Source organism: Cyprinus carpio, chromosome A7 (genome assembly GCF_018340385.1).
Source record: "Cyprinus carpio isolate SPL01 chromosome A7, ASM1834038v1, whole genome shotgun sequence".
Taxonomy (NCBI): Eukaryota; Metazoa; Chordata; class Actinopteri; order Cypriniformes; family Cyprinidae; genus Cyprinus; species Cyprinus carpio.
The window spans coordinates 11,162,145-11,306,323 of NC_056578.1; the positions used below are offsets into that span (position 1 = coordinate 11,162,145).

At 35.5% G+C, this 144,179-nt stretch overlaps 7 protein-coding genes and 1 pseudogene across 11 annotated transcripts in view; 4 read left to right on the plus strand and 4 right to left on the minus strand.

Annotated features, from left to right (window-relative positions):
- Positions 1 to 1,235: 1,235 nt before the first annotated feature.
- On the minus strand, positions 1,236 to 47,927 carry mllt3 (MLLT3 super elongation complex subunit). 2 transcript variants are annotated; one of them, XM_042759627.1, is made up of 13 exons: positions 47,604 to 47,927; positions 44,952 to 45,132; positions 18,856 to 18,938; positions 18,561 to 18,704; positions 17,765 to 17,803; positions 16,941 to 17,069; positions 13,879 to 14,457; positions 6,182 to 6,254; positions 5,818 to 5,956; positions 5,563 to 5,662; positions 4,513 to 4,581; positions 4,034 to 4,105; positions 1,236 to 1,789 (listed from the first exon to the last, which is right to left on the minus strand). In XM_042759627.1, the coding sequence occupies exons 2-13, from the start codon at positions 45,046 to 45,048 to the stop codon at positions 1,658 to 1,660; spliced, it is 1,656 nt and encodes a 551-aa protein (XP_042615561.1). In that variant the 5' UTR covers positions 45,049 to 45,132; positions 47,604 to 47,927; the 3' UTR covers positions 1,236 to 1,657. The 2 variants fall into 2 exon arrangements, with proteins under 2 accessions (XP_042615561.1, XP_042615560.1); XM_042759626.1 differs by lacking the exon at positions 47,604 to 47,927 and adding an exon at positions 45,609 to 45,744.
- focad (focadhesin) lies at positions 45,661 to 93,661 on the plus strand. 3 transcript variants are annotated; one of them, XM_042759624.1, is made up of 44 exons: positions 45,661 to 45,799; positions 49,291 to 49,375; positions 49,608 to 49,682; positions 50,216 to 50,370; positions 58,976 to 59,074; positions 63,430 to 63,531; positions 63,746 to 63,971; positions 64,237 to 64,443; positions 64,798 to 64,885; positions 65,394 to 65,584; positions 65,667 to 65,927; positions 71,965 to 72,069; positions 73,253 to 73,354; positions 74,582 to 74,712; positions 74,876 to 75,002; positions 75,998 to 76,165; positions 76,278 to 76,328; positions 76,515 to 76,598; positions 76,682 to 76,817; positions 78,052 to 78,240; positions 78,858 to 78,979; positions 79,324 to 79,416; positions 79,526 to 79,614; positions 81,843 to 81,884; positions 82,264 to 82,372; positions 82,483 to 82,599; positions 83,350 to 83,588; positions 83,682 to 83,771; positions 83,949 to 84,099; positions 84,669 to 84,788; positions 85,011 to 85,133; positions 85,536 to 85,613; positions 87,263 to 87,334; positions 87,468 to 87,570; positions 88,293 to 88,373; positions 88,454 to 88,582; positions 88,692 to 88,807; positions 89,172 to 89,432; positions 89,551 to 89,640; positions 90,526 to 90,703; positions 91,751 to 91,848; positions 92,085 to 92,336; positions 92,989 to 93,064; positions 93,188 to 93,661. In XM_042759624.1, exons 2-44 carry the CDS (start codon positions 49,319 to 49,321, stop codon positions 93,259 to 93,261), a joined length of 5,457 nt encoding a protein of 1,818 aa, XP_042615558.1. In that variant the 5' UTR covers positions 45,661 to 45,799; positions 49,291 to 49,318; the 3' UTR covers positions 93,262 to 93,661. The 3 variants fall into 3 exon arrangements, with proteins under 3 accessions (XP_042615558.1, XP_042615557.1, XP_042615559.1); XM_042759623.1 differs by lacking the exon at positions 45,661 to 45,799 and adding an exon at positions 46,558 to 46,710; XM_042759625.1 differs by lacking the exon at positions 45,661 to 45,799 and adding an exon at positions 46,558 to 46,710 and having other exon boundaries at positions 75,998 to 76,132.
- A 4,695-nt stretch (positions 93,662 to 98,356) lies between these two features.
- LOC109087502 (putative C-type lectin domain family 20 member A) lies at positions 98,357 to 99,227 on the plus strand. The gene has a single exon (XM_019101691.2). It carries the CDS (start codon positions 98,409 to 98,411, stop codon positions 99,225 to 99,227), a length of 819 nt encoding a protein of 272 aa, XP_018957236.2. The 5' UTR covers positions 98,357 to 98,408.
- A 2,275-nt stretch (positions 99,228 to 101,502) lies between these two features.
- hacd4 (3-hydroxyacyl-CoA dehydratase 4) lies at positions 101,503 to 107,738 on the minus strand. Of its 2 annotated transcripts, XM_042759628.1 has the most exons (8): positions 107,587 to 107,691; positions 105,004 to 105,120; positions 104,704 to 104,810; positions 104,291 to 104,418; positions 103,836 to 103,945; positions 103,513 to 103,619; positions 102,178 to 102,312; positions 101,503 to 101,769 (listed from the first exon to the last, which is right to left on the minus strand). In XM_042759628.1, exons 2-8 carry the CDS (start codon positions 105,024 to 105,026, stop codon positions 101,687 to 101,689), a joined length of 693 nt encoding a protein of 230 aa, XP_042615562.1. In that variant the 5' UTR covers positions 105,027 to 105,120; positions 107,587 to 107,691; the 3' UTR covers positions 101,503 to 101,686. The 2 variants fall into 2 exon arrangements, with proteins under 2 accessions (XP_042615562.1, XP_042615564.1); XM_042759630.1 differs by lacking the exon at positions 105,004 to 105,120 and having other exon boundaries at positions 107,587 to 107,738.
- A 3,318-nt stretch (positions 107,739 to 111,056) lies between these two features.
- LOC109053304 (macrophage mannose receptor 1-like) lies at positions 111,057 to 118,949 on the plus strand. Its single transcript, XM_042761349.1, has 3 exons — positions 111,057 to 111,293; positions 114,608 to 114,669; positions 118,196 to 118,949. The coding sequence occupies exons 1-3, from the start codon at positions 111,057 to 111,059 to the stop codon at positions 118,902 to 118,904; spliced, it is 1,008 nt and encodes a 335-aa protein (XP_042617283.1). The 3' UTR covers positions 118,905 to 118,949.
- A 5,779-nt stretch (positions 118,950 to 124,728) lies between these two features.
- On the plus strand, positions 124,729 to 125,736 carry LOC122145452 (annotated as a pseudogene).
- A 4,436-nt stretch (positions 125,737 to 130,172) lies between these two features.
- Positions 130,173 to 137,174, minus strand: LOC109094002 (high affinity immunoglobulin epsilon receptor subunit gamma-like). The gene is made up of 5 exons (XM_042759632.1): positions 136,989 to 137,174; positions 134,833 to 134,930; positions 134,210 to 134,242; positions 131,751 to 131,780; positions 130,173 to 131,290 (listed from the first exon to the last, which is right to left on the minus strand). Exons 1-5 carry the CDS (start codon positions 137,056 to 137,058, stop codon positions 131,228 to 131,230), a joined length of 294 nt encoding a protein of 97 aa, XP_042615566.1. The 5' UTR covers positions 137,059 to 137,174; the 3' UTR covers positions 130,173 to 131,227.
- A 261-nt stretch (positions 137,175 to 137,435) lies between these two features.
- Positions 137,436 to 144,179, minus strand: part of LOC109094373 (NADH dehydrogenase [ubiquinone] iron-sulfur protein 2, mitochondrial-like) — an 11,141-nt gene continuing 4,397 nt past the window's right edge. Inside the window, exons 5-14 of the mRNA XM_042759631.1 lie at positions 144,061 to 144,173; positions 143,622 to 143,696; positions 143,417 to 143,494; positions 141,959 to 142,044; positions 141,495 to 141,614; positions 140,891 to 141,020; positions 140,387 to 140,482; positions 139,772 to 139,855; positions 139,062 to 139,119; positions 137,436 to 137,612 (exon numbers count right to left, since the gene is read on the minus strand). Coding sequence (XP_042615565.1) covers positions 137,575 to 137,612; positions 139,062 to 139,119; positions 139,772 to 139,855; positions 140,387 to 140,482; positions 140,891 to 141,020; positions 141,495 to 141,614; positions 141,959 to 142,044; positions 143,417 to 143,494; positions 143,622 to 143,696; positions 144,061 to 144,173 — 878 coding nt within the window. The 3' untranslated portion in view covers positions 137,436 to 137,574. The remainder of the gene's footprint in view (positions 137,613 to 139,061; positions 139,120 to 139,771; positions 139,856 to 140,386; positions 140,483 to 140,890; positions 141,021 to 141,494; positions 141,615 to 141,958; positions 142,045 to 143,416; positions 143,495 to 143,621; positions 143,697 to 144,060; positions 144,174 to 144,179) is intronic.

The following is a 144,179-nucleotide window of genomic DNA, read 5'->3' on the forward strand; positions in this document are numbered from 1 at the left end:
AGCAGTGTTTATGAACGTATATCTGGGCTATGCAACTGTATAATTTGCCAGCTATTATGGGAAATTATAAGTTATTGAGCTATGTAAACAATTTTAACTTTGTATATTTAAATAATAATTAAAAAAATGCTTATGAGCCTTTTAAAAACTTTGTAACTACACCCCCCCCATACATTCAAAATTATATTTCTAAAAATAACAAATATGCCAGTTAAAATATATGCAAGTACAAAATTACATGTTGAACCCATGTGGACGTTTCTGTCTTCAGTACATTTCACCTTCTTCTGAGGACTCCACCTTTTATCAACAAAATTCCTGGATTTCTAGTGTGTAAACAGCTATAATCCACAACCCGATTTAATAAAGATTGATCACCTCCTTTTGTATTAAAAGGCTACAACTGACACTGTGCTACTTTAGGATATAGCAATGTTTTGGAGTACCTTCCCATTTCGTAACTAGACCACCCACATTAACAAACAGAAAAAGCATGCACTCTTCCTGTGATCAGAATGAGAAAGAATCAGGGATTTGACCCCAGGCTGTCTAACGCATTAATAAACCTTTCATGAACTTTTCCTCATATGCGGTTGGTTTTTTATGCACTCTTAAAAGGTTTTGATGAGACTGCCAAGACATGACTAAACACCAAGGATGACAACATGGTGAAGATACAACAACTGCATATAATCCACTGATTCAAACTCATGCCACTGGATGAAAACACATCTAAAGAAGGGGGAAAAACTCTGAAATGTTGTGACAATGAGTCTTTAAAGTTCACTCTGCATGAGGGAAGGAGGAAGGTAGGAGGAAACTTACTGTGTTCTTTCATTTTCCTACGAATTGACAAAAATTGGTTTTCATCTTAATGCCAAAAAAAGGCCCAATTTATTTTACTTTAAATTAATATACTTTAAAGTTTAATTCATGTGGCCCAATACACTTTCTTGATGCAATAACGTTAAGAAACATTTGGGATAGAGGTCAATGGATTTGCTTAAGAACCTGACTTCTTTTAGATGATACACTGAAAACCATTATAATATTATTAATTATTTAACAGGGCAACATTTTAGAAAGAGTTTGCAGACAATGTGCAGTTCATTGATTAATAGGGCTAAAAGTCTTCCTCCGTCCAGCATAACCTGAAACCATTAATTTTACATGATGTACAGCATGAAAAACATTGCTTGTGAGCCATAAAAACAGACATTTCATTGCCGATGAGATGATGTTCCCAAGTGCTTGCACAAGTTTAATATCATTTGCACTTACATACACACACACTTGAAACTCATACTCAATAAATAGACAATGTGGTAAGGCAGTGTTGAAACATGCATTCGTCACAAAAAACGTATCAAACATTCATACAATATACACAAATGTATTTTGTTTTGGAGCAAGAACATTTTTTGGCAATGTCGGATTATCAAGGCTTTTTGGGTGAAGTCCAGGTGGAGTGTAAGAATCTCCAGACTCATGTAATAATGTTTCCGATTTCTGAGGCCTTTCGAGAGACGAGAGGAGATCTGGAATGAAAGCGGATCCTTTCCATTGCCTTACAAGTTTCAATTTAGGAGAAAAAAACAAAAGAAGGGAAAAAGGGAGGTGTGATTTTCCTCCTCGTGGCAGCCAGCTGCACAAGTCTTCAAGATGATCCAGAAGTCTCCAGGTAGCTTTGCAGCTTCCGAACTGTGGTTTTGTCCAGAGAGCAGAGGTCAAAGTCAAAAGTTGTGTTTGTGATGTGAAAGTGTCCCGTTTCCTCAATGAGGTTCACAATCTGCAAGAAAAAAAGGGAATTTGATTATGACGGGGGATGGGGGCGGGCAATCTGTTCACCTTTACATTTTATACAAAGCTCCATTGACAGCGAGCAGCCTCCGTTTGCACGATATCTCATGTCTGATTGTAATAAGGGAAGATGCTTTACCAAAGCAGCCTGTTATTGGTTCCAGCCCTTGCTGCTTCAGAAGAGGGACTGAATTGGTGATTATGAAGAGAAGGGGGGCTGCAGAGTGGCCACATGAATTAAACTGAGCCGTAATAGGACCCAAACCTGATCCGTTTCACACTACAAAGCGAAAGCCGCATATGGAAGGACTTTCTTTGGTTTCTTGAATGCAGGCCAGAAACACAGGGAGACCCAGAGGCCTGTCATGACATTGAAGATAGAAGTCAGCTGTTCGAACGCCTGTAGCCTGGACAAACAACCATGGATGTACTGCTATTGTTTAAAATTTAAGAAGTTTAAGCAGACAATAGTCTATTGTAAAAGTCGTTGCTAATAAGACAGGTTATGTAATTAAACATGATAAAATATTTAAAAAAAGAAATATTTATAAAAAATATATAAAAAGACTGATGGATTATATCGTTATATATAGATTATATAGTACTGATTAGCTCTGGATAGCACATTGGACTTCAAGATGAGGCAATTTAAAGGTTGGTTCGAGTTGTGGCTTTGGGGCAGTCTTGGCCTAATGGTTAGAGAGTCGGACTTGTGACCCAAAGGTTGCGGGTTTGAATCTCAGGTCTGGGAGGGTGAATGTAAAGCACTATCTTCCATCCTCAATATCACAACTGAGGTGAGACCTCAGTGAGCAAGGCACGAACCCCCAACTGCTCCCCGAGCACTGCAGCAATGTGTCTCACAGTGTGCACTTGGATGGATTTATAGCAGAGCACAAATTCCGAGTATGGGTCACTTCACACACGTCACACTAGTTTCATGGTGGTTCCATGGTTATATATTTAAATTTTTAGATATTATACATAAAAAGATATTATTTACAATAAAATAAAAATGTAACCTAATTATTTACACAATGTGCCAAATACTTAATTTTATTAAAAGCAAATTAATCACACATAATTTTGACTAAGACATTGCAATTAAAATTGCATAAATAACGCTGAGATTAATGGGATTTAAAAAACTAATTTAAATGATACTCTAAATATGAAACAGAAACCGCCAGTAGGCGACAAGTTGCAGTCTTAATGAGTCATTCAATCATTCATTCAACCAATTCCTTCAAATGGCTAATTCAATCAGAAACAAAAAGTCTGAGCAACTGTCTACATGAATGGGTCACTGAATCATCAGCTCACTTGATTCATACAAAAATGTGGATTCATTTAGTAATAAAACACCAGTTCGCCCTGGTTTTGTTTGGAACTATTTTCATTGGCTAAACTATATCATATTATATAAATATACAAACCCATACAGGGGCATTGTTCGCTCTCATATCATGAATTTTAGTGTCATATAACTGCATTCTAATAGGCTACACCATGCATGCAGTCAGTCAGTCATCCTGTATCAAGTTCGTCGTTTTATATTTGAGAAATAATGTCCCTCACAGAAGGATTTCTTGTGGTCGGATAACAACGAATAAAGCTTGCCAATGACATCAACAAATTTTCCAGTTTGCGTTAAGGGCTAATCATGGAAGTTAATCAATGCCATATCTTATTGCGGAGGAGGCTGATTATTTCACAAAACTGCAGGATTAGCTTGATTAAGATGTACGTTTGCACCATTTGGACCTCATGTGGGACGTCTTCCAGACTCACACCACAACAGGCTTTGCAACAGAAGGGCACGGCAAATGCTTGGAACTAGAGAAGTATTACTCTCCATTGTGTCAAAGCAAACAGGCCTCAAAGAACAGGAATTATGGGCCGCAAAGAGTTTACTTGGCAAGCAGCACTTGAAGGAAGAGAAAACCTACTGTTACCAGTATGATTTATTACAGCCAGATATTCATTGACATGTTAATGCTGTGGGTAATAACTTTAAACTTTACAGGTTTCTAAATTTTTAGGTAAAGCACTCAGTTTCCTTGGACATCGACAGGGAATTTGAAAGTGTCCCTTCTCATGTTCCCTCATAAAGGGAACACAGGGAATACAGCACTGTGTCTCAAGTGCAAAGGTTCCTTAGTGCAACTGTCTGTGCACAAGTGAGTGATTTAGGAAAGCTGACTTATGACAGTACATGCTTCTCATTTATTACCTGCTGTAAAATGTGCCTTTCCCTTAGTGTCATTAGTCTTCTGTGAAGCTCAACCAGCTCATCCAAGTATGCCTGCGGATCGAGATGTTAGATTAATCGATAAAAAAAGGAGACATGTTACAGATTGATCAATCATGCTCTTACTAAATGTGGCATGTCTAAAATGTCATGGTGTCCTGCACTGCAGTGGTTTCGACTGTTTTTGCTTTTTATACCTCAAGTGGAAAAATAAAACATCTAAATTGTTTAATACACAGTGTGCTTACTATAAAACATTTACATGTATTAATATTACAATGACAGGCCTAGTAGTGTTCCTGTAGCTCGAACAGCAGAGTGCTAGCAACGCCCTGGGATTCCCAGGAAAATCATATAAATTTTTTTTTTTTATGTATATGATGTTTAAAAACATGCCATATGACATATACAACATTAATGTAATGTAGCACATATGCATTTTAAAAAAAATTACTGATTACCTTGTCATAGTCAATGTTTTTATTTTTGTCCATCTTTGCTTGTTTCATAGGACTCTTCACCTCGAGTATCTGCAAAAATTGTCATAATTTAATAACATTACTATATATATATATATATATGTTGTTCAAATCATGAAACGGGTTTGCTTAGCCTGACTTTGATGATGCATATCTTCCGCGCAGTTTGCAGTGCAGGATGCAATATTAATAATATTTTTTAAAAAATAGTCTCTTAAAAATGCACATTTGACAGTAGCTTGAGTTCACAGTAGTAGTCTCTTGAGTTAGGAAACAGATGTAAATTTATGTTCGTTATCAAAAAACGTATCATCTGTATATATGGTAACAACCACATTTTTATATGGTGAAATTTAATTATTCTGACTGATTGTTTTATTAAAATTAACCATTGGTCTTCCATAGTAGGATACATCTAGAGCATGTTGTCTGATTTGTTGTAGATTTATTCACACACACACACACACACACACACACACACACACACACACACACACACACACACACACACACACACACACACGCGCACAAACTCCTGCATCAAACAGAAAGTGAATTTGAGCTGTGGTCAGTCAGAGAAAGTGAGACGTTGTTTTGTAATGTTCTTTTAGATTCGTTCAATAAACCTGTTTTTGAAGCATACTTCATGGTGTGTCTGCTGTTATTGCTTCTGTAGTCGAATTGTTACAACTTACCCCAGCATGTCTTACAATCTACCCTGGCAGTGGGGTAGATTATAACAAAGGCACACCATATATTGGATTTGTCATCAACTTATAAGGGCTGTGATATTCTTGCAGAGGTTGGAATTGGTGCTTTTTGTAGTAAACAAATGTGGGTGCTTTGTATAAAATGTTGAGCACTCTAGCTCAAAGATCCAGCTAGTTTCAAATACTGAAACAAAAACCCTAACAACTGTTGACAGTTAAATTTCTTTTACCTCCACATATAATTCAACCCATTCTCTCACTAAGCACAAGAGCTGATATGAAAGCGTGAAATCACAGCTAGAGGAGAGATGTTCCAGCTCACCTGATTATTGGCGGTTTTCAGTAGAGGTTGGGGGTCATTATGGGGCAGTGGTGAAGAGGCAGAGCTATTTTCACTGTCACTGCCGTCACTTAAACTCACCCTGCAAAATACGTGACAGATATTCACCATTCATTATCCCCTTCTGAGTATCCTCACGTCAGCTACACAGCATGGTATGCAGGCAGGGATATATAAAATTGTCTTCCCCTCTGCAGCCAGGGTTAGCTAGTTGGTAGTTATTTGATAGATATTTACCTGCGGTGGCGATGTGTCATTTGCATGTGCAACGGTCGCTCCATGTCCGAGTCCATGTCATTATCGTCCTCCTCTTCCGAATCCTCTTCGTTTTCATCTGAATGCAAATCTGGAATCACCGACCGCAAAGGACCCAATACTACAGGTGAATAAGAAAGGCAAATGTCTACAAAAGCATAATATTTTAACATTTTTGATCCCAAAGTCATAAGATGCATTGCATTAGTAAAATAAACTAATACATTGGTAGTAAAGTGTACTTTTTGGGTTAAGAAAAGGGACTTGACACACTGACCCATAATAAGGCCAGGCTTTCTCCAAGCCGCCGAAAGCAACAGGATGTGGCAAATATTGGAAAGGTTACCTTGACGTTTGTGTGTGCGTCCAAAGCCGGAGCTCGAACTGGAACCGGAGCTGGCTGGACTGGGCTGATCCGACTAGGAAAGAAGGCAAAGTACCAACTCAATAAAAATAATAATACCAATATCAAAGCATTTTGGTTTTGTGTGCTCAAGAAGTCTGACCATGAAATGATGTGGGAAATAAGCACTTCCTGCTTTTTGATATCTGCCAATATACAGACTCTGTATCACATGACATTAACATAAAAAAAACATTTACTAAGCTTTGCACACTATTGCTTTTTCTAATGACACAACACTGGTTTTGCAGTCTTATAATTACAAATCCGTGGTGTAGCTACCTCAAGGGGCAATATTTGCAAAAAATATATAACCAATTATAATTAATAATAAAATTAGTGAAATTTTTCTGGCTCAAAAAATAAAAGCAGTTGTAATAATAATAATAATAATAATAAATTAAATAAATACTGCATGACACCTAATAACACTTTAAAAACAGACTCTGTAAGAGAACCAAATGCAGTTACTTGTGAAGCCATTTTCATCATCTTCTGTTCAACACTAGAGGCTTTGAAGGTTATTAGTGTCACTTCCTCACTGTAAATCAGTGGGTTCCTGGTTCACACGATCTAATGAAGGCTGATTTATGGTTACACAGATCCCTTTGGGGCAATTTTCACACTAAACCTTCCTACTCGCACATGACTTTTCACTTTGAGTGCATAAAAAAAAAGCTATATAAAAAGTTAAATATGCAAAAGACACCATTAATCCAAATGTTGCTAAAATGGTCTAACTGTACTGAAATAACATCAAAACAAATTTTAGCTCTCCGTACTGCTGAAAAATATGAATACTGGTCTTTGATGTAAATGAAAACAAAAGTGAAGGGAATGAGACACTTATTCAGTGAGTTAGTCCATCAGGCTGAGGTTAAACTAGATTTAGAGGAGGCCTCTTTGAACTGTTGCATCTGTAGATTAATTGTTGAGGATCCCACAATTTATGAGGCACCTTTGAACTCGTAGGGCAATATCTCACTACAGAGCCAAGCCTCTCAGAACAATGGGAACGTGATTGATTGGATACATGGAGGTAAAAGAGCAGACGCGTTTTAAAGAGCCCCTATTTGCTTTTAGAGACACATGCACCGTTTACTGAAAATACCATTAAAATGTAACCAATCACATCTTGTGCTCTTTTTCTGTATGAACAGTTATCCTTGTTAAAGACATGTTTAATAGCAGTAATGTTTGATCCAAGGTTTCTGGTTCTGGTAAATTTAAGACATTTTCTCAAAAAAAAAAAAAAAAAAAGTGAGGAATAAATTAAAGACATAAAAATAAAAAGACATAAATTTAAGGCTTAACTGTGATGGAAATAACTTTTATTGTACCTTCTGATGACACTGCAAAAACATGTTGTTCTTCTTTCAATATTTTTGTCTTGTTTTCCAATGTCTAAAAATTCATAAATAAAGATGACATAAGATAAGACAAGAAGTCTTGTTTTCAGAGAAACCGATCAAAATTAAGTGAGTTTATGAATAAAACGAGAACAAATATCTGCTGATGGGCTCAGAAAAATCTACTTTATTCAAAGGAAAAACAAGTTTCCATTCCCCATTGACAGATACTTGTTCTTGTTTTAAGAATAAACTCACTAAATTGTGTTCATTTTCTCAGAAAATAAGTCTTCATTTCTTCATCTCGCATGAAGTAATGTATCTTGATTTAATGATGTTTAGAAATTTGTATTGGAACACAAGACAAAAATACTGAGGAAGATATTCTTTTTTCTTTCTCTTTACCAATTTCCATTTTTCTTTAAATGCAATTGTTCTTTCACAGTCATAAGCAACTTATTTTAGCTATGTAATATTTTTTATAGAGCAAAATAAGATATTCAGGATATATTATGGTAGGACATGAATAAACCATCAGGAATTGTGAAAAGTGGGTGTTTGAGAGTAAATGCTGCTGGTACCCATTGGTTGAAACCCAACTGGCCTTAACAGAGCAAAAAATTATAAGTATGAAATTATTAAATTGAGAAAAAAAAAAAAAAAAAATGAGGTTCAATGCACAATAAGACTAGGAGTTTTCAATAAGAAAATAAAAATGACCGATTTTGATTTCATGTTCACTTAAACCTTCTCCGAGACTGCCTCGCTTGTGCAACAGTGATAAAGTATAGATGTTATATACTTTTCAGCGTAGTCTGAAATTCAATGTGTCCCCCTGCCACTATGATTTAAAAAAAGTATATATATATATATATATATATATATATATATATATATATATATATATATATATATATATATATATACAAATGCACATACATGCTGCTTTCCGAAAAAATAAAGGTCATTAAAATCAATAATCATTATTCACATAGCATCAAAAAAAGAGAAGGTTAGCGTGGTCCTGGCTAAGAAAACACTTTCAAAGAGAGGCTTGTGAAAACAGCCTGTTCTAACAAAGCAAAATGAATGTAATGATGTTCTTTTAAAATTACATCCAGTATAACAAAGATGTGAGCTGTAAGTGGAGCGAATTGGATTGAATAACTGCAATCCACAAAGACTACCCGACCAAATGGAAGTATAATACAAATCAGGCTTATTGTGGCAAATGGGGCCAAGGATAAAAGAGTAAGAAAGGCGCTCTGTTACAATTGCTTTCCTGACTTTCTTCTTGGCTGAAGTTTTGAGGTTTAAAGTTACTTTAAAGTCCACTGTTTTTCTTCGCTGTACTCACGTTAAGTTTAAATTTGTACTCTAGTTGGATACACATTTTACAAGCTTGCTGAAATTGCATGGGGTGGAGGAACATTTTGAGCACTCGGGGAAAAAAACCAGCAAGGAAGTTCAATGCGAAACTATTAACCTAATTCCTCTTGGAGAGCGGCCCGAGAGGAAATCTAAAGAAGCTATTAAAGTTAATCTGTATTAATTTGTTTACATTCTTCTCTGATGAGCACTTGGTGAAACTGAATCGGGTCTCTTGAACAAAATGTACAAGCAGATGCCATTCAGCTCCTCAGCGAATGGAGAAAGTGAGTGTGGGATTTATAACAGGGCTGGTACAGTGATTAATGGCGAAGAAAGGTTTTAGAATACTCTTGGGAAACATTGGCTAACGTTGTCTATTCAGTCGAAACAGGCCAGGAGGATGCAAATTAGACCACTCTGTCCTCTTTCTAGCAATCTTCACTATACTACAGTGAAAACCATGGTACACTGACAATGGTACTTCTTAGAAAGGGTGAGGTCAGTTTTTTTTTTAATGACAGATGTATTTAGTATAATGCTTGCATTATTATTACTCATACTTGGGTTAGTGGTTTACACAAACCTCAAACTCAAGTATTAAACTTTGAGTGTTTTTATGGATGTACATTATACTTCAAAAGCTTGGGGTCAGTTTAAAGAAATAAATACTTTTATTCAGCAAGGATGCATTATATTGATCAAAAGTGACTGTAAAGACTATAAATGCTGTTCTTTTGAACTTTTTATTCATCAAAGAATCCTGGAAAAAGGGATCACAGTTTCCACGAAAGGGAAACAACTATTTTCAACATTGATCTTAACAGGAAATGTTTCTTGGCCAATAAATGAGCATATTAGAATGATTTCTGCAGGATCAGGTGACACTTACAATATGTGACATTTTACAGTATTACTGTTTTATTGTGTTTTAGATCAAATAATTACATCCTTGGTGAGCATAAGAAACTTCTTTATTGATAACCTCAAATTTTGGGGCTTCCTGATACTTTTCTAAGCACCTGGAATAAAAATGTATGTTGTATACAGTGAAATGGGCGAGGGGAAAAAATCCCACAAACTAGCTACGAATGAGAGCCATATTTAGGAATTTGGATATCAGATAGAATTAGTTAGCAACTACAATTAAACAAATAAACCAACAACCATCCAGCAACCATCTACAACATATTATCATCATGGCGGTGAGTTCTGTTTGAACAAACACCACTCACTCATCTTTGGTAAATGTAGAAATCTAGTTAGAATTTCTAGGTTGTTTTTGTCTCGCTCTGCCCTTAATTCAAAATTACAGTTACTGTGCAATAACTACAGTAATTTTCAAACTCTCCTTTCCAAACAATGTGTTCAATCTATCTCCTCATACAGCACCCGCCTAAAACTATTATTCACCGCACGCATTCTCACGGTGCCTTAAACCTAGAAAAATACAGCAACGAATAGAAGGCAGAACATAACAGGGCACTATAAAACTGTTACGGCTCACTCACTCGACTAGGGGTGACAGTGGTGCTAGTGAGAGTTGCTGCCTGGCAGGGGGCAGGTGCTAAAAATCTCCCGTGAAGCAAGTCGACAATAGGGGCTGCCAAACGTCCTGCAAGCAGGGTGGTAAAGACACTTAACTTCAACCCCTCGCCGAGCCTATTGAAGAGCAAAGTTGTTTCTTTGAAGTTCCTTTCCCTTCATTCTCACTGTTTTTTTCCCTTCTTTCTTTTTTCTTCAGTCTGCATTTTACTGCCTGTTTGTCCGTCTGGGAGCCTGGCTGACATCAAACGCATGGTCAGGGTTTTGCTCTGTAAATCAAGCCGCCTTTCCACTATGGGCCGCACCCCTCTTCCCAAACTAGACGCTTGTAAAAGCTCATCGAAGAAGCCCTGCAACCCTTAGATAATAAAACCGATGTCATCCCTCTTAAGAAAAGGTTCGCAGGTCTTTAAGCATGACGATCATCTGGAGTGTTTGGGTTTAGATGCCTGAGAACATGAAGAGAGAAAGAGAGAGCCTCGCTGTCACCCAAACTTGAGTAATGGCAGAGCTGTGGCTTTGCAGTAAAATGCTACATTAATTTTTTTTAGAGCTAATGAAAAAGCAACTTCCATTAACATGGACTCGGTTTGCAATTTGCGGTGACATGCAGACCACCAAACTAAAACGATGCACTAAACCAGTAGAGCTCCGAACACACACATATGAATTAATAAACAAGAAAAATGTCTGTTAAATGCTGTTACAAGACTAAATATGGTGCTTCATTGACGTGGCGTTAACAGACATGTGTCAGCACCAGTGCTGGGTAGATTACTTCCAAATTGTAGTCTGATACGGATTCCAAATTACATGACAAACATTGTAGTTAGTAACGTAATCCATTACATCGGACTACTTTTTGATTACTTTTAGATTACTTTCGACCTGACATGTTTATCCCATGACTTTAAGATAATCTTGTATCATATTGACATAAGACTTTGACTTTTCTATTTTAGAAAAAAATAAAAAATAAAAAGATGACAAAGAAGAATCAGGGAGATTCTTAATAATACAAAAAATAAATTACAAAAAATGTATGGCTACAGTGTGAATAATATGTAATCAATATAAAACAAGTAACTGTAGTCTGATTAAACGTATTTTAAAAATGTAATATAATCTAATTACAAGTACTTTGTTTTTGGAATCATAATCCAGATTACATGTAATAATTTACTACCCAGCACTGGTCAGCACATGATATATAGTTGTTATATGAATTATGATCGTCAAAAAAAATCACTCAAACCGATTAAGAAATTTTAATGTCAATATGCTCATAATGACTCTTCAAAAGTCTGTATTTTGGTAAAATGCTGCAATAAACACAAAAAAGAAAGACCTTCTTCTTCACATGAGCTTTACGAGTTCAGTAGAGGCAAAGCAGGTGGTCACTAGCAGCACCATGCACACAGCTGGTCTGTGGCTTTACGACCATTGCCTCTGCTGTGGTGCTATAAATCTAGCAGTGGCTCTGAAACTGGCAATTGCTCTGCTTTAGGACTATTGTCTCATTCCAATCAAGCACATGAAGCCCTTCACTTACAGAGGACGTCATATAAACATATTTTAGGATTGGGATACATCCTCCCCCCACTAGCCTTTTACTCTGAGTGACATACATGGCAACATGCGTTTGGAATTTGGCAAGTGGCTGCAGCACTTAACTTCAATTACTTAAATTTATCTTGTTAAGTACATTGTTATTTTATCATTATTTACTGTATATACTATTACAGTATCTATTCATTTTTTGAATTGGCTTTTATTTTTATGTTTAAATATTTCTGTTTAGCTTTCATTTATTTTTATGTTTTAAAGTCACACCAGTAAACTAACAGCAGAACATTAAGTATATTATTCATCTACCTGTGCATTTGATCAGTCTGTACACTTACACTTGCTAGTTATGGTCAAAAAGGCTAGAAAAAGCCCAAGCATAGACCATAACTACTATTCATCAGCTGTCATAAACACTGAAGTTTCTTTCCTTCCCTTTTTTTAAAGGGGTGAGTTTAAAGGAAAACTCTTAGCTATTCATGGTGTCCTTTCCCATTCTCCTCGGGTGTCATAAAACCATAAATTTCATCTCAGCACTTGCCTTAGAGCCAATAAAGAAGCTCCCCTTTTTATGAGCTGCTCTCTTGCTGAAGGTACATGAACCTTGCCACTGGTGACACTGCTGAAGCTAAAAACATTCTAGATCTATACGAACTACTATAACTACTACTACTATTACTATCTTCAAAATGATATCAAGACTAAATTCACTGACTAGGCAATTGGCAAGTGTGCAGAACAATTTGCCCGCTGCCTTGTAATTGGTCCTCCTCGTGTCTGGCAGCAATTCAATCCGAAACACACAATCCACAATACAATGAAATGAAACTGGAACAACATCAGTCCTTTTGTTTGAACAAAACCATAACAACCTAAATAAGAAGCCTTTGACCAGCTACCAGACTTCCTGTCCTGAACAGCCGAGAGGTCTAGCAATGGGCGGCACTGATTTCCTGCACCCAACGCAGACAAATAGGCCCTCAGCTTCTGAACACCCACCAAGTTTATTAGATCCCCTCATGCAGCAGACTGCTGTTCATACGGCCTTCTAAGAGCCTGTCTCAACCTCTCTGTTTGTTATTTACAGAGACCCCCAAGTCCCAGAAAAGGTCTCCGCTAATCGCATCATTCGAACACAAAAGTTCACCCCAAAGAATACTGAAATTCATTGTACTTTCCCATAGGATTGGTTGCACGATAGATTTTTGCCAACTTATACAATTAATATGGATTGAACTAGAGATGCACAATATGAAAATTCAGACGGATACCATTTGGCTGACAACTATTTTCATAAATATTCCATATTAAAATTCCAAAATATTTTTTCTAAATAAATTAAAAAATAAAACATTAAAAAATAAAACATTAAAAAATAAACGCAATTGTTTAAATGCTACACCTTAATCACAATAATACAAGATTTTAATAATTATACAATAATGTTAAATACATATTATATATGTATATATAATTTATATCAATGTGCATAAAATATTCATTCATTCACAAAATATTTTTTATTCACACATCCAAAGGAGATCAACCGGTATGGATTAAAATCATTAAATCGAATTATAACCAATATGGTAACCAATACATTTTGGATTTCTACAGTACCTTAAACAATCATTACAAAGACTTCAATCTGGTTATTTTGCTATTAGCAAACTGTATTTCCATGAAGGTTAGGATGAAGCTCACCAAATGCTAACAGATGTTACATCTGAGGGACAACTAACCACTTAGGAAAAATCAGGGACTAAATTTCATGTTGTTATGTTCCAGCATAATGATTAGAAATTGACTTACGTCTGATCTTGTGAACGTGTTGTCATCCATGTCAGAGTCATTCGGGTCCAACACATCCTGGAAGGGCGGTAATGCTGGCGGTTTTCTCTTCTCTGAAAGTTCACTATTTTGTAACCTACTATGCCGGACTTGCGGCTTGTCTTTCAAGACCTTTTTATCCGAATGGTGATGCTGTAGCAAGGTAGGACACGCTTGCTGCTTTTGTGAGCTCTCTGAAAAACTGCTTTTCCGTTTTTTGGTAACATGGCCTTCACTGTCCAACACAGGCCGCCGTTTACTCTGTCCCAAGCTTGAGAAGCTACCCTCTGATGAACGTTGCTCCTTCGATGTGGTCTTGGGCTCCTTGAATCCCATTTGGGGAATGGGGCGATCTTCCTGAATTGGTTGATTCTCTTTGGGTTTTTTAGAATCTTTAGAGAGTTTTCCAGAGTCCTTGCTGAAATCTCTGAAGGCACTTTTGGACTCTTTTGAGTCTTTGGAAGGCTTGTCCTTATGGTCCTTAGAAGGTTTGTGGAGTTTGAGGGAGCTGCTGCTGATATTGTTTGTGGTTGTAAGTGCACTGCTGCTTTTGGACCCGTCCTGTAATGAAAATATGACAATATTAAGAAAGATACAGCCACTTACACTCTTAAAATAAAGGTGCTTCACGATGCCATAGAAGAATCTTTTTGTCTGAATGGTTCCATAAAGGACCTTTAACATCTGAAGAACCTTTCTGTTTCACAAAAGGTTCTTTGTGGTGAAAGAAGGTTCTTCAGATTATAAAAAGTTAAAAAAGAGATGGTTTTTTAAAGAAACTTTGACTGAATGGTTCTTTGTGGAACCAAAAACGGTTCTTCTCTGGCATCGCTTGAAGAATCTTTTGAAGCACCTTTATTTTTAAGAGTGTAAAACTGAATTTTATAAGGATTTAATTAATTGAACAACTTTGACAGAAAAGAACTGTGACCGCTCCATTTTATAGTTATGATATGATAGTATCTACGATAGTACGTTACCCTTAAAAAGGTTTGGGCCAGTATTTATTTTACATTTTTTTAAGGAATTGACTTCCATTCAGCAAGGACATTAATTTAACAAAAATGACAGCAAAGAAATTTATACTTTTACAAGAGATTTCTATTTCAAATAATTGCTGTTCTTTTGAATTTTCTATTCAACAAATAATGTACCAGTTTCCACAAAAACATTAAGCAGCACAACCATTTTTAACTGTTATAAGAAATGTTTAAGAATAAATTACATTCTACAATATATTAACATTTAAAACAGTTATTATAAATTGTAATAATATTTCACCATTTTAGTTTTAAATGTATTTTTTAATAAATAAATGCAGCCTTGATGAGACATTAAAAGACTTTGAAAGAACAATAAAAAGACTTACAGACCCCAAACCTTTGAATGGTAGTGTACACCACAGCGTTAATGCCATATTCATATACCAAAGTATGGTCAAAACCCCATTGCTATACATTTTGTTAATATAATGAAGAACAATACATAAACTGCTATAAATATTCAAATACTCAACTTTCCTTCCATTATAATTGACAAATGATGTGTGTGCTCAGGCAAACAACCAAACCCATATGTGAAACATTTCCATAAACAATTTTTCAGAATGATCCTGAAAACAATTCCACTGGGGGAAGGGCAACCTCAGAGCCATCTCGGAGGCAAGCTGGGGATGAAGCAACAAGCCTTCGGTTGACTTTAATGACAGGTTTATCCTATCTTCAGGTAAAGCTAACTAGCCCCTGTCAATAAGTCATTGATGCAGTTAAGTTGTTAAGCAGTCAGTTACAACCTACCCAGACTACCTTTAAATCCATCTTTTATTGTTATATGTGATACAGAAATGGAAAAAAAACCAAATTTTTTTTTGTTTGTTTGTTTTGATTGGCTTTAAAAGTACATTAAAAGTTATTTAAAATGGTCTAGGAGACACCGATGTTAAAGTCAAATGAATTTAGACTTGATTAAGTTTATGGATAGTTTTGTTACATTTACAATCAGTTATAATACACATGGTACAATACATTTTGGCAGTACACAACGGGATGGAAACATCTCTTCTCTATATTTAAAAACCGAATTACCATCATCATAATAATATTGTTCAGTGCTATTAGAGCTTATTGCAACTAGTGCATTTTGTTAATGCCAAAACGCAAAGAATATTTCTCTAAAAAAAAAACAATGTCACAACGGACTTTTCCAGGAACCATTATGGTTGGCAATCAATCAACCTTCAAAATTTTCAACCATAACATTGAATTAAGTGGAGGAAGGGGATAAGGACAACAAAGAGCAGACTGTCGTTTTTGTTTTGCTAAAGCGACCGGTGTAGTAGTGCAGGGGAGGCTGGCTGCGAACGACCCTTGATCTGTCACTAATCCATCGCACGCGAGGGCCTGTTTGGATTGGGAACTGTTTCCATGTGCACTGGGGACTCTCGTAACTTCACTGTAAGAGCTAGCATACAAAACAAGCTGCTTAGCAGCTAAGTATTATTGCACAGGAGACTTAAATTAAATTTCAATCAAAGAAATGTGGCATTGTGTAGTCAAGCTAGATTTACTAGCATTACAGCTAATGTGGTTTAATAGATGCACAAATGAAAAAGCTGCAGCTTCTGAGGTTTTCCCGCACAAAACCCCTAGAAATTGCACTAATTTATTTGTTTCTTTTTTTAAAAATTCTTTAATTAAAATGCCATTACAAGTTGATTAACAAGAGTGCGTTGGAAACATGGTATTGTATGGCTAGATATGAATCTTTTCGCACATGTAGAGCGCCGTTGAAACACCTGGCGAGTTCGTTTACGTCATCGGAATGCAAGCATGTGCTTTCTCAGCAGCCAAGAAATGCTCGACTTAAGCCAAGTTTCACATCTTTAAAATCCTTGGAGTTAAATAGCCCCTAACGGCTTTCAACTTGCCAAATATGCAGGATTAAGCAGGACTCCTTGGAGGAACTGGGAATTTTTTAAATGCCGAACAAAGTCATGCAAAGTTTTCTCAAAGTTCAGACTCTCAAATACGGAGATCCACACTCACCTTTGACCCTGGAAAAGACTTGCTCTTTTTCACATCAGAGAAGGGCAATGTTAATGAGCTGCTGGGTAATGTGGGCAGCTTCAGATGCTGCCCGAACAGAGAAGTAGAGCCCTCCTGCATTACCATTACCTAAGAAATGCAAGACAATGAAAACTGAGATGACCAAAGAAATGCATATTGTAACTGCATTCCAAGATGTTCTTTACTGCAAATCTTCATCTCGGTTTAATTCATAACTTTCAATGTCTTGATCGGACATAGTATATACTACCGTCCAAAATTTTGGGCCCAGAGTACGATTTTTTTTTTACATTTATTTATTGAAAGAAATTAATTTTATTTAGCAAGGACACATGAAACTGAACAAAAGTGACTGTAAAGTAATTTCAAATAAAGGCTGTTCTTTTTAACTTGAAAACTGAGCTTTGAAATCACAGGAATAAATTACATTTTAAAAATATTAAAAAGGAAAAGAGTTATTTTAAATTGTAAAAATATTTCACAATATTACACTTTTTGCTGTATTTTCCTTAAATAAATACAGCATTTGTAAGCATAAGAGACTGTACAAACCCCAAGCTTTCAAATGTTATCGTATGCTAGAATCTCTTTTTAACACAAAGCAAGGAAAAGGAAAGTTGTTTCAGATGCAAAGCGAGTTATTGTATTTTGAAGATTACGACAATAGCATTTTTGGTTATTTAAAGTAATGTTCAAGTGCATCGTTTTCCACAATCCACAATCAGAGAATACCACAATCAGAGAAAATACTGTTGAAGTTCTGTTAAACACACTGAAACACTGACAATAGAGTTTGTCCTTACTTTAGAGTCCTCTGAAGATCTTTTGTGAGGATCCCGTTGCTGTAAACAACAAAGTACAGATATGTGAGTGTAAAATATAGACTATGAATCAACACAAATCACCACAGACACACACACACACTCTCTCTCTCTCACGCACACACACACACACACACACACTAACACATTTTGAAAAAAAAAAAAAAAAAAACTCTGCTTACTCCTGTCCTGATGTAATGACAAAATAGCTTTCAAAAGCCAAAACAATCAGGTAAATTGGAAAGGACCTTCCTCAGTCAACACCTCGCTAAATTGATATTGCTCTAGCGAACGGTTTTCTCTTAATTAAAACAACTTCCCCGTACAACTGCCCTTCCGCCAATAAACTGTTTCGATTCCTGCCATGCCTCATATGTAAGTCAGACAAGCACCAAAGGAGATGGTGTCATAGCCCCAGCCGTAAAACAATCAAATGACTAGAATGAGGCAAGAGAAGGCAAGCAAAAACTACAGAGAGAGCCCTCACAAGAATAACAATTTCTTTAAATACGTCTTAAGGGTAAAAGCATCCCAGTTCATTACTGCTGGAAGAACTTCAAAATGCATCCAAGATCAACGTAATGAACAAACCAGTTGATTCATAAAAAGCGTGTGGCTCTCTTTGGCATGGGCCCAAAGACAATTAAGGCTTCCTCTAGTGATAGATGGTCGAGTTAAGACTAGCCCAATCAAATCCTGTAAAGTTACTTATTGTCTTGGTTGATGGGAACAGTAATTCCATTAGGGGAAGCCACGCCCATCCCCAGCCGGTTCGTACCCCTCCAGCCTTGAGCAGCTTCCTGCGGAACTCTTCAGTAGGGTTGTTGAACGTGAGCTTTTCACAGCGGAGATGATTGACAGGTGGGTGACCCTCCAAGTGCAGGAACAAATCGTAGTCAAAGCGCACTTTTTTTGGTTCCTCCTGATTAAAAGTGACAAGAACGTTACATTTACCCAGTGTACACAGATGCTTGGATTGGTTTCATTTTAGGTAGCAGATCAAATACACTTGTTTATAGAGATCATAATTCACAATTACATGTTTGCACAAATAACAGGAAACACCAAAGTACCTTATTTTTAAAGTAAACTTCAATAGGCAAGATAAATCCAGCGTATCCAGACTCTTCAACTTTATATGGTGGATCCTTGCACACTGCAAGAGAGAGAAAGAGAGACTGTTGGTTTCATTTTAGCAGGAAAATCAATATGTAAAGTAATAAAGCACACATTGGTGTGGTATATTGTGAATATAATCATAGCTGTTAGGTACAACACACAGCAATGTGTTAGCAACCCCTTTAGCCATAAGATTCCTAATATAGCACAGCCTTCACTGTCTTTTGAAAAGTGGGTTTTACATAAAAATATAAGATACACACATTTTTATTATGTTTTATGACATTAACACATTAAAGGAAATAAAGAGGCTTTACTTGATCACAATTTTTTTTCTTCCTTAGGATTTTCATTAGATGAGCAGTAGCTATCAGGCAAGACACTGACATTTTACTTTATCATACTGCTATAAAAAGCAGTGGGAGATTATAAATTCAAGTTAAGCACCATTAGAATTCAAGCAACATTATATATATGTCATCTTGACCTGCAGAATGAGCATCACTGGAGACATGGTCAGGTTTAAAGCAGAATATGTAACAATATTTCATTTGAAAGAAATCTCTTTTGCTCATGACACAAAGGCTGCATTTAATGGATCTAAAATACAGTAAAATAGTAATATTATTACAGTTTAAATTAACCGTTTTCTGTAATGCATCCTTGCTAAATAAAAGTAACAATTCCTTTCCAAAAAAAAAAATTATAAAGCAGGTTTAAAACAATTGTCTGAATACAAATGAAACCTTTGTGAACAATAACCTTCATTGCAAGTAAAATATATGTTGAAACGTTTCAAACTCCTCATCTCCACCATCTCTTCTAAAAAAGGTACATAGCCTCTCCTGGGAACTTATTAGCATTTAGACTTGCCGTTTAAATGACCTGGAACGTGTGACATCTCCCCTGATTAACTGTATTATTTATGTCTTTATGGCCAAATCCTCTGTGCAACATAAAAGCAATGGGCTTTCATCTTCTTATTTTAATTTATGGCCTTCATCAAGAGACATTACTTATAAAAAATAAACTGCTCTAAAGAACATTTGGTTTTGCTTACACAAATCATTCATCATCTTTTAAAACACTAAACCTCCTTAGTGAATAAATTATCTGCACCAACACTTTTGTTTTACAGCGATGCCTTGCTATTTATCAGACATCTCAGCCTTTTTATCTCCCTCTTCTACACACACACACACACTTCAAGTTATAAAAGACAAAACATCAGACTTGGTCCCAATTAGACATTTCAGGATAAACCCCCAGTAGTTTAGGTCAGGTGACGCCCCATGGGAACACTTGTTTGTCTCACTCTCCAAATCCCAAAAGAGCTTCATAACAGCATCACCAATTAGTCAACATGTACTGTTGAGTGTGAATGGATACAAGGACACCTGCAGACAATGTCAAATAAAAAGAGGAACTTGTTCTTTCCTTACATTTAATGAAATGTCAAATTAAGCCATAAACCACCTACAGTAACAAGTTAGTTTTTCCTTTGACGATTAACCCCAATCTCAGATCAAAAGTGTTGCACGCAGATACTGACTGCATATATATACTACATACATATTGTTGCTCTTTTGTTGGTTTGATTGCTTCTATTGTTCTCATTTGTAAGGTGCTTTGGATAAAAGCTAAATGATTTAATAAAAAAGTAATTCATGTTTATTCATAATAATGTTACATTTATCCAACTTGAAAATGGTAAAAAAAAAAAAAAAAGTAATTATTAGTAGTATAGTAGGATGATTGATTTTTTAATGTATTTAGTGCATAAAATGCATAAAATATAAAACTGATAAAATTAAGCTTATTGTAAAGTGTTACCTGTTCATTCAGTGTGGCATCACACTGGATAGTGAAAAACATCTAAAATCATGACCAGTTTCACATAGTGTCAGGACCAGATAAACACATTCCCTTTATTCACAGAAATGTAACCAAAAATCTTGATGTTGAAAAATGTTTAAGTCTATGGACACGCTGTGTGTGAACCACCCACTTTTTATAGTCAGAAAATAAGTAAAACTTTTCAGATCTCATGGAAACCCCTTATCTGACTCTTAACCTTAGGAAACCTCATACTCTATCCTACATCTCGCTTATTTTTTTTTTTCTTTATAACCTATCCATGTCTTTCAAGTTATTAAGCAGGTAAAGTTGATCCACCGTAGCTAAAGGGAAAACAGAACTGAACTTGGAATCTAGTTGTTATGTCAGCTCTAGATCTTTTGCTTAAGATGAAAAGGTTATTTTACATGGGGGACGGGGACAGGGGTGGGGGGTGCAGACAGACTGTATGAGTGAAGGCCACAATACTCTCATTGACCTCCAACAGGAACTCAGCCAAAAGCTACAACACAACCAGAACAGAGAATCAACTGCACACTTTTATTGGAAAAGGCCAAGAAGAGTTTTTTTCCCCTCCCCCTTTGCGTGCACACACACACACACACACACACACACACACACACACACACAGCATGCCAATTATAAAACAATGCCAGTCAGAATGCATTTGCCCCTTCCCTGAGACGGAGTCAGCTGGAAGACACAGAGCCAAATTATATGAAAAAATAAAATAAAATCACAGCACAGCTACACTAATAGTTTTAATCTGTTTTACCTCACTTGAAGAACCCCTAATGTATAAAATGAAATGCAATTGATTCATATTACATTTCCAAGCATATCCAAAGCATGGTAGCACTGAGGGTTTATGGGAAGAAAATTCCACTTTGTCTCAGATTACAATCTTATATCTGGTCCAGTGATTCCACAGTACGATATACATCAGTAGTATCTGCTGCATAAACAATCCCCCTTTAGAGCAGACCACCTGCACAGGGTTCATATCAAGAAATATGTGAACATTATACTATTGCATGTGTTCACACAGCAGACTATATGTGACCATGGAGCACAAAACCAGTCATAAGGGTCAATTTTTCAAAATTGAGTTTTATACAACATCTGCAATCTGAATAAATAAGCTTTCCATTGATGTATGGTTTTTTGGTTTATTAATTTTTTTGGATGTGATTCAACTATTTGAAAATCTGGAATCTGAGGGTGCACAAAAATTTAAATATTGAGAAAATTGCCTTTAAAGTCCAAATGAAGTTCTTAGCAATGCATATTACCAATAAAAAATTAAGTTTTAATATATTTACAGTAGGAAATTTAAAAAATATCTTAATGGAACATGATTTTTACTTAATATCCTAATGATTTTTGGCATTTTTTTGACTTTTTTTTTCCTCTAAATTCTCACAATTCCATTTTTTTGTTTCTACCACAAAAATAATTTCCAGTTTCTCACAACTTTACTTCTTTTAGAATTGTGGTTTTATGAAGAAGAGTTTATATCTCACAGTTCTGAGTTTATATCTCGCAATTCTCAAAATTGTAAGAAAAAAAAGAGACAATTAGGTATTTTATAGCAATTAATTTAGCATTTTTTTATTTTTTTTTATCCTGTGGCATAAGCATAAACAAACAAACAAACATATCCAACAGATTTCTATCCTTTGCATTACTGTTTTCATTCCAATTAAATTAAATAAGGTGCTTACCATGACTAAAATGTACCGACCAAAAAAAAAAAAAAAAAAAAAGTTGAAGATATTTTGCGGGTCCTCAAGCTTGCTGTCTAATTTAAGATAATCACGTGTCAATGGGTCGCCATGCTTGACAGATCGCTGGACTATTGAGGAAGCTGTCATTGCATTTAGAGCTAATCAAGCCAGTAGCTTAAGTATAACGAATGTAGCATTAAGTTGTCAAAACTGCTAACTGTTATAGGTGATTTTTCCTGAATCTTTCAAGGTTGGCCAAAAAGTAGAACCAGAACCATTGAAGTGGCTACAGCCTCATTAAAGAAGAGATGGTAGCTTGCAATTGCACTGCCCTTGCTGTGACTCAAGACTCATAAAATCCTCCCATTCATTTTCATTTGAGTGCTAGCTGACCTGGAATAACAAATCATTTGCAATGTGAAATAGGTCGGTCCATAATTGGTCCCAGACTCAAGCACCATATTGACAGCAGCCAAACTCTTTGGTAAGACTCTACTGCTACTCGTAAAGTAATGGTGACCCGCACTGACTGCCAGTGCTTGAATGGAAAGCCTTGCCTCTTTATATTAAAGATGCACCGATCGACTGGCCAGGGACCAGAATCAGTCAATTTTCCACATGATCGGCCTGAACCGGTGACCGGCCAGTCAAGCCACCTTTCCACTATATCCAACAAACGACAAGCGATAGACCGGAAGTCCTTCATTTCCAATGGAGAGTAGTGAGGGAGTTCCATGAGGATCCACTCATGTGTGTATGCGGGAAATTTCAGATCCAGTTTAAGCTTTGGATGCATTAAAATATTTGAGATCGCCCAACCGGATGTGATGTATTCAGCGCGAGGATAGAGTTACTGAAAGTTTTTACAGAACTGTTGTGCCTCCGAGCAACACAGCTGTGTTTCATAACTGAATGAATCCACATTTCATTGATTTGAATCAGTAACCCATTCATAAAGATAGTCACTTGCCTTGTTTCTGAATGAATTAGCCATTTGAACGAATCAGCTGAATGAATGAATGACTCACTCAATAAAACAGTCATTTACCGACACCTACTGGTGGTTTGGTTTCATATTTAAGTATTATTGCATTTTCCCCAACATTTCCTATTTGTATGTTCAAAAAAATATATACATTTAAAACATTTATCTTATAACATTATTTATGCATTTGCAATTTTGCAGTGTAAATGCATTTATGGCACCTCTCAGCTTCATCAAACAGTCTGTGTAAGTACATATAATGCCTCTCCAGATGCAGCTTCTGTGGTTCCTGCAGTAGAAAGATGGAGTTTGTTGATAATGATTTCATTTCCATACTCTGAATTTGGATACTTTTGGAATTTAGGGAAAAAAATGTCCATATAAACATCTGTTTTGTTAAATACAGCAACTCATTTCTACCTCTTTCTAGTCCCAGAGCACTTTATTTTGAGAATTGTTTAAGTGAGAGAGCATCTGTAACTTAGTCCAGACAGGGGAAATTGTGATGCTTAATAAAAAATTTTTATTACATATATATAGGAAAATCGGCCCAGAAAACTCTAATCAGTGCATCTGTACCTACTACAGGAAATCTCTAATATCATTAGCCAGCATTTCAGCATTGTTAGATGCTTTTTCCATCCAAATATAGAAGGTTAAAGCAGGTGCCCTGAGAATGCTGGTCCATAAAAAGCTTTTGGCACTGAACTGCTGGCTTAAAAGGGAGGTTTTTAAACCTTATTAAGAAGGTTGGGAAAGTTAAGAATTAGTACAAGGAATGAATCAACAAAGCATTTGAGGAGGCAAGCCTTTAGCAGTTCGACACAGAGATCTCACGGTTGTCCAACCACACTGTGTGTTTGCTATCAGCTTCAGACATCCTGCCTCATCCTGCCAACAGAATTTACAAAAACTTGCACATAAAAAGGGTATATTCTGTGAATAAACTTTGTAAATGCAACTAAAGCTGAAAAAGAAGGGATGCCTTTCTTGTTGCCATTGAGGACGGAGTTTTGGTGAAGTACTGTCACAAGCCACTGCAGACTTACTTAAATTTTGGGATACACTGATATTAAAATTCTGGCCAATAAGCTGAGAATTATTTTCATGTTATGGACAATAACCAGTAAAATTAAACTAAATGTACGTAAATACAGTAAAATCAAAACACTCAAAACTAAGATCAGTTGTTTTAAATAGTGTTTGAACAATATTGATTTTTTTGATGGCCGATATCTTAGAGAGCAGGGTGGCCGATGGCCGATATACAGTAAAGCTGATATATGATGTCACACTTTTTAATTTAAAGATAGTAAAATCCCAAGCATTCAATTCAATTCAAGTTTATTTGTATAGCGCTTTTTATGATACAAATCATTGCAAAGCAACTTTACAGAAAATTACGTTTCTACAATATTTAGTAGTAGCTTATCAGTGATGACTGTCAGTTTATGTGCATACGGCAGAAATGTTCGGAAAAATCAATAAAAGACGTAAACAAACAGACAATTAACACTATTAACAGCAATTATGCAATCAAATATATAGCAAAATGTGATAGTTCTGTATGTTGTCTCTGGGTTAGATTAATATTATTTACTGTGATTGTTTGGTATAATTTATTGTCAGGTGTTCTGGATCCAGACTGGAGCTTGTGTACATCCTAGTTACCATAACCATAGCATAACCACTGCTAAAATTTATATTTCTTTTATATAATATTTACTAAATTATAAACAATATGACAATTAATATTTAATATAAATTAATAAATATTATAAAAAGAATTTGAATAAATCTGATACTTGATTCTGGTATATTCAAGAAAAAGAAATTGCTAAAAATATGACTACAAAAGAAACACTTAACAGAAAATGTAAAAACCAACATTGATAATAAAAAAGACAAATATTGGCCGATATATCGGTCAACCACTAGTTTTAAATGCTACAAGTGAATTTAGGGATTACAATAATATAACATGTTATTAAATTTTGTTTTTAAATATTAACTTTAAGCGAGCATTAAAGTCGCCATGAAATCAAAATTTACAATTCTTATTTTTATATGTAATATTGTAGTGTTTATTATAAATGATTTATCAGTGCACTTCATTATTATTTTTTTTTTAATTAATGTGCCCTCATAATCTTTAAATCAAATACATTAACCTTCCCTTCCTCCTCGAAATGACTTCTCTTCCTGCCGTGTGCTATGACGTGAGGCCGGGGCTATGGTACCAAATATATTGTGCATGCCTATATAAATTACATATTTGAATTATTTGAGCTTTACACCGAAGTGAAACACAAACAGACAGGGTGAGACATGCAAAAAGGTGGTACCGTGACAGAGATTGCCATATGGGAGCACTGCATTCACAAAGGTGTAAATCGACACCTATTGCATGGGAACCGCTAAGTCCACCAAGTTTTCAGGTTGTTTGGACATGGTGGTTCACTCTCATTCTTCATTTTCACAGCACATGCTAAAATACACAGTAGCCTGTTCTTCCAAGCATGGCAGATTTGCCATCCTCCAAAAACGAGCAATTCAGCATCAAGAAAAGCTCTTTTCAGACCACCATCTTCCAAAACAACCACATTAACATCTGCTTCTCAAGTGCCCTGCCCCCATGGAGCAACACTTCAGCCAGCCATTTCCCAGCTGTGCTTTCTCAAACTCACAATTCAAAACAGGGGGAAAAACTGACCCTGGATCTTTGCTCACTTCAAGGCATGTTTTCAAATGCATTTCAGCAGTGCCAAGGCACCATGGGTCAGGGAAAACGTCCAGTTCAGGGGCTTCTGTAAAAATTCCCCAGATGCCAACTTGAAACAACGAGGGATGACCCTCTCTTCGGTGCTTTTCAACAAACAGTCCACTCTGTTGAATTCCAACGAGCTGCGTCCCACTCTGTGAAAATCATTTTGGTATATAGTCAAGAGCAGCTCTGCTTGCAATTACAGCTGCTTGAGGCCCTCACTCGAGCGCTGAGCCTTGACACTAGTGCCGTCTGTACTTAGTTTTGTGTGTGGGTCTGTTCAACATTCAAACTAGTTAACAGCCAACATAAATAACTGTTATGACATTTCAGTGTTAATGGCTTTGAATGGCTGCAAATCTCTTTATCTAAAAAAAAAAAGGACACTTTCTTTTATACGTGTAGACACAAAAATAGGGCTTTATACTGTTCAATTCATTTAAATTAATTAATGGATTAGGTATCAAAACTACTAAAACAACAGCATTTTCATTATTTAATAATCTAAGTTAATTATAATTTCAAAAAAAAATAATAATAATAAAAAAATACAAAATGGTCACAGTTAGGCCACAAACATACTCTATCCAAATACACAAACACGAATTGTCTGGACAATGTTTAACAAGTGTACAGTTCCACTGTCCATACTTAACATGTGGCTGGCTAAAAGATTTTGGTTTCACTACTAGTGTAGAGTTTTGCATCTTAAGAAACTGCATTGAAAAACAAAGAAGTATTTTCTTTGAGTTAGTAAACAAGCTAAAAGTTAAAAGCTAAAATCACATATGAGTCAGCAATGTTTGTGAAGCAGGTGCATTTTTAATATCTTCAAGTTGGCTCTAGTAGCATCTAAATTCACTGCAAGAATCCAAATAGCATTGCATTTATTGCGGTTATCAGTTTCACAGAATGACAAAACAAGCAAGTCATCCAAGAGAATGAAGAAAGCAGTAACAGCTGTAAAAGATCTGTGCATGCTGAAATCAACCTACACTGTAAGAATTAAGTCAATCTCCAATGACAGCTGTATAAAAGGTTTACTGAGCAAGTACCTTTCCATTGGCATCTTTCCAAACTAGTGACAACATAATAATAGTCCTTGAATCAAAAGAATTGGAAAGACTCTGAGGCACCCAATGCAACTCTCTAATGCAAAATGTGAATGCATCTTGAAACTAGCCCTCACAGAAATTCACAAACCCTTAACAAATGCAATTTCCTGCTCTATCTGTAATGTGTGTTCAGGGTATAATTTTACTTACAGACATAATGAGTCAATAAAATGCATTGTGGTACAGTAATATTCCACCATGCAATAAAAACTGACCAACCAGACAGAATAAATAATAATAAAACATTTCTAAACTGCATTCCAGTTTGACTTTTACTGTTCAATCACAGCCAAAACTTGGAATCAAGGTCTAAATCCCAGTAATTGACCATTAGGGGGTTGCGAAATAGCAACAACTACCCCCTTTTTTACCTTTCCTAGTAGCCCTGAAGGCATTAACTAGAAAGCATTAACAAGAAACCAAACTAGTGTGCTCACTTACGTTAATAGGCACCATACTAAGCTGACCAGTTGCAGGGTAAAATTTCACTACGTTTCTCATTATAAAGGCTCTGACTTGACTGATTTAAACAATTTTATTTCCTGTATTGTGCTTTTTCACCTCACCACAGAAAGCTCTGCAGCTTGTCAAGGCTTTCTCCCAAAGGTAGACTTACTATATTTAGCCCACCAAGAGAGCTGTCGTCAACCCGTCGTCAGCAAGAATCGGCTGTTATGCTCATATTCTTATATTGTGTTCTTTTCTGGTCTCAAAATCACTTAGTAACCTGAAATGCATTTATGAGTCCTGTTTGAATTAAGAATAAAAGATCCCTAATGGATAGAGGAGTTTGTATGAGTATAGAGTTTCTTACAAGCAAAACTATTTCATAGATACTGAACAGAAGAAAGTCTTATTCAATGGTGTGTTGCTAATCTGTGGGGAGTCCTGTTCAGTGTGGGCAAGTATCATGTTGTAAAGGGCAACACATTTGCATTGCTAATACAGACAAGCATTTTTTTTTTAAAAGTTCATTTAGTTTGCAATATATGTCAACCCCATTAACATTCACTATGATCTGATGAAAGGCAAGGTTTCTACAGACATAGAATGTAAGACTTTTTTTTTTTTTTTTTTTTAGACCTTTTTAACACCACATTATATGAAATTTAAGACCTAAACCTGTAATGGAAATACACATTATATTCGATACATATATGTAATATTTAATGTTTAACATAAAGAAAACAAATATCATCACTGTAATAAATTATATTTAGGATTTTCAGTGAGCTTTTCATATCAGAAGACAATATTCCATGTAAAATATCCCCACAAAAGCACCACATTGCCAAGATTTTTGGTGGGGCAAACAATTTATTCTGAAGCAATATTTTCATCAGTGTTGTATCAGCTTTTATATACTTAAATCTGCATATTTTTATTTACCTTTACAAAGGCCTATTTTTACAAATGCATAAATAATGTTTTGATATATTATGATTCATTCAGGAACAAACACCATCATGTTGCTTAGAGACGCAAAACAGCCCTGTGGTTTTGTTTGGAATTATTTTTGTTGTCGTGCAAAAACAGGCAATATGGTGTCTAAAATGTTATGTCTCTTAAGTCTGGAACACACCAAGCCGATGCCGACGAACTAGTGGCAATGAAAGCAGACTGCAGGGTCGGCAGCGTCTGGGTCCAGATTTGCCCTGACACACCAAGCTGATTCTCGACACCCGACGGCCAACTAGCACGTCCGTTCTGCGCCTGCGTAGGAAATACCTTTCCGTACCAGCAGGTGACAGTAGTCTTGGCAGTAGTTACTCAAAGCGGGAAACCGGAAGAAGCTACAGGGATACAAAACATATACAAAGAAAAAGCATATCAGAGTCTCGCTATCCACAGACGGATTTGTGATATTTCGGAAATGTCTGACACGTTGCATCTTTTTTAAATAATCACGAATGATAATCACGAGAATTAATCACGAGAAATGCAAACAAATGAGAAAAGCAAGTATGTCCCCGTTGACTTCGTGGTTTACTTGCTTCGTCACTTCAGTTTTTTTTTTTCTAGCGTGCTGGTTCGCTGGTTGAACAGCCAATCAGAATGATCAGATGGCCCGACTGGTTGACAAGCCCCGACGCCAATTCAACATGTCAACATATCACATTTGTAATCATGGTAATTTTAGGAGAAAAAAACTGACTCTTTTATAAATATATACGTTTTCTGCCCCCATGTCTTGAATTTCTGAATATTCTGAATGTATTTTAATAGACTGAATCATGCAGTGAAAGAGCACACTAGACTTCACGTAATGCATGCACTCTGTAGGTGTTTTGAATGTTTTTTTGCGTTGTGAGAATATTCAGCAAAATCGCTCACTTATCATGGCATGTTACTTAACTACATCATGTTATGCACAAACTAAATATTTTGAATTTTTACCTCAATGTGTTTCTTCTGAGTTTCTTTATGTGTGATGTTACGCTCATTTGCTCCGAAGTCTCTCACAAAGAGACTAACAGAGTAAGCCTCAACAGCGTGACCTTGATACCATAAATACACTATTCATTATCAATCGCCATTTACATTGAATGTAGGCTAAGAAAATTAGAAGAATCATTCTCGCATTTCGATACTTCGCTTTTTTTTTTTTTTTTTTTGGTCACTTATGGTTTTACTCAGGCTATTTGTCCAGTCAGGCAAGTAAAAAAAAAAAAAAAACATTTTAAACTAGCTAGAAGGCTGATCAGCTGTAGCTCGATCTATATTATTATTTTCATTATTATTATTATTATTGAGAACATTAAAGGGGTCATATGATGCGATTTCAAGTTTTCCTTTCTCTTTGGAGTGTTACAAGCTGTTAGATAAGATCCCTGAAGTTGCAAAGACTAAAGTCTCAAACCCAAAGAGATATTCTTTATAAAAGTTAAGACTCATCCACGCCCCCCTGAAACGCCTCGTTTAAACTGTAAATAAAACAAATGTTCATGCAAAGAAAGAAGGGGTAACTTTGATTCTCGCTGTGTATTGTTGCCGCTGCCGCCATGTTGTGGAGACGCTGTGTGTTTCGTTGTAAAAGCGAAACTATTTAGTTTGGTCTTCCAAAGAAACAACTAGAAATCAGTGGTTAAGTTGTATTTACAACACTGTTCCAGAACAGTTCAAACCAAATATTCAGATGTGTGCAGTGCATTTTACGGAGGACTGTTTCTTTAACTTGAGAGAGTAACCTACAATGCCGGCTGTTCAGACTTACAGCCTGTAAGTATGTTTTCATATTTAAAGAATTTGCCACTGATTATTCAAACGTGAGTTTTGAGTAGTGTAGAGTAGCGCTTGTTGTTTGCTCGATCACAAATGCATACATGGTTTTATGTTTACACGGCGTGATACAACGCAATTCGTATAAAGACAGTCTAAGTCATTAGAATCAGTAATTATGTCACCACTGGATGCAACAAATGCCTCGCTTGTAATGGGTTTTATTGGTTTTGTCTCCTGGTGCTGGGAGACAGCATCACAGTATGGTGAGGGGCGTAACATTTCCGTCACATGCTTGAGGTATTCGGCCAATCACATTGCACTGGATAGCTGGCCAATCAGAGCACACATGGCTTTTAAGAACGATGAGCTTTGTAAAAATGCGTTTCACAAGGCGGAGCACAGATGAGCAACAATAATGTACAGTATGTGGAAAATAATGTGTTTTTTAACCGTAAACCGTATAAACAAATTGCATTACACCAAATACACAAAATAATGTTCTTTTTTTAGCAACGTCATATGACGCCTTTAAGAAGGTAGTTTGACCTGTATTCTGCTACTGCGATTCTCTCTGATGCAGTAATTACCGCGGGGGAGAAAAAAAAAAACTTCAGTCTGTCCAATGATTGTAAACAGTCATTAGATCCATCAGACTTAAGATATTTTGCAGTGGATTACATTTGGTTTTGACGGGAATGCGCCCCCGATCTACCTAAATGCGTCTATTTTCGTGCAAATCATTCGTGATCCAGCTTCACCAAAAGAAAAAGTGAGTATAAGGTTTTTTAATGGATCTTTGCAAATCGCCTTTCCTAATAATGTGCTTATTAGCAAGTTTCACAATGAAAGTAAACAGTCCCTCAGAGAGCGTATTGGAAGAGAGGGGCGGGGTCAGCAGAGCTCATTAACATTTAGAGGAAAATGCTACAAAATAGCTTGCTCTGAAAAGAGCTGTTTTAGACAGGGTAGTGTTTTTTACACTACCATTGAGAAATTTTAACCAAACGGTTACAGACTTTTCATTAAGAACCTAAAGAATCATATCAACTTGTGGAAAATGGGCATCTGATGACCCCTTTAAAATGTCACAGAACCTTAAAAAAAAATATTAATTTTTGTTTGTTTGTTATACAAAAATAAAATAAAAACAAAACAAAAACCTAAAACAACAACTAAACACCCCCCCCCCCCCCAAAAAAAAAAAACAATTAAAACAAAACCCCAAGTAAAAACAAAACAAAAACCTCAAAACAAAATTGCCTCTATTGACTAAGCCTATTATTTATTTATTTTTTTTCTTCCTGTTTTTGTCTTGTCTTACTTATTGGTTTCTATCCTGTTAAGTATTCTACATAATTTGGTAAAATTGAAATCTGTTCTAGTCATGCCAATTAAGCTTTTCCATCGTTTGTTCTGACTTTGAGGCAGACAGATAGGGAATGGAATGGACACCATTCAGATTGTTCTGGGGTTTGTCTAAATGAAAGATCAATTCCCATCAGCAGTTCAAGTCTTTTCAGGTAAAAGAATGAATTACACTTCACTGAGATAAATGGGGATATTGTTACTTTGTTCCTCAGTAGACTCTCAGCAGCAAACGCAAGATCCACTTTTGTGCAGCAGATCCTATGAGACAGAGCATGTTTGATACTCTTTTAGATTGTCTTAAGAAGCTCCATTTTCTTTGTGGATCAAAGGTTCTCCCCTAAGGCATGTCAGCAAAGTATGGTGGGCACGGATAGATGATGAAATCAATCAGCCCACTTACCCTGCATTGATTTTACTGTACATGCAACATTCCCCGTTTAAAAAAATACAAAAAAATAAAATAAAAACAGGTCATCTAATAATGAATAAAGAACATTAGACTCAAGTTCAAGTTGAGCTTTATTGTCATTTCGCTACATGTGTGGACATACAGTGGAATGAAATGTCGTCCCTCAGAGGACCACAGTGCTACATAAATACAGACATACAACTATGAATGTAAAACAGTATAAACCTATACACAACTAACCTACTGACAGATTTTGACTATAAATATAGTATATATAAATGTTTACCTATACATAAGCTAAAAAATACAGGCTATACGAATGCTTCACATACCTATACACAACTAACCTACTGACTTTAAATACTAATATATATATATATATATATATATAAAAAAATGTTTACCTATACATAAACTAAAAAACAAAACAAAATACAAACACCACACATAAACATCTGGTTTTGTTTTCTGAAATGAACAAAGAGTGCTGAAATGGTGCCAAAACAGTATCACAGATGCATAGCCTTTGATGTCAACAAATCATCATCGTCATCATCATCAAGGACTTCAAGGTAAAAATAAATAAATAAAATGTAGGACTTTGTAGGCTACTATTGATTCTAAAGGGGAAAAAAAGTAATGTTTTCTTGGGGGAAAACAAAAAGTATATGAATAATAAAAAAAAAAATCTTAATAGTTAGATATCTGGCTCACAGAATTATATTTATTACACATCACCAGCGCCGTGTGTGCTTTTTTATTAAATATTTTGGCTAAGTTATTTATGCTTTAATGTAACACCTGCTGCTCCATTTATCACATTGTATGAAGTCCAAATATGTATTTTTATATTATTATAGGATAACTGAGCTTTTACAAAGTAATGACGGAGCCATGAAGTGGAAAAACTTATCCTAGAGTGAGTCTTAGATTACACAGACTTTTTTTTTTTTTTTTTTTTTTTGCCAAACTGTGGAATTTATGACAATTCAGGCAGTGTAGTGTACAGTTTTCCCAGCCATGTTTTTGGGTCAGCTTACACTTTTTGCTTTCTGCCAAGTGGACAATGACCACAGCAGGATTCCCCCTCAGTGAGAGCACAGAATTGTGGGTCAGATTTCAGCCTCACATCCCTGCCAGCAACACTGTTACAAATTAAAGTCTCCTTGTGCTAGAAAAACCAACAAAAATAGTTTTGTGCTTCCTAATTGTGACAAAAATCCTGCACAACAATTGATTTTGAAGACATACAAAGAATTTGCACAAATCATAGTGACCGTGGAGAGATGCAGAATGGAAAGTGAAAATCAATCTTTTTATTAAACCATGTTCGAATGCGAATCGGCCACAATGAATAAATCAAAACACGCCTCCCTAAATGTTCACTGAGCCGTTTTGAATAAAGAAATCTTCACTATCAATACAAAGGATTTATTCTAAACCTGGTTCAGTTGTGATTTAACTCTTGAATGTCATTTAAAACACAATTAGCACTATTTGCAATTGCATTAGTGTTCTTACTGGCACTTTAGGTTCTGCCAAATCACTTGCATCCTCATGACACCTGATTAGACAGACATGACTAATGCATTACATGCACTTTCTTGTTTGCATTCTGCCAGAAATATAAATGCAAGAGTAAACTTTAGCTTTCAAGAGTGCAGTAGAGAAAAGACAGAGCCAAATGCTTTATGGCATACACACATGCAAGGCAAACGAGTGAAAGAACCACCAACAGACAGCGCTTATAAACCATGCTTCAATAAACCACTTCCTCCTCCCCGTCTCCCCCTCATCCCCTTTGACTCACCAAACCGGGGGGAAAAAAAAAATCAGCATTTATGGCCCAGTTCCTGTTTTGGACTGCTGCTCACAAACCTCTCCCCCACTGCCCTCTCACTTTATTCTGTCTCTCCCTCCCTCTTCCGCTTCTTTCATGCCAGCATAGGAGGCAGTCTGGAGTTTCATGGCTACAGAGCCCTTTGTGCATCACCTATACAAGGTGGTATTATTTCTGCAGCGTCATAAAACAATTACAGGGCCGTTCATGAAGCCTTGCTAGTTCCAAACTACCATCTGCCTTGTGTTTCTTGAATGAGCATTTGAAAACTGTACTGAAAGCACTGCTGTTGTCAAAGGTCATATTTCAGGAAATGATAGGGAAGGCTATCCATTATACAGCACGCACTGTTCAGTGATCCGTGAATGATTCTCACAAGTACACAGATGATTATAGAAGTTAGACTAAAAAAGTAAATGTGGACACACCATTGTTACAGCTGTGGTTGATAATCAATAAATGGCCGATATAAAAATTTGAAATTATTTTGTCTTAAAACCCCAAATGCTAAAAATCAACAGTTTTAAGTGAATATTAAAGAAAAGTATGAAAAATTGACTTTCATTTGAGATTCACCGAAGATTGCATTTAACAGTGTTATTAAATTATTAGCATTAGCAAAGATGAACTTTGGTGATACCATACATAATCTAAATGTAAAAATGGGGAAAATAACAAAATCATAATAATAATACATTTATAATAATATTAATTATTAATTTGCATGTAAATTATTTTAATTATCATTTATAAGAGTAATTAATTCTTTATAAGATTTATTTTAATATAATTATATTACATTATATATGAAGTCATGTTTATTTATATAGCGCTCTATATTATACAGATAGTTTAAAAGCAGCTTTACTGTAATAAACTGAAAAAAACATCTATGTCAGTGTTGCAATATTAGAAAACAATACATTTGGTTTGGTTCAATAACTTCAATTTCAACTATAAAACAGCTTTAGACAATATAGTGGAGACCATATGGTGTCATTATATTCAACAAGGTGGAAACATTCCTCAGAGATTTTGTCCATATTTACATGACAGCATCACACAGTTGGTGCAGATTTGATCCATGATGCGAATCTCCCGTTCCACCACATCCCAAAGCTGCTCTATTGCATTGACATCTGGTGACTGTGGAGTAGTGTTGGCCAATATGCTCCATAGTCATAACTTTAGCCTGTGAGACTGCGATACACGATATTATCATGCTAATTTATTTAAAGGGGTCATATGATGCGATTTCAATTTTTCCTTTCTCTTTGGAGTGTTACAAGCTCTTGGTGCATAAAGAAGATCTGTAAAGTTGCAAATACTAAAGGCTTAAATCCAAAGAGATATTTTCCAGCAGTGGCATCCGGTATGGTCTTCTGCTGCTGTTGCCCATCTGCTTCAAGGTTTGACGTGCTGTGTGTTCAGAGATGCTCTTCTGCATACCTCGGTTGTAACAAAAGGTTATTTGAGTTACTGTTGCCTTTCTATCAGCTCGAACCAGTCTAGCCATTCTCCTCTGACCTCTGGCATCAACACGGCATTTTCACTCACAGAACTGCCACTCACCAAAAACGTTATCTTTTTTGGACTGTTCTCTGGTAGACATCCCAGTAGATCAGCAGTTTATGAAATACTCAGACCAGCATATCTGGCACTTGTTGCCGTGTGATTGGCTGATATTATATATTTGCGTTAACAAGCAGTTGAACAGGTGTACAATGTGGCCGGTGACTGTATATTCACAATGTACTGTTCTGTGCAAGCACGCTATTCAAGATGGTGAATTTTTACAAGCCACAAACATGTGACATGTTAGAAGGGTCAAAGTATGCACTGGCAGCAGCCATGCCTTCACAGTTTAATGACATGTGCATGGTTAAAAGATTTGACAGTCAGGCATGACGGGAAATAGAAATGTGTGACACTCACACTCCCAATTGGCAGAACTTATTCCAAATGTAGGGGGAGACATATCATGCTATACAGCCAGAAAGCCCCAATTATTTTAGTTTGGTGTGTGTGTGTGCGCGCGCGCGCTGCCGAACAAGAAAATGACTGCTCACAGCTCACCATGCCAGAAATGAAATCACAGTTAATGACTGCTCATAAAATGTACAATCATTTCAAAACATTACATTACAAGAATTCAACCATGCATGGAGATATACTCGGAGAGACTCATTGCTCGTATTGTAATTGGAAATCTGTTAAATGTGATGCAGAGAGGCAGAAGTGCTTCCGAAACCGATGTTTCTATCCAACAAATTGAAGCAGACAGCTAAGCAATTCACTGAGAAACGAAATGGACAGTTTCATAAATCCAGCAATTAACCTCGAGACAAAAAGACGATGCTTTGGGACAGAACCCACCAATCAGATACCCAATATGTACACTGGTTGCTTCATTAATTTAGCTGTCACAAGTTCATCATCATCACCAAAACATATAGTACATATTGCAAATGCATTGCATATTTCACAAGTCAAACATAGATTTTAGGGAGAGTAGCAATCCATCTCTCAATAACAAAAAGGCACTTCCCTAATTTCATCCCCACCTCTACAATTTCACAAATCATACTTTGTCAGTATTAAATTCCTACGCTCCTCAATGCCACTCTGCAGGAAGTCAGTTCATCTCTCTCCCAAGCATGGATCACTTCCCGTCGAGTGGAAAGAGGTCTGGCAAGCGCACAGAAAAATAAGGGCGGAAAGGCAGGCAGCCCCCACTGACATCTAAGCCGTACCTTGCCTGAGGAGGGCTTAAATTCTGTGGTTTTCTGTGCATATGCAAGATAGGAGACTAACACATCCGTAACTCCTGCGCAGGCCAAAGTCAATGAGCAGGGCACAAACTTAAAAGGCTTTGAGAAGTCTCAGGAAAAGATGCCCACAGGCAAACACGTTGACCTGATCATTATGGGACCACAAAAAGAAAGAGCTGAGTGGCACTGATGAATGACACATCAGCATCTAAAACATTAAAGAGATGAAATAGCACTAAATATTGTCCATGACTTTTGGAACACATCTAAAGAATGATTTCATTTCATTCTTGGTCATTTAAAGTAATAGTTTGCTAAAAAAAAAAAAAAAAATTATTTAGTTAATTTGTGTCAACATTTACTTTGCTTCTTCATGGTTGGTTATTCCAAAACCATGAGTTTGTCTTCTGTGAAACACAGGAGAAATTCTGAAGAATGTACTGCATTCAAGCTTCAAAATAGACACAAAGTGCTATAAAAGTGGTCCATATGACTCATTATTCACTGAAAATGTTGACATCTGCTCTAGCATTTCTTGGCATGTTCATGAGAGAAGTAACAACGTACAACTTGGGAATGAATCATTCTTTTGAATCGTTAATCTGTTTGACAAAAACAGTCCCACCGAATCGTTTACAAATCAGAATAATCTGACGCAATTTGTTGCTTTTAAAAGCTCCCCGGGGTGAAAATTTTCAGTGACTAATGAATTACATTTCAAATGCTGTTCCTCACATGAAGGATATTTTGGAGTCCTTTTTAAAGCATCAAGTCTCTAGATGCAAATCTCTGTAACTGCGTGGAAATAAACAACCAGTACAGTCTTGTTTTGTATTCGCACAGGAGTCAGAGATACGGTTAGGCTATTTTGATATGGGCAAAGTCGCGTCAAGCGCCTTTCAATAACATTTCAAATCAGAATTGAAATCTGATAATAACTCAATTGAATATTTCAGGAAGGTCCAGCTAAAGAGCATGCTCTGGAGTAAACAAACAGACGACTAGGATTTCCATAAGGACTTCAACAGTTGGGTTCCGGAAGTAAAAATTCCATTTATTTTTCCCATATGAGGAATTTTTTTTTTTTTTTAAATGATAACCTATAAATCTTAAAAGACCTACATTGAGCTATGAGGTTTTTAACTGGTTTATGGTTTTGTTGAAGCTGTCAGTCTGCATTCTTTCAACATATTTTTTAAATAATCATGTTTAACAGTGAAATCCCTGGAGAAAAACTACATTACCCATGATTTTGGAAAGAAATATTTACCAATCAGAGAATCAAAACAAACAAATAGCGCCAAAAGAGCTCTTTATTGCCTACCTATGAAGCGCTATAAAATCAACTCTTTAAATCAATAGTCATATTTATCCATTGTTTTTTTAGTTTTTTTCGATTATGTCAGCTGCACTGCTTCATGGATCGCAGTTCTTTCCCCTCATTAAAGCTGTTAATAACACAGTCTTGTACCTTTATCTTTTTTGACCAAATTTGAAGCCAAAGCCATTGAAAAAAATTGGCCAGACACTGTTACTAGAACCTAGTAACACCCTAAAAACCATTATAACACCTTATCATCAGAAAAGGACAAATACTGCACAGGTTTTCAGGCCAATTCTTGTATCACAGTAGCAAGCACCACCTGTTTGTTTCTATGATAGTTTAATTACCAGAGGTACGTCCTTTACAAACCTTCAAATAATGATTCTTCCCCTCAAAGAGACTCAATTTTTAGTCTTTTCTCTGCTTCCATCTGGGTAAGAAAGCCACCTCTGTGTTTACATCCCAAAGATTGAAGAACTGTTTTTTTCTCCATAATACAAAACACCAGAGAGCAAAGATAAAGCTGTGTGGGGCTGCTGCAGTAGAATAGATGAAGGATGATGTTATTTTAAGCTCTTCCAGCAATTGGGCTCATACAATCATGTTTTATCATTCCCTCTTTCACAACCTCAGCAATAAAAAGGCTAAATAAATTCAGTAAATACAAAAACACACCACACACACATTCTCTGGACCCTCATCACCTAGTGTGGGCAGCCACTTCCCTTGGTATATATCTGAATGGAATGCTTAATTGACTTGTGATGTTCGTGTTGCTGGCTAAAAGACTAAAAATGACAATGTTTCCACTGCAAAATAGTGGGTAGTGACTTGTCATGAACCAAAAGCCAGACATTTATATATTTTTCAGTGTATAACTGGCATATGGGTGCAGGTGAAATGAACGCCCATGTTCCACTCTATATATTTGGGTTTGTTGCCCCCCAATTCCTGCGCCAGCAAAAAATATCAGGTTTCCAAGGCTACACAGCATGCCTGTTAATCATGGCTGTTTGTTCCCTTTATCTCAGCCAAAAAACACCTTTGTTTAAACGTCCAGGTAGCCATGATTTGTCATGATGGCAAACAACACATGCCATGCCCATGAAAGAGCTGATCAAAAATCCTTAAAAGCAATAGTTTACCCAAAAATTACAATTCTGTCATCATTTACTCACCCTTGTGTCATTTCACACCTATATGACTGACTTTCTTCACACAAAGAATATATATACTGCTTTGGAAAGACATGAGGGTGAATGAAAAATGACAATTTATTTCTTGGTAAACTAACTCTTTAAAGGGGTCATATGATGCGGTTAAAATTTTTCCTTTCTCTTTGGAGTGTTACAACTCTTGGTGCATAAAGAAGATCTGTAAAGTTGCAAAGACTAAAGTCTCAAATCCAAAGATATTCTTTATAAAAGCTATGAGTCAACCACGCCTACCTAAAACGGCTCATTCTAACACGCCCCCACGTCTATGTCACGATGTGGGAAGATTTGCATAACGCCGCCCAAATGTTCATGCAAAGAAAGAAGGCATAACTTTTATTCTCGCTCTTGCCGCCGGTGCCATGTTGTGGAGATGCTGTGTTTTGTTGTGAAAGCAAAACTTTTGTTTGGCCTTCCCAAAGAGGACACAACTACAAATCAGTGGTTAAGTTGTATTTACAACACTGTTCCAGAACAGTCCAACCCAAATATTCAGATGTGGGCAGCGCATTTTGTGGAGGACAAGGACTGTTTCCTGTAAGAGTAGCCTACAATGCTTCTGTGCACAAAGGCTGTTTCTATAAAGTGGGGCAATTCCAACTTTGCAAGGACAGTCTGGCGCTTCTGACACACAGTCTGTAAGTACGTTTTCATATTTAAAGAATTTGCCACTGATGATTCAAACGCGAGTTTTGAGCAGTGTAGAGTAGAGCTTGTGGTTTGATGTTTCTCCAATCACAAATGCAGACATGGTTTTATGTTTACATGGCACGATACACAATGCAACGCATAAAAAAAAACAGTTTAAGTCATTATAAACCGTAATTATGTCCCCACTGGATGCAACAAATGCCTCGTTTGTAATGGATTTTATTGGATTTGACATGGCATCACAGTATGTTAAGGGGCGTAACATTTCCATCACACGCTTGAGGTATTCGGCCAATCACAAAGCACTTGATAGCTGGCCAATCAGAGCACACCTCGCTTTTCAGAATGATGAGCTTTGTAAAAATCGACATGTTTCAGAAAGGCGGGGTGTAGAGGAGGAACAATAATGTATAGTATGTGAAAAAAAATGTGTTTTTGAACCTTAAGCCACATAAACACATTGCATTACACCAAATTCACCAAATAATGTTATTTTTAGCTAAGTCATAGGACCCCATTAACACAAGCAACTGCATCTAGGATGGCGGATCCCGCTTCTTTTTTTTTTTTAATCAAATGACATTCTGTGTAACTATGAGAAAGGTACAAGGAAGCACATAACCCCGTGAGAGACAGGGAGGCAACATGTAATCTACAACAGCTGTGAAAGAGGGAACATCGAACACTCCTAAGGCTTCAAACACAAAACAAGAAGAGAGAGAAAAGGGACTCACAGCCACAGAACACACCGTCTTGGAGAACTCAATGAATGTGTGAGCAGCTGTTCCTTTCGGGTCAGTATGGCGAGACTGTTGGTATTAAACTGTCAAACACAAGCCCGTCTGTGCGCAAGTTTTCCCTCTAACTTCCCCTCGGCTCGTCTCGACACCGGCTAACACTGATCAAAGCCCTGAGGAGGGAGAGGCGGGGGAGAAGGGGGTGGTGTAGCCTCCCGCTGTCAAACCCGGGATAATAAGCCTGACTGTTTACCTTACAAGCGCACCATAAATTCTAGGTCTAAGAAAGCAGGTTTCTGTATCCATCCCCTGCACGGAGAAAGAGAGCCCTGTTGTGAATTATCTGCTGAGTATGCAGAAGGCCACATGGGCTGTTTAGTAGTCTATTTTTTTCATGGCCTTGAAGAAAATGTAAATATTCAAAGTGTTTATTCATCACCATTTGATCCGACTTATTTTGGGTCTAATTAGGACTAAAATGTAAGAAAAATAACACTAAAGACATTTGAGGTCAAAGTTTCAAAGGAAATCCTATTCCAAGTGTCATTACTATAAAGTATGTACATCTAGCTACATTAACTCAAGTGATTTAAACCCTCTTCCTTGAGTTCATCCTGAAGCAAATGCTTTGTAGGATCCATTATAAACATAGAGACCTCAGGAAGTGCTTAGACTTCTAATTCATCACAATGCAAAATCATTTTAGGGTGCGCACCCAAAGGGGTGTTTGGTAGAATCTCCTAAAAGCTGGTGTCATAAGGCAGGATTTATTAGAGGTTAAGTATCCCCCTGCTGCTTTTCCTTTTTTTTCAGCAGCCCCTGCAAGACATTTGTCAAAGAAAAGGGGAGAGGGGCTAGAAGTTCAAGCAAACCCACATTCAGTGTACTTCTTGTCATTAAAAGACCTTCAGGAGCAAGTTTCGAGTAGTTTCCAAATGAGGTCTGGCCCTTGATTTATAGTCTGTTTTAATGTTTTGGGAAAATAAATACAGCGGGGGAGATTTTCACCACACTGTCATCACATGCATACAGCCGGAGAGTCGATTTGGAGCACACATCCCCTTCAGATCTTACGTAAACACAACAACTCGGTGGCATAAATCAAACCTGCAGCGGCGCACATAGTACGAGCACTATAACGCAAAGGAACGAGGAAAATATTAGCATACGTTTGAAGTCATGCATCTTCAGCTGTCCACAGAAGCAAAACAAACTTAAGTCCTCCTGTGCAATTTTCCAATCTCTGCGGTTCGATTTTCCACCACAGTAATAAAAAAGTCTTAGAAAGCGTCACATAAATAAAGTGTTGGCTCAAAACAATTTAGCTGAAGCTCTGTCATTCAATAATGCATGCAACTGTACATTTCTGTGACGTACGTGATAAAACAACTGGTTATTGTGACATAAATGTCCCTAACAAAATGTTTATATGAGCTGTGTGTTTTGTATTTGAAAAGTTTTTGTTATTGTTGGTGATTCCTTACCAGATGGGGGCAGTATGCCTCAATAAAGTGAACTGGTCTACTCTAGAGTAACAAACGAGAAACGGCATAGTCTCTATGCTCCGCCCCTACCTTCACAACAACCCTAGAGCCATAGCCGAAGCCTAAGAGGACGTTTTGCCTCCAGAGGAACGTTGGGTGATGTCAAGTGATTTTGAAACATGACATCTTCAAGCTACTCCCCTTCACCTTTACCAGTGAATATGTTCATATTCGTTTTGTTTATATTACATTTTGAATTGTATATACACATTATTTGAATTAAATTAACTTGACATACAGCATTCTGTCAACATCATTGGTCAACATCAGACAGCTGATGTTGACCAAGCTAGCGCCAACCAACGTAACCAGAGCTGCCAACTCTCAAGCATTCACCGTGAGACACACGCAATTGACTCTTTTCACACGCTTTCAAAAACTTGACCGCTCTGAATATAGTGAGTGAGTGCGCGCGCGGCCGGGAATGTAGTCTCTCTCTCTCTCTCTCTCTCTCTCGGGTTCATTATCATCGAAGACATTTCAAGCTTCTTAGGTAATGTTACATTTTAGCATCAGCTTGGTAGAGACGGGCTTTGGTAGATAACAGGTGAAAACCGGATCGGATTTGTGGGTAAGTTATAGCTAGCTTACTATCAAACGCAGCTACGGTTAGCCATCGCTAACATTAGCACGTTTATCGAACAGCCTTCGATACATTTCTATGTTATAACTTCCCGAAAAAAATACGCAAACATATAAAACAAACTTCTAGCGAAATACTAACAGCATCTTACTTACCAATCCAAAAGAAATGTTGCAAGTTCGGAGTCGAAGCTCATTTCTTTCAAGTCCATCAGTTGTCTCCAGCGATGGAAAGCAGTGCCGATGTTTACTCTGTTTCGGCTCCTTTTCTTATCGGATTTGATTTGTGATTCCGAGCGCGGTTGCTTGACATCAGCTTCAAGTACGCCCACAAGCCGTGCGAGTTATTCGTGTATTGCAGGTTGGCTGGTGGTTATGTTGCCCGCATACCGCCTCCCATGGCCGAAACTGGTATTACGACACCTGTCGGGCCGTGGCTAGTAATGCTAATGCTAATTAAGGTTGATATCTCTGCAGCACTATAACTTGACATTTTTTTAATGACATCATCGCCCTTATTTCTTCTCATTCTTTTGATGCGTGTAGGTCATTTTTTGGATATTTTTACCTCAATTTTTACACATGGCACCTTTAAGGAAAATAGCTGGCCGGAACAAAGAAGATTTAACAGCTGTTCTCAAAAAGTGCAAATGTTTGCCTGCGATAAATGGCATATAATGATAAATTACTTTCCTTGCACTTATCGCGTCACAGCAAACTCAGCTTAAACACTTCGGGCGAGGGCAGGAAACCAGCAAATATTTTAATTAATTCCTTCCAAGGCTTTCATCAAACTCTACTCCTACAATCCTCCTTTCAAACCACCAGACGCTTTCATTCCCTCTCCCTCACTGTCCTGTTGTTGGCATTGTCTAATAATAGTATATATGATATTTGTTTATTAGGATATGGTTTTTAATAAATAGGGTTAACTTTGTTAAACATGGTGATTTGTTACAGGGTTTGAATTAGGTATTGTGGTTGAAATCATTATTATTGTGGGGACTGTGTAAAATGTAAAGGGATTTATAGGACGGAAAAAAAATTGGAGGTAACTGTTTGGTAAAAATTAAATGACAGAACTATCTTCTCAATCAGCAGGTTCTCATTTTTGACATATAACAGCCACAGATTTCATCTGCATGTTTAAAAAAAATCCGGAAATATCACGCCTGACAAGATGGGGAGGGTTGTAATACTTTCCATGCACTTTTGTTGGACTCACAGAGACAGCACAATATAGGAAAGTGTGCTACGTTCTTTAACTAAAGCATTACTTATGTAAACCATTTTAATTATTATTATTATTAGATTAGACTATGGCACTACCAATAGACTACGCATAAAATTTGAATATTATATCAAAAATAACAAGCCTAAATAAATAAACATACACGCAAAGGTACTAAGGAACAAAATATGTTACGCAGACTGGTATTATTTTCATTAAGTCACGGAAACAAAGTGTTTTAATCACTTTCCTTTGAACAAAATGTACATTTACGAACTAAAGCTGAACTTCTAGGATGTTCTAACGCGGTACAAAATACTTTCAGGGATGTGAAAGCCCTTAAATGTCCCTGCGAATACCATATACTAGTTAACTAAAGGATTTAATTGCGTTATTATGCTAACGCATTAATCTTGAAACTCTTAAGGAGACGCGCACGGATTAACGCGCGTCCACAATGAAAACAGATAAAGAGAAATCAAGTACTCACGGCACAAGGAAAAACTTACAAAAACTTTAATGCTTAAAAAAAATATATATTTCACCGGTCTCTTTTACAAATGTCAACCACTTTTTGTCCCTGCAGCGCTACAGTAGAGCAGATCTGCATGCATCAAGTAGCCAAGGTGCATTCAGGATCACACATCATTCCAGCCTTACTATTCAAGAGAACTCACAATGAGATATAATAGTATATCGCTTCACATACCTCTTTTTGGTTTCGGGAAACTTTCGTGTAGATGAAATACCACCTTCTCCACAAAATGCTGAATGTTGCTGTGCTCCGGTCCGCGGACAAACACCATCCAGTCGTGCGTAAAACCTTCCACGGTGGGTTTCTTTCGGACCTGGGCACGATGACCGAGTTCCAGTTTCACCTGAACGGCACCCTAAAATACCCAAATGTTCACTTTATAATCATGTCGCTATTTATTTATTTTTTTAATTATAAAAGGCACAATCTGAACGCGTGCGTGTCAAACCAATCTGGAGCCGAACATGTAGGCTAAATGTACAGCAAAATAATAACCAGTGGTCGAATCGTAAGTTTCTGGCATGTTATTTAGCCTCAACATACCAGAATAAATGACCAAAATAGAGCATTCTGTCAGATTTCAGAATATTTGTTACTGGATTCCCTCCTTTTGTTTGAAATCTTTCGAGCGCATCACTTTTGCAGACATGCACTAATACGCTGGAAGCGCATGACTCCCCTACTTCTACTGTAGAGGACTATTCCGGTGGAAATATGGCTGGAAAAGCCTCGTATGCGTCTAATCGCCTTTCCAAACCTGACGAAAACGAACAGAGGCGCTGGAGATCCCAAACATCGCACCGATACTGTAGCAGATAAAGCCCTACTCACCGAACTGGCCATTCTGGAGGCCACGGGATAATGCTATTTCATGGAGAATTTGGTTTAAATAAGGACACCGAGGACAGCAGACGCCCGATGGCGGACATGGTCTTTTAATTGAGCTGCTCTCTGAGTTTTCAAAGGCTGAGGAGTAAAGTGAGACGCATGCGCGTGCACGAGACGAGCCAATGGCAGAGAGAGTAAGTGAAGAGCCACTATTAACCCGTGTAAAACCTCTTTTTTTTTCCAGTGCTCAACACTACTTGCACTTTATTAAATGTTAGATTAATCTCTTTTTTATCTTACATATCCTATATTTTCAACATTGCATGTGCTCTTATTGTATATTTATGCTTTTCTACTGTTGCTTTTATTAACTGCAAGTTAATTTTTTTTTAATAAAATGTGAGTGAGTGACTAATATATAGACTAATATCTTTAATATGGCCTATTGGTTTACACTGGCCTTGTTTCACACTGTGTGTGCATTATAAAAATATATATTTTATAATGTTAATTAAAAATGATACGTAGTTTTACTGTAAAATATGGTTAAAATTGCTTTATAAGTAAAAAACATAGTAAGAAAATGTATTGTGTATATATATATATATATATGTATATATATATATATATATATATATATATATATATAGTATAGTAAGTTACATTTAATCACTACTATTATAAGTAAGAAATACTTTTTTATTATTTATTGGGAAAATAAATATAGAACAAAAGTCTAGGTTTAGACACCTGACTGTAAGATATGTATATGCAGGTAATGTTCAAGTTATAAAATGTTATGACATTTGATAAATTTGCATAAATAAAGAAAGAACGACCTCAGTGTAAGAAAAGTGTTAAAAGGGTACTCCTTTTCGAGTTAATCTGAGAGTGCCATAATGCACTTTAAATACATGAATGATATGATATATGTACGCAGATAAAATGTCAAGAGATAATTACGTTGACGTTAGATTAACGAATCGCTTTTTCAGTATGTTTGGTCCTCCGCGCGCGCCGTAGAAGCATGTTGCTGTTTGGAGGGTTTCGTGCAGAAAGTTAGCAAAGTGCATCTAAACGTCACTGGAATTTACCAATTCTCTGGGTAAGAATATATTAGGTGTCACATCAGCCTGCATGTTTATGTGATGCCAACATTGTTTACTCAGTTAGCAGGTTTTCTGTATGGCAGCAGTATAAACAAGGACGTTTCTTTCACTGCTAAATACATATTTGGGATTGATCAACATCATTTCATCTCACAAATCCGGAACTAAATTAAGATCCGCAGCTAGCTAAGCTTACAAACAGTGCTGAGGTATCACTATGGTATCGGATTGTGATACCATGGTGTTGAATGATTACTTTATTCTTGAAAAATGGTGTTTAACGTTACGTGAAGATACCTTAGTACGTATCCAGAAACCATGGTATTAATGTCGCGCATGTCCATTGTGTTAGTACCATAGTATCATGACAAAACTGACATATTATACCAGCTAACTTAGTCTAGCCAGTCAAACTCAGCATCACTTAAACAATGATGCATTATTGTGGACACACAAGCAGTGCAGAGCAAGCAGTCCAGAGCCCAAGCCTTTTTCAATTCTCTGCTTTGCTGACAAGTCTGATAAAACAAAAAACTAGTTTTTTTTTCAACATGTTTACACAAACCTCAGCCTACAAAAAAAAAAAAAAAAAAAAAAAGATGCAAATTTGACTCAAACATGACTAAACATTGTTTTATGGCATTTTCTTTATGCATTGTCCACCATCTGTCATTACTGAATGCAAATAAATCTCAAGTTTAAGCTAATAACATTTTTTTCTCAGAATGTTTTAAATTTGTCTCTGAAATATCACCCTTTTGCAAAGTTACAATCCGCAACAATATAGAAATCCACTTTTCTCGTATTAAAGTAGCACTTGAACATGTAGCATTTTGGCTTGTATAGTTTCCACATAAATTGTCATAAGTCTATGAATTTCAAATCTTACCTGATTCGCCTCTTTGCTGTCAGTAACACTGCTGTAGTAAAACTGTCACGCTGTATGGAAACACAGTAGGTTTATCATCATGCACACGCAGTGCTTGCTTGTCAGATATTAGTCCCAGGAGGGGTGGGGCAGCATTTTAGAGCTTGCATTGTCAGTCTTTCTCCCATGTGCCGTGGTATAAACCTGAATCTCCAGTGGCCATCAGCCAGTGTCAGTCAAATCAACAGCTGGTAATCTCATGACCCTACACTGGGAGTCCATATGAGACAACATATGAGATGCCAGAGTTGGCGGTCCGCAACTGGACGGACATTGAAGCTTTGGCAAAAGTCACTTGTGAATAATGCATCCCATTGATGTGGCTGCCAGTGCCATCTGTCAAATGGTTGTGTCTTCTGAGTTTAGATGCAAGCAGACTATATGTCTCAGGCCTTTATTTAATTTCACCTCAGATTACATCAGTTTGAAGTGGTGTTGGGTTATTCTTACAGTATCGCCCCGAAGGCAGTTTTTGTCCCATTGCACCTGTTTGGTGTGTTTGATCCCTGGACACCTGTGATCTGAGTGATAAGGCGTTAACATGAGGTGGACACACAGCACAGTTTTCAACAGATGATGTCAGTTTGTATGTCAGTTTCATCATTTCAGGAAATGAGGGTTGATTCTAAAAATGTGAAGTGAATTTCCCATGACTTCATTTTTCATATGACTTGATTTGCGGTTGCATGCTACACATTTGTGAAATTCTGTTCTTTTCAAATCTTTTGAAACTTAATGTCAGTTAGAAGTCAAAGGTTTGGGGTCAGCAAGATGTTTGAAAGAAATTAATACTTTTATAAAGTAAGAATACATTACATTGATCAGAAGTGGCAGTTAGGACATTTATAATGATAAAGTGAAAATAATTCTGTTAAAAATAAATGCTGTTTTGAACTTTCTGTTCATCAAAAAATCACAAATGTTTTCCTCATTGATATTATTAAGAAATGTTTCTTGAATAGCAAATGAGCATATTAGAATGACTTGAGAAAAAAATTCAGCTTTTCCATCGCAGGATTGAACTAGATTTTTAAAATGCATTTAAATAGAAAACTGTTATTGAAAATTGTAAAGTGTTTTCTCTGTATTTTGATCAGATAAATGCATTGTTGAGTATAACAGACTACTTTCAAAAATGTAAAAATTATATAGCCCAAATTTCTGAAAAGTACACAAAATTTGGTGTCAAAACAGTTTTAACTCAGACATTGCTCACAAAAACTCATAAAGAAATGGCAAGTAAAACATTAAATTAAACATGAAAGTATTAAGTTGAAAGACTGAAATAGTGTTTTCTTGTAAAAAAATAAAAAAAAAGAAAAAATTACAGTGTAGTGTACCTTTTGACATTGCCAGTACATATTCCCGGTTTTATTGTATGCCATTTATTAGAATTAATTATTCTAAAGAAATGTTATCCTTCCTAATTTTATCAAAATGTCATAAATTGCATCTAATATCATATCTTACCTTTTCAACGCCTACTGTCCTGCGACCTGTCATCTAGAGACAATTGCTCCAAGATCCAATCCAATCCTTTTGGTTAAGATTGAGTACTTAATTTTTCTCATTGAATTATCTGTTTCAATCAAAGGTATGCCCTTTTAATTTGACTTAATTACCAATTCCATATGTTGTTTGTTTTTAGTATGGGCCATCATTTGTGATTTCTGGAGATGACTGAAATTTTGAAGACCAGGTTTGAGTTCCCCAGCTCCCTCATTCAAGCCCAGGTAAAACACTCAAAAACAGACTGATGATTTAAGCATTTAGAGGTAAATCAAGGTTCACATTCCACAGCAATTCACCGAAATGCTTATCTCTCTCGCAAAACACGTCGGTCTTGAAGAAATCCATTCCTGTGAATGTGCAATTTTGATTAAATCTTTTGTTTGGTTTGCTCAAGGCATGTGAAGAACCAGCTTTTCTGCCTGATCAGTGCATTTTTTGGCTTTTTAATCCTAGGCTGTGAGGACGCTGGTCACTGCGGTGCTGAAAGAGAAAGGCCAAATTGAAAGGATTTGTCAGACCACTGCTAAAGTAAGTTCTTATGATCTTGCATATAAAGGTTATATCACATCACCGTTAGGACACATTGTTCAAATTAAATGGCCTGTTTTTGGCTGCTGCACCCATCTCAATGCTCCTTTGACTTCCTGTAAAATGAGTAATAAGAGTGCTTCGTCCAGTCACTCAATGACTAAACAGGCAGTGGTTTGTGAATGAAGGTGCTTCATAAGCAAAAGTGCTTTCAGAAGGCTTTTCAGAAAGTGCTTTCATTAAATAGCCACGGTTGATGTGTACATGTAAATGTGGGATGTGATATGTTGGATTTTGTATGTTTGAAATCCAGTGTTTTTGCAGGTGTAGACTTATTTCAGTAAATGAGTACAGACGTTTTGAATTCGGAAAGTTACAGTCAAATATTCATGAAATCACCCATTTAAAGGAAATATGTGCTCTTTAGTTTCTCCAGACAGTTTATGGTACTCTTACAACTTACTAACTTTCTCACTTATATATTTTTGCTCATGTAGAATGTTTTGCATGTTGAACTTGTTTTATATCAACAGGGTCAAGCGCTGGAGTCTCTGTGGGAGCAGTGCAGCAGTGACAGTACCGTCGTCCGCTCGGCTTGCTGTGATGCTCTGGTGCTACTCGTAGAACAGGGACATGCAGATCTGCCATATGTGCTCAACACCACCCTTAACCTCCTGCCCTCGGCACGGTATGCTTCTGTCACGCACCTGGCTCTCACAGACTAATGCAGATTGTTATCCTTCAAGTACTTGGGCTGATAAACTGACTTGATGTTGCTTAGTGTCAAAGGTGGCTCGCAATTCATTTTCAAATGAGATTTGCTGTTGTGACACCATGACACACCGTTCCCACTAGAGGTCGACCGATGTATCGGTTTTACCGATTAATCGGCACCGATAGTTGATTGCTGGAACAATCGGTTATCGGCAAAAATCCATGCCGATAGTTTTCCGGGTTGTGTCCAATGCTGGAGCAGCTGAGAAGGGTCTGATTTCATTATACAGAGCGGCCTCTAGTGGTTGAAATCACTGACAGCATGTGCTGTTTGTTTAAACATGTGATGCTGCACGCTGAATAGTGCCAGAAACTTCTGACCTGGATTTAAACGCAGCTGACAGAAAATCCTGCTGCGCTACAGAGCGCCATTCATATAGTTTTCCATTAAATTACATTATATTCGCCCTGAATCATTGTTAATGTACATTATGAATTGTATACTGAGCATTTTTATTGAAACGTTTGTCTTTCTGTGGCTCTTATAAAGTCTGTATGCTTAATTTATAGAGCTATAATATAGATCGCTTTTTCTGTTTGCTTCGTTTTTTTTAAACACTTAACTTCAAACTTATCTATGCCTCATTGTTCATTCTTGAAGTAATCTTGTGTCTGTTTGGTGAATAAATAAACTGTTTTAGACCGCTGCTTGAGTTGAACGCGACGCGTCCGGAGTGTGTGTGATACAGGTGAGTTCTCCTAGACTCAGCGCTGCTCTTTTATTTTGATTAGATAATCATTATGTGTTCAAGAATAGAAGCAGTAAAAGTGTGAGAGTATACATTGTGCTGATATAATTGTAGGGCCCTATGATTTCCGTGATGCGGAAGATGCGATGGAATCACGGAATCCAGTCATAAAAACGGAATTAAGTTAAACGAGGAATGTCACGGAATTTGTCTTGAATTTTGAATGAATTAATCAAAAGTAGGTCATTACACTTAAATCAAATCGCGATATGGACTAGTATCTGTAACTATTAAGCCGCAAAAGTCGATTTAAATATGAATCCTGCATGTTCTGCATGACTCTGTTAATGAAAGGCACAGGCGCGAGGTTTCATTCATTCATTTACACATATACTGAAGCGCGAGTGAAACCCGTGGTAATTTCAGCATCTACCGTCTCAATAAATGAGGATGTAAACACATGTACAACATCTCCAGCATCTGACCGTTTGATTTGAGTAAAACTAGCTTCATATCACATACACAGGACTATAAAGGTATTCACGGCAACCCGTCAAAATACAAGTCTGGTTTGATTTAAAGTCTATTTTTCAGTAGAATGTACATAGTACATTCAGACATTTCAGTAGAATGCCTACTACTACTAAAATGAAACAAACATTATTTTTTAAGGAATAATCACACAACATTTCTTCCATGTTCTTCCAACCTTTGTTTGCCAAAAAAAAGGTTGCTTAATTTTCAGTAATTAAAAGATTAATTAAATTAAAGTTTCATGCCTTGATTTGATAACCAGAAAAATGTAAATACACAACACAGAATTTTTGAGGGGGAAAAAAGGCTTCTTTTAGATAATTAGACATGCTAAAACACAGAATTTGGTAACATTAAAAAAATATGGTGAGAATAAATTAAAGATTTCATAGGGCCCTAAACGTAATTTTTGTTAAACTTTTATTAAATTGATGTGAACATTTATAAGTTTCATGGTTTTAATTAATTAAACTCGCTTTTTGATTAATAAACTTTAATTTAACTATTAAAAATGAGTGGAGAAAAATTAAAACAGAAAAAAAATCAATAAAGATTAAAAAGGAAATAATGGAATTTGGAACAAAAAACTGAATTTAGGAAAATATTTAATGGATTTCAAACAGCCCTATTAGAGTGTGGTAATTTCAACATTTACTATTATTATTATTATTACTTTTATTATTGTTACTACTAATAGTATGGTTCAGTACAGTTTTTTTTTTTTTAATTTTTAGTTTTTGTTCAGTATCCATTTTAAAAACTATAAGTAAATTAATTGGTATCGGCCAGTGTGGTCCAACCTTGCTATCGGTATTGGCAAAATCCACTATCGGTCGCCCTCTAGTTCCCACCCTGTCAAGCCTTGATGGGACCTTATCAGCCTCCTCAGGCACTGACCTCTCCCTTTTCTTAACTCTGGAATTAGTCTTTGTTTAAATACATGGAACGTAAAAAAAAAAAAAAAAAAAAAAAAAAAACCTTTTTAGAGACCAATTACACATCAGAGCATCAAGTGATGTGTACTTTTGATGTTAAAATACTCTCTTCTGTCCCAGTTCAGTATGCAAAAACAGCTGTAAGTAAGCAAAATTCTGTTATTCTGCTATCATTAGCAGTAAGTGTTTCTAAGATCACACTGACAACTCGTACTGTATACTTGAATTCTTAAAAGTATTTAATGATAGGTGATCATTGTGTTAATCACATGGAGGTGGGCAAATTGTCGATGGCTGAGTCTCTGGTTTTGTAGATGTGATGCAAATTACCACAGAAGAGGATTTTTAAAAATAACCATTGTGTTCAAGACCACAAGAAATAATTTTGTAGTGAGAAAAGAAGCTATTTTCTTTCCTGTGTTCCCATACAGTACTGTTCAAAAATTTGGGGCACTTAGATTTTTTTGAAAGAAGTCTTTTATGCTCATTAATGCTGATTTAATTTGATCAAAAACACAGTAAAAACAGTAATATTGTGAAATATTGTCGCAATTTAAAATACATACTTTCTATTTTAATATATTAAAAAAATTAATTTATTCCTGTGATGGCAAGGTTGAATTTTCAGCTTTATTACTCCAGTTACTTCAGTGTCACATGATCCTTCAGAAATCATTCTAATATGCTGATTTGGTGCTCAAAATGTATTATTATTATTATTATCATTATAAAAAAAAACATTGCTTAGTGTATTTGCTTTTAAAACAAGAGGTTGGAACAGGACTTAAAAAAAAATTGCAACTTGCTGTTAGAAATCAATTAGAGTTGGTATTTATAATCTAAGGCTAGTTTATATTCTCTGCACAGTTTAAATGCTTATATCACTCGTTAGCATATTGATTACTTTTGTTAGACTGTTCTTATTATTTTACATTTGTTTCATTGATTTATAGTTAATCTTAGCTTAGTTGTTCTCTATGTGCTTATGTGTGTTTTTGCTGTTTTTATTTTTATATGCGTGTTCTGTCTAGCGGCTGTTTAAATGTGCTATATAAATAAATAAATGAACTATCAATGTTTAATATGTCAACCTTTGGAGTGAGCTAGCATATAAATGCCCACAAAAACATTTTTGATTTCATCTGCTCTTTAAAACAATTATTTTGTAGTAAGTCTGTGCCTGTCTGTCCCAGTGATATACCGGTCAATCAACTGTTTGGCTTTGTTTAATTGGCCAATTAACTGATTAACATGATTTCTTTCATTTTTGGTAATTTAACAGACCACAACCATCTGATGCTTTTGAAATATGCTAAAATTAAGTCTAACCCTAAAGCACAAACAAACAAACACAGATGCTGTTATTGGTTGATTGCTGCTGTAATGTGCTCAGTGTATTGCGTTTTTAAAGGATTACCTCCGTTATCTGCCCACACACTTGGATGATGAGTAGCAACAGACAGAGAGTACACATCTGTATGTTCAGAAATTTGAAGAAGAAGAAAAAAACCATCTGAAATGCTGCCTGCTCCATCAGTCAGCTCATGTGTCTCAAACACACACACACACACACACACACACACACACACACACCCTCACGGCTGCTGCTGTCAGCTCCGTCACATGGAGCAGCAACCCACACAGTTTACCCTTTCATCATACAGACCTGAATTTTAAAGGAATAGTTCATTTAAAACATTCTCTGATTATTTACCCACCCTCATATAAATTTGACCTGTATGCAGTTTTTGAATGAAACACAGAAGTATATATTTGTGTTATATATTGCTATGCCACTTTTGCCTTACAGCAGCAGTTTATAGTGACCACAGGCTGTCAAGCTCAAGAAATGACAAAAAAACACATAACGCACCAAAAAAAAGTCAATGTGACTATTCATGGTCTTTTGAAGCCATATAGAGCATAAGGCTTAAGGATAAATTTATGCAGGGTTTTTTGGGGATTTTTTAAGCTTGCATCACTATGAACTGTTGCTGTATGGCAGAAGTTGTGTAATGATAAAAAATATCTCCTTTTTAGTTCAGGGTTAATAAATAATGACAGAATTTAAATGTTTGAGTAATTTTTTTTTTTTTTATGCACATGAAAATAGTGTTTTTATTTATTCATTCATATTTTCAATATTTATTTATTCTATATTTTCTATATTTGCTTATTTATTTTAGTCTTATTTATTTATTTATTTACTTGCTCACTACTTACAGTATGTACTTGCTTACTTTATTTCCATTATTTGAATATTGAAACTTTTGTTACTTTGTGCAGTTACATCCACGTTAATGGTATTTATGGTAAAAGGTATTTTTACCAAAGGATATTAGGTATCAATAACAAAAGCGACCAAATTGGATCTTCTTATGTCATTAACCTCAGCATTTTTATATATTTTTTACCTTTTGCTGCTTTTATTGATTGGAGAGTGAAGGGAAGACATGAAATATTAACAACTGCTTTAACAATTACTTTGCCTGTGTGAGAACTGACATAACTTCATCATTTCAGCAGCATTATGTAGTCTCCACTTAGAGCTCATCAAGCACTAATTGCCACAATTATTTTTAACAAGATCTGTTCTTTCATGCACATTTTCCCATAAAATCCAGCAATAAGCAGAGTTTTGTACATATGCTGATTGTAACATGTAAAACTGGAGTGTTATGGCTTTGCTGTGCGCAGTGCTTACCAGGTTCATGAAAGAGCCTAGATGAAAGCTGGTAAGATGAATTTCATTTGACTGTGGAGTTATGTTTTCCCTCCTGGTAAAATATACAGTAATCAAACTCATAGGAGCTGAGAAATGTACAGTCAGACTTGAGAGAGCCGAGGAGGAGGGATGAAAGAGAAAACAGCACATGTTGTCACGCATAGGTGATTTATAATGTATGAGAAACACTCCACCTGTATTCTTCTTAGGGAATGAGAGCTTTGGATCTTGCATCCCAATATGTCATTGGCTACATTCGATACAATAGCATACTACCACAATACTATTTCAGCTGTATATAGTATGTAAACGGTGCATGAGTATGATTTTAAGAACCAAATTACCTCTTATGTTGGCTATAACATGCACCTTATAACCAGAACACTCTGAATCCCACAATGTAATTCTCTTGACTTGACCTTCTATTTCCAGTTTGTTGAGAAATCCCAGAAGTAACATCAAAAAGTAACTTTAATGTCATTATATATTGATAATTTTTTTTGGATTGCCAAGATTTAAAACATTTTAATGCAATATTAGTTTAAAAATGCAACAAAAACATTGTTGCATACTACTGTTTTGATCATGTATATGTTTTTTTTTTGCACTGTGCAGTATGCAATAGTACACTAGCATTCCAAAGCAAACGCTACACACAGGGCTGGACTGGGACAAAAAATCGGCCCTGGCATTTTTGCCCACCACACTTTCGATTATTTATTTATATAACGGAGCTGACAGCATATATATATATATATATATATCTATATATATATATATATATATATATATATATATATATATATATATATATATATACACACACACACACACACACACACACACACACACACACACACACACACACACACACACACACACACACACACACACACACACACACACACACACACACACACACACACACACACACACACACACACACACACACACTATACCAGTCAAAAGTTTTTGAACAGTAAGATTTTTTTGTTTTTTTTAAAGAATTATCTTCTGCTCACCAAGCCTGCATTTATTTGATCCAAAATGTCGCAAAAGCAGTTATATTATGAATTTTTTTTACTATTTAAAATAACTGTTTTCTATTTGAATATATTTTAAAATGTAATTTATTCCTGCGATTTCAAAGCTGATTTTTTTAATATCATTACTCCAGTCACATGATCCTTCAGAAATCATTAAAATATTCTGACTGGCTGCTCAAAAAACATTTATTATTATTATTATTATTATTATTATTATTATTATTATGTTGAAAACAGCTGAGTAGAATTTTTTCAGGTTTCTCTGATGAATAGAAAGTTCAGAAGAACAGCATTTTTCTGAAATATAATTTTTTTGTAACATTATAAATGTCTTTATCATCACTTTTGATCAATTTAAAGCATCCTTGCTAAATAAAAGTATTAATTTCTATCATTTCCCAAAAAATAAAAATAAAAATACTGACTCCAAGCTTTTGAATGATATATGTATAATGTTACAAAAGCTTTTGATTTCAGTTAAATGCTGATCTTTGGATCTTTCTATTGGATCTATCTTACTGTTCAAAAAAATTGACTGGTAGTGTATGTATGTAGCCTATGTATCACACTCATATCACCAGGCCTGTGACCAGCTATTACCTCGGTAAATTGTTCATTTTTTCATTTTGCTGTTAAACTCCTCATATGAATGCCTGCATGACATGTATAATTCAGTTTAGATCGTTTGCAAGAATGTTTAGCCGCGTCCCTGGTATGAAAATGATTGCTGCGAGAAACTGGCGGAGTGAACGTGGCTTGAAAGAGTTGAGAGTCAGGGCATGGGTGCAGCCTCTGTGTTGCCAGATCCAACTATTATAAGCGTTTTTGGACTTGTGTTTTCCACTTAATTTTAACACTTTAGAAAGTTAATAAAGTAGGAAGTTGCAGTTTAGAGTCAGCGATATCTTTATCTTATCTTATTTGCAAAAGATTGGAAATAATTTTTATTTATTTTTATTTATTTTCTTTTTTTTGTTTGTTTTAGTATCAATATCTGGCAACACTGCATCGCCGGCATTTAAAGGGTTAGTTCACCCAAAAATAAAAATTCTGTCTTTAATTACTCACCCTCGTGTCGTTTCAAACCCGTAAGACCTTCGTTCATCTTCGGAACACAAATTAAATTTTTTTTCGATGGAATCTGAGAGCTGTCTGACCCTGCATAGACAGCAATGCAACTGAAATGTTCACAAGTCCAGAAATGTAACAAAGAGATCTGTGAATTAATCCATGTGACATCAGTGGTTCATCCGCAATTATATGAAGCTACGAGAATACTTTTTGTGTGCAAAAGAAGAAAGAATAACAAAATTTATTCAACAATTTGTCTCCTCCGTATCACCCTGGTGCCATTTTGGAGAATATCTTCTGGACGTATGCGGTATGATTATTTTACAGATCTCCTTGCAGGGTCAGACAGCTCCAGATTCAATCAAAAATATCTTAATTTGTGTTCCGAAGATGAACGAAGGTCTTATGGGTTTGAAACGCCATGAGGGTGAGTAATTAATGATTGAATTTTCATTTTTGGGTGAACTAACCCTTTAAACTGAAAGCAATCAAAAAAGCCCATGGACAGGTTTTTGCAACATTCAGTAAGGGAAATGCAAAAAATAATCATGATATTATCTGTCATAAACGTTTTCAACGCTGTCAAAAGACAAAGTAACTATAGTTATGTATTGTTGCAATAAACAACTGATAAAGTTATCCACCCTTAAATATAGTAAAGTATAAAAAAAAATTGATGCAATAAATAAGGTATGATTTAAAAATAGTCATCCCTCCAAAGCCTGGGTACGGCCATGCATATCACATCTTGTTTTGGATAAGAATAAAACATCAGGTCCGACAATATCGTGTCTTTTTTAATTCAAATCTAGCTTTTTTCGTTTAAACCTAGTTTAATTGGAATTGGCTGATTTGAACCTCTATGAAAAATCGTGGGTTGTGAATTTGTTTTGTTGGGGATTGTTTACGTATTCTGCACTCATGGCGCACACATTAGGGTTAGATGTCTGCCTTAGTTGCGAGTCCATATCAAGCACTTCACCGATTCAACTACTCTCTTCTTCTCCTCCTGCCTGGCTCTTTGGTCCGCATCACTCACCGCAGAGCAAGCCTGTTCTTGATAAAGCTGCTGTGAAACTGTGGGGAAAGCCGACGAGGAAGGAGTTGGGGTGAAGCGATCTTTATATAGGCTGCACAAAATACTTCACCGCTCCGGATGATTACACTGTCAATACAGGAGACAAACCAATGGTCCTCTGGCTGCTCGCTGACCCTGCGTCATTCTGTCCACCCCTTAGGTGCATCGCCCCCCCCGGGGAAAATGCCCGATTACCAATTCAGCCCTGGCCATACTCAAATATAGCCCTTCTACTTCTGTCTTTCAATAAACAGATGTTTTGGATTTGTAATTTAAAAAAGGAAAACATCTGTTAAATTGGATCTTACTTAGTTTAGGTGACAAATTATATTTCTGTTTCAGAATGGAGCAGATTCAGTACTTCAGTGATGGATTATGGGTCCATGGTTGTTCTTGGGTCATATCTGCTGATGTTGATTGTTTTGTCTCTTGCCTGGGCAGGAATGTTCAAGGGCTGATCAAAGTGGTCGGGAGGCTGCTACAGATCCAGGCAAGTCAGCGGGATAACGGAGCAAGCTTCACCTGTCCATATTCAATTAGGTGAGTGCCTTTTCCAAGTGCAACAGCTGCTGCCAGTTCTTTCTCACTCTTGCACATGTCTAGTCATATTTGATTTTAAACATAGAACATTTTTTGCTATGTGCAACATAATATGATGTAACACTACTCTTTTAAATATATGTAAATGACAAAATTCTAATTATAAAACGGATAGTTCCGGTCCTTCTGGTTTGTTGAGCCGCATTTGAAGCTGTTGTAAATTACACTACAAACATACACCTTTGTTTACTTCTGTGTGTTGCTCAGCAACCACTTTGTTGGAACCACAACTGTTTCTGAGGAACTACATTGTTTGGTGGAAGAATACTGTTTTTATTTATATCATTACACTTTATTTGCTCTGTTTTATTCTGTGAAACCTTACAACGCATATGGAATAACCATTTTATAAAAGCAATAAGTCCCGTGAAGCCGTGGTTTACAGTGAATTTATAACAGCTAAGGGGCTAAACACTTCGCGTCGTGCCTAACAACGCCCCTTAGCTGTTATAAATTCACTGTAAACCACGGCTTCTTGGGTGTTATTGCTTTAATAGATACCTCATAGTTCGAACTACCATTTCAGGGTTGGGGTTGGTATGATTTTTAAATATGTTTTCTTTCATTAATCATTTAGTTTCACCAAGGCTGCATTTATTTAATCAAAAATATTATTTTTCTTAAGCGTTTGTCCTGAGTAAGTGGCAGGGTTCACTTTTCTTCATCGCTGGCGCCATTTGATGCGATCGTTGGCTTGATTATTTAAACAAAAATACAGTAAAATATTGATATTGTTAAATATTATAACAAATTAAAATAACTGTTTTCTAATGCAATATACTTTAAAATGTAATTTAATCCTGTGACGGCAAAGCAGATTTTTTTTTAAGAAACGTTTCTTATCATAGTTAAAACAGTTGTGCTGCTTAATGTTTTTCTGGAAACCAGGATAGATTTTTAGGATTCTTTAATTAATAGAAAGTTCAAAATAAGATCATTTAAATAAAATGAAATCTTTTGTAATGTTAATAAATGTCTTTACTGTCACTTTTCATCAGTTTAATAAATCCTTCTTGAATAAAAGTATTGATTCATTTTTTATTAAATGGTCCTGAGCTCAAACATTTGAGCGGTTATGTATCACAATGAGGTTACGTGACCTCTGAGAAAACACCTTAATCGAGGTTTAGTTCACATTTGAAGATTTATAGGATCAGTTTGAGCTTTCTGACCATTACTTATGGCTCGCATATCAACTTTCATCATGCATGTTTTTTTGTTTGTTTGCTTATTTATATTCATTAATTCTGGCTTATGACCTCTTATGAGGCATTACTTTATAATGAATCAAATTACTCTGCATGTCAATTTTCTTCTTCTCTGTCGTGTTCCTCCCTGGTGTGAAGATGAATGGGTCGAGGCTTCTGTGCTGGCCTGGGATTGGTGCTTGGCCTTTAGCACGGTTGGGCACCGAGGGAGGGCTTGAGGATTAATGGAAGATGCCCACTGGTGCTCATTGTGTCCGTCTGCTGATGGCTCCTCTGCAATCTGCTCTAGGGTCACAAAGCCACTTTCTGTAGATATCCAACAGAAGCAGAGAGGGTTAGGGTGGGTTTGTGTAGGGAGTGTAGAAGAACAAATCAACTCTCTTTCCTCAGAAAAAGACATAGATGAGAAGCTCAAACTGTAAATCTTTTTATTTGTCCTGGCACAGTGTTTCGTAAATGGCTGCCACACAAAACGCCGCTATTCTGTAACAATCTTTTATGCTCACCAAGGATGCATTTATTTGATCAGAAACACAGTAAAAACAGTAACATTGTGAAAAGTAATTACAATTTAAAATAACGGTTTTCTATTGTAATATATTTTTAAACATAATTTATTCCTGTGATGGCAGAGCTAAATTTGCTGAATCGATGCTTAAAAATTATTTGTATTATTAATGTTGACAGTTGTGCTGCTTAATAATTTTGTGTATACTTTTTTTTTCAGGATTTTTGATTGATCAATAGAAGGTTCAAAAGAACAGCATTTATTTTGAATAAAAATCTTTTGTGACATTATAAAAAGCCTTAACTGTCACTTTTGATCAATTTGATGCATCCTTGCTGAATGAAAGTATTTATTTCTTTAAAAACAAATTTACTGACCCCAAACTTTTGAACAGCAGTGTATAATTTTTTTGGATTGAAATTGAGTATATCACAGTCTGAAAATGTTGACAGTGATTCGTTAGACTGATTTAAATCAATCATCCGGGAGGCTGAGAGCATTTTTCACCAACTCATTAAAATAACTGAAAAAATAGCCATTTATTTGTGAATCAAAATGCACTGACTGGTCATACAGTTTTTTTTATTTTTTATTTTTGCATTAATCCACCAAAGGCACAAAAGAATGATGTGTCGACTATTATTTTCTTTGTTTTATTTTTGTAATGTTTTTGATAGTAATTTATTCTAGCCCTTCCCCTTCAGACTGCAAACTCACAACTCAGGAAATTATAATAAATCAAATAAAACTCATTTTATTCTCTATGGTGCTGTATATTCAGTCCAACTTCTGTAGACTCAGACTTCCAAATTCTCCTTGACTTCTAAAGTTTTAAAAGTCTCTTCTGGTTAAATAATCTCGCTCTAAACTTTCAGTTCAGATAAGTGAGATGGAGGTCAGTGTGTCAGCCAGCCATTGTCTGGAAGATAATGTTGTGGCTGTCTGCCAAAAACTGCCTCTGATGGATGAACCCTGATAATGTGATGGCTGCACCAGTTGGCTGGGGAACAAGAAGAGATAGATGAGCAAATGTTTGAACTGTAGGATGTCTGTGGAGGGAGTGAAGAGCTTTGGTGCAACCCTAACATCTGGCTGGAGGTGACTCAGACCATAAATTTAAGTGTTGAAAGACTGTTTACCATGTAGAGGATCTTCAGGGCAGCTTTATAAAATATGTTCCTGTCTGACCCAATGCCAAAGGCACACACAAACACCATGATCAGGGTTTTGGATGAGTTCATTAATCTTAGGATGAAAGAGCATGTGTGTTTGTTAATATAAGGGCCTTCTTTTGTATGTTAGCATTAAGGTTAGACATGAATCACCAGCATAGAATAAGAGTGGAAGACATCTGAGCAAAAACTGCCACAATGAGGCTAGTGCATTAAAGGAACAGTTCACCTAAAAATTAAAATTAGCTGAAAATGTACTCACCCTCAGGTCATCCAATATGTAGATGACTTTGTTTCTTCTTCAGAACAGATTTGGAGAAATTTAGCATTACATCACTTGATCAGCAGTGGGTCTTGCAGTGAATTGGTGCCGTCAAAATGAGAGCTCAAATTGTTGATAAAAACATCACAATAATCCACAATTTAACTTCTGGCTAAAATACAAGTTTGTAATCTGAAATGAAGGCTCTTCCAGTTAAAGGGATAGTTCACTCAAAAATGAAAATTCTGTCATTAATTACTCATTCTCATGTCGTTACAAACCCGTAAGATCTTCATTCATCACAAACTAAGATATTTTTGATGAAATCCGAGAGCTTTCTGACCTTGCTTAGACAGCATGGGAACTATCACGTTCAAAGACCAGAAAGGTAGTAAGGAAGGACATCGTTAAAATAGTCCATGTGACATCAGTGACAACTGTAATTTTATGAAGCTATGAGAATACTTTTTGTGCACAAAAAAATTAATAAATAAATAACGACTTTATTGAAGAGAGTACCACAGAGCATGCATGTGATCCTGCTGATGCAGGAGTCGGGGTTGTGAAGTAGAACCCACATGCACTGCAGCTTGTTTTCATGGCAGTTGATGATGACACGGAAGAGAAGAATTGTTGAATAAAGTCGTTATTTTTGTTGTCTTTGCGGGCAAAAAGTACTCTAAAAGCATCATGAAATAACGGTTGAACCACTGATGTCACATGGACTATTTTAAAGATGTCCTTACTACCTTTATGGGCCTTGAACATGGTGGTTCTCTTGCTGTCTATGCAAGGTCAGAAAGCTCTTGGATTTCATCAAAAATATCTTAATTTGTGTTCCGAAGATGAACAAAGGTCTTATGGGCTTGGAACGACATGAGAATGAATAATTAATGACACTATGAAGTATCCCTTGAATAGATAGACTAGAGTTGTGTGGATTATTGTGATGTTTTTATCAGCTGTCCTGTGATGTTTTGTCACTCTCCTTCTGATGGCACCCATTCACTGCAGAGGATCTATTGGTAAGCAATGCTAAATTTCTCAGAATCTGTTTTCTCTAAAACCTTAACCCTCTCTGTTCCTCTCTGATGGAATGACACAAATACATACGTTTAATTATGTGAATTTTTTTTTTTTTTTAGGACCTTCCCTCACCCCTACATCACAGTGCTGGAAAACCGTCCTGACTGCTGGCCTGCTCTGCTCCAGGAAATTGATGACTTTCTTCAGCTGGCTAAGGACAAGTATGAAATCCGATCCATTAGCCATTATCAACCTCAACCAATTCTATATAAAATGTCAATGAGGTAGACCATTTTGAGCAATCTCTTGTTTGTTTCTGGCCTTCTGAGTCTCCTCTGCTCTCGATGCTTCCTAAAATCTGCAATAACAGGAAAGGTTCAATTTGATGAGTGGATTTTGAAGTTGAACTATGGCTATTTTGTATGTTTTCTTCAGAGATGAGCCAGTATATGTGGAAATGCTGGTACCATTCCTTCGTTACCTGTACTGCGAGCCCCAGAGGTTGTCAGAAAACGCTCTGCTTAGACACAGCCTCCTCAGGGTCCTGCTCCAGCCACGAGGGGTTCCTGAGGCTGACAGCTTGCAGGAAAAGGGGGCGTCTGGCACTCGGGTGGTCCGTGAGCTAATACACAGCCTCTTTGACCTGCTTCCATACATGCTGGTAAGCTGGCGGATGATTTCTGATGTGCTGAGTTGAAGTGGCTCTATAGCGGTATGTGGCTTAGTCCCATAACATGTTTCAAATGAAGGTTTAAATTGTCCATCGCTGTAAATTTTCTATGGTGCCTAGCTCTACTTTATAAGTGAGCAATAATGAAAGAATGTTAATTTTTGCCTGAACTATCCATTTAAACATTTTTTTCACACGTTGTGCACACACTATATCCAATATGCAATCAGTGTGTCGTCGTCCTGTGACCCATCAGGTGGACAGTGTTACTGCAGTGGTTGAGTTCAGCTCATTTGCTGAATCTCTGACATCGGCTCTGCTCATCGATCCAGGCTTCTGGAGAAAGGAACTGACTCAGATGGCTCTTCAGCTCTTGTGTGCCTGTCAGCTGAGTCTTCATCTGGGAGGAGAACTGATGTCTCTCCTTCACACACTCCACCAGATAATACCTGCACATGCAGAGGTGAATGCACACGTTACGCTGTTATTTTCTGCCTCATTTTATGCATAACATTTAGGTGGAAATAGAAGTATGAGGAACAATAACCTCTGTTAAAATCAGTGCTGTTTATTTGCATTCATTTACAAAATGCAGATGCAAAAATGTATTATTGTAGAGAAAATGGCAAAATTAGTATTATTTTTTTGTTGCTGCAGTTGCACTCTCAGTGTGATCTCAACAAATCTTCTCCTCTCATCTTTTTAATGGTTTTGTTTGCACAGCGTATTCTAGCTCAAAGCGATTTGCATTCAGCTTTCCCTCTGAGGCTCCATCTGTGTCAAACCGTTTGTCTGATTGTGCTCTATCTAACTGTAGGAACTCCCGCCTGAGCAAGTGATCATGGGAATCTCCCTGCTACTGCTAAGTGCCTCCACCTCTCAACAAACTGCCCTCCTAGAGCTCGGTAAAGCTCCTCTTGCTACCCGAACACAGCAAACTGACACAGCTAGCTTAATTTCCACAGAAAAAGGTGGAATTACAGGAGGTTTTTGCTCAGAAATTGTATTTTTGCTACTTTTTCTTGCCGAGTTTCATGCTGATTGCAACATACAAATAACTGTGAGAAATTATGTGGCTTATTGGTGTACAGTAAATAATAAAATGAAAAAAACAAATAAAACAAAAACTCTGAGCTGGCTTGTGTTAAATGATGACACTGTTGTTTTGTAGAGCTTTTTGGAGAGAATTTGAATTTTTTTTCTCATATTTGATGAGGTTTGGCAGCACCCAGTCTGTTATTTCCCTGTTTATTACCGTGAAGCTCCTTTGACACAATTTTAGCTATATAAAGAGCTATATAAATAAAGGTGACTTAACCCTAACATGATGGCAGCAAATCTAGTTTAAAACGAGTTACTGTATTCAGTAAGTTAGAGTTGTGAACTATAACTTGTCTTTTTTGTCTCTGCTAGCTGTAAAGATTGTCCCTCCTGAGCTTCCACCTCCTTGGGGTGCATCTTTGCTGGTGATGCCCTTGTTACAGGTGCTGTCCTGCTCCAGCCTCATGGAAGCCCTGACAGACATGCAGACACACACAAAAAACCTTGAATTGACCAATTCACTGTTGCAAACGGTTCAAAGAGAGCCCTCAAATCGAAAAGAGGTACCATTAATAATCATGCACCCATTCAAGAAAGGGTTTTGAAAGTAATGTGTGACATTTAGCTTTGCGTTTGCTTCAACAGGACTCCACACAGCTGAGTTTGCCTCTCAGCACTTGGTACAGCGAGCTGCAAGTGGCCACCAGCGTCCTACACCGAATTTCCATAGACTCCATTGCATCCATGGAATGGCTTTACTCCCTGCAGTCATCACTCTCTGTCTGTGAACATGTCCCAGAAAGTGTTTGTCTCCTGGTGTCCCATGTTATCGTCAGCAGTCACGGGGACCTCTGCAGGTTAGCGCTGGACACTGCTGCTGCCGTCGCTGAGGCCGATCCTGCTAAGGTAAATTTTGCATCTCTATGTTTAGTTTTGTTAGTCTGCTGTATTACAATTTTGTATTATCCATAGGGATGTAACGATTCACTTAACTCATGATTCGATTCAATTTACAATTTTTTTTTTTTACAAAATTAGATTGGAGACATTATACATTAAATGAAAATGTGTCGTTTTATTAGGCTAATGCTGCACGTTTCTTTGTGAAATTGAAATATAAAAAAACCTAATTTGAAATTTTACAACAAACCCTAAATCAAACAAGTAAGTAGTTACACTAATAAAAGAAACCTCTTAATATGAACAAACTAAGACTGTGCTCTTTCCATTTAAATTAATTAGAGGCAACTGCTGGATTTTAATCATGATCCAAACAAAGATGCAGCATGAGTAGTTTTTAATCTAAATTAGACTGTATAATTTAGAAATTTGAAGAAAAAACAGAATGGTCTGACTTAAGTTTGGTGAAACTATACTAGATAAAACATAACTGAATGAAACGGCAGATAAGCAGATTCACTCTCTGACAGCAGGTGGCGCTTATGAACAGCAATGGCACAGTGTTTGCTTGGTTACTGCTGTAAACAAAGCAGAGCTGTGCTTATGAACACTACTTTAATATGCATTACAGAGAGGCAAGATGAAAAGAAAATACCACGCTAACTTTTCTAAAGACAGTCAGTTTCCCTCAGCGATATATTCTCAGCGATTTGTTTGGCATCTCAACCGATTTGAATCGTCACATATTTTAATCGATTTTTGACCGGCTCGCAATTAATCGTTACATCCCTAATTATTTAGTAGGATGTGATGCAGCCTAGTGGTTAATGCTTCAGGCTGGTAATCAAACCTTTGAGGAGTTCAAACTCTTTAATTCAATCTCCATTGTGTCCATAAAAAATGCATTTAACTTTTTTTTTTCTGCCACTGAAACTTAAAGGACAAATTCACCCAAAAGTGAACATTTTCACCCTGTTTAAAGGGATACTCCACCCCAAAATGAATATTTTGTCATTAATCACTTACCCCCATGTCGTTCCAAACCCCATAAAAGCTTCGTTCGTCTTCGAAGCACAATTTAAGATATTTTGGATTAAAACTGGGAGGCTTGTGACTGTCCCATTGACTGCCAAGTAAATTACACTGTCAAGGTCCAGAAAAGTATGAAAAGCGTAGTCAGAACAGTTGAACCACTGATGGCAGATGGAGTATTCTGACAATGTCTTTCATACTTGTATGGACCTTGGCAGTGTTAAATACTAGGCAGTCTATGGGACAGTCACAAGCCTCCCGGTTTTCATCCAAAATATATTAATTGTGTTCTGAAGACGAACAAAGCTTTTACAGGTTTAGAACGACATGGGGGTAAGTGATTAATGACAAAATTTTCATTTTGGGGTGGAGTATCCCTTTAAAAATTATAAGCACAACTTGATATGTTTCCTGAGCAACAAATCAGCATATTAAAATGATTTCTGAAGGATCATGTGACACTGAAGAAAGGAGTAATGATGCTGACAATCCAGCTTTGCATCACAAGAAAAATTTACAAATTACAAACATTCAACTGGAAAACATTATTTTAATTCTAATAATATTTCACAGTATTGTTGTTTTTCTTGCCTTGGTGAGCAAACTGAGCATAAGAAACTTCGTTCAAAAACATTTAAAAAATCCTACCAGCTCCAAGTGTAAATAAAGTATATATTAGAGTTGTGGTGGTGGTGAAGATTTTTAACCATAACCATAACCATAGATTGCTCCAGGAGAATTGTCAATGTAACATACATCAACATTATGGAGTTATGGAAAGTTAGACAAAATAGATATACTCTACTTCAGACAAAATTTACAGATATTCTTCAGAAAACTATTGTACAAAACTGTTTTTAAGTTCTGCCTTTTTTTGATTGGACTCAGAAAACCGTTTTCTAAGCTCAAATTGATGAAATCCGTAGACATGTTCCTTTTACACATTAAGAGCACCACATTGTTCCTTGAATGAAAGACATAAAAAAATAGCACAATTGGAAAAAACTTTTTTCCTCTCGTCTTACGCTTTCATTTCTATCCATTATCCAGATGTCATTGTTACTAGGCAACATGTGCAGCCTTAGAAACTGGAGCAGTAATTACTTTAGCTAAATGCTAAATGAAGGTGTATCATGGTGCAGTAGACCTGTACTCCCCACTTGCATTCATTACAGAATGCCTTAGGGCTCTCATAGACAGAAATAATTGAGACCAGGACGACTGGCAACCATGAACCTGGGAAGTGTGTGACCTGAGGGAGGATGTGCAGTCCTGCAGGACTGCTGTAATCACACTAACAGGAAGATATTCAAGGAGGCTGTAGCACAGAGGAATATATATCATCTGTCACTGGCTCTATGCCCTTATTAGAGGCCTTGGCTGGATGCTGAGATTCACTCTCTACTGCTTTCCGATTAAGGCTGGGTGATTTACTGAATGCTCACAGTATATTCCCAGTGATTCTGCTGGTGATATAAAATTATTGCGTTGATTTTATGATGTGATGTGTTTTTCATTTTACCATTAAGTTTACTAGGAAACATGTCATTAGACTAGTTGCACAACCTTTTCTGTAAGAGAGCGTTAAGACAGATATTTTAGTGGCTTTTCTTATTTAAACCTTCAATAACAAAATTAGTGGTGTTGGTTGGTAAGTTAAATGCATTTCAGTGAATCAGTTCAAACTGACCATTTCAGTCAACTGGTTCAATGGTTTGTTTATGTCATCACTCAAAAATGTCCACTGAAATCCCTATGTGACATTTCATATTTTAAACTATTTTGGTAAAATAGATGCAAGTAAATTTGCTGGTTATTGTTAATTTGGCTTGTCCTTATGTTCATTTAGTGAAAAGCAGTGTAGATAATATTTGAAGCAGATTATGAGGGAATCAAAAAAAAGATTTGAAAGAAGTTAATTTATATTCAGCAAGAATGCATTAAACTAATGTAGAAAAGTGACAGTAAAACATTGTTTTTAAAACACTATAAATGTCTTTATTTTAAATAAATGCTGTTCTTTTCAACTTTCTATTTGTCAAAGAATCCTGAAAAAAGTATCATGGTTTCAACAAAAATATTAAACAGCATAATTCTTAAATATTTCTTGAGCATCAAATCAGCATATTAGAATGATTTCTGAAGGATCATGTGACACTGAAGACTGTGATGATGCTGAAAACCCAGCTTTGCCGTCATATTAATTATTTAAATTTTAAAGTATATCAAAATTTAAAATAGTTGTTTAAATTGTAATAAGAGCGTAAAAGACTTCTTTCAAAAACATTTAAAAATACTACCAACACAAAACTTTTGAACAGTATTTTATCCTACTCTTTCTCATTCTCTGTACATATGTTTTCTCTTTCTTTCCTCCTCACTCATTAAGGCTGTTAATTGGTTTGCTCTGCAGGTCAGAGGTTGTGCAGGTTTTGTAATGGGGATGCTAAGGGGTAAATCTCCAATTAGAGATTAGAACAACTGCCATGGTGTCCCTTCTCTAAGGGTTAAAACTGTTCTCAAGAGAGGGAAAGATCCAGTATTCTCGCTAAGTGGGGGTCTGTTAGGGAGAGGCTTGTCTGGGGAATTGTTTTACAAATACTGGAGAGAAATTAGGAAAGACAGTAGATTTTATGTGGCGTGTTTTAGATGCCCACTTTACACATTTATTAGCCACCTTCAAAACACTGTACTTGAATCCTGTTTACTATGCTTGATCTAACTGGCCACACTAATAGGAGTTCTTTCTGGCAACGAGAGAAATATTGCATAATCAAACCTTATTAAGGCTATTAAAGCATTACTGAGTGTGTCGCTTCATCTCCAGATGAGCACTGCAACTGGGGGAATACCAATAAACCCATGCATTTAAATTATGTAAAAATGTTAAAAGCATGGGGACTTGTTATTTAGAATCAATGGGATATTTAGTTCTGTATAATGTAGTTAATGTTGTCTAGTTGATATGATCAGTGTTCTTTGCACCCTGTTCATTTTAAAGTGACTCTCTTCTCAGGTCACATTGTATTTTGTGCAGTTTTTCATACATTGAGAACTGTTGCGGCAAGTTTATATAGTGATTGTCTTTACCCTAAAATCTAGCCTTACATTTAGAGGTTCAATGGTGATTTATTAATATTTTAATTGTATCTCTGAACTTAATTTTACTAGCAGCTGTGGTTATTTCAGTGTCATTGGTATACTTCTTTAGTTTTTATTATTATTTTGAATTAGATACATTTTTTATATATATATATATAATTCTGCTTTTTTGTCATTTTCATTAGTGTTTTGAGAAAATATATTTTTTATAGTTTCTTTTTTAAGTTTTAGTTTGTTTAGTTATAGTTGTTTTAGTATCAAACTTAAATGAAAGTAGGTAAATGAAATTTGGACACTAACTGAAAACGTTTTGAAGTATTTTATTTCATTTCAGTTCATTTTGTTAATTTTAAGTAATGAAAATGTTTCTTATGGTATGCATTATTGATAATAACCCTGCAACAACTCAAATTTACTGAAATTATAAATTTTACTCATGTAAATGTATGTTTGCAGAATCATTATATTCTAGGAATTTTTTTTTGTGTATATATGTATATGTATGTATTTGTATATATATATATATATATATGTATATATATATATATAATTATTATTATTATTATTATTTTTTATTTTTATTATTATAATTTTTTTTTTGGAAAATGTGAATTTCAATATTTATTTGATTTATAGTAGTTTTATTGTGAGGGCTTTACAGTTTATTGCTGACATTTATATCTGTTTATATCAGCAGACCCCTTCAGTCACCGCAAAGCATGACATTTGATGCCAAAAACATGAAATGAATTAGCAAAGCAGCTCTTGAGTATGTGCTCAGATCTGAGGGCATAATCCTCAATTCAGGTACAGAAAGTTTTCAGGTCCTTCACATGGTCCACAGGTTTTCAGCAGTTTGTCACTTTTCACTGTAGCCCCTGAAGTCAAGCATACCTTTCATTTTTATTTTGCTTAAGATGGGGAAACACTGGCCGTGAGCCAGTCTTTTAGTATTATAGAAGCTTCTGGAGCAGTGTTTATGCTACAGAAAACAGCTTGAGAATATAAAGAAAGAGAGAAACAGGGTGTTAGTCAGACGGTTGGAGAGGACTGCTGGAATGAACTTCAAAGCCGAGGGCTCTTTGGCGTTCCTCGCCCGCTGCATGAGATGGATAACTTGTGACAGTCTTGCTCGGTTTAACTCGAATGAGGTGGGTGAGAAGAATAAGACTGTGCCCTCCCACCCCTCCTTCATCAGCCCCTCGCTGTGATGAGCATGTCTCGTTACATTATGAGGATGGTTACTTGCTTTTGCTTTTTCCTTTCTGTATTGCTTGATTGTTGTCCTATTCCTCTTTCCTATCGTTCTCTTTCTTTTTTGTTTGCAGTTTTCATACAGTGGTTTTCAAGAGTCTTTCCATTGCATTTGCCCTACATGCTTTGGTTTTCAATTAAATTCTTTGCAGAGCTCTTTGAAAGGATTGGATGTTAAAAATGCCCTGTGAGCGACTGATGATGATTCATTTCATTTCTGTCAGCTTAATGAAAATAAAACTGAGATGATTATGCTTGGCTCTTCTGCTGGTAATCAACTATAGGTCCCATAACAGCAATGTCTCGACCCCGTTCTAGAATTTTAACATTAACTGTTACATTTAACATAAACCATTAACCCAGATTTTGGGTCATTTACTAGTGTGTTTATTACATCTCTTTTACATCACTGCAGCTCTTTATACACCATACTATAAAACGTATGGGGTTGGTAAAATGTTTAAATGTTTTTTTTTTTGAAAAAGTCTCTAAAAAGCCACTAGACTTTGGGTTTTAAAAGCAGTTTTAAATCTCAATTGAAGGCTTATTTATATTCCATTGCTTTTAAATGTGTTTGATGTGCATGAGTGTATTTAGTAGGTCAGAGTTAATTGTCTATTAATTGTTTGCTTAATTCTTTTCCATTTACCTCTAGGTGCCATGTTTACTTCCTGTCCTGATGTTTAAACTGGGCAGAGTGTCTGATCCGGCTTTGTCTCACTCTGTTCTCTATACTCTGCCAAAACTGGGAACCCACAAGGTACAGTCATTAACATGCACAGCATGCACTGTTTACCTGATGAGGGAATATTCAATTAGAAACTTAATCAATAGATATTTTTCAGCAAATGTGTTTTCTTGATTATCAAAGTTTTACCAAGAAACATAATTAGAAATTTAATTAAATGTGCAAATAGCTAATCATTATATTAAGATGTTAACATGTATGGCAGTCAGAATTAAGAATGCAACACCATTTACAGGGTAGTGCAGCACAGCGCCACAAAATATGAATATTGTCCATCTGCATGGATTTGGGATACTTTGCTTCCCCTGTTGCTATGGCAACAGCTCACCTGCACTGTAGGCAACTGCAGCCATTAACCTGACCATTGTCTGTGCCACTGTTATTCATTTGATTCCACTAACAATGCATATTATTCATAAATCTTGTATGCCAAATGTTTTCTTCCGTAAGATTTTGCTTGCTACTAAAATGCTACGTCAACAAAAACACTTTCTGGACATTGCACAGTCTGAAAGAAGATGTTTTGCTGATGTTATTCATCTTTATTTAAAATGCTTAGGCACTCTATCATCAGCCTTTAAATGTGGGTGAGCCAGTGTTTTTGTAATCTGTGAGATACTCTTATTTTTAAAAGCGCAGCAGAGCACAGCCTGGCCTGTAGTTCACAGACGAAGCATTAAAAACATAAAAGCATTAGGTAATTTAAGTTTGCATGAATTAACTAAACTAAGCTTTTATCTAAGTTTGCATATATCCATTAGGGCTGCACGATTAATCGCATGCATTTGTCATGCGTGTCTCATCAGTAAAGCCGGTTCCGTGATTAGCGGTAAATGTCGTCCCCTGTTTTCAAACTGGAGCGGCAGTTAATACACAGAGCCGTAGTTCACTGACAAGCTACGCAATATCGTGTTCATAATCGAATGCGATTAATCTCAATTATGAACAGAATATTGCGTAGCTTGTCAGTGAACTACGGCTCTGTGTATTAACTGCCGCTCCCGTTTGAAAACAGGTGACAGACATTTACCGCTAATCACGGAACCGGCTTTACTGATGAGACACGCATGGCAAATGCATGCGATTAATCGTGCAGCACTTATATCCATTCCTGTTCGGTGTGTTTTAGAATTAAGTGGATGTGTGTAATCTGCCTCGTGTGTGTTTATCCTGACTGGCCTCTGTTGTGTTTCAGTTCTGTATCCCACAGGTGCTTCATGTCCTCCAAACTCTGGGCAGTTCATCCAGACTGAGGCCTGTGGCTCTGCGCCTCTTAGCACTTTTATGGATAAAACAGGTGCAGTTAACACTGATATCTGTTAAAACTGTTCTTTGTGTGTTGTGTCATATGTCTGTGGCCAGGATTGATCCTGTGAATTTATGTTGAATATCAGTATTTAATATTTATTTAAAATGAATGTACTCCCATTTTACTGTTTGGGTTTATGCATTGAAATATCATTGTTTTTAAGTATTGTTACATTAAGTTCTGAGAAGCTTCTGTTTAGTATACTAAATTATTACAAAATGTTTAATTATAATTAAAATTGTAATATAGTATTATTAGGATAACAATTTGAGTGTTTTTTTGTTTTTTTCATAAAATGATTGTTTGAGCCCTGTTATTAATGAAGTGTAAAATTATTATATTAAATCAGCTTAATTATTTGATATTTATTTAAAATTGATATATTCACTTTTTATCATTTGGTTTATGCTTAAAAAAAATTATTATATTTATATTTGATTATACATACATTAATCAGTTTAGTCTACTAATTTAATACAAAAATTTCAATTAATATTTTCTAGTGCCGTCAAAAGATTAATCGCTGTTAATCACATCCAGAATAAAAACTTTTGTTTACATAATATATGTGTGTGTACTGTGTATATTTAATATGTATATATAAATACACACACATGCATGTAATATATATTTAAGAAAAATGTTTTGTTTATATATAAAATATTTATTTTTATACATAATGTAAATAATATTTGAATACAAATAACAGTTTGAGTGAATTTATGCATGTAACTTAATGGTTTGAGCCCTGTTATTAATGAAGCGTAAAATGATGATATTAATTAAGCTTTATTATTTAATATATATTTAAAATTGATATATTTTATCATTTTTATCTTCTATTTAGTCTACTAATGTAATACAAAATATGTAATTACATATTTATATGTAAAATTATACAAATATTAATTAGTTCACAGAGAATTTGCATGTTTTAGAAAAATTTACATTTTAACTGAAGTAATGAATGATTATGATTTCAAATGTGTTTTGATAGCTGTTCTTACTATAATGTCTGCTATACGGTGGCACCAAAAACTATTTGGACACTTAGACCACACTGACAATGTATGAATGAGTGACATTGTATTAGATAACAACATATCTAGAGCTAATTTAATTTAATGCAGACCATTACGTTACAGGAGTCCAAGTACTTTTTGTAAGTACTATTACCCTGAAACTTATTTTATTTTAATTTTTTTTTTTTTATAGGACCGTGTGTATCCGGACCTGCAGAGACTGATGTCACAGCTTGAAAAATCCTCAGTGGTCTTGGGAAAAGATACGCAATGGGAGCAGATATTGGCCAGAGCAGCCTGCATCAGAGACATCTGCAGAGAGAGGTCTGCTTCACCCAAAATCTGCCGCCGTAGAACTGAAATTCATTTAGCAGTTTGATTTACTGCATATTCCACCATAGTATAGACCATAGACTGTAGTAACCATCAAAGGTTTAACAGTTACATTCATTTACCCTTTTCCCTAATGCCGTACATATTGTTCCAGGCCGTACCAGCATGGAGGAGACATGCTGGCTGCCATCACCGACACACTGATGCAGTTCTCCAGGAAGGATCAGGCCACTCCTGCTGCTCTGGCACTGGAGGGCTTACAGGAGCTCTGTAGAGCTGAGGTCAGTCTGTGGATCCCTACGAAAAGGTTCACACTGGCTGTCAGAAACATGAAAATTAAGATAAAAATGCATTTTCATTTCCAAACTATTTATATAGTTTTGATTGGGTAGACCAGTGCCACCCTGGCCCTTATGTTCCCTCCTGCCTCAAGACGCAAATTCTAATCAAAAAGAATTGTAGAATTTAGAATTAAAGAATTTTAGATTTGTACTGGGTCTGCCAACATTTTCATTACCCTTTACATAATCTTTACAAACATATTTAATATTTATAATAATAAAAAAATCTCATTTTAAATGTATTGCTTAATATTTATTTTGATTACCATGTTCATTATATTGTTTTTATATTTTGTTCATTTATTATATATTAGTATTTATTTACAAAATAGATTTATTATGATTTATTTTAGCCAGCTAGATAATTATCTGACGTATTTAAAAAGATGTGTGCACATGATCAATGAGTAATGCAGTACATACTGTTCAAAAGTTTGGGGCAAGTATGAAGTCTCTTATGCTCACAAATAATCAATTTCATCAACATACGGACAATGACAATAATATTATTACAATTTAAAATAACTTTTCTATTGGAATGTACTTTAAAATGTGTTGACAAAGTTGATCCTTTGTGAAACAATTTCATGATCCCTCAGAAATCATTTTATATCAATGTTGACATAAACAGATGTTTTTGTGGAAACTGCGAGAGATTTTTCCAGGATTCTTTGATGAATAGAAAGTTAAGAATAACAGCATTTCATTGAAATAAACTTTTGTAACAATATACATGTCTTCACTGTCACTTTTGATCAGTTTAATGCATCCTTGCTGAATAAAATTATTAATTTCTTATGAAAGAGATTTTTTTTTGTGAATTATAAACTTTTAGATGGTAATGTACATGTTGTTCATATTTTACACTAGCCAGTGGGCCATTCTTACCGTTGAGCTCTGCATTTGAATATTCTTCTCATTTGTTTTCTGTTCAGGTAGTTGATATCATCTCCACCTGGAAGGCACTCTCTCCTAAGCTGTGCTGTGACACCAGACCCCTGGTCCTAAAGGCCACAGCTGAACTTCTGGCATTAGTACCTGCTTTAAACGTCAAAAGTGAAGAATACGAGGCACGAGACCACCAACCCCTGTTTCTTATTGATGTGTGGTATTTTGGAGCGGAGTCTGAATTCATAGTTAAAAGCATGGTTTATTTCTCTCCACATTTCATAACTGGGACAAATCACTTCAGATCTTATGTCCTTTTCCTTACAGAAATTCAGAAACGAGGCAGTCTGTGTTTTATGGGGCTACGCACTTAGTCAGGTGAGCGCTGACATTTTCAAATGGTAATGAATGGTGAGGGTTGGGCAGGATAGTTGACTAATCACCCAACAACTGTTTCTAATGAATAGTCATTGCACCGTTTTATGTATCTGCAGTTTATTTAGTTATTTTTCTAACAGTTCTGAGTAAAAACACTCATATTTAAAGCTTTATTGGCTCTATCAGGTCCCAGAGGTTGCAAGCCAGGGTTTTAAAGCTCTCTCTGAGTACCCTGAACCATCTCACACCATCCTACACTTGCCAGAGCAGGTGGGAATATTTTCTAAATATCCTCACACTAGTGTTTACTATATACACAGTATATTGTAATGATGATATGATCTTGCTAACAGGCCAGACCTCCACCAAAGCAGCCTGAAGAAGAGGATGAAGGGAAGGAAAATGAAGATGATAAGGATGAAGATGTTTCAGTGCCAGGGACCTCATATGTGAAGCTAGTTTGTCTCACACCACGATCTGTTTTACCAGGTATGATTATAAGATCATGGTGGCTAACAGACTGTCGACTCTTTTAAAGGGATACTCCACCCCAAAATGCAAATTTTGTCATTAATCACTTACCCTTATGTCGTTTCAAACCCGTAAAAGCTCCGTTCGTCTTTGGAACACAATTTAAGATATTTTGGATGAAAACCTGGAGGCCTGTGACTGTCCCATAGACTGCCAAGTAAATAACAGTTTCAAGGTCCATAAAAGGTATGAAAGTCGTCGTCAGAATACTCCATCTGCCATCAGACGCGCAATCTGGGTTATATGAAGCGACAGGAACACTTTTTGTAAGCGAAGAAAACAAAAATAATCACTTTCTTCAATAATTCCTTTGTCAACAGTCTCCTCTGTGTCTCTCCATATCACCGTATGCTGTGTTTGCTCTTCTGTGTCATCCGCGCCACAAGGATGCGCTGTTTTATTTCAAATCAAAGCTAAATACATGTAGAAACAGCATCCAAAATATCTTAAATTGTGTTCCGAAGACGAACTGAGCTTTTATGGGTTTGGAATGGCATGGGGGTAAGTGATTGACAAAATTTTAATTTTGGGGTGGAATATCCCTTTAAATTTTGTTTTTTTGGTGTTTTATGTTTTTTGTAGTACTAAATTTATATTTTTGAGTATTATTTTAGTATTTTTTGGTTATTAGTGTATTTTTTGAGTAGGTTTTTTTGTGTGTTTGAACTGAATCAGTCTGAATGACTGATGTATATGTTGGTGTCATATAGATATCTATACCATTATTAATCAATGTTAATTGGGTTGTTTACTTAATACTTAACTTTCCTGTTCTGCTCATTCATTATATGAGGGATACATTCACTGTTATTTGGTTAGATAACAAGCCAGCTGGCTGCATTTTTATAGTGGCAGAAGAAATAAATTAGGACAGATTTTGTGTACTGAAATTTTACATATCATAGACGCAAGGTGTGATCTTTTCACAGTTACTGTTATGTAATTGTAGCATATTTCCATAATTTTACCGAGGTAATGTATTCAAAATAGCTGGATGAATAAAACATGAGGCTGTGAGTGTCAGTGTACTTGCCTAAAAGTACAACATGTAACAGAAACCCACAAATAAGACTGCATTACACAATACAGACTTATCATAGTTAAGACTTCTGCTAATTTTATATAAATGTTGATGTATTATTTGACCTTTAAAAAAACCTCCTTAATGCATGAGTTTTGTCTTCTAATGCAGCCCTCGAGACCTTCCTAACAGCTCTAGTAAGGCAGGAGATGAACCAAATGCCCCGTGGCGTGTACCATTCAGCTCTGATTGGGGGGAATTTGCGCTCTGACCAGGGAAAAACTGTATCTGGAATTCCTTCTTTTATGCTGAAAACATATGAAAAGAACAAGCAGCCGGGTCTGAAACCTGGCTTAGCAGGTACATATACTGTATAAGAGTCATTCAGCTCTGTAACATGGGTCATTTTAAAGGTGCTGTATGTAAGGTTTTGGCTGTACTAAAGCATAAAAATACCATAATATGTTTGCAGATATTTAAGAAACATGCTAAGTTAACACTTGTTTATCTTAAGACAATGCTACAGTCAGTGATTCTCCTTTGAAAAAGTGCGTTCCGTGCCTGAATGTCGGTCTCTGTTTTGGTTTGTGAAACCCGCCCACTGCCAGTTTACCCAATTGTATTTCGGCACCCCGGGTTGCCAATTGGTGGATAACACAGCGTATTTCATTTCATTCATCGTCAAGTGTGCTTGTTCCTGTTTGTGTCATCAATCTGGCAACCTGCATGTGTGTCAAGTCTGAGGAGGAGGTGGCGGGTGAAAAAACCCTCTCCAATATTTTGAATTTGAACTGCAATACCTAGTTCAACCACTCGGTGTCAATCCTACATACAGCACCTTTAAAATTCTTCTAGCTAATGCTTGTTTGTCACAACTGAAGTAACAGCTCACACATTGCATAATTCTGTGTTTGTCTAGTTAAATGTGTTAAATAAACATGTACAGTATGTTGGTTTTGATCATTGATCTGTTTCAGCTGGGCTTCTACTCTGTTATGACCTTCCTGTTCAAACTGACAAAGATGGACATCCAATCACACGCTTTCTTGTCAGCAGAGGGCGGAGTTATCAACAAATGTTAGCCACCCTTATTCATGAGGTACCTTCTAGCACACACACACGCAAAAACTTGAATTCTATTTTAAATTTAAATTATATTTTACCCTAAAATGAGAAGAGATTTATGTATTAATAATGACTAGTAATATATATATTTTTTATTTTTCATTACAGTTAAGCTCATTTTAATGTGTTCTGATGTTTGTTTAATTTAGATTCTAATATATGTAATGATTTTATTAATTTATGCATTTGATTATTTCATAAAATATTGATTTATTTGATTAAAATGTGTACAGTGATAGATATAATCGTGAATGTATAAATATACAAATTTTTTAATAATTTATCTTGGTCACTTTTTTCCCAATCTTTTCCTCTCAGGTGAACATCCAGCCGTCTGAATGGCATCGTTCTCTGCTCTTGCCCCAGGCCTGGCGGGGCTTCATGAGCCGGGCTTACCATGCAGCTCTCAAGGTGATTCTGTGTGACTTTTAAACCATCAGATCAGATGTATAAAAATAAGCCTAGCTTTACAATTAGGATCCTAATTCATGTGATTAAACTCAATGTAATTATTGTCTAGGGTCGAAAGGCAGAGCTGGAGATGCTGCAGAAGCAGGGTAAAGAGAACCCAGAGGAACTGCAGTACAAACAGCACTATGCCTGGCTCTGGTAAGATTCACACGTCCAGATGCATCTACAGTACAGACTGGCCTGGTCCTGGAGTTTTTGTTCAAGTTGTGATGAAACGGAAGAAAAATGGGTAATCGCTTAAATAAAAAAAAATGTAGAGTTAAGTCTTCTATCCATTCAGATTGGATGGAGACATATTGGTTGTACACAAGTTTTCAGAGTGACAGTTTTAAGGGAGGGACTAAATGATTGGAGACGTCTGGCATATGAAGTCTGTCATTTCACCAGAAGATCAAATTTTGATATTGTTATTAAAAATTACGAGGTCAAGAAAAGAAACATGCACCAAATGCCAAGATTCACCAAATTAAGACTAAGATCAATAACAAATGTATAAAATAAATGGTGTGTATTTGCACTTCATCATCACTTCAAACAAGACTACTGTAAAAAATACTTGTATTTCTTTCTGATTTACAGTAAACGTTGGGGTTTCAATGATAAAAAAAATTCATATACTTATAGTTACACTTTCTGATTATCAAAAGTTAGTTGAACTTATACTGTATAGCATGATGATACCTCGTATATCTACTAAAAATCAGTTGATATTTTATTATGAACTCTGTTATGAATAAAGTGACATTCATAAAGTGCCTTTAGGTGGGGCCTCTGCATGAACGCTTTGCACACCCATTAAAAGTTTTTAACACAGTAAGAGCAGATATAGTTTTAGAAGTTTTATTAAAAATGGATCTTTAACATCGTAAATAGTTTTTTTAGATTTCACGATGACAGTATTCAGCACAGCTGGCATGGTTTTAAGAAACAAACAAACAAAAAAATGCACTTTGCTAACATAGACATATTATATGCAGTGTTCTTTAAAAAGCTAAAGGATTCAAATAAAGCTATAGATGTAAAAAATTTCAGTATGCTATGTGCATCAGTTCTCACTAAATAGTTCAGATGAACCCCCAAGAAGCACAGACGTCACAGCTGACCCATAAACAGCAACTTGTAATGTGACTGTGAATTATACTGAATAGTTTTTAGCACAAAAAAAGCTTGGCACTTTCAGAAACTGTCAAGATGAATGCTGCACTATAATGAAAGCCTCTAACGAGTGAAGTGTAATTGGAGCTTTGCACCATAAGGAGGAATGTGAAGGTATTATTTTATACGTCTTGCTTGTGTCAGACCATCCAGAGCTGTTGAATTGTGATTGTTCTGGCCTTTTCAGCTGCTTTGAAAAGCCTTTGAATAGAGACTGACGTTTCAAAAGTCACATACCAATGCATGCACATCACCATTACACAAAATTCATATAATTTTTCAATGTAAATCTGTTGGCATGTATAGGCTGGTATTGTTCACACGGTCTCTCACCATAATATGCCCTGTCGCATAACCACACAGTCTGGCAGAACACCATCACTCAATCCCCAGGATGCCATTTTGCCGGCCTGTCAGCCAGTGAGTGATTGATGGGATATAACATATTCAGATGGCAGCCAGAACTTCATTCCCCATGCCATCACAGATTCTCGTTTGTTCCACAGTCTTTGTGTAATACAGTTATTCCACTCCTGGGAGCTCAGGGCAGTCTGTACGCGGTCACGTGCCCTGAAGCAGGCCGGGAGGGTTGGATAGTATGAGACCACTGGGATTGTAGGGTTACAGCTTTTGCCCCCGCAGAAAGAGATGTCAATTAAAGATGGTTTAAAATGGAGGAAATGAGGTAGACGTGTCTGATTTTGTAAGAGTGGGGTCCAGAAAATTCTAGACCTTCTTAAGTTATATTATAAACATAACAATTTGGAGTGAAATCATCCATTGAAAAATGAAAATAAACAACTTCTTATTTTCTTTGTCACTTGTTAACACCATTAGTTTGTGTAAAACCTGAAGATCATGTGATCCTGCGTGATTTGAGAATGGTTCAAACAAAGACAATCTTGTGTTTCAGTGAAAGCGAGAACATCTGATCTTTTAAATCTGGACTTAGAATTAGTAGAGAATTCTTATTCATTTGATGTCATTAAGTTTCGTTGCTTGAAATATCTCAAAATCCTCCTGCTTCTCCATGTTTAAATTGAAGGAATCCCAGATTTTCAGTGTGGTCTCAGACTTTTGGGACCCCTTGTACTTAAGGAAGCCATGCAAATGGTACCTGGGCTCTTAAATCATTGGCTGAGTAGATGAAAGCACTTTTTGTCAGTCTGTGGAGCACCTTAAATCATATCTCTCTTTCTCTCTTTCCTCAGGGTCAGAGACCAACTGACTGATGTGGTCAAATCTGCCGCCAAGTAAGTTACTAAAGCTGCTGATATTCTTAGGTTTGTTCTTTTTTTTTTTTTTTTTTTTCACAAGACCCTTGTTTTCTCTTTTCTTAGCTAAAACTTAGAACTATCAATTTTTTTTTCTTTTCAAAATGTTTTATTAGTAAACAGAGTGCTTTATATTCAGAATCTGCAGTTTGCTTTTGTTCACTGTAGTCTCTTAGGAAAGTGCTTTTTTTCAGTGCTTTATCGATTAAATGTAAGCTTATAATTGCTCACAATCCACATTTTCGGGCCTGTTTTCAGCGTTAATGATAGTAATCATTCAGCATTGCTGCAGTGTGTTCTGTTTAAAATCAGCCTATATGTGGATTCATATTTTATCATTTTGTCTCCATTATGACAGAGATAGTCCGGTTGTTCAAGGCAATTCTATCCTGGCACTTAGTGGCCTGGCTGTTGTCTTAACCAGATATGAGAGCAACCTTCCTACGCAGTCTGAAAGTGGACTTGAGGTTAGATGCAGCTTTATTATTTAGTTTCTGGTGACTGGCTTTTCTTCTTTTTCCAAAAAAAAAAGAAAACCTGGAAAACTATCCAATAAACTGTCATTTTCTGTTCGTAGGTGGGTTCGGACTTCCTTCCCACAGTTCACTGGCTGACGATGGTGATTGACACACTGCTCAGCATTGTTAGCAGTAACAGTAACCCTAAAGGACAAGTCTTCCCATGGTTCATTCATGTGAGTTATAACTCCTTCGGGAAATCATTTCAATGATTTTTACAGATTCCACTATTGGTGCAGAAAGTACACACTGCACCTTATTTAAAACCTTTAAATATTATGTGTTATTAATGCATATGCTATGAAAGTCTTTAATATTGCACCTTCAACTAGTAGTGATGCCATATTGTTAACACATTATAATTAGGTTCGATTCATTAACATTAGTTAATGCATCCAGAGCTAACATTATACTTACATTACATAACATAAATATAAATACATTAATGTTGACAACTTCGAATTTTACAAATGTATTAATGTACAGTATATGTAGAGAGTAACATTAACCTACATGAATAAATGCTGCATAAGTATTGTTCATTGTTGGTTCATGATACCTACACTGGGTCATGGGTCATTTTAGTTCAAATAAATAAATACTTATGTTCAGCAAGAACACGTTAAAGTGAACAAAAGTGAAAATAAAGACATTCGTAATGTTCCAAAATAATTCAAATAAATGATGCTCCTTTGATCTTTTTCATCAAAAGAATCCTGAAAAGTGCATCACAGTTTCCAAAAATATTGAGCAGCATGACTGTTTTCAACACGGATAGTAATGAAATTAAATTCAACATTTAGATGTTTTAACATTATTTTTGATCAAAAAAATGCAGACTTTTGATGGGTAACAAATGAAACCTGATTACTGCATATGGTATTTTTTCCCTATATTATAACTCACAATTGACATTCACATTTTAGCGCTCATATTCGGGTGAGAACACAGCGAGTGTGATCGCGCGCTCCTGTGCTGCTCTGGGTCTGGCGTTGTTGGTGCCGGTGCTGGTGACCTCGTGCAAAAAGAACATTCCTGCTATACTGGGCACGCTAGCAGCGGGACTGCCGGGCTCGCCCTCCGCAGACGAATCTCAGGCACTTCAGTTTCACAGCGGCTTGGCTCTGGGCATGTTTCTAGCCTGGCTGCATGATGAGAGAATCAGGTGTGTGCTGAGTGATACCATGACAGAGAACTCCAGCCTAGACAATTTTAATAGCTATATCATGTTTAATGAATGTTTACTTGTTTACTCCAGTGATATATCTGGGCTGTCAGTAGCAGAGCTGCTTGTGAAACATCTGGAGCGACTGGAAGATTGTTGCTTTAATCCCAATCTGGAGTACAAGTTAGTCCATCTAATCTGATTTTAGTGTTAACTGTACAACTGAGTTGTAGTTGTTAGCTAAGAAAATAAATCCTTATTGCACGCACATCAAAACATATTTATTTATGAGTTGTATTCTTCATTTCCCCTGTACACTAACAGACTCTTAAATGTTTGTTTGCTCTTTGTCTCTCTCAGTGCTGGTTGTGTGTTAGGTGTTGGGTTGGTACTCAGTTCTCTCAGTAGCAGTAGTCAGTCTGAGCGGGACGGTGTGCATGTGTCTCTCACGCTGGACAGACTCCTGCAGACCCTGCAGGACAGCAGCAATATGAGCCGCATGCTGCAGGAGGTAAAACCATACTGACTGTGGTGTTCTCTTGAATCTTTAGTTGAGAAATGGTTTGGTATTTTGCCTCTTCTTAATACTGAACATTTGCTCAAAAATTCCCAAAATGGGGTTTGTGAGGGAACTGCAGGGGGTTAGTGAGTTGATGAAAAGCTAGTAATTATTAAACTCATTAAAATATGAAATTAAAATAAATAGATAATAAAAACAATCAAAATACTTCATAAAAAGCATGTTTTATTTGATTTGTTTACCTGCATGTCATGTGACCATTAAGCAACATCAGTAAACCATGAACATGCAAATGTGTTGAAATGATTGAAATAATAGCTTAAAATCTCAAATATCAGGTAAATATTTTAGGAATGACAAATATTTTCAGCTGACAAAAAAAGTTTTGTAATTCCTGCTTAAGCTGAGCAGTGTTTACAAATTGATCCACTGATGGTGATGACAGAATTTTTACTTTAATGCAATGAAAATACAACTTTTTTTTTTTTCATTACTTATAACTAAATACTTTTAATGGCAGTCATTTTTGTGCATCTTTTATGTGTTCTGTCGGGTGTCAGGTTTTGGCCTATTCTGTGGCGTGTGTTGCAGTTTCAGCATTTAGTGCAGGCATTATTGAGGCCAGTAAGGCTGAGGAAAGCATGAACACACTTCGCACCCTAACAGAGGAAAGCCAACAGGTGAGAGCTGAAATCGTCTGTTTATAAGGAGAGTCATGCATTAAGATAAAAGCTATTTTTCCTTGATTAAAATTAGTAGCTATTAAGTTTAATCTTTGAACCAAGTTTGGTTTTGTATTAAAGAAGATATTTTTGTTGTGTTTTAGTGCATGAATTTTTCAAAACAAAATATTTGAGTCACACTTTATGCCATTTATTCTGGGTTTTTTTTTTTTTTTTTAGACACCAGGCTTTGCTTTGGCATTGGGGCTCACAGTGTTTGGACTCTCTTCTTTTGGTCATGGTAAAGCGGTGGACATTCAGCCTCGTCTGCTGGCTGCCTGGACCAAGATACTGCTGGCAGAGGTGAGCTGAATTATATTGGGCTCCAAATCAAGTGTTATTTCCATATGTTATGCATATTTTACATTTATGCATGTATGTAAGGCATGCTCGCCATATTTTTATGTGAGACAACCACTTTATTATCCATACCAAAGCTGCTTTGGTTAAAAATGTAAGTGGGAAGTGGAAAGAAACAGTCTTAATGTAGATTGTCTCCCTGACTAGTGAGAAACAATGTGTTGTTGTGCTACAGTAAGTGAACTATATATCAGGATCTGATCTAAGGCACAAGTCCAGAATTTAAGGTTTTAAGGTCTTTCTCTTCCCAGTGTCTTAGTTGTAATCTAGAAATCTCAGACATCAACACTAAATCTCAGCTTTCATGAGTGAGAACCTAAACTGTAATGGTTTTTCTTTCTCCAGGGTTGTCCCACAATGCAGAGGCTGTCTGCCCTCAATGGACTGATCGCATTAGTGGGATCAGAGATGGCTCTCATTCAGGTAATTTAATGTGTAATTCGTGTTTAAGTCAAGCCTTGTGTTATATTTGTCCCTGGCGGGATGCTAGAGACTGTTTCAGTGTAAGATATATGTGTTGGCATTCAGCACCTTCACTGCAAGACTTGAAAATAACACACTAGCAATGTAATAAATCTTACTTCATACGGCTAGAATGTTTTTTTTTTCCATCCTAGTGAATGTTAAATATCACAAAACATCACTTTCTCGTATATTACCCTACATTAAGTCCATTATCGTATGTTGAGGTGCCATTAGTGATAGCAGTTAAATGCCAGTCTCGTTTGGGCACTGCCCTTTTCACCCACACCTGTGCCAGGCTGCTCTTTGTGTGGCAAATTACACTCCTCCCTGCCCACCCACTTTCCAGACACTCATATACACACACACACACACACAGCGAATGCTGTCTCGCCTTTTTAAATGCAAATGCCACTATACTTGGAAGGTAGCCAGGAAGTGTCGCCATAGTAACGGTGGGACTTGACAGCAGTCTGCAAGGATTTTCTCTCAGTGTGAATCAGAGCCTTGTGAATGTCTCGGATTACTCTGCCGCCCCACAGATGAATAGATTTGTGTTAATGTGTCTTTAAGCGACTTAAAGTCACTGAATAATCACTTTAAAGCACATTCAAATGGCCTCATCAGTTGAATTAAAATCTTGAATGTAGCTCATTTAGCTGGTGACTGTTCCTTTTAGATCTAAACTTGTGTAAATCCACTCAAACCAGATTTTCAAAACCGATTGTTCTCTTTTTTGTTTACTAACTTTGTGCAAGTGCAGGTAAGGAAGCAGATGACAGCGATTATGAATCCTACGTAAAAGCTAGCTGCTGGAGAAAGATGAATGTAGGCTTGAAAATGACAGTAACAGTAGCTGGCCACATGAGGGTACTGTAGGGCTAAAATAATCCAGTATGAGAATCTGAAATGTCAGAACAAATGAATCCTTTCTGACACTTTAGATTCGTTTTATTAACTGAACATTATTGGACAATACAGCTTTTAATTAGTGAAGACAAAATCAGTAGGTTTATAATTTGTCTTAAAGCTGAATTTTTACATGTTTTAAATGGTTAAATAGTAATGTAGATCATTAAAGAGCAGCATAATGTATATTTTTTTATATGCATTACACAGTAATGGAAGTAGAATTGTTGGTAAGATTTGGTTATAAGTCATTGATACTCACCAAGGTTGCATTTATTTGATCAAAAATACAGAAAAAAGTAATATTGTACAATTTAAAATAAGTCTAAAATAATCAATGATTAATGCTTAATTTTATGTGGAAACCATAATACGTTTTTCAGGATTCTTTGGTGAATATTAAAAGAACAGAATTTATTTGAAATTTGTAATTATATTAAATGTGTTTACTGTCACTTTTAATCAATTTAATGCATCTTTGCTGAATGAAAGTATTGTAAAAATTGTAGTGTATATTAAATGATTTTAAAAACACTTTTAATTCACACAACTGTTTTATTTGTTAAACTGGCCCCCGATGGAGGGCACCAACCTTGACTAGTGACCTCCTGTTAATTTGAGTTTGACACCCCTGCCATATATTCATAGACTGTGTCCTAGAACCCTTTGACCTTCAGAAAATGTGTTTTTATCTCCATTAGCTGAAGAGTGAATCAGAGGAGTCCTCACAGCAGCAGGGCAGACTGAACGAGGTCATCCGAGCCATTACACAGGTAAGAAATCATGCATTTGAAATGCATCAAAAATATGTTTAGAAAATTAAATATGTATACTGGAAGTGAAACAATGGTTTGAAGTAAGTGGTATTTTATGTTTTCTTGCTCTCATGCCCATCCTCTGCACTAGATCATCACTTTTTCAGGAACAATAGGTCTGCAGTCTAATGGAGCATGTCTGCTTGGACACCTGCATCTGGCCCACATCTCCAGCAGCCACAGTCGAACCGCAGGTGAGATTCAAAATGCCCACTCTTTTTTATTATAAACTACTATTGTTATCTTTGTTGATGATAATAATAGTGATAATAATTAAATAATTAAAATAAATAATAAGAATAATATAAAAACCCATTATTATTATTATTTTGTTACTTTTATGTTATTTATTATTATTGATGTTAATAATAATAATAATAATAAAAAAATCAAAATCTTTTTATTTGAACAAAATGTATATCACTATTAAAAAAATTTAGGTGATATAAAAAATATGTTAAAAATGTAAATAAATATATTATTAATAATAATATTTTAGTTTCTGATGTAGTTGTTATTGATAATATTAAATCATAGATGTTTTTAAATAAAAATAATACCATAAAATAATAGTTATTAATGTGGTTTCTGTTGTTGTTAATAATAAAATGAATAATTACATAATAAAATTTTATACCATTAAAAATATATTAATACAATAATAATTGTTGTTAATAATAACTGTTAATAATAATAATAATAATAATAATAATTTATTTAAAAAAAAGGAAAATATATATTATATATTATTTTATTATTATTTTATATTTTATTGTTACTACTACTAATAAAAATAACATTAAAAATTAATAAAAAATAAATAAATAATCCTTATATAAAGTACTGATACTGTACAAATGGTCATTCACCGGTGAAGAAGACCAATAAAACATACTTTTTCATCCCGCTTTAACAGTTCCTCAGGACTTTGGTTATCTCTCAGAGAAAAGTGTCATCCGAGCTTCAGTAGACTTCATCACCGAAGCAGGAAGGAAAGGTAACGCACAATCTAATGCTAATATCAGTTATCTAATAAAAAGTGTTTCCATTGTGTACTAATGTTGTGATTCTGTACAGGACCTGAGTTCACTCCTCCACACCTAGTGAAGACAGTGCTGGCAGCTTTAGTGACGGTCGGTGGAAGCTTTCAGTATCCTCCAGTCAACTGGAACGCCATCCTCTCTCCGCTGATGAGACTCGGCTTTGGTGAGCTTCCTGTTCATCATCGTCCTCAATAAGTCTTCTGTTGGAAATACCCTATTGTGTCATCTCTGAGGATGTATGATGTTGAAGTGCTCACCTGTGCCTGTCATAGGTGAGGAGGTGCAGCATCACTGTTTAGAGTTAGCTGCCAGTCAAGCCCAGTCTTCCCAGAGTGCCTCACTTTTCCTCGGCATCTGGCTTGTGCCTCCCCTGGTTCACAGCCTGAGTGTGAGTATGTCTCTCATGTCTCTGTCACACATCTGTGTCTCTTTGGTGTCTTCATACAGACTTATTGATGTTATAATGCTGGGTATTTTAGTTTTCAATTGGTTAATTGTCACTGTCGCTCTTTAGTAGTAGTCTAAATCTAATTTGTACTCATTTGTTAGACATTATCCCTTTTGAAAGCTTTGTAAAGTTTAATGTTATTTTCAGAGATGCTTAAAAGTAAAGTAGTAATTAGTAGCTAATTATCTCATAATGTTCTCATCTGTGAGTAGTTCATCATGGCTTTCTGGCTTCAAAATGTCATACTGTTTTGTAAATTTCTCTCAGTCTGCTGTAATTTTCTCAACATCTGTACGCTCCACAGCTCCGGGCTAGGGCTTCTCTCTACGAGTGCCTGAGCTCCTGGATGAAGCACGTGGCTGAAGACAAACTGCAGGTGTACGTGGACAGTCTGGCAGTCCAGCAGTTTGTGCCCGACACACGTCCTCAGCGCCTGCCCCTGTGCCTGTGCATCCTGAGTGGGCTGTCCAAAGCCATGGCGGTCCCCAACCCGCCACAAAACTGCTGGACTGCCCTGAGCTCCACCACTGAAAAGATCTACAACCTCTTACCTGATAATATACCTGTAGGTCCTAGCAATCTATACGATGTTTTATAGTCAAACGTGTTGACTAAGAACTCAAACGTTTAGCCAGTTCTGCTGCTGTCCAGTGATATTTTTGTGTTTTTGGGTTGTTCTGTAGGCTGGTGAGGTGGACCTGTATGAAGCCATGTGTTCGTGTCTGTCTGAACTGAGCGACACTGAGATAGACCGCATAGTAAAAGTTACTGAGGTATTATATAACTCCGTTTATGAATTATAGCTTTATAAATCTGATTGTGTTGAAATGTTTCACCGTGATATGTAGTCATACTATCTCGCCTCAGGGTAATGAACACATTATTTCACTTTGCAAGCACAAGATACATAAAAAAAGACAATAATGTCTGAGGGATATCCAAATGAAATGCCTGCAGTCTTTCATTAACACGTGCATAGTGAATATAACAATGAATTGCTGATGCCAGCATTTATATTTTTTATAGACGTTTTCATAACACATTAGCAGAAATTATTGTAATGTCTTTTATTTTTATATCTTCATCCCTAACCATGTGCTTCCAACTTCTTGTTATTTTATGAAAATATGATTGTTTTGAAAAACGGCAGTTCTATTAGAAGCTGTGACAGTAGTTTAGATGTTCTGGCATCAACAAAGACTTCGATTAAATTATTTCCATATTACAGAAATTCTGCCTCCAGGCAACATGCTTTAAAAGGATCCCAAAAATATTTTTTGTTTTTCTAAATTTGTTGTTGGTTTTAGTAATGAGGCTCATTTTATTAAAGAAAATTGAGTCTGATTTTTTTTCTCTCCCTTTCTCTTCAAATATAATGCATGCATAATGCGTAAACGTCTGCAGTGATGAATAGTTATGCTTTCATCCATGGAAAGTTTTCTTCTCTATTCATGATAATTAATGATAATCATAATTCATGGCAAGAGCATAGGACAGTTTCTGCTGTTTTGTAATTTATCATGTAATATTACAACCATTTCAGAGCAATTTACAAGTTAAATGACTTGCTGAACGGTACTCTGAAAGTGGCTAGAGACATTAAATCAACAGATGTACAACCCCACACTGTTCCCCCTGTATTTGTGCTCCCTCTTCAGGCTAATGTGGAAAAAACAGCTTTCATCCTATCCTACCTGACCTCTAAAGGCAGAGTCCCTCTCCTGGGACTCAATGATGTCATCAGTACCATCCTCCAGGCTGGGAATAAGAAACGAATCAGTTGGCTTCTCCTGCAGACCCTCCACCAATCACGCTTCGCCTCTAGTCCCAATACAGGTATGTTAATAATACTAATGCATATACTAGTAAAATATTATTGGAAAAAGGTTCATTAGAGTTCAAAAGTTTGGGGTCAGAAAGAAATTAATACTTTCATTCACCAATAATATATTCAGTTGGTCAAAGGTGACGGTACAGATTTTTTTTTAAATTTCTTATTATTATATTTTAAATAGATGCTGTTATTTTTACTTTGTATATCACTTTTTCCACAAAATATTAAGCAGCTCAATGGTTTTGTAATTATTATTATTTGATATAAGAAATGTTTCTTGAGCAGCAAATCAGCATATTGGAATTAATTCTGAAGGAGCATGTTACATTGAAGACTGGATTAATGATGCTGAAAATTCAGCTTTGCATCACAGAAATTAATGACAGTACATTTATTAAACATTAAATAGAAAAGTCATTTTAAATTATAATAACATTTAAAGATATTACTTTTTTTTTGCTGTATATTTGATCAAATAAATGCATCCTTGGTGGTCAAAAAAAAAATAAATCTTACTCACCCCAAATTTTTAAATGGTAGTGTCTATACCATAGTACTATAATTAAAACCATTAAAAACAATTTCATTACTTGAAATAAAATAAACATTAACTGAAACACTATATATATATATACTTCAGCTGATGCAATGTTGCCAATGCAACATTTTTCATTTTAATTTAGTTTAATTCAATGTACTAAAAAACTAAAACTGAAATAAATTATGAAAAACTATATAGGCTTTAAAAAACTACAATAAATTACAAAAACATACCACAAAATGAAAATGTAATATATATATATATATATATATATATATATATATATATATATATATATATAATTTTATATTATAAAATATAAATATAAAAATAAAAAATATTCTAGTATCTCGATGCTAAAATAACACTGATTCTTAATATGTTACAAAGTTACAAGCAACTGCCTGTGTTTTCCGTTTCCATTAACCATTTTAAGTGCCTCTTTTTCGATGAACTTGCATCATGTTTTGTTGAATCAGAAAGCACAATGTTTTGTTCTTGTTTTCAGGGGTCTCTAAACGAATGGAGTGGCTTTTGGAGTTAATGGGCCACATCAGAAATGTTGCATACGGATCTCCTTCTGTTAAATGTGTCAGTGTTGTAGAGGTATGTGCAGTATATATGCGCTGCAAAATCTGTTGCTTGTTATTTATTGGGCTCTGGTGTCTTTTAGGTCGATTTACAATCATATGTGGATTTACCTCTTTAAAGAGTAGTCCCTGCCATCTGCAAAGTGTTTTTGGTTGCTTTGCTGTAGGCCTAATGATAGAAACAGTTTTTTTTTTCTATAAAACACAGCAGCAGTAAGCAAGATACTACCCGTGTCTGTCATAATTTTGCAGGGAACCGACTTCCTCCTCGGTGTGTTTGCTGCAGCAGTGGTGTCTTGGGCTGACCATTGTGTCCCGCTTCTCATCGGAATCAGGGCCCAGTGGTTTCCCTGGCAACAGTCCTCTCTGACAACAGAGCTGTCCCATGACCTCTATGTCAACCCTGCTATCACAGAGCTCTCGGTCACGTCATGCCTTCTTGCAATCCCATGCAGCATGAAAAAACTACTCGCCAAAGAGCCGTGGAAATCCCAGTCACAGAAGGCATGGCAGCTTTTATCTCTCGTTTCACAGTTTAAAAATGTGTAGTTCTGCTGAATGTTTTTTGAACTCTGCTTAGAAAAATACAAGTTGCACAATTTAAAGTATTCATGTCCATTGCACAGATCATGCGACTGAATTACAAAATTGTTACCAAATTTTAACCTTTTCAAAAGTTTGGGGTTGGTGTTTGTTTTTTTTTTATGTTTTTGATACAAGTCTCCTTTGCTCACTAAGGCTGCATGTATTTTTCAAAAATACAGTTAAAACAGTAGCAGTGAATATTGTTGCAATTTAAAATTCTATCTGTTTTCTATTGGAATACATTTAAAAATTTAATTGCTGTGACTTCAAAGCCGAATTTTCATCATTATTACTCCAGTCTTCAGCATCACATGATCCTTCAGAAATCATTCTAATATGCTGATTTGCTGCTCAAGAAACATTTCTCATTATTATCAATGTTAAAAAAAGTTGTACTGCTAAATATTTTTGTGGAAACTTTTTTCAGGATTCCTTGAATAGAAAGTTCAAAAGAATAACATTTATATGAATTTACTATCGGTGTTGATCAAGTTAACGCTTCCTTTATAAATGAAAGTATTCATAAAAAAAAAAAAAACTTATCAACCCCAATCTTTCTTCATGCCATCAGTTCATCGACTGGCTCTTCAGTATTACAGAAGGCCCTAAACTAGGTTTCTCTGAGACTGCCTTACTGACAGCCAAAGGTGAGACACAATGTTTTAGTAAAATTATTATCAGTCTTTAATTTGTGTTTTAAAAATGTGTTGATAACAAGAAGCAAAGGAAATCTCCCACTTGACTCTCATTTGTATCTCATTCCTTCTTAGCGACTCTAATGGCTCTGAGATCCAGCTCTGAGTTCAAGAAGAAGGGTGTGTGGACCAGGGCGTATGGTTGGTGACCTCACTCAAAGCTCTGACACACCAAGGACACCGTTTGTTTACATGCATCTTCAGATTAGTATCTACATAACAAAGCAAATGCTTTCTAGTTCCAATACTCTAGTGATAAACCCACCCGTTACAAACTAGAATGAACACTGACATGTTTAATAGATTGAAAGTAGGTATACCATGGTATAGTAAGAACAAGAGAGAAATGCATAAAAATGGCTTTAGAAAGCATCATTTTCCACTCTCATGTATTGCTTATAAAATGTATTGAACATTTTTCTGTGACCAATTAAGAACAGAAAATAAACACCTCTATGCCACACCAAGTATATTTTTCTGCTCAAAAGAAGCTTGTGCTGTTTGCATAAATTTACTTTCAATAAAGACTTGAAATCCAGCTCAAGCTGATTTGAAACTTTGTCATTTATTATATCCTTTAACAGAAAGACTTCTCATTCCCATTAGACAACCTGATGCAGGTGCCTGATGGTCCATAATTGTAGCTTATGCTAGCCATGGGACCTGACCGACATATAAAAAGTAACCTAAACAGACTAACATGCTTTAAAGTGGTAGACTGATGGTCTACAGTGTTTTTTTTTTTTTTCATGTGCAGCATTGTCATGACATAATTTTCTTTAAGCTCCAAATTTATTAGTCACATAACATTTATGGCTCATGCTCTGGCCATTAAATATAAAGGAAATCACACATAAGTAGATTTTAAAAAGACACTACTGTTCAAAAGTTTGTGCTCAGTAAGATGAAATCCGAGAGCTTTCTGACCCTACATAGACAGCAATGGAACTTTAGGTTACTAATTTAACCCCGGTTCTCTGATAACATGAAGTGAGGTATCTCAGTCAATCTGTCAGCCCCTCTTCCTGCCGGTTGGGATGGCCAGTCGATAGACGTCTTAGCTGTGGCCCTGCAACAGACCTCCAGAAATCCACGCTCCACAGGCACAAGGATGTGGAGGATGGCATTTCCCTCCATGGCTTTATGGCTCTTTCCAAGTTGCCATGAAGGCATCTGTCTATGAAGGGCCAGAAAGCTCTCGGATTTCATCAAAAATAATGCCAGGACACAAACACATTTGATATTATGAGTCATGTTTTGTTTGGAGATTTGTAAGGCCCTCATTACATGCAACTCTCAGGCAAATCTGAGTTTGTTTTGTATCTTAATCTGTTTTTAAAGAGGATAATCACCTCATTTCCCTTTCCAGTTATACCCATTTTCACTCTGTATTCAAAACAGCTGTTAAAGTAATACCAGGATTATTATACAAAACCATTTAAAACCATTTAAATTTTGTTACTTGAAATTAACTGTAACAGTTTATTTTGAAAAAAGACCAGTTCTCACTATTAACTAGCTGCTTATTAGCATGCATATTACTGACATCCTGGCCGTTTATTAGTACTTATAAAGCACATATTAATGCCTTATTCTGCATGACCCTTAGATCCCTTAATCAAATCCCAAAACTAATCCTAACGACTACTTTTATTACGACTACTATTAATAAGCAGCAAATTAGGAGTTTATTGAAGAAAAAGTCTTAATAATAAATGTGTTCCCTATTCTAAAGTGTTAACAAATAAATTTTAACTAAAATAAAATATTTTTTAAAATATTGCCATGGTAGAATTTCTCATTTTGATTTAGTTTAACAATGCACTAAAATAACTAAAAGTAAAATAAATTGATAGACATATTTGACAAAAAAACAGTTGTATTCTGAGTATCTGAACACAAGTCTACACTTAAGTGCGAAATCATCTTTTTATCCAAATGTCATAGACAATGGACAGAACAAAGACTTTGTTTAGCACCGTTAATAAACTGTTGAAACCTTCTATTAATGATTCACCTTCTCCTAATTTTTTTAGGTCTAAGTTTGACAGTATACATCAAGAATGACTCTGTTTCGGTGTCTAATGATCAACCAGATGGATAGTATTTTGGTCTACAAGTGTTCTCTCTATATTTGAGTTGCCTTCAGTTGATAATATTACTAAGTTGATTATTAGGTCTAAGCCTTTTGCTTGTTTACTTGATCCCTTACCCACTGTCTTAGTTAAGTCCTGCATTCATTTTCTCCCATTGTTACAGCTTGCAGCTATTACAGCTTTCTCCCATCATTACAGCTATAGTGAGTTCCTCATTATCTACTGCTACTGTTCCTTCACAATTAAAATGGACTTCTAGCACTCCAATTCATAAAAATTCTAGTGCAGATCCTAATAATTTCAATAACTATCGGCCCATTTCTAACTGTCTTTTTATTTCAAAAATACTTGAAAAAACAGTAGCAACTCAACTTGAAGCATGTTCTCTATTTCAGATGGTTTTCAGATCCAAACATAGCACAAAAGCAGCTCTCGTTAAAGTTACAAATTATCTTCTTGCAGCTGATTCTAGTTTCCTGTCTATTCTTATTCTTCTAGGTATTAGTGCTGCCTTCGATACTATTAGTCATTCAGTTTTATTGGAACGATTGGCTTGTATTGGAATAGCCGATAATGCGCTTCTTTGGTTTTCATCTTATTTAAGTGACAGGAAGCAGTTTGTTCAGATTAAGAATGCTCAACCAGAGCATGTTACAGGTGTTCCACAGGGGTCAGTGTTGGGATCTGCTTTTATTTATTATTTGTATGCTACCCCTTGGTCACATTTTTTGAACATATGGCATTAACTTCCATTTTTATGCTGATGATACACAACTATATATCCAGAAAAACCTAACACCAAAAACAAGATATGCTAATTTACTTAATACAAACTAAATACTTTCCACATATTTGAATGAATTTATTAATTCTAGTGAATAACAAAATAGGTGATATTATCTAGATTTTAAAAGTAAAGAATCAGTCTTTTTCATTTTTTGTTTCTGCCAGACATTTCCAATGCCGTATTTGTTAACTGCTTTAAATGTCTTTGTATGTCCTTTCTTCAAGTCTTCTGATTTGCATTAATTAGGCATATTAGGAAAATAAATTTTCCTAAAATTAATTGTTTCTGTAATGACTGAAAGGCCTAACATGTCAAGGTCACTCTCAATGTTAAAGTGGTCATGGTTTTATATTGGTCTGTTCACACCAGAAATTTGTGAAAAGGTGTGGTAACAAGTCAGCAATATCCTAAAATAAATGAGGAAGCCCACATTTATTCAGAATTCTGCTGCAGTGGAGATCATCCAGATCAACATGAAGGCTTCAGTCACTGTGCTGCTGTTTTTGAGCCTCTTTGAGCTGAATGTCAGCGTCTACAGATATCACTTTTTTGTGAACGAGACTTTGTCATGGCAAATGGCACAGCAGCACTGCAGAGAGCACTATGACGACCTGTCCACTGTCAGAAGTAAAGATTTACAGGATTTAACCACCAATTCTCTAATTAAAGGGAACTATTTTTGGATTGGTGTTCAGAGAGACAGTGCAGACGATTGCAAATGGACATTGTGAATGCTCAACCAGAGCATGTTACAGGTGTTCCACAGGGGTCATTGTTGGGTTCTGCTTTTATTTATTATTTGTATGCTTTGTCACATTTTTTGCACACATAAAATTAACTTCCATTTTTAGGCTGATGATACACAACTATATATCCAGAAAAACCTAACACTTTCCATCCTCCTCCTGAACTCACTAAATGTTTGCAGTATGTTAACATATGGATGACTAATTACTTTTATAAAGCTAAATACCAACAAAACTGAGGCCCTTCTTGTTTGGTCTAGATCTGTTTTATCCAAAACTCAATCTTTCACCATCTTATCGATAACTCCCTGGTTAGTACTTCCACCCAGGTGCAAAGTCTTGGTGTTATATTTGATGGTTTCCTTTCTTTTGCTTCCCATATTAATAATATTTCATGTACTGAATTTTTTTCATTTACGTAACATTGTCCGACTCAGTCCATCACTTTCTCAGTATAGCGCTGAAGTTCTTATTCATGCTTTGGTTACATAACATATGTGATTATTGTTATCTCTTTTATTTGGTCTTCCTGATAAACAACTTGATAGATTACAGTTAATTCAGAACGCAGCTGCTAGGATTGTTACCTACTCACATACCTCTGATCACACAACTCCCATTCATTTCCAACTACACTGACTTCCTGTTTGTTATCGTATACAATATAAAATTTTGCAGCTTACCTATAAAGCTCTTCATAATCTGGATCCTTTTTATCTTTCAAATGTTCTTCAGTTGTACATTCCTTCACATTCTCTGAGATCATCTTCTGCAGACTTATATTGAGAGTTCCAAATTTCAAGTTAAGTTCCTTTGGTGATAGGGCTTTTAGTTGTGCAGCACCAAAATTATGGAATTCTTTGCCACAGCACATTTGCCAGCTGGAATTGATTTCCCTCTTTAAGGCTCAGATTAAAACTTATTTGTTTAGAATAGCTTTTAGTAATTTGATTGTTTGATTTGTATGTATGTGTGCGTTTTGTATAGCTGTGTATTTTGTATTGTTTTGTATTTTATTACCTTCCTTCTATGATGTACAGTGTCCTTGAAAGGCACCTAACAATTAAAGGTATTTTATTTTTACACCTGAACCTCATTATTTTTCTTATTCACTGTAGGCTATACGATAAAATTCTCTGTAAACTACTTTGAACAGTATTTTTTTTTTTTTTTTGTGAAAAGTACTGAAAAAAATCTATTTGAATTGAAGTGAAAATGTTTGTTTTCAGATTTATGGGTCTACTGTTATTCCAATAGTAAGCGGAAAAATAAGACATGCTAATTTACTTAATACAAACTAAATACTTTCCACATATTTTAATGATTTTATTAATTCTAGTGAATAACAAAATAGGTGATATTATCTAGATTTTAAAAGTAAAGAATCAGTCTTTTTCATTTTTTGTTTCTGCCAGACATTTCCAATGCCATATTTGTTAACTGCTTTAAATGTCTTTGTAGGTATGTCCTTTCTTCGAGTCTTCTGATTTGCCTTAAGCCATATTAGGAAAATACATTTTCCTAAAATTGTTTGTTTCTGTAATGACTGAAAGGCCGAACATGTCAAGGTCACTTTCGATGTTAAAGTGGTCGAGGTTTTCATTGGTCTGTTCACACCAGAAATTTGTGAAAAGGTGTGGTAACAAGTCAGCAATATCCTAAAATAAATGAGGAAGCCCACATTTATTCAGAATTCTGCTGCAGTGGAGATCATCCAGATCGACATGAAGGCTTCAGTCACTGTGCTGCTTTTTTTGAGCCTCTTTGAGCTGAATGTCAGCGTCTACAGATATCACTTTTATGTGAACGAGACTTTGTCATGGCAAGACGCACAGCAGCACTGCAGAGAGCACTATGACGACCTGTCCACTGTCAGAAGTAAAGATTTACAGGATTTAACCACCAATTCTCTAATTAAAGGGAACTATTTTTGGATTGGTGTTCAGAGAGACAGTGCAGACAATAACAAATGGACATGGTCAGAAGGTGGAGAAGCAACAATTACATTTTGGGAGGATGGTCAACCTAATCATAATCATGAAAAATGTGGTGCTGTCTCTAAAAACACATTTCAACTAAATGATAAAAGCTGCTCTGACCGTCTACGATTTTACTGTATGAAGGTCTATGAGCTGATTGTGGTGCATCAGAAAAGCACATGGGAAGAGGCCTTGGAATACTGCAGACAAAACTACATTGACCTGGCCATAATAACCTCAGAAGATATTATGGAAGAAGCAAGGATTAACAGCACAGCAGCTGATACAGATGAAGTGTGGACTGGCCTGCGCTTTCTAGCTGGTCACTGGTTTTGGGTAAATGGAGCCGGTCTTGGATATAATGTCTGGTCTTCAGATGGAGAGCTCCAGTGCCCTGCCATGGACCAGCGCTGTGGGGTTTATAATAGAACACAAGGGGCCTGTAAACCCACAGACTGTGACCGACGACTCAACTTTCTCTGTGTCAAGAAGAAATACGAAGACTGACTTGATTTTAGATGTAATTTTAGAAGGTCAGCAGATGTGACACTATAGGAGGAGTTTCTTGAAGTGTCCTTTTCATTGCTTTGCTTTTAATGGCTGAACGTCATGATGAAATCAAATTCTGTGACATAATTGTTTCCTAAAATTATAGCCAGATAGAAAGTACTGTAGCTTATGACATTCATGTAATAAATACCAATATTTTCATTCGTAATACATCTTTTTTAGCAACACTCTTGTTACTGATATTTTCAATCAGTACATTTGCAATATTTGTGAAAGGGAAAAAAAAAATATTTTAAGTATATAATGTTATACTATGTTATATCTGATTTAACCTCTTTTGGAATCATTTCATTGGTGAGCATCTGAGTTCTGATGCTATATAATTGCTTTCTTGGAGTGAATTTTATTTAAAAATGTATTAATAATAATGACAATAATTAATTAATTACTTTATAGGTTGTGTTCAACAATGTTTTTAGCTGGGTGCTGGTTTTAGTAAAAATCTGTGTGCAAAAAAACAAACAAAACAATGTTAACCCTTGTGCGCTCCTCATTTGGGAGTCACACTCATGATCTTCGCAGTCAAAAGTGACTGGACACCTGAAATGTAACTTTTTTTTTTCTTCAGTAAAATCAATCTTATACATTTTTGTTCAATAATATTTTGTATTTTGAGAGAATTTTATGGTAATAATTCATATTTATGCAATAATTGTAATTTTTTCCCATTGAAAATAGTACACGATTTTTTTCTCTACATTTTTTAAATAATTTTTCAATCAATGCAGTATCTCTGATTAAAATGGAGACTAAGCCTTTAAATTCCATTTTTTTAAGGCAGATGAGCACCTCCTGGTGAGAGCAAAGAAAGAAAAACATGTAATTTCATGATGTAACCACTAGGTGCCTGTATAGGAATCTATAGAGAGACTTTTGAATTCCCTAGTTGTTTTTATACATAATTGTTTACTTTTTTTAGGTTGTGGATTTAAATATATATTAAGGTATTCTTAAAGACTACTTTTTGTCATGGTTTATATTTTTTTGTTGTTGTTGTTGTTTTAAATGTTGATTTGAAGCGTCAGTTTTTAAATTATCATTACTACAGTCAAACCTGAAGACAGAAAGCATTTTGTTATACAAAACATTAAAATTTTACAAAAATGTAACAAATATAAACAAGAATGCTTTATCAGAGCTTAATCCTTCTGGGCCTGATCTGATTTTAACTGCGTATTTCAGTTTTCTGACTCATTTTGGCTATATGGTTATAGCCATACCAATTCATTTGAGTGTGTATAATTGTGTGTGTGTGTCTGTGAGTGTGTGTAAGTGAGTGGATGTGTCTGTTTTGCACTCGATGTTTTAGAGTGTAACCACTTCCTTGCTGTCCCCTTTTTTACTAAATTGTTGTTGGATTATTGATTTTATTTTACATAGTTGCTGTGTTACAGGCACAGTTCATGGGGGGGTGTGTGTGTGTGTGTGTGTGTTGATTTTGCACTCTAGATGTTTTAGAGTTTCACCCTTTCATTGCTGTGCAATTTTTTTCCTGCATCATGGAGGATTTGTAGATTGTACACACAAAACTGTTCTGTATTTTAAATTTTTTTGCTATTTCCCATTCATTTTCTATGGTCAGTCATTTTTGACCAGAGCCCATAAGTGTGATTATTGTTTTTTACGAGCACTTAGCTTTTTTGAATCATGCCCTCGATTTTTTTGTGTCTTCACATACCAAGTGCCATAAAAGTCACCAAGTTTCGTACCATTCTGGTGAAGCTACGATTTTTAAATATTCAAAATGTAAAATTCTTCGGTCAAAAGTGACCAAAGACCACACAAGGGTTAAATTTAATTTAACAAAGGCAAGATATTGTTTCTTGCAGGAATGCCTTAAGTCCAGAAACACTATTAATGTTGATAAATTTAATGCTGAGTGTGGTAGCCTATCAATAATGTATCCAATCTCTGTAGTTCACTTTAAGATAGACAGATGTTATAAGGCTGGCTCCATTTTTTTTTTAAATACTGTTCATTATTTGTGTGTCTGAATTGGACTGTAAATATTTGTAAAATAACTTATGCAAATGCATACTTACAGGAATATTATTAATAAAAATAAATATTATGTGTATGTTGTTCGAAGCTGTGTAGATAGGTGGTACTTAGATATTCACATTTGATCAGAAGTAGTTCTTGAAAATGATTTTGATGGTTTAAAAAATATATTTTATTTTTATTAAAGCATATGCATTTTTTTCAGTTAAAATGTATTTGTGTTGTAACCGATAACGTGTAAATTCTTACAGATGTAGCAGTGAACAAACAAACATAATTGTGTTTCAACACGGAGGAGTTCAACAAGACACTCCGCCTCCTACATAATACTCCTAAGGTTAAAATGTTTGGCACTGGTGAATGTATGATATGGACCTGTATGATAATTTCTCTGATTAGTCTTTCTTCAATTTCTTATTCCAGCTCTCCAGATTCTCCTTCCTTTCCTTCAGCAAGAGTAGTACTGTTAAACTGGATCCTTCAAAACAGTGAGATGAAGACAATCAGCTGAAACACTCACGATTTCATGAAAATTTAAATGACATGTAGTTGTTAAATAATGAGCAAATGTAAAAAAAAAAAAAAAAACATAGTGGCCATAAAAGTATTTAAATACTTAAGCCACACTAGAATGTATGAATGTCACTGCATTACATAATAAAAACACCAACATATTTGGTTATCTTAGTATTTTGACAATTTCTAGTTAAAGTTGAGTGGAACATGTTTATAGTTAATGTGATAAACTACATGTGGCTACAGTTTGTTAAAAGCAACTGGAAAAATCGTGATATTGTAAAAAGGTTTGATTAGTCTGATATTTTGTTTCAAATACACTGAAATTCAGATGTTTGTAAGGTTTTTAATGCAAATCGCATTATTTTACCTAATACATGAAGAGGTAACCAACCCATTAGGATGTATGGGGAATAAATGTATATTGATGCAGGTACTTTAAGCTGCACTGAATCCATTCCTTCAGACTCAGACAAGTATGGCAACATATGCAAAATGCTTATCCCTAAAATAAAAGAAAGAGGATGAAAAGAGAATGTGGTTAGTGACTGAAAGCTGACCAAAATAGTTTACCCTACCGAGGCTCATTTTTCTGTAATGTTGAATGAAATGAGCTGTGATCACAGTTGGGCATGCTGCAGCATGATTACTCTCTCAACACATTTCCTGACTAACCATTAAATTCAACATCACTATACTCTCCATAAGACAAGTGTGCCAGCTCATTTCCGGTTGGCTCAGTCAGCTTTCAATTTTAAATGAGACAATTTGTGCAGGTCCAGACAAGGCTGTGGTCACGTTTCGAGCAACAGTTTTAGTTTTACCATGTCAGATTATAAGAACAATGTTAGCAAGAATATCAAAAAGCATAAATTATGTTCTTTTTGATACATGACAAATATTGTAATAATTTTATTGTTTATTTTAGTTTAGTTTCTAGAGGACATCAGGACTCAGTTTAGACATTAAAAATTATTCTTCTTTAAAAAGGGTCATTTTTGGTCAGATTTCTTTGCAGAAAAATGTTAAATAAAGTAGATGTTTGTTTTTTTTTAACTGTTAAAAATATTTTATATGCGTATATGCACACTACTGTATTTACATGTGACTTTGCAAAATTCCTAATGAATTAAGCTAAATTTCAACTTCCACTAAACATGAACCAATCTTAGCTCAGTTTCTCAACTCAACTGATAATATATAACAGATGGATTTTGTTTATATAATAATTACTTTTAGAATTATACACTATTTGTTTAAAGACAGGGAAATGGGAAATTAAACCTTAACCATTTTTTTGTGTTGAGAAAGGTTTAATTTTTATGTATTATTGTAAAAACGAGAGCATTCGTTTTTTAAGGTTTTATGAGAATATCTCATATTTTATAGTTATAGTATAAACTATAATATAGTATTATGTACATATAGTATAGTTTATTTTTACCCTTTTTATCTATAGTGTCTACCAAACAGGTGAAAACATATGCATGTCCCCTTAATGACTTTTGAAAATAAATAAATAAAATAATAATTAATATAATCGATAAAAAGAAAAAATCATATTCTGCTTTGACCACTTAATTTATATTTTCAAAGCCAGCTGATCCCCAACCAGCATTAGGAAAGATGATGGCCATTTAAGTTTTCCCCAAACTGTGAGAATGTTATCCAAAATAATATTATTTTAATCATAATCACATTGTACCTTCTGTGACAGCAGACAGCAAGTACACTGGGATCGAGAGTGTTTGATGCACCCATAGCATTTTAAAATATGGTGTGCCTATAAGGCAAAATAACTCATGTGGATACCTGTAGGAAAAAAGAAATAAAATATTACAGACAGAATGCTCTGTTGAAAAACCTACAGTATATTAGGTCTTCAAGGCACTACAGAAAGTCCTATATTGATGCCACAGTGAATTTACCAGCAAGTGTTAATAAATGCTATTACAAAGAGTAAAGATAATAAAGATGACCTTCAGAATTACTCACAGAAGCCTGCATGCAAACACAAAAGACTCAAACCTTAGAAGGCCCAGTATATTCCACAGATAAAACTGCACACACACGACTGGTTTACTCTGAAACTCTTCCAGACTGATGAGGAGAAACAGATGGACATTTCTCTCCATCACCTGTAAATGGAAAACTGCATTAATGAATAATAAAGGTGACTAGAAATCATGTAGCTTAAAAACTGTACAACCCCATAGCTCTAAAATGGACACATTTTTTATGTACTTCCTTATGCACTACATCCTATTCACTTCCTTATGACTAAATTATGATTTACAACCAGAATTGGGGAAACATTTCAGAAACTAGATTTTGAAAGTAAAAGAGAGAGAGAGAGAGAGAGAGAGAGAGAGAGAGAGAGAGAGAGAGAAAATGTTTTAATAAGCTCTTTCTTATACTTCAGTGCAGTTGTGCAAATTCAAGGTTTGTACATTTATTGTGTAAATATGGTCTTTTTATTTTACCTGCATGAAGCGAGGGAAAAGCCTGCACTCCTCAAAACCATCTGCAATATGAAACAGTTCTAACAAAGACAGAAGCTGACAAGCGCCCATCATAACGCCCACAAAATAGAAGGTGCCAGCCTGGGCATCTAAGAACAAATCACAAGTTATCAGAAGAGCTTTGTTTCACTTCATTATATTCATTAAAAACGCAAAGTAATATTTTAAGCTCTATTATGTGAGGAAGTCATGAGCTCTTTCATAAGTGTGTTCTGCTTTGGTTGTTACACAACTCTAAACAGCCACTTGAGTATTTCTCAGATAACATCTTGAGTACATTTGGTAGAGATGTAAATAAACTGTGGGTTTGTCTAACATCCAAGATTATTTACATGACCAGACACTTCAGAAGCGAGTTCATAACTGTTTCTTACCTTCCCCAAAAGAGAGAAATCTGGCTGTCATGTTTGTGAAAATCCATGTGTGCCCGTAGAACTGAAGCAAGTTGTACGAAAAGAGATATGTGAGACTGAGGCTTAACCTGCAAAAGATTACATTTTCAAGTAATGCAGCATAGGAAAGGTAGTCATTAATATAGCCCTCTTCCAAATTATTTATCAACATGGTGACGAAGTTTAGCAATTGGTTATTTCGCGATACTTTTTAGATCCAAGTGCAGTTAGTTAAAGGATTAATTCACTTCCAGAATAAAAAAATCCTGATAATTTACTCACCCCATGTCATCCAAGATGTTCATGTCTTTCTTTTTTCAGTCGCAAAGAAATTAAGGTTTTTGAGGAAAACATTCCAGGATTTTTCTCCATAGTGGACTTTAATGGGGACCAATCGTTCTTTGTTTGGGGGAAAAAAAGAAGTTCGAAAAGGCTGAGCGACGGTATACTGTTTTTTCAAACATTCCAACACCATGCTTACGCTCTTCTGTGTCAGCCGCGCCACAAGGATACGTTTTTTTTTACGTGTATTTACACTTTGGTTTGACACAGAAGAGCGTACGCCGCCTGCGTACAGCTCAGAATTGCCAAAATGGCACTACGCTGATTTGGAGAAACAGAGGAATTGTTGAATAAAGTCGTTATTTTTTGTTATCTTCATGTACAAAAAGTATTCTCGTCTCTTCATAACATTACGGTTGAACCACTGATGGCAGATGGACTATTCTGACGATGCTTTTCATACTTTCCTGGACCTTGACACTGTTATTTATTTGGCAGTCTATGGGATAGTCTCAAGCCTCCTGGATTTAATACAAAATATCTTAAATTGTGTTCCAAAGACAAACAAAGCTTATACAGGTTTGGAATGACATGGGGGTATGTGAATAATGACAAAATTTTCATTTTGGGGTGGAGTATCCTTTTAAAGTATCCTTACATGTGTGAAAATATTTGTGGCAGCTCAGATATTTGACACAGTATATTTATGTTGCTAGTGACTTGGAGATGTTCTCTTGCCGCCTGACCTCCGTGGAATGAAAAATGCAGGTCAAAGAAGGTGGAGTTTCAGAACACACCCACCGATTCCGTAACGCCACGGACCAATGGAAGCTCAAAGGTGTTTAGGAGCCAAAAAGAACTTCCCCAGAAAGTTTACTTCGGTGAGCTGTTTCGAACTACTGAAACGAACTCAAAACGAACTTCGTTTCTGCCTGATTTTGTTCAAAATGACGTCATATCAGCTCATTCTTTGATTTCATTTGAATATCGGGGCCTTACACGATCCCAACCGACGAATAAGGTTCTTATCTAGTGAAAAGATCGGTCATTTTCTAAAAAAAAAAAAAAAAAAAAAAGAAATTCTATATTTTTTCACCACGAATACTTGTCATGCACTAGCTCGACTTCACGCATTACGTAGTCATGTTGGAAAGGTCACGCGTGACATGTAGGCCGAACTACCGACCCTGTGTTTACAAAGCGAATGTGCAAAGAAAGTCAAACGCCCTTTACAAAAAAAAGTAAAACAGCGATGTCGGACGATTTTGAAGTTGGAGGAGAAAATTAGATAGTTTTTCACCCAACCCAACCTTTTTGAACTGGAGTACCCAGACAAAGAGCTAACCGTGCGTGACATTTCCAACGTGATTACGTAATGCGTGAATTAGCAGACGCGCATCGCAGAGCTAGTGCAAGACAAGCATTTGTGGTTAAATGCATTTTTTTTTTTTTTTCCAGAAAATGCCCGATCGTTTCACTAGATAAGACCCTTATTCCTTGGCGGGGATCACGTAGAGCCCTTTGAAGCTGCTCTGAAAGTGCAATTTGGAACTTCAACCTGTTGAACACCATTGAAGTCCATTATATGGAGAAAAATTCTGGAATATTTTCCTCAAAAACCTTAATTTCTTTGCGACTGAAGACAGAGAGGCAAGAAAATCTGGGATGACATGGGGGTGAGTATATTATCAGGAAATTTTTATTCTGTAAGTGAACTAATCCTTTAACCGTCAACAATCTTCAAGGCGTTTTAAACAAAATGGGGCCTACATTTCTTTATTAGGCTATTTCTAAATAATTCCTAATAAAAATGACTTGTCAGTGTGAACCCGACATCTTGGAAAGCGATCATCCATCTTATTAAATACAACTAATGTAATCTGACTATTCTGGCTAGTGAAAACCCGCTTGAAAGCAATGTTGAAATATTTATGTGTATTTCTACCTGAACAGAAGCTTTAACAACCCAAGTATTTGTTCTGACTTCCTTAAAAGTGGGGAGGTTAAAGCCTCAAAACTGGGGGGGTCACTCCACTTCCCTCCCTTATCCCCCATTTTAAAAATCCTACTTTTCACATTAAAAACAACAAGGAAAAGTAATGAAAACCATACCCACTAGTTTCAATCAGTTACGATATGCTCCCGACAGCATAACAGAAAATAAATCTAACTTGACCGCGATCGGTGTCCTTCAACAGACGCGTGCTTTCATGACACCTGCATAGTTTTTAACAATTCCTCGGCGTTCCGGTTTTAGGACGGACCTTTTAGAACGCGCCACATTCCACTTCGCTTTGTTTTGGGGCAACACTACACACACTCAAGACGCTTTTAGAACGTTTCACTTTGTTTCGTTTATTTAGGTTTCCGTTTTTTACAAAGCTACACTTTCATTGTAGTAACTGTGCATCGGGGGAAAGACAGCGACTACATGAAACACATCTGAAATGAAAGCCCCATGTGCCTTTTCATATCTGGCGATAGGACAGACTGTTTTGGGTGAGGCTGCGCGCTAAACATCGCCATGAATGACTGCTGAATGATGTCAACAATATACGCCGATTGAACGATACTGATATTTACCTCATTCCTCCCAAGCGTCCGTAGTGATGAGACAAAATAAGACATTAAGGGTAAAATCAAATGTGTGAGGAAGTCCTGATCACAGAACTCCCCCTCTGACGTCAAGAGGGCAGATCTAAAACAGTTGGTTTTCCCAGCACACACTGAAAACGGTCATACTTTAGGCTAGTTGTGGGATAAATAGTTATGGGATGATGAATGGAGAGGTAGAAAAATGAAGAAAAGCGGAGGACATGTTAACAGATATTTGGCCAGCTGTCACTGGTTTTTCATATTTAAAGGGATTTGTGTCTCAGACACAACCTTGAGTCCAATCTGAATTTGTCTGATTTGCCTGTCAAATATTAAGATTGTACTTCGTCTGTAGGCTACTTCGGTGTGGAAATTCGTAGGGCTCACGCAAATGTGTAAACAAAGCAACACTACACAGAGAAAATAAGTTAACTATCAACATGCCTGCTTAGGCAATTATGTTGAGAAAAAGACAACAGTAGACCGGTCACACTTTTCTTAAAAACTTAAAGGAATAATCGCATTATCGTTTACTCTCCCTCCTATCATTCCAAACTCCTCAAGCCTTCTTTCATCTGTTAATCAAAAAATGGAAATTTAGAAGAAGGTTTACACTGAACTGTTAAACTGTTTATAATCATAAAAAATTTATAATTATAAATAAATAAACCTCATGCACTATATTCCAAGTCTAAAATAAAAAAGTTATTGACTTAAATTATAAGGAAATTTTGGAAGCAAGAAAGTAATAAGGCTTGAGATTAAAAAGAAGATGAAGGAGAGTAAATGAAAGAATTTTAATTTTAGTAGATTTTTTTTCCTTACAATACAAATGGAATTCTATTCATTCAGACAGAAATTCTAAACATTAAAAGATTAGTCTTTATGACACCTATACCCTGGATTTTGTAAGACTGAGGTCTGCAATGTGTCTTAGAAATATTTGGTTATGCAATACTTGAGCCAAACCGTCTTGACAGCTCAGTGCCATCCTGTTTTATTGGTTTGATTTTATGACAAAAATCATCTGAGAGTTGTGGTGAAAAGTCAGCGTTCTGCTCAAATAAATGTGAAGCACTATTTACATCTTCAGGGGATTTCTGCTGAGCTTACACTTGCTTATATTTAAATGAAGCTTAAAGTCACATATTTCTCTTTTTAAGTCTTGTCACTTTAACAGCACTTTATATTGGAACTATACTTTTATGACTTTTCTGTTTTTTAGGACTAGTCTGTACTTTACAGCCAGATATAAGGCCTGGTCTGAAGAAGGAGAGCTGCTGTGCCCTGCCATGAATCAGCATCAAGGAGTTCTGGATAAAACAAGAGAAGGTTTGAAAATATTGTAATTATAAGTAATCTTCAATAAATAAAGATATTGGTCCTACAACAGACTGAATGCTATATCTTTTTAGCCTGTCACAAGAGAGAAAAAAAAAAATCATTCTTAAATATACAGTGAATTGAAAATATGATGTTTCGAGTTTTGAAAGAAATTGTAGGAGAGTGTTTTTCAAGTGTAGATGAATGGAGATCAAGAAAGGTGAAGAAACATTATAAAACAGAGAGTCCCATGAATTTGGTTTGTTCCTCAGGGTCAAGATTGGAACAGTTTATTTGCACATCTTATTTGCCTGTCAAATGTATTTAGTCTAATACTTTAACGTGGACAAACTTAAAGGGATAATTTAGGCAAAGAAAAATAATAACTTGAATGCCATATCTGTGTTTTTTTTTTTTTTTTTTTTTTTTTACAATGACACAATACAGTCTACAATCACAGTTTTGAAATAACATGAGGGTGAGTAAAGTATGATTTTCATTTTGGGCTGCACTGTCCTTTTGAGACTCTACACAAATGCAAGCAAATTTTTCGTTTCTCTTACTTGCAGTCTATCCTGCCCTATTGTATGGTGATCCATTGAATAAATGATCTCTTATTTATTTATTCTTTTTCAAACTCAGGTATGCACACATGCACTGTAGTCTGCGTATAAATGTTCAATTCTTAATTTAGTTCTTATTTTTTTATTCCTTTCTTTTTTGCTTTTATTTAACACCTTTTAATCTTATTAATTTAATTCAATTATGTGCAGGAGTTCTTGGAAGATGAAATAGTCTGGATATACCGTTGAACCTCTTTTTTTTTTAAATAATAAATAAAGGATTTTGATGAGTGAATTTAATGTGGTGCATATGCAATTTTGCAAAAAGTAATAATAGGTTAATAATAAAGTATTCATTAATTTTATGTTTTTGTGTGTTTAAGAAGTTGAACAGTACATCCTTAAAATAACAAAGAGAAACCCGGGACAGAACATTGCGATTAATAACATTAGAAAAATTAAATCCAAAATAGCTGTGTGTAAGGACAATCCCAGAAGGGACACCACAAAAAGAACAGCTCGTATCTATCTCTGATTTAAACCTTTTCATACACACTTCAGCTGGGTATTAAATTCTGTGTAAAAATTTGAATTAATTTTCTCTAACTTTGTTAGTTATTATGTATTTCAAAGGCAGAGTACATACTTTTTTCCAGTCAATATGATCAACCGAACTCTTCCAATAAGACCCCACATATGGAGTTGTAACAAGCTCCTTTTGAAAGTGAGATCTAATTTTATAGTTACGTGATGAAGGAGGTGACAAAAAACAGTTACAATAGTTTTCCTACTGGGATTTCAAATGGGTCTAAAGAAATAGGTAAAGTGCAGGATGATCTAACAGACTCCTTTAAAAGAATAACAACAACTCAGTACCATTATTAAGCTTGGAAGAGCCAGGTTATTTTTTAATATAACTCAGACTGGATTTGTCTGAAAGAAGTAAGTCATCTACACCTATAGGATAGCTTGAGGATGAATTAATCATGGGGTAATTTTAATTTTTGGGTGAACTAGCCTATCCCTTTAAGATTTGTTTTATATTTGCAATTTATTTATCCAAATACTTCCATTGGTCTGAGCCCTCCTGTTGTATATTGAGAGGTGTGGTAACATGTATAATGGACCAAAGGTGATCTTCAGCTGAGTGTGCAGGGAGGCTGCATTGGGAGATCAGCTATGGATATGGAAACTATAATCACAACACTCCTTTTTTTGAGTCTCTTTGGACTGAACTCCGGTTATAGAACCCACATTTTTGTCAATGAAAAAAAGAATTGGAAAGATGCACGGGAGCACTGCAGAAAACACTACGATGACCTGTCCACTATCACCAGTCATGAAATACAAATCTTCTGTCAAAACTCAGAAATAACAGATGATTTTTTCTTTTGTGGGCTTCAGAGAGATATTCAAAACTCACAGTGGATGTGGTCTAATGGTGAACCAGCAACAATTAACGAATGGGATCTTGGTCAAGGAAATGACCTAAATGAAAACTGTGGCACAATAAGAAAATCTACTAAAAAACTGCATGATTATGATTGCAGAGGAAAATTAACATTTTATTGTATGACGGACTTAGACCTGATCCAGGAGACCAAGACCTGGGATGAGGCTCTGGACTACTGCATAGAACGCAACACTAGCCTGGCTAGTATGAACTCCAGTACAATTATGGATCTGGCAGTGAATATGGCTAAAAATGCCCAGACGGTTAACGTCTGGACTGGCCTGCGCTTTCTGAACCATTGGTTCTGGGTGAATGGAGGTGATCTTGAATACAAGGCCTGGTCTGAGGAGGGAGAGGTACAGTGTCCTGCCATGAATCAGCGCTGTGGAGCTCTGGATAGAGACAGGAGGGTATGGAACCCCAAAAACTGTCAGGAGAGACTCGATTTTTTCTGTTCCATAAGACGCAGATAAATGGCAGAATGTTAACTAGGAAACTATATATACTATATAACTATATACTGTATAAAGTTTACTAAAGTTTGAATTTATTAATGAATGAATTAATATATATATATATATATATATATATATATATATATATATATATATATATATATAGGCTGTATATATTTGTATATTTGTTTGTTTGAAGATATTTTTTCCAGCTTTCAGTTCATGTGAATAGAGTAGTTGTTTCCTCATATATAAAAACGCACTGTTTACTTTACGCATGACTGATTATTTTATTAATGATTAAGGCACTTAAAAGCATGATATGAGCTTGTATTGTATGCAGCCTGTTATTTTACGCCATCCACTGGCAATTATGAGAATGCAGCTTTTTTCTCCTACTGGTTGCACTACAAAAAGTCAAAGTGCATACATTTGTATGAATTTAATCCATGTATTGTTGGATATTGTTCATTATATAGAAGATTGAATTATTTATATAAGATTCATTTACTGTTAACCATGTTATAATTCATGTGCAATACATTGTGAAATAAATAATAATAAAATAAAAATGTTTGTTTGGCTGGCTTTACCTATACATTATTACAAACATCACTACTGTATGTAAATAATCCTGAACAACATGCTACTGTTGCTTTGTGCCTCATCAATATGTAAACAATACATCTATTTATTTACTAATGTTGCATTAATAGAATTAAATGCAGAATTATGAAGGGAAGCTAATAAAAGGACTCAGGAAATTGTTAAAGAATATATGAATTTATATTAGTATTAGTATATAATTTTTATACTTCTAATAGAAATTTGTATATCAGTATGTTTCCACTGACTGTGGTTTTAAGCGATTTAATTTCCTCATTTTAAGTACATCCGTTTTCAGTAAATGGAACTGCAGAAAAATAAAATAGCTCAAAATAGCATTTGTGAGGACGTGTGATGTACAAATTATGATGAACAATGTAAGCTGTCATTGTCAATAGGTCTATTCAAGATGTGTCAAATAAAGTAAGTTTAAAGCATTCTGTCGGTACAGAAATGTTCTGATTTTATTTCTAGAGAGGTTTGTCCCCTTCCCAAACATATTTATTGTAAACAAATCCTGTTTCTGCATATGCAGCAGCATTGTACCTGTCAAACTGAATTTTTTTTTTGTCTTTCAGTTAGTTTGAAGGTTAGCAATATACTTGCATTGTCTGATTTACATCTCAGGCCATTTTCTAAAAACGACAGTGTTTCAGTCAAACACACAGAGTAATATAATTTACAGAGTAATATGAAGTACTTAACCTTGTTATCTCTGCATGGTTTTATTTTTCATATAGCATCACACACAGTGAATAAGTGAATGTTTCTTTGTGATAAAAGAGGAGATTAAACATGACATCAATCCACCTACTTTTACCAAAATATTAGCTAGACCTGAAATGCTTAGAAGGAATTTCTAAAGTGCACAAAAAAATCCTATAGTGTTAAAGACAATATGTTACAATAGACACTGTACTTAACAAAACATATGAAAATTAGTCAATGTCACAGGACATTTCCATAACCTCAACACATTTAAAGGCAAATCACTTCATTTTGCTTCTAAATTTATGTTTTTAGAGGTCTCGTCATCAGATTTGCCATAGTTTGACCTTTTGTTTGTGGAACAAATTGTACTTTATCAATTCATTTTACTTTTATTTGGCACTTACAGAGGAGAAACATTCTCCAGGGTCAGGTTGCAATATTACACAAATAATAAGGGGAAGGCTCAAAGAGATGGTCAGGGCCATTTCTTTATTATTGGTATGAAACATCAGACATATGCTGAGAGGTAACAAATCAGTGTTATAACATAAATGTGGTGTGAAGCTATGGCAACACTGCATACACTGACAATATGCACTGAAAAAAAGGGAAAGCTGCTTTAACGAAAATACTAAAACAATACACTTACAATCAACTAATGCATTTATGTTTGAGGCAGAAACATAATTATATTGTGTAAAGCCTAAGCAAAATTCAACACAGTTGTCAAAAAGTGCCATTCATTCAACATGATTTTTACTTAATTGAGCTAATGCAACACAATTCTTTTGTATTTGGTCTCAGTTTAATTTAATTGGGTATGCTTTCTCTACATTTACAGTGTAACACATTCAGTGTATATTTAGCACTAGTGGATGACAAACATATTCATGAAGAATGCCACTCACCAGAAGAAAAAAAAAATCAAGGTTGCTCCTGAAGAACTGCTAAACTGACAGCGTGAGGGGTAGCAATATAGAGCTTGTAGAAGCAGGCAAAAGTAAATGGGGAAGCCCAAGCAGCAGCAGCACAGATATCCACCATATACTCCTCTGAAAGCAGCCCAAGACGTACAGCCCTAGTGGAATGACAAGAGAAATTTTCTGGCAAATGTTTTCAGGTTTTCTTGTATGTCATAACCTCCACAATCCAATTTGAAAATATCTGCTACAGTGGTCCCTTTCCTTGCACCACCATAACAAACAAAAAACTGATCTCTGCTCCTAAGATGAATGGTGGCAGCAACATAGCAGGGCTCGCATGGGACTGTGGTGCTGACTAAAAATAGCTGCCAAATTGACTGACTGATTTATAAACTGCAAAAGCAGAACTTTTGGAAGAGAATAAGGATTTAGTCATAGCACAGCACCAGAATCATCCGGCAGCCATGCATAACTCACTAATGGACAAAGCATGTGACTCACTTAGCAGAAGCAATAGTCAACAAAAAGCAGTTTTTAAAGATACCCATTTCAGGTCAGCTATCTTCAAACACTAAAATGGTGACAGACAAAATCAAGAACAAGTGGCTCACAATCTGTTAAGAGACAGTCAGACCCAGAGACCAAACCCAAAGCTGCAGATGGGCTGGATCTGTGTACAAAATAACGCCATCCATCTGTGACAACAGGTCCTTCCATTTGCCATGGCCTGCCCACCAACAGTGACAGAAGCATGGGCTACCAAGACCTGGCTAGCCTTCGAGGTGCTACTAGTAACACTCTGTGGTTGCACAGAGATATACTGTGTAATGTGTCCCACAGAAGAGGAAGAGGGGGGAACACATAAAGCAGACAGTTTGGCCACTCGTGAGACAGAGCATACGGCCACAACGGGGTGGATATCTCTGTTTGCGTAAACCATAAGTGACAGTGATTGTTTGCCTCTGTTCCTAAAAGATCCACTTCTGCTTTACCAAACTGCTGCATAATCCTCTGCACCAGATCCGGGTGAAGCCCTGGTTGCAGAAGTTCCCTTGACAGAGCATCTTAGTTACTGTTGCGAACTCGGACAAACAAATAGAGTTGCTAGCTGTCTTACAATGACAGCTGTCAGTGTGGAAAACCATGTCCCTATATCTTTTTGAAAAATTTTGGCCACAGAAGGGCCACCATTCAAGTGGGACTTAAATATATGGAGAGATATATAAAAGATTTTAAAATAAATATTGTGGGTATTCATTTTGGAAGAAAGGGTTTACAGATCACAATACAATCAGCAGAAGCCTCATGTTACATTCATCACAATCGCAGATAACAACATCCCGGATCAACACTGTTCATGTATCACTGTTCTCAACCCTTTTGCCCCCAAAGCCTAAAAGCATAAAAGTGATTCAAAACAGTTTTTGCCATTGTAGTAAATTTCCATTCATAGCAAACATATGAGAGTGGAGTAACATATCTGAAATCTAAGGAGGAGAATAGGGTTCATCTTACAGTTCTACATAGCACAATTTGACAAAGATTCTGTACAGAACCTTTAAAGATAGGTGCTTTATATAGCACTTAAAGTGATTACGAGCCAATGAGCCACTTTTAATGCTATTTAGCACCATTTTTTTGTGGTAGTCAAAGTGAATCTATATACATTTAAATGAGAGAATTTTTAAGCTCACCTTCTAGTGAAATTGAATGGCTCTTTGAATAAAGACCACTGCTCCACTAACAAGATGTTTTTTTTTTTTTTTTTTTTTTTTTTTTTTTTTTGTGGGGGGGGGGGTTGCTTTTATGTGCTGCCAAACCAGTTGTTTATATATTTTATGTAGATAATTAACAGCTTATTTGTAATTTCCACGTTTTTACACAATCTCAGTCACTTTTTACACAATCTCAGTCACAGTCACTTTGTATTCGTTGTATATTTGTTATATAGTTTTATATAATCGCAAAAGGTTGTGAGTTCGAGTCTTGGGCCGGCAGGGATTGTGGGTGGGGGGAGTGCATGTACAGTTTCTCTCTCCACCTTCAATACCATGACTTAGGTGCCCTTGAGCAAGGCATCGAACCCCCAACTGCTCCCCCGGGCGCCGCAGCATAAAATGGCTGCCCACTGCTCCGGGTGTGTGTTCACAGTGTGTGTGTGTGTTCACTGCTCTGTGTGTGTGCACTTCGGATGGGTTAAATGCAGAGCACTAATTCTGAGTATGGGTCACCATACTTGGCTGAATGTCACGTCACTTTCACTTTTAACAATAAGCATGAGACTTTGTGTTATGAAGTTCCATTCTTGAGTGATCTGCAGTTACAGTTGGCGGTTACTCTAGCTAGATTATTTGTTTAAATGTGATTACTGACACAAGTTAGTGTAACTGTGATGCAAATTATTAATATGTTTAAATACATTTTTGTGTTTTGGATCTTAAAGGGATACTCCACCCAAAAATGAAAATTCCCTCATCATTTATTCACTCTCATGTATACGACTAACCAGTTTCTGAACTTGACTTTCATGGATGGAATAAAGGACAAAGCCACAGTCAAATTAATAATAATGACCCTCAGACCTTTAAATTCTTCTGCTTCTGGTTTAATGCACATTTCAACTTTTGCTTCAAGACACTGAGCATTTCTCATCTCTCTCCAGAGCCAAGCTTTTGCATTCCCTATTTTTCATAAGATGTAGGATAAAAATTGGAATAATCCAATAGTGACTTTTAAGAAAAGTAGGCTTTTATTTATTTGTTTTTGACTGGGGTGAGGCCTCTAAAGTTGTTCAGAACATCTGTCACTACTGCGGTTTTACGAATTGTTTTCAGTGGACCGTAGAAGAGTGAGAGGATGAAGTTTTTTATTAAAGGGATTATATCTCATCCAGAAATGATTGTTCCATGTACCACTTTATTCTGTGGAACACGAGAAGATATTTTAAAGAATGTTGGTAAACCAACAGTTTTGGTGCCTAGTGACTTCCATTGTTTAAAAAAAAAAAAAACAGTTTTGAACATTTTTGCTGAGAAAGTAAATGATGACAGAATTTTTGGTCTAGGTTATGCATTTTAAGTAAAACAACTTGTGCCTCTGTATGTACCAATTGTTTGTAGAGAAATGACATTTAATGTTTATGCAGAAATGTGAGATGTAACATACTGTATGTTATTTGTGGTCTTGTTAACAGTGATGCTTTTGATGTTCCTGACCTTCAAATAGGAATAGTTATAAAATAGTTCTGTGTTTGTACACAAGTACATAAGCACTTTCAGGGGAGTCCAGTCTTGATCCTGGAGGGCCACAGTCCTTCCGAGTTTATTTCCAACCTCAATTAAACATCTGAACCAGCTAATCATGGTCTTCAGGATCACCAGAAACTTCCAGGTGAGTATGTTAGGGCAGGCTGGAGCTGAACTTTGCAGCACGTTGGACACCCCTGCTAATCATTGTATTTTATATTGTAATGCACTGTATAAAGTTCAGATTATTTATTTTGTTTAGAAAGATCTCTGCAATAAAGTCTTTATATCTAAATAAAGCTTTTTGCTTTAATGATAAAAAGGGAACATTAACAACCTAAAGCATTAACACTGGACAAAAAGAGTAAAGTTAACATGAATTATGTTGAGATAACTTAATTAGATCATGTACTCTTTTCTGATTAACACTAAATGGTATTGAGACAAAACATCATCTAAAGACATTCTTAAAAGTTCTTTAAAAAACATTCATATTTTAATAACACTGCTGACTGTAATCCTTTAAAAATCTCAAAAAGTATATCCATTTTTCATATTAAATATTTTAATCCACATTATACAGTAAATATTTTCACTTTTGCATATTCGGAAGCACTTTACCCGTTTCTGATGTCAATTTGAATTTGTTTATTTTGTCATTCAGTTAGTTTGAAAGTTAAACAATATTTGCATCCTCTGATTTGCATGACAGGTGATTTTTTTTTTTTAAAAAAGGTCTCTTCTTCAGTTTCAATAAGACACTATATTTAAGAAACACACAAAATGTGAATAAGTCTGCCTCTATTTTTAGGCACACTGATCATCATATAGTTAAGATCTACAGTGGGCCAGAACAGATAAATAGTTGATCAGTCTGCTGCAACAATAATAATTTATTGTGATTGATAGTAATTGATTGTGAAATTATCATTGTTTTGTTTGGTTTTTGAGCATAAAAAAACATTTGGTTTGCTTTAAAGTGTAGGTGGACATTCTGTTCATGAAAGAATTTGTGCATTATTTTGTGTCAGTTCACATTATCTTCATTCAGAGCATAAAAAGAAAACACTCTCCAGGGTTGGGGAGTCCAATAAAAAGCAACACAAAGGAAAAAGGAGTCAAGAGGAGGAGTCTTTCAAGTGGAGACTAAACTTTGATTGGTCAGCGCTGTCTTACTGGTCTATAAGTAAGAAATCCTCACAAAAGTGGACTTGTGATCCTCACTTTGGGCATTCCTGCTGATGTTAAAACTCTGGATACATTGGCAATATGGCAACAAAAGCTGCAGGCACTGTTTTACTGTTTTTCTGTTTTTGAGTCTCTTTGCACTGAACACCAGCCTCAACAACTATTATGTGAATAAAAGTATGACGTGGTCAGATGCACGGGTGTACTGCTCTAATAACTATGATGACCTGTCCACCGTAAGCAATGATGAACTGCAACCACTCTCTAATAATCCGCAGATCACTGAGGATTTTTACTGGATTGGACTCAAGAGAAGTAGGCAGTGGCCATGGTGGGCATGGACCGGAGGTGAGGATGCGACTAATATCCAGTGGGACAAAGACCAACCAAATTATAATGGTGAAAATTGTTGTGCTGTGAAAAGTTCCTCTTCTAAAGTGCATGATGTTGATTGTGATTGGCCTAAACCATTTTATTGTATGGAGGACTCTGAGCTGACTGTGGTGCAGCAGGAAAGCACATGGGAAGAGGCCCTGCTATACTGCAGACAAAACTACAAAGATCTGGCCACACTGAACTCATATGAGCTCATGAAACAGGCAAAACATAAGAGCAGAGCAGCCCTGACTGATGATATGTGGATTGGTCTGCGCTTTATCGCTGGGCGCTGGTTTTGGGCAAATGGAGAAACTTTTGAATATAAGGTTTGGTCTTCAGATGGAGAGCTCCAGTGCCCTGCCATGAATCAGCGCTGTGCAGTTCTGAACCGTTATAGTATGGTTTGGACACCTGTGGACTGTGAGCAGAGATTCAGCTTTCTCTGTACCAGTGAACCATGAAATGAAATATCTGATTTTTTTTTTTATGATGATAACATGCCTAAACTAGCCTAAAAAGACAAACATTAAAATCACTTTAAAATAGAAACTCTTTTTAAAGCCTATTTAATTAGTTAATATAGATGTGCTATAGGTTAATCTTTATGTCTTAATACTTATTTATTTTAGTTTGTTCTTATTTTGCTTTCTTAAACCATTAAATAAAACTATATAAAAAAAAGGTTCTTTAAAGATTCTTAACACAGTTCTATTTAAAAATATTTCATCCAGAAGATCACTTTCATGTGGAAAAAGTTTCTTTGTGTTGGAGTTTAGAGTTCTTTAGTTTTTGGCTTCTGTTGTATCTATTTTGTGTTTTTTAAATGTATTTTATGTCTTTATTCATGTTCAGTGTCAGTTATCATTTATTAATGTATTCAGTTACTGTTGTTAGAGTTTCCCCATGTCAATGAAAATAAATAAATAAATGTAGCCTACCTAACTGACACAGATTGCTTTAAAGTTAATCCCTAACAGATGTTACAAGATATTATAAGACCAGGCAGATAGAGTAAAAATGATATTAATAAATAATATTTTTTTATATATTAATATTAATGAAAATAAACTATTATTAAAATGTAATGTAAATGTTATATCTCCTAGAACCCTAATCTGACACTAGTTAGAACCATTTTCTTAAAAGTGTATTAAAGCTGTTGACTCATAAAGGAATCATAACTATCTACTTTTATGTTCCATACACTGACTAGCCAATCAAAAACAGCCCGAGTGCGAGTCATTTTAATCGTTTGCATTTGTTGAAATGTCTGAATTTGTAAAGGGGTGGTCTAATTCAGTTGCTAAATCTTGCAGAAAGTTAATATTTAAAAGCTATACCTGCTAAATCTGTCATCATTTACTCACCCTGTCACTTTAACACACGACATTCTTGCTTAGCAACACTAAAGTGGAATTTCCGCTTTCCACACGGACCTGCCTTCTGGTTCTGAAGGTTTCGAACTTACAAAAGGACTCAAAAGTAATAAAAGTAATCCTTATGACTGTATGTGCTGTATTCCAAGTCTTCTGAAGCAATTTGATAACTTTGTGTGACCAACAGACATTTTTTTATTATTATTATTATTATTATTATTATTATTATTATTATTTTAAAACGGATATGGAATGATTGGAAGATACCCTGATTGTTTCCCAAAATAATCATATCCCCAAGAGGATCGTAGAAAACATTGGCACCATTTTGTTTCTACAATCAACGTAAGTTTACAATTCTTTTGAGAACTCAAGTCTAGTTTTGTGAAGTTTACCCGATTCATTGATTCAAAAGAATGATTCGATTACCAATCTCTACTTCTCTCACGAATACTGATGTTTTTTGTCATTTATACATGCATAAAAACATACACAACTCACAACAAAGATATATAAAATAACAAATTAATGCCGCGTTCCAGCCAACCCGTAACCCGTGTTTTTCCAAAGTGCACTGGAACACCAGTCAAACCTGTGACTTCCCACCCGTGAACTCGTACTAGATCGATGTACTCCCAGTTCCGAGCTCTGAGGTCACATAGCCCGCGAAACAACAGTGGCAGCCCCTATGGATAATTTGGCCTACGGATGCAGTGTTTATGCAAGTAGTACACATTGAAAAATAGATTTTAGGACAATATAACATTGCAATAAAATTAATAATCTAGCTACAATTCCTTGCGCTCAGGAAGTTTGGCGAGACTTGCCTGGAACGCTACAAAGTCGTGAGTCGTGGTTTGAAGTCGTGACTTACGGGCTCAAAAACCTGCCTGGAACGCAGCATAAGACTACGAATTAAATAAAAGTATGCTTAAAGAGGAGCTACTTAGGCTGTTGAGTGTTATCATATATCTGAAATCTAAGGAGGAGAATAGGGTTCATCTTACAGTTCTACATAGCACAATTTGACAAAGATTCTGTATAGCACCTTTAAAGATAGGTGCTTTATATAGCACTTAAATTGATTACGAGCCAATTAACCACTTTTAATGCTATTTAGCACCATTTTTTTGTGGTAGTCAAAGTGAATCTATATACATTTAAATGAGAGAATTTTAAGCTCACCTTCTAGTGAAATATCTGTTTGGCTCTTTGAATAAAGACCACTGCTCCACTAACAAGATGTTTTTTTTTTTTTTGAGTGATCTGCAGTTAAAGTTGGCGGTTACTCTAGCTAGATTATTTGTTTAAATGTCATTACTGACACAAGTTAGTGTAACTGCGATGCAAATTATTAATACGTTTAAATACATTGTAGTTGTTGTCATCAATTACTAATTGCTGTAATTTTGGATCTTAAAGGGATACTCCACCCAAAAATGAAAATTCCCTCATCATTTATTCACTCTCATGTATACGACTTTCCTTCTTCTGTGGAACCCAAACTAAGATTTTTAGAACAATAGTCCATCTCTGTGATTCATATAATGCAGAGGGTCAGTTCCCTCAAAGCTGACCATCAGATGCACAGTTCACAGTCTCGGAGTAGTAAAGAAGTAAGTCATCTGGGTACTTTTTGCATTCTGTTTTATGAATACTGTGAATTTGGATGTACTATGTCACTCGCATAATGTTTTTCTTATTATTGTTTGACTTAAGACATTACTGTCATTCGTTTTGTGTGGTTTGTGAAGCAACAACTTTGAGGGACCCATCTACTTGCATTAACTCACAGAGATGGATTTCTTTTCTCAGTTTGTGTTCACTGTGAAAAAAAAAATCATATACATCTGCGTCGACTTGAGGGTGAGATGATGAGAGACTATCCCTTGAAGTGTCATCCCAAATGAGACCTAGTAAAGGTAAGAAATAGAGACTTAAATATATATTAGGAAAAAAGGTTTTAAAACTTAACATTTTATAGTAATTAAATATCAGTTACTTTCTGCCAGTAGAGCTGTGCAGTGCAACAAATAACTTTTTTTCCCATAAATGTAAGTGCTATTGTCATGAACATCGATACTACATATTTAAAAATAAATAAATAAAATGTTTAATCGACTGGCTGTATCTTTGCCTGTTTAAAATGACCTTTTAGGTCTTAAAAAGAATTTTAGGTTTTGAAGTGATGTAGCTGAACTTTTTCACCATTAACATGTTTCAGTGAACAGAAATTTTGTGTGTGGTTTTCCACCTCAAACAGACAAAGACACTGGACCATGACAACATCAGCTTTACACTGAGCCATTTTAGGAGAGAAAGACTGACAGATAGTTTTTTTTCCTTCCATCTGGTTTGCCTTAAATAGAAACAGAACTGGAGGATATAAGATAAAAAAATCAATGTAAACTGGACACCTTTTGACTTCAGTTCATGGATGCCCTCTTTGACAACCAGTTTATGAATTTGTCTTTCATGGATGTAATAAAGGACAAAGTCAGCTTAGCAATTTTGTTGCTAGATTTAGCAACTTTTCAGACTACCCTAGCAACCTTTTTTTCAAAAAGCACCTAGCAACATATTAAGCTATTTTTAAAAAGTTTTTGGCAACTTTAAGCAACTTTTGTAAAGTGACTCAAATAATAAAAAAGGCACATATTTTCATCTAAATTACACAGAAAGAGGAAACCACTGAACATTTAGCTAGCCAATCAGCACATTAACCTGGAGAGAGCTGGAGAAAGATACATAACAGTACAAACATCAAATGTGCATTAAGTTGCAAGTTCCGATTGGTCAATTATAAATGCACATTTATGATACAGCATTTTATTAGCTTGTATATATAATTGTTATTCAGTTTGGTACACTGTAGGAAAAAAAAAATATGTTGAAAAACTGAAAAGGTACTAGTACCAGTCGAAAGGTAGTCAAGTTGTAACCCTGTAACCTTAAAACACTCCACATTGCATTTTATTTAAAACACAGGTAAAAATAAATATGGATTGTTCCTTCATGTTAAGAGTGCATTGTGTCCTATTTTTACAGAATTTTTTGTAGCACACTAACTAACTTCCAGTACACTGTTAATAAGAAAATGCATAAAATGTGTAACTGTTCAATAATTCAATGTTGTAAAAAAAACTGATCATAAAGATGTTACTTATATTACTTTTACAATTTAAAATATTTTGTTTATAATATTTTTACAGACAAATAACATTAAAAAAGAATTGCTGAGATCTGATTAATGTAGTTGTGTATTCTACGTAAAAACACTGTTTCGTGTCATGGTTATGCAATGACGTCATCACGCAATGACAGCACAACGTCATTTAGTAACTTTTAGCAACAAATCAATCTGCCTTTAGCAACTTCCCCTGAAAATTAGTTGGCAACAATGAAAGCCACAGTCAAATTAATAATGATGACTGAGTCCCTCAGACCTTTAAATTCTTCTGCTTCTGGTTTAATGCACATTTCAACTTTTGCTTCAAGACAGCATTTCTCATCCTACTCCAGAGCCAAGCTTTTGCATTCCCTATTTTTCATAAGATGTAGGATAAATATTTAAATAATCCGATAGTAACTTTTTAGAAAACTAGGCTTTTATTTATTTGTTTTTGACTGGGGTGAGCCCTCTAAAATTGCTCAGAACGTCTGTCACTGTACTGCGGTTTTACAAATTTTACAAACCAACAGTTTTGGTGCCTAGTTACTTCCATTGTTTAAAAAAAAAAAAAATCACACTGGAAACCTTTTACAGTTTTGGAACATTTTTGTTGAGAAAGTAAATGATGACAGAATTTTTGGTCTAGGTTATGCATTTTAAGTAAAACAACTTGTGCCTCTGTATGTACCAATTGTTTGTAGAGAAATTATGTTTAATGTTTATGCAGAAATGTGAGATATAACATACTGTATGTTATTTGTGGTCTTGTTAACAGTGATGCTTTTGATGTTCCTGACCTTCAAATAGGAATAGTTGTAAAATAGTTCTGTGTTTGTACACAGTACATAAGCACTTTCAGGGGTGTCCAGTCTTGATCCTGGAGGGCCACAGTCCTTCCGAGTTTATTTCCAACCTCAATTAAACATCTGAACCAGCTAATCATGGTCTTCAGGATCACCAGAAACTTCCAGGTGAGTATGTTAGGGCAGGCTGGAGCTGAACTTTGCAGCACGTTGGCCATCCAGGATCAGGAATGGACACCCCTGCTAATCATTGTATTTTATATTGTAATGCACTGTATAAAGTGCTCTTAGTCATCGAAAAGATATGCTTAAAAATTCTTGAAAAACATTTATATTTTAATAACACTGCTGACTGTAATCCTTTACAAATCTCAAAAAGTATATCCGTTTTTCATATTAAATACTTTAATCAACATTATGCAGTAAATATTTTCACTTGAAGCTCTTTACCCGTTTCTGAGGTCAGTCTGAGTTTTCGTATTTTTTCCTTCAGTTGGTTTGAAAGTTAAACAATATTTGCATCCTCTGATTTGCATGACAGGTCTTTTTTTTTTTTAAAAAGGACTCTTCTTCAGTTTCTATAACACACTATATTTAAGAAACACACAAAATGTGAATAAGTCTGCCTCTATTTTTAGGCACACTGATCATTATATTGCTAAGATCTACAGTGGGCCAGAACAGAAAAATAGTTGATCAGTCTGCTGCAACAATAATAATTTATTGTGATTGATTGTAATTCATTGTGAAATTATTTTTGTTTTGTTTGGTTTTTGAGCATACAAAAACATTTGATTTGCTTTAAAGTGTAGGTGGATATTCTGTTCATGAAATAATTTGTGCATTATTTTGTGTCAGTTCACATTATCTTCATTCAGAGCATAAAAAGAAAACAATCTCCAGGGTTGGGGAGTCCAATAAAAAGCAACACAAAGGAAAAAGGAGTCAAGAGGAGGAGTCTTTCAAGTGGAGACTAAACTTTGATTGGTCAGCGCTGTCTTACTGGTCTATAAGTAAGAAATCCTCACAAAAGTGGACTTGTGATCCTCACTTTGGGCATTCCTGCTGATGTTAAAACTCTGGATACATTGGCAATATGGCAACAAAAGCAACAGGCACTGTTTTTCTGTTTTTGAGTCTCTTTGGACTGAACACCAGCCTCAACAGAGAACACTATTATGTGAATAAAAGTATGACGTGGTCAGATGCACGGGTGTACTGCTGGAATAACTATGATGACCTGTCCACCGTAAGCAATGATGAACTGCAACCACTCTCTAATAATCCGCAGATCACTGAGGATTTTTACTGGATTGGACTCAAGGGACATAGTTGGTTTTTGAGTTGGTGGTGGACATGGACCGGAGGTGAGGTTGCGACTAATATCCAGTGGGACCATAATGAACCAGATTATAATGGTGAATATTGTTGTGCTGTCAAAAGGTCCACTTCTAAAGTGCATGATACTGATTGTGATTGGCCTAAACCATTTTATTGTATGGAGGACTCTGAGCTGACTGTGGTGCAGCAGGAAAGCACATGGGAAGAGGCCCTGCTATACTGCAGACAAAACTACACAAAGATCTGGCCACACTGAACTCATATGAGCTCATGAAACAGGCAAAACATAAGAGCAGAGCAGCCCTGACTGATGATATGTGGATTGGTCTGCGCTTTATCGCTGGGCACTGGTTTTGGGCAAATGGAGAAGCTTTTGAATATAAGGTTTGGTCTTCAGATGGAGAGCTCCAGTGCCCTGCCATGAATCAGCGCTGTGCAGTTCTGAACCGTAATAGTATGGTTTGGACACCTGTGGACTGTGAGCAGAGATTCAGCTTTCTCTGTACCAGTGAACCATGAAATGAAATATCTGATTTTTTTTTTTTTATGATGATAACAAGCCTAAACTAGCCTAAAGAGACAAACATTAAAATCACTTTAAAATAGAAACTCTTTTTAAAGCCTATTTAATTAGTTAATATAGATGTGCTATAGGTTAATCTTGATGTCTTAATACTTATTTATTTTAGTTTGTTCTTATTTTGCTTTCTTAAACCATTAAATAAAACTATAAAAAAAAGGTTCTTTAAAGATTCTTAACACAGTTCAATTTAAAAATATTTCATCCTGAAGATCCCTTTTATGTGGAAAAAGTTTATTTGTGTTGGAGTTTAGAGTTCTTTAGTTTTTGGCTTCTGTTGAACCTATTTTGTGTTTTTTAAATGTATTTTATGTCTTTATTCATGTTCATTGTCTGTTATCATTTATTAATGTATTCAGTTACTGTTGTTAGAGTTTCCCCATGTCAATGAAAATAAATAAATAAATGTAGCCTACCTAACTGACACAGATTGCTTTACAGCAATCCCTAACAGATGTTACAAGATATTATAAGACCAGGCAGATATGATATTAATAAATAATATTTTTTATATTAATATTAATGAAAATAAACTATTATTAAAATGTAATGTAAATGTTATATCTCCTAGAACCCTAATCTGACACAAGTTAGAACCATTTTCTTAAAAGTGTATTAAAGCTGTTGACTCATAAAGGAATCATAACTATCTACTATTATGTTCCATACACTGACTAGCCAATCAAAAACAGCCCGTGTACGAGTCATTTTAATCGTTTGCATTTGTTGAAATGTCTGAATTTGTAAAGGGGTGGTCTAATTCAGTTGCTAAATCTTGCAGAAAGTTAATATTTAAAAGCTGTACCTGCTAAATCTGTCATCATTTACTCACCCTGTCGCTTTAACACATGACATTCTTGCTTAGCAACACAAAAGTGGAATTTCCGCTTTCCACACGGAACTACCTTCTGGTTCTGAAGGTTTCAAACTTCCAAAATGACTCAAAAGTAATAAAAGTAACCCTTATGACTGTATGTGCTATATTCCAAGTCTTCTGAAGCAATTCGATAACTTTGTGGGACCAACAGACATTTTATTATTATTATTATTATTATTATTATTTTAAAACAGATGGAATGATTGGAAGATACCCTGATTGTTTCCCAAAATAATCATATCCCCAAGAGGATCGTAGAAAACATTGGCACCATTTTGTTTCTACAATCAACGTAAGTTTACAATTCTTTTGAGAACTTGAGTCTAGTTTTGTGAAGTTTACCCGATTCATTGATTCAAAAGAATGATTCAAATACCAATCTCTACTTCTCTCACGAACACTAATGATTTTTGTAATTTATACATGCATAAAAACATATACAACTCACAACAAAGACATATAAAATAAATTAAGACTACAAATTAAATAAAAGAATGCTTAAAGAGGAGCTACTTGGGCTGTTGCTTTCACACCAAAAATTATGTCACTTCCCAAACAATGAAGTTATGAAGGAAATGACTTTTTAATCGTAAAAGAAATGATGGATGAAACTGAGACATAGGGGGAAAATGTATAGCCTAAACTGATTTTAACAGAAATAAAGATATGACAAACAAAGATATTGTTGTGATGTTTTAATAATGTTCATGGCCTACTGATTCACGAGAAAGGGAACTAGAATTACATGCAGCAAGAGAAAAAAGGATTCTACATATTGGAAATCCTCCAGTGTCAACAGTGTAATTTCCTAATTTTCCAAATTTATTGCTTTTATATTACATTTATCATTTCCATCTAAATACATTAAAATGTGGTCACTTTAATAAATGAGAAATAACATTTGTGAAAGCATTCTGTCATTGTAGATTTACTGGTAGCTGCTTTGAAAGATCTTAGATCTTACAGTGTGTTGAGTCACATCACCATCTTTGATTCTTCGTGTCAAATGTGTGCCGGAAAACATGCAGAGTAACCAAATCCTGTTTTTGCATACGTGGAAACATTTTGCCATTAAACTTGTTTCTGAGGCAAATTTGTCTAATCGTGTTGTCCTGCAGTTTAAAGGTTAAACGATAATTCTTTCCGTCTACTGATTTGCCTCTCAGGCTGTGTTTAAAATGGCCAGTGTTTCAATGGCACCTTTATTCACAGCATCATCTAAAGTATTGTTAACTCGTTTAAGTTAACAAAATAAACTTCTTTTCTAATATTATGCCATCCTCAAATGCTAGATGTATCTTAAGATTATGAAAGATATATAGATAGTTAATGTAAAGTCAGAGCAAGCAAGACCAAAGAAAAAGTCGCTACAAAAAACAGTTGTTCTAATCAACTTTAAAGATAAATATTTAGATTGGATTAGAACATTAGTAAAATACTGTCATTTAAAATCACATATATGCACTTTTTTTATATGAGCAGACATGGTGGGGTGCCCTCTGTACATACATAATGTGATGGATCCTCATTTCCACTGACAGTGACATTCATACAGGCAGGAAACCACAATGTTTTTTTTGTAACATTCAATAAATGGTTCAAATCAGGCTCAAACGCAACATATGTAATATTTTTAAATGCACTGAAATTGACAATCCAATCCAATTCCATCCTACTTTTTTTCCATTTGAGGAGATGTTTCATTTGGATATATATATATGGAAGCTTATTTCAACCATGAATAAGTGAAAGTGAAAGTCTTGACATTTGTCAAGTATGGTAACCCATACTCAGAATTGGTGCTCTGCATTTAACCCATCCAAGTGCACACACACAGCAGTGAGAAGTGAACACACACCCGGAGCAGTGGGCAGCTATATCCAGCGCCCGGGGAGCAACTGGGGGTTCAGTGCCTTGCTCAAGGGCACTTCAGCCATGGGTATTGAGTGTGAAAGAGAGCGCTGTTCATTCACTCCCCCCACTTACAACTCCTGCCAGCACCAAGACTCGAACCTGCGACCTTCAGGTTACAAGACTAAATCTCTAACCATTAGGCCACAGCTGCCCCCCATAAAAAAATTTTTATCTCACAATTCAGATTTTTTTTTTTTATACGTAGCAACAGTAGGCATGAAAATGTTGGAATGGAAATATAGAGTGTTGATCTATGAAAATTACAATATGAAAGATATACAGTTCATTTCCACTTCCTTCACACATTTGTAAGGCAAATCACATTTTGTTTTTGGGTGTGCAATACAGGAAAAAAGGGGAGGAGCCAAACCTTTAATTGGTCAGGGCTGCTTTTTATTGGTCAGTTATGTAGAAAATCATTGGAGAGGGGTGGTATCAAATCATTGTCAATAAATAAATGCACACTTGAAAACTGTATTCCTGCTGATATTCCAACACTGGATACATTGACAATATGGCAATGAAGGCTACAGTGACTGTGTTTCTGTTTTTGTGTTTCTTCATTGTGAACACAAGCCTCTACAGATGACACATTTACGTGAATGAGAACATGATGTGGACGGATGCACAACTGTACTGCAGAAAGTACCATGATGACCTGTCCACCGCCAGCAATATAGAAGTGAAACTACTCTCTGCGAATCCAAAGATCACTTCTGAATATTTCTGGATTGGACTTCAGAGAGATTCCCAAACCCCACTGCTGTGGAAATGGAGCGGAGGAGAGAATGCATCTGCTTTGCATGAACAATGTGCTGCTGTCCTAAAATCAAATGGTAAAATGCATGATGCTGCTTGCTTTTTATCTGTACCGTTTTTTGTATGGAGGTCTTTGATCTGATTCTGGTGCAAAAGGAAAACACATGGATTAAAGCCCTGGAATACTGGAGACAAAACCACGTTGAACTGGCCGGCCTAACCTCAGATCTGATGATGAGAGAGGCGAAGAATAAGAGCACGCCAGTCCATGCGGATGATGTGTGGATTGGTCTATGGTTCATAGCCGGTCACTGGTTTTGGGTAAGTGGAAATAATGTTGAATATATGGGCTGGTTGTCATAGGGAGTCAACTATGTACTCAGTAGGCAAAACATGTAGTGCATTTGCTGCTGTTGTGACAATCTTGTGAAAAATACAATTAAATCTTGTTAACCAAATAATATATCACTTTTAATTATTATTTGACTCCAGTGTTGTTGATAGATTACATACACACACATTCTGCATGAATTACAAGTATTTTGTCTTAAAAAAAGAAAACTATGTAATCTTACTGTCTATATACAGTAATTTTACTCTTTTGAGTTTTCAATCTTAATTACTGTAAATGGGATTACATTACAAGATGATCAAATTATATAGAAAATATCAGGAAATAATTCATAAAAATAAACATTTTATTCTTTTGAATTTTCAAAAAGTTCAAATATATTATTTTTATAATTTGACAAAAAAAAAACTTGACCATTTAATTATAAAAGATTAGAATTGTAAGCACTGTTTTGACAGGTGTATTTATTTTACAGATAGTAGGATTGTGTATCATCAGATCTGTCTTCAAATCTATAGATGTAAAAAAGACAATTCTGAAATAAAGAAGGCCATGTCTAATTACAGTACTCTCTTTATTTTTCATATTACATACTGTAAGTGTGCTTAAATTACAAGCTGATTAAATAGCAAAGAAAATAACAAAAATAATAAAAAACTATTAATAAAAAAATACTAATTTAATTCTTGTTAATTTTGACAAAACAAAATGTTTATCATCACCACTATCTGCAAAATCTATTGATGTAAGAACCGAAAACAGATTACTTCATGGAAAGGAAATGAGACCATTTCATGATGACAGTATTAGATATTGAAAGAAAAAAAAGTGTAAGCATAACTAGAGAAACAATCCCAATTTTTAGACATAAATTAATATATATAATTTAATTACTTTAATTTACTCTTATAATTAATTTACAGTAAATTCTGACCATCAGTGGTATACATTTTTTGTTTCATATATAGTTGTTTTCTCAAATGCCGCATGTAGCAGGAAAAAAAACTATTATTTCCACAGAGCAAAACAATATGGGTGCTCATTCTTAAACCAATGGAAAAAAAAAGGCCTTCACACATATCAAATCAAACAAAGCTCTGTTTCCATCTGTCACACCTGTGGTCAAAGTCAGATGCACTTTTTGGCAGACCCCCCATGTACTCTTTAAAACAGGAAATGACTCGGACTCTGTGGGGTTGGTGGCATGTTGCTATAGAAGCTAGAGCAGGAAGTTAGCCTCGAAAAATTGTGACACACAGCTGCGGTATACATGTTAGAAGCTTAAAATGTAGTTTAAGTTGAACAGGAAATTGCATTCATAAAAAAATAAAAAAAAAAAAATAAATAAAAAATTAAATTATTAAACCAGTATAATGATCATACAAAAATACATGTTCCTAATGTTTGATTATTTAATTATCTCTATTTGGGGTCTGTCTGTCAAACAAACAGCAAAAAAGCCTGATTTTAGTGATTACTGAAAGTTAGTACAGTATAAGCAAAAAACATTCTTCTTGTTATTGTTTGACAGCTTATTTACAGTAGGTATATGCGTAAGATGATAGTGGTATTAAGTCCAGAAACTTGTTTCTCGCCTTTTGTCTAGAGGCTCATTGTTTTCCTTTTTTCATTTTGATGGTCTCATATGTGTCCTGATCGTGAGGCTTGAGACCCTGAGGTGTGGAGGAGAGAGAAGGACAAGACAGATGTAGCAGAGAGTCAGCGGCATTTTAACAGAAGCTCACCAGATCAACCACAAGGCTTTAGAAATGTAATGTACATCAGTTAAATGCTATGAAATTGCTGCATGTTATCACTACATTACTTACTATATAACAGCCTCTTATACTGGATTTAAATATTCTTTTGACTTCAAAGAGTTGCATAATAATATGAATAAGAATAACATGTATACATGTGGTAATATAAATGAATAATATGTGTGTGTGGGGGTGGGTATACTTTGTATAAATTATGTTAGTGTGTAAGTCTGTTAACTAGTTTTGTGTATCTTTAAGTGATCATACAGTGATCAATAAAGTAGCTACAAATAAAGAATATGCACATACACACAAGAAAGGTCTAAATTATGGCTAAACAGAGCATTAAACGACCACAACACAACAAAAATACCTCATAAACCCCTTCACCGGCATCTTTCTTCTGTAAACAATTAGAAGAAAAAACACATTAGAAAGCCTTTAACAATGCAAACACACGCACAAAAAGAAATGTGTACGCGCAGGGCTTCAAAGGTTTTTGAGAGAAGATGGTTAAATTATGTTCAAACAGTATTCTTTTATCATATCACACTCTTAAAAATAAAGGTGTTTAGTCTGCATCTGTGGTTCCATGAAGAGCCTTTAACATCCATGGAACCTTTGCACTGGACAAAAAGTAACTTACAGGAAAAAAAAAAAAAAAAAGTTATTTTAAGAAACTGCTGACTGAAAGTTTTTTTTGTTCTTCTATAGCATCCTGCAAAAACCCTCTGTTGGAAGTTTTATTTTTAAGAGTGTATATTATAGCGTAACGTGTCAATTATGAAAAACCTTAAAAGGCCACATATGGGCAGAGTACATACATTGTGTGAAAGGTTTCATGCTGAAAGGCAGACACATAATAATTTTTAAAAAGCACGTCACACAGTTCAAGACAGGATGTAAAAGTGTGAAAGGGGAGGAAAGAGACAGTTAGCAAAAGCAGATAATTTTGGTGATAAGACTGAGTCTTATGAAAGCTGTAAAATGTAGCCTATGTTGCTCACATTTGGGTTACTTTAAGGATAGTAATAGTTAACACACCTAAACAGGCACGTGCACACATAGACACCAAAGGGGGCCTGAGCACCTGCCCTTTTTCTTCCTCGAGAGAAAGTGCCCTTTTTTCTGTGTATTTATTTAGTTATTTTATTATTATTATTTAAACTAAATTAATATATGTAGGCCTATATATGTGAGCGTGTGTTTTTCTGTTTGCGCACAGCTTTCCCTGTCAAACAAATAAAAAATCTAAATATCAGGTCATGTCAGAAAATTTTGAGACTCTCAGATATTTTGAGCAGTGTAGCACACATTGATCCGCACATCACATCACTGACAGTCAGAGAGCCGCAGAAGAGAAGCCCTCGCTCCGTTTCCACTGTGTTTGTCTTGGTATGGAGGTGGTTAGTGGTGATGAACAACAGACTAAGCCACCTGTGCCTCGAATTTACAGCTAATTATCCAAAAGACAAAGGGCAAATAAAGTTAATTCGTCTCGCTAACATCCATGACTCATGAGAGCTACCATGTAAGTTAGCTAAAGTTTAGCTAAGGCAATATTAAGTCTAGTAAGTTAGACCACTGTGCGTTCGTTCATTCACTGCATGATTCAGTTTACTAAAATGCATTTTGAATGATCACAAAATTCAAGATATGGGGGCAGAAATGTATAGATTTATATTCATATAGTTAATTAGTATCACGCAATGATTACAAATGCGATAGTGATTTTATACAGCAGTTCAATAAACAAGAATTCAATATTAAAACTTAAAACTCTAGATACAATATTGCCTTCTTTTTTTTTGCTCTATTTCGCCAACAAATATAATTCCAATTTGGGTCTCTGAGCAACATGACGCTGTTTTGTTCCTGAATGAATCAACAGTTTTAATGATTCGGTTTAATCGCAATGACTCACTTATTAACAGTGACTTGCTGCCACCTGCTGAGAGTTTTAATTTCATATTTAAAGTATCTTTTAATTTTTTTAATATAATTTCAGATATCAGTATTCAACATTTTATGTTTAAAATATCAAAACGGTATTAATGCATTTGTAACTGCAGGTTAAATACATTCATGTCCTGCATTGAACAGCGTTTAAATGCATCTAATGCCACTCTTAATGCAGCTTCTGTGTTTTCTCTTCATTTCAAATTAATTTTGTCAATACTGATTTAATTTACTTTGTAACAGCCCAAATGACTTATTATTTTAATTGACTGATTCAAATTAAAAATTTGACTGAAAGGATGATGCACACTTTTAGAAAAAAATGGCTTTATAAAGGTAAAAATGCCCATAAAAGGTTAAAATCAATTTAAACTTATGGGAAAAGATTAATTTCTATTACTACTGTGTACTGATCACCACACAGAATATGCAGAATATCAAAAACTTTAAGAGTCAGCTGTCCACGGTAGTCCTTAAGATATCAGAACAATAACACTATTATATTATTATTATTTAACTCATCTTATTATTGTTATCGATAAAATCTCAGAAAATATTGAGATATATATTTTTATCCATATCGCACACCCCTAATATATTATCTATTAATTAAAATAAATATGAGAAGTGCCCTTTTATCCCTGCCCCTCAAAATGTCTGTGTGCGTCCCTGCACATAAATAACATTTGCTCGTCTCAGAATGTACTGGTCATGAGCTGGTTTTGTACATTGCTCATTACAGCACATTGTTTCATTCTAGCGGTTTTATTATTTATTTTTCAATTTTATAATGTTTTTCTGAAAAAGATATAATATGAAAAACAAGATAGATAGATAGATAGATAGATAGATAGATAGATAAACTAGTCTTACCCCCGAATATCTTTCTGCTTGTTTACTTCGCATCTGCCAATGAATGAATTTATGAATGAATGAATGAATGAATGAATGAATAATAATAATGTTTTCTGTAATGCAATGTATATTATATTACAGAAGAATGTGTTTATATGTGTGTGTACACAAAATAATGTGAAAACCCATTTATATTGGGGTTATAATCTTTTGTAGACTACAGTGATAGACAAACACTGTAATTATCTTTTCTTTGTCTGTTATATGTGGACAGTTTTAAAGAGAAAATTTTGACACCGATTCCCTCCTCCAAGACATCTGCAGATGTTTTTATAGAAAACATTTAAATGGAGGCTATTACAAAGCTATATGAACTTGTTCTAATAATTCCGGAAGCTGTATTAAAGGCAAATGGTGGTAAAACACCTTAATAAAAAATACTGCCTATTTATCGGGTGTTCACATTATTTTGTCAAGCCCCAGTATAAATAAGACAAAAAATATTAATTGGTTGTAATAAAAGTAATAGCTTAAATATCGTAGCTTTTACCAAATAATTTCAGAATGGCGTACACTCATATCAGGCCTGTTATATGAGATTTAGAGTAGTTTTAAACAGTTTCAGTTTATATGTACAGTACCTTCATTCTGCAGTACAGGACAGTGAGAACGATCCCATAGATGAACAGGACCGCATCCAAGATGTAGCATATCTGCGGCTCTTTCAAACCTGCCGCATCTAATAAAAATGAAGCTAATTAGCAAAAGAAAAACTTAACATATCCTGCTACAGTTAAAGTATTTTATAAAAAATTACACTGAAAATATGTTTTTTATTATTACACAAAATGGTCCACGAGTCAGTTTTATAGGTCTCTCCTACATGGGACTAGTGCATAAACTCTTTACATGCTGTATACATTCTTTATATACACTTAATATATTCTTTATTCTTATTCTTCTATAAATTTGTGGTTATTAGTAAATTGCAAAAATTGATGCATCACATCATTAGAATTGTATCAAAGCATTGCTGATGCTCTTATAATGTTTATGCAGCATGAGACATAAGACATCACTTGTGTTTAAACTAAACACATTTTAATTATCAGACATTAATACACAACATTAAAGACAATCATTGGACAATTTTTAATAATATTTGTAAAATACTTATTTTAATAATTAATAAATTTTATTTAATATATGCAGAAAATTTAGCAAAAAAATAAAGGATATTAAAAAAAGAAGCTTTCGTGAGAGACTAATGCCTCAATAATGTGCTAAAGTTCTAAAGAAATAGCAAGAGCATGTGTGATGTTTCTCACCTAGTATCATATCCTAAAGAATAGTGCTACTTCTCTTTTCGTGTAAATTTGCAGACACAAGTCCACTGACCGCATGCTTACAGTAAAACCAGTAACATATATATATATATATATATATATATATATATATATATATATATATATATATATATATACACACATACATACATACACACACACACACACACGTATACATAAAAATATAGCACCGCATAATCTAAAACAGAGACGTGTGACTTTCCGTATTAAACTACACTCAAAAATTGTGGTTTTATTAGCTTGAGGTTTAATGCATTCATTCTAGTGCAACATATTGACAAAAACACTGTTGGTTGATCAAAATGCATGATTTTTCTCTCTCATCTTGATGCCACAAATGTGTTGCATCAGAGAACTTAGATTTAGCTTCCCTTCCACCACATTTTTTATCTTTGAGAATTAAAGCATTAAAAAAAAGAATAGAGAATACTACAAAAGCTCAAAAAACCTTAAACCCTGTTGTTTAGTTCAATGCATATAGCATCCTCATTTACAGAGATGCAGAAGGGAAGTGGACCAGCGAAACTCATAGAGCCACAACCTTAATTTAAGAAGAAGCACTAGTTTCACATGCACTAGTCAATGAGAATGTGCTGAAAAATGTTATTTGTGTTTTTCTTCTGTTATCTCAAGCTTTGGTTAAGCAGTTGTAATTGCACCATGGAGTCATATTGTGTGGTTTAAGCTTTGTTGATAGAATGAGAAGGGGCTACTTCCTGGCAACAAAGTTTCCAGCATCAAAGTTTAGAATAAGGACTGTGAAAACATGAGATATGAAGAGTGAACTCTATATAGATGTTGACTAAGGCGCTCACTTCAGACTCAAATAGATTTTTTATGATAACTGGATTGTAACATTCACATAGATGTGCACTGGATTTTTAAACATCCCTTGCTTCATTTTATACGCTTTTTCAAAATACACAATAAAACCCTTTTAGAAAATCCCTGCATACTTCCATATTCAAGATGTGATCAGAGCGCACTTTCTTAGTGACATTATTTCATAATTTAACAACAAATTATGAACAAAAACAAAGTTCTGAGGAAGCATAGTGTTAATCTTCACGTTTAGCTGACAAAACAACTACTGTAAACTAAAAATAAATAACATGTAAAATAAAGAAATAAACGAAAATATCAATTTCCACTGTTCCCGCAAGGTTTTCATATGTTACATACTATAAAATAAATAATTATAAAATTGGGAATAGCCTTCATAGCCTAAAAAGTGAAAGTCAACCTAATACATTTACAATCGTTAATTGCCATTTTCAAAACTATTAAACTTATTCAGTATATTTTCAAGGTGAAAATGCAGCTTAAGAGTTGAAGTTGAAAACCTAAATTAGTTGATAAAAATGTAAACGTAACAGCACGCAAAACACAACGTTCACTTGAGATAAAGAGCGCTAACATTGAACACTCACCAGCACTGCCGAAGCTGAGCCAAAGAGAAAGAAGAGAGAAGGGCAACCCCACCTTCATCATCATCATCATCAACAAAACTTGGATTTGCTTCTGTGTTCAACCTCACAGGATGCACACCTCCAAAGAATACTTTCAGTGAACAGATGTGAACAGCACATCAGAGGCAGACAAGAGGGAAGTTGTGGTGAAAATATGTCAGATCTGAAGTTTAAACCACTCCCCACCCTGAGTGACGAAGAGGAAAAAGGGCCGAAAATCATGTGATCTGCTTTAGACTGCTGATTCAGCATAGTTAATATACATAAATAAAAAAAAAAAAATTGTCTGCATGACATCTACGTGCAAGTTTGCACTTTAAAGACCAGCTCTTGTAATGTTGTGGCGTTCCTTGTTTGCAAATCACATTAGATAAAAACACCTGCTAAGTGTAAATGAACGGAATGAGGTTTTTTCAGGTTTTAAAATATTTATTCGGTTTCTTAAGCATTTACATAGAGAAATTAGAGTAACTTCTGTCATAACATCACTAGAATGGATCTCAAAGACAGTATCATGATCAGAAACTCAGAGCAGCCGCTGGTGTCCTCAACGGTCCACTTCACCAAACACGATGTCCTGAGTGCCTGTGGAAAAAGACAACAGGTTGAGGCTCAGGGCAACGTCAAATTGATAATAAAACTGATAAAACTGATAAAATAAAATTGATTTTTTTAAGATATACTTTCTCCTACGTCAGATTAATTTTCAGAGAGTTTCACAAAGTATTAACCCTGTAAAGCCTGACAAAATAAAATAATAGTCTGAAAAATCTATTTTTTTTTATTTCATTGACCCGTTAGATATAATCTATTAATAATAATAATAATAATAATAATAAATCTGCATATGTGTTTTTGCGGAGTATAATATTTGAAACATCAGACTTTTATGACTCATATGATAAAATACAAAGCTCATGTTCAAGAAGGGGAAAACACATGAGCAAACTAAGCAAAAATATGCAACATGGTGTAGTTGCTGATATTTATATAGACAACAAAATAAGATGAAATTATGATTGCTTGTAATGTAAATCAATGTGATTGCTATAACAGTATAGCAGACTATTTACATAAAATGCATATAAATATCAACTGCTTGTTTTTTTTATATATATGCTTAGAGTAAATGCTTATGTTTATGATCAAAGCTCTGTAGTTTTTATTGTGTGTGTGTGGGTGGGGGGTGTTGCAAAACAATGTGATTCAATGTAATATTTCTAAAAATTGATGTATACATAATCAAGTTGCTTTTGTTCAATAAGTGTTCATCTTGAAATATTAAAAACAATATAAAAGTTCCTACATTTACTTTATACAAATCAGTAAAGATTTTATAGAAAAAAGACCACAACCTGAAGGTGAACGTTTTCAGAATTATACTAAAGAGCTTTTTACTTGCTAAAAAAGTATAAACTATAAATCACAGAGCACATGGTAGATATAAATCAGATCAGAACAGATATTCAAACATGGTTTCATGCCATTTTTAACAATATCAAACGGTTATTAACTAATGATTCATTAAAGATATAAATAAAGCAGATTATTGGAGTATGTTTTACTAGAAAATACTATTTACAGTGGGTATAGAAAAGAATCACCCACCTTTAAAATAATCACATTTTGCTGCTTTGCAGCCTGAAAAAATGTCTGTCTTCATTTCAGGCTGCAAAGCCGCAAAATAGTATTCTTTTAATACTATGAAATCAAAATAATAACATTCACTTTTATTCATTTAGCATACTCTTATCCAAAGTAACTTACAGATGAGGAATACAAACAGCGATTCATCTTAAGAAGGCAATATTATGAGAAGTGTTTACAATACTAAGCTTCATTCATTGTTTAGAACAGTACAAAGTAAGAACAGGGAATTAGTGAAAACAAGATATTATGATATAGTGCTTCTGGCCTCTTATTTAAATGTAATTTAAATGTGCAGTTCAATGCTGTGATATGCAAATCTACAAAACAGACAGAACGGAGAAGTGTATCAATTAGAGAGAGAAAAATAAATAAAATAGTACTGACCGATGATTGCCACCACATCAGCGAGCATGTGTCCTTTAGACATTTGATCTAAACCAGCCTAAAAACAGACCACATCATTGAGCAACATCACAACACAAACAGGAAAAGTTAAAAGATAAAGCCTGCAGTATATGCAGCCGTTCTACATTCACTACCCTTCAAAAGATTTTCTTTTTTAAAAAGAAACGGATACTTACTTTTATTTAGCATTAAATTGATCGAGAATGACACTCATGATATTTATAATGTTAACTAAAAATTATATTTAAAATAAATGCTTTTGCATTTTGCATTCATCTAAGAATCCTGGGAAAAAAAAGTATCATGGTTTCCACAAAAGTATTACGCAGCAAAACAGTTTTCAACATTGATAATAATAGGAAATGCTTCTTGAGCATCAAGAATAATATTAAAGAGTATTAGAATGATTTCTGAAGTATCATGCACATTTTAAATATTATTTTAATTATCTAAAATTGTTAAAAAAAATTACAATATTATTGTTTCAACTGTATTTTTGATCAAATAAATGCAGCCTTGCTAAGCATAAGAATCTTCTTTCAAAAACACACCTTACTGACCTAAAACTTCTGAATGGTAGTGCATGTTCTTTTTATATATATATATATATATATATATATAGAGATTATTTTATAATTGGTGAATACATTAACAATAACTAAATCATAATAGTAAAATGACTTAATTACCAAGTGAGCAAAGCCAGGTGCCTTGATCTTGCAGCGGTAAGGTCTGCTGGAACCGTCAGATACCAGGTACACACCAAACTCACCATGCTGCAGAACAAAACAAAGCTGGTGGTTTTGGTGTGGGTGTGGGTATATTATATCTATACTTTTTTTGTTTTTTCTTTTAAAAAGTTTTTTTTTATTTCTACTAATTCTTTTAGCAGTTACATGAACATTTTTTGGGGAAAAAAAAAATATATATATGCATTTTTCAGTCCAAATGTTGAGTTCAGTTCAGATTTCAGTAGACGTTTAACAAAACAGTAGTAAAATACACCGGTTGCACTGTACGTTCACTGAAAATGACCAGATTGTAAGAGTCATTAATTCTGAAATCAGACAATGGCCATGCTGTAGATTCAGTTTATTGCAGCATTGCTGAATAAAAACAGCGCCACAAAAAAAGTACCGTTACACAGCAACACAAAGACGACAACTTTAGAAACCCACATTCCCCATACGTGCATGTTGAGTTACAAATTCACCAAAACCTCACCATGCTGTATGAGAAGATGAACAAAAACCACCAACGCAAAAAATTCTCTTGAGAACAGCACTCCTGTGCGTTACACTCACCTTTGGTGCCTCTACAGCGGTGTATGTGGCTCCTGGAGGAACCTGGTAGCCCTCGGTGTACAGCTTAAAGTGATGAATGAGAGATTCCATTGACGTCTGAAAGAAAACAAAACAAGTCATGGGATGAGAGGGGCATTTAGCGAACATTAAAGCACACGGACATGAATACATATGAAACCTTTATAAACAATTTCTCATAACTTTTCACATACAGTTATAACGAAGTCATTCAAAAACAGTGTGGTACTTCAAAATGTGTGAGCATTTGAACCATGCAATACTGGCCCAACCAATGCCAATGAGTTTGGGGCAACACTATGTATTTGACTGACTTAAAGAATATGAGAGGAGTGTTTGAAAAACCAGAAATGACGCCCTGCACCTTTAATTAAGCTTATCAAGCATGACAAAATCATTATTTGACACTTAAAAGAACCCAACAGCTTTTTCCTATTCTGCTTTTTTGCTATTTGAATGCAAGATACATACGCAAGCATATCTTACCTTCATTTCGGATCTCTTGGGTGGGGCTATTTTTGCATCATCTACCTTGATTTCTCCAGCAGGCATTTTGTTGAGACTCTGAAGCATGATGCGCAGCGACTGTCTCATTTCCTCCACTCGGCACAGATATCTAAAAAAAAAAAAAAATTAATCGTTGTCACTGATAATATCCAATATAAAAGAAGCATGGCAATATTTGTGGTAACACTTTACAATAAGGTCCCATTAGTTAATGCATTAACTAATAATGAGCAATAAATTTGTTACAAATTTTTATTAATATGTGTTAATAAAGTTAATAAAAATATAACTGTTTATTGGTATTTCATGTTAGCTCAGGTCCATTAAATAATATGAACAGACTTTTGACTTTAATTAGTAAATGTCGATTATAAATGGTTCTCACGTTCTCACACCAAAGTTTATCTTTTTTTAAGCGCACACATCACTCTACATTTCACATGTGATACCATCAGCAAATGTGGTGAGAAAGCTTACCAAAGTCTAAGGCCAATTTATAGCCTGTGGCCACATTTAGATTTCCTGTCATTCTGAGTTCCCTGAAGTTCTTAACTCAGTCTAAAACATTAACATGTGCGGTCACCTGTCATAGCAGTCGCCATTACTTCCAACGGCCACGTCAAAGTCCACCTCGTCGTATTTGTCGTATGGTTGACTCTTCCTCAGATCCCATTTAATACCAGAACCTCGGAGCATTACTCCGCTGAAGGAGGAATAATACACACATGATTATCAATCTGACACATCAAGATACAGTACTCTGGTCAGTTTATTAAAATCTCTTTTAATTACAGTGATGCACGTGTGGGTGATTCCACTAGTTAAGCTACGATGAAGATAATGATAACATCTCACCACACAAAGACTGCAAATGACTTCACTTCTGTTAGAAGTCCCCTTTGGGTTTGACTTATAAATTACTCAAAGATGTTTTTTCTCCATTGCTTACTGTCAGATAGATCATCTACTATAGCATCTTCTGAGTGAGAGAGAGTGAGATACTTGAGCTGCACCAATCAGATTCAATTCATAATAATATAGTTTTACCTGAATCCATAATTGAGTGCATCCTCTGCCCCAATTACACCGATACCAACAGTTCTGTTCTTCCAGATACGATTGTTGGTCAGCATCTGAAACAACATCACATTCATTTAGAAACGCAATTTATTTTCAATCAAATTGAAAATGCATGCATTTTGAAAAAGAAACATCCATTTATATTATCACTAAGCTGTGCTATGTTGTCACTAAGCAGTCCTTGGCAACTGAAGCACATAATTAACTATAGGTGACAAGACACTGTCAAAAGATCTCCAGGATAAAGCTGTGGACAGGGACAAGTCAGGAGATGGATACAAAAAAAAAAAAATCCCAAAGGCTTTATCAATGCCTAGAAGCAGTGAAGTCTATTATTAAGAAGTGGAAGGTATTAGGTACAACACAGACCCTCCCTGGATCAGAACGTCTCTCCAAACTGGATGAAAGAGTCAGGAGGAAACTGTCAGAGAGGCGACCAAAAGGCCTACAGCAACTCTGAAGCAGCTGCATGAATTTATGACAAAGAGTGGTCACTGTGTGCACAAAAGTGGCTTGTGTGGGTATCGTGTTCCTGTGGCTCAGTGGTAGAGCAGTAGCAGCGCAAAAGGTTGTGGGTTTGATTCCCAAAAAATGTTAGGTCACTGTTAGTCATTTTGGATAAAAGTGTCTGCTAAATGCATAAATGTAGATGTAAATGTAATGGGAGGGTTGCAAGAAAAAAGCCACTCCTGAAGAAAGGCCACATGCAGTCAGACTGAGCTTTGCCAAAACGCACCTTGAAGATTCTGAGGCAGATCAGACTAAAATTTAATTATTTGGTCTTAACAACAAACGATATGTCTGGCAGAAACCCAATACAGCTCACAATACAAATAACGGCAATCCTCCAGTAAAGCATGGAGGTGGTGATATCCTGTTACGAGGGTGTTTCTCTGCAGCAGGGACTGGAGCACATGTCAGGAAGGAAAAACGGATGAGGCAAAATACCGTCAAATTCTTGAGGAAAATCTGCTGCCCTCTGCCAGAAAGTTGTCAATGGGAAAAAAGGTTTACCTTCCAACATAACAGTGACCCAAAGCACACAGCAAAACTGAGCACACAGTGGCTGAAGGAGAAAAAGGTGAATGTCCTTGCATGACCTAGTCAGAGCCCAGACTTAAACCCCATTGAAATTCTGTGGAGTGACTTGAAGACTGCAGTCCACAAACAGTCATCCAATTTAACTGAACTTAAGCAGTTCTGCAATGAAGAGTGAGCAAATATTGCAAAGTCTAGATGTGCAAAGTTAGTTGCACTGAGTAAATACAGCTGGATAAAACAAAAACTGTGTCCGTCTTCATTTCAGGATGCAATGCAACAAAATGGGGTTATTGTAAAGGGGTGATTCTTTTCTATACCCACTGTATACTTAACATCAACTAGCACTATTCTTGACTGAAACAAGTTGCATTTCAGTCTACATACCTCCTCAACTTCATCAATACGAATAGAGAAGTTCTTGCACCATTCATAGATATCGTCCATGAGACCAAGAGGCAAATCCTGCAAAAAAAAAAAGTTTTGGTTATGAGGGGATGACATTAAACTAAGTTTTAGTTAAAAAAACTGATTTCAGCATAACCAGAAAAGTACTTTTAATTTAGAAAGGTTGGGTTTAATCGAAGCGTACCTGATGAACTCCACCGGGTCTGACGTATGCAGCGTGCATCCTGGCTCCAGACACTCTCTCATAGAACTCAAACATCTGCAAGATATCAACCAGTTCAATGGTAACTAGCAAAAACATTCAATAGTAGGCCTGCACTTTGGGAGGGAAAAAATTTATTGCAATTTTTCACATAAAAATCATGATTCTGATTAAAAACACTTTCAGATTTTTTGCTGCAGCTCTTTTGGAAAAATACATTAACCACAAATGGAAAAAGGTTCCCGACCCCTTATTTAGATTGTGAAGTAAAACAAAAGAACAGACTAAACCTTCACTTTTCTGTATAGTTATCTACATTGTTATGTGTTACATGTAGCATTTTCAACAAACATTTAATGTCCAACAAAATGCATATTAGCTTCTATTTGTTTTTCTGTTTGACTAAGTGCAAAGTTGTTACCTTCTCTCTCTCCTCAAACATCCAGAAGAAGGGGGTCATGGCTCCGATGTCAAGGGCGTGGGTGGTGATGCCCATGATGTGGTTAAGGATACGGGTCATCTCTCCATACAGCACTGCAG

Coding starts and splice junctions, on each gene's coding strand:
- LOC109087502 (XM_019101691.2), top strand. CDS start 98,409: ATGAGGAAGCCCACATTTATTCAGAATTCTGCTGCAGTGGAGATCATC.
- focad (XM_042759624.1), top strand. CDS start 49,319: ATGACTGAAATTTTGAAGACCAGGTTTGAGTTCCCCAGCTCCCTCATT. Junction 50,371..58,975: donor AACCTCCTGCCCTCGGCACG/GTATGCTTCTGT, acceptor TTGCCTGGGCAG/GAATGTTCAAGGGCTGATCA. Junction 63,532..63,745: donor CTTCAGCTGGCTAAGGACAA/GTATGAAATCCG, acceptor TGTTTTCTTCAG/AGATGAGCCAGTATATGTGG.
- LOC109053304 (XM_042761349.1), top strand. CDS start 111,057: ATGACGGACTTAGACCTGATCCAGGAGACCAAGACCTGGGATGAGGCT. Junction 111,294..114,607: donor CCTGGTCTGAGGAGGGAGAG/GTACAGTGTCCT, acceptor TGTTCCTAAAAG/ATCCACTTCTGCTTTACCAA. Junction 114,670..118,195: donor CAGATCCGGGTGAAGCCCTG/GTTGCAGAAGTT, acceptor TCTGTTTTTGAG/TCTCTTTGCACTGAACACCA.
- LOC109094002 (XM_042759632.1), bottom strand. CDS start 137,058: ATGATGATGATGATGAAGGTGGGGTTGCCCTTCTCTCTTCTTTCTCTT. Junction 131,781..134,209: donor AAGCAGAAAGATATTCGGGG/GTAAGACTAGTT, acceptor AATTGTTTACAG/AAGAAAGATGCCGGTGAAGG. Junction 131,291..131,750: donor CCGGTGAAGGGGTTTATGAG/GTATTTTTGTTG, acceptor TCCACACCTCAG/GGTCTCAAGCCTCACGATCA.
- hacd4 (XM_042759628.1), bottom strand. CDS start 105,026: ATGAACATCTTGGATGACATGGG. Junction 104,419..104,703: donor ATTTCTCTCTTTTGGGGAAG/GTAAGAAACAGT, acceptor ATTTGTTCTTAG/ATGCCCAGGCTGGCACCTTC. Junction 103,620..103,835: donor AATATACTGGGCCTTCTAAG/GTTTGAGTCTTT, acceptor TTTTTCCTACAG/GTATCCACATGAGTTATTTT.
- mllt3 (XM_042759626.1), bottom strand. Junction 18,939..44,951: donor TTTCCCGAAACCAAAAAGAG/GTATGTGAAGCG, acceptor TCTCTCTTGCAG/TGTGCAAGGATCCACCATAT. Junction 5,663..5,817: donor ATGACACATCGCCACCGCAG/GTAAATATCTAT, acceptor CGTATTTTGCAG/GGTGAGTTTAAGTGACGGCA.